Here is a 111,835-nt window from a genome sequence, read left to right on the forward strand (position 1 = left end):
TTGCATGTGGTCCCAAATACATTGTTCTCACTTTCACCAGTGGTGGTGTTGAAGTGTACTCTCTTCTTTACTATGGGCATTGGGAAGTGATCAAAGCCAGCTTTGGCATCTTGCTTTTGTTTGCTTTAATTAAGAAAAAATTGGAGATTCTCTCCACACATCAGCTTTTGAATTTGAAGAGGGCGGGAGAAGGATTAATGTATACAGTCTTATCTTTTTTCAGATGAAAACTTAAGATAACTCGAGATAGGAGCAATGCAATCATGCTGAATTGCAATGAAGTGCATGTTTGTTGTTTGGTAGATATGATGTGATAATTTTCTTGTGATGATGATCAACTACCACCATGAGTCCTAATCTAGTCTTATGGTGTGACCCTTAGCTGTTGAAGTATTCAAGCACAGGACAAGGAAGGTAGGCCATAGCTTGCATTTGCCCAATGCACTGACAGTTTCTTTTTATTGGAACTGTCCTGTTTGTCACACAGCATCTCAGCACTTAGGGCAGACACAAGCTTCACCCAGTGGACTTCCACAGCTTTTTCTTTTCATCTGTTCAAAGACCTAAGCATCTAATTGTGTGTGTAGGGACTGCCTCCCTGTCCAACCCTACTCCTCACATGGAGTCTCTTGAATATAAAAGAAGAGAGTACAGCTAGGAAAGCACTGGACTGGAAATAAAGTTGACTGTAAAAGAGGAAGCATGAGTGTTTCAAGCAGTTGATGGACATCTACTACAATCAGAAGCTTTTGCTGCTTTCATTCATCACTGAGCATGGGGGACAATGAATACACCATTGACCCATTTATTCCACCAACAAACATCTCATAATAATTAGGAATGATTTTGGCATGCTTAGCAACACAAACATCCATGAGTAGTTTAGTTCAGAAAAAGCTTCTTCTTTTTTTCCTTCTTTTGTTTCACTGACACACAGAGAAAAAGAGTGAAAAATCAGCACAGAATAGCACAAATGAAAACATTTGAGTAGGTTATTTGAAACATAGCAAAGTCAGGCTTCCACCTCCCCTTTGAGATGACTAATGTATTCTTAGTGACCAACATACTCCTTTTCTCCATGGACATGGAAGGTGTGTGGCTTCAGTGGATGGCTCTCTTTCTTTCCAATGTACCTTTTGCTATCTTGAAGGAGAAGAGCTGAGAGGGTCTTTCACTTGAGCTTTTCCTCATCCAACAGATCAGCATCAATGTATTACCCACATAGGAGACATAACATGGATGCAATTTGATGTTGTCTAGAGTGGAGAATCCACTTGCAGGTCCAAGCCACTCCCACTTTCCCTATCAATCATTGTACCAGATAACTCATCTGCTTCACTGCACAAGTAACTTGAATGCAGATTAGGAACTCTTAGTCAGCTATCCATCCAGTCAAAACTGTCATCATAAACAGCAGAAAAGTTCCTGCAGCTAAGAGAAGTAACTATTTTCATGTAAATGCATGAAGAAGTAATAGTTTTAGATTATGCTTCCTAACAGAAGAACTTGCAGATAAGATGGAAGAATAAGATGACATTTCTTCCAGTATTATTATTAACATTATTATTCAAAACTAAAAGCTTGAAGGAAAAAATATTTATTTGATTTCAGTGAGTCAATCCTATTCACCAAATAGGGACTGCAAGTCCATGGGTTTTCAGTGCTGCAATCTCTTCCTGGGGAATGGCAGCTGGATGCAAGGTCAGGACCAAAATTAGAAGTTTAGAACACACCACCTCAATGTAGGACCCTAATCATCGGCTTTCAATGTAATAATGCTTCCTCAAGTGACAGCAGTTATGTTCAGATAAAATCTAATTAATAGTAATGCACATAAACAGACAAGTTCTGATCATTAAATCTCATGTTACTGACTAGTTTCCATAAATATCTGGTTACATAATAGAAAAAAAAAAAAGGAAAATTCCAGCTGAACCTGCACATGTTCTTTGGATCGATCAATTTATTTCCTTGAACCAACCAACCACTGGGGTTTCATAAAGATGAGTAGCAACAAATTAGTGGCGACAATGAATATAATTTAACGCTTGCGTTCCGCACGCCATTTATACACGGGTCTAGTTGTCGGTTGAACAATTTCATCTTCACGGAGTTTACGCTTTCTCCCAGATTTCTGCAGCATGAAAGACAAAAATACACCTTAGTTACTCCAAATAATTAAATTTAATGACCTGTTGCATCTTCTTCCTAAATGATAACACAAGAAACAGTAACCTGCAATTCTTTTTGCAAGGCCATATCCGAGTAGAGCTTTTCCAGGTCTTGAACCCTTTTTTGCCTTGCTTCCAGTTCTCTGTAAGATGCAGCTATTTTCCTGGGAATGAGAGAGCCATAAACAACAGAAAAGGCAAAGGTAAAGCATCATATTAAAGCACGACGGCATCAAATGACAAGAACCAGATGCAAAAAAAAAAGAGTTAAAAGATAAAAGAACAAATAAGATCACCCAGAAAGAACAAAAAGAAAAGGATAAAAAGAAAAGAGAGCAGAATGTACAACACAAAAAGAAATGGTTGGGTTAATGCCCTTAACACAAGATGCATAGGTTTCACGTAAGTTTGCTGGCAACAGGTGTAAAGGTCATAATATGTAAGTTTTAGATGTCATCAAAACTTAAGTTATATGTATAACATTAAAAAATTGAACTATAAACAGATATAAAATGACAAAATCTACAAGAACAAAGTTGTAATTTTCTAATTGTTTGGGATCAGCTACTGTAAAGATAATAAAACAAAATATAAAAGATGACCCTAGATATAAATAATATAAATTCATAAAATATAATAAAATATCAGAAGTAACAGAGATTAATATCGCTGATGACATGAGAATAATATCGTGGTCCAGTTACGAGAGCTACCATATTACTCCATTTGCACAGAACAATGGAATTAAATTGCACTTGCAGGTGCAACTTCCAACCACAAATACAGACTACCAAACAGCAGCAACACAATCTGACTTTTAAGCATTTGTGATTGCCTACACCTATACTTGCAGGAATGCATAGCAATCGGAAACCAAATGCCCCCCCAGCAAAAAACTTCTAACAAGAAACACCCACCGGTTTGAGAATTCAAAAGGATTTTAAACATTAAATATCACCCAACATCAGGATAGATGGCTTCAATGACTAAAGACAAGTATAGAACTAACTTAATATCCAGAAAACATCATTGAATATTAAAGAGCACAAAAGGAAAACTCATCAGAAAATCCAATATCCAATTTCACTTACTTTTTTATACGACCTGGAACCTTTACAGAAGCAAGTGAATCCCTCTTTTCAAATTGTCTAGACTGTATTTCTTTGGCTTCTTCCCTGTTACATGACAAGCGGTGAAGCAAAATCTTTGAATAAATATAGGATAGAAACAAAAGATCATACAACTATAAAGAGAAACTATTTGTTATTGGTAAAATAAAATAAGGAAACCATATGAATTATATAGAAAAACCAATACATGCTTTTACTTTAAAAAAACCAAAGCTTGTGAAGATCCATTACAAATTATAATGATGGCAATTAATCATATTAATTCTGAACTCTTTGTGGCTTTATCTCATCCTTAAACTGCCAAGCAGATTAGCTAAACTTCATTGCATAACTCCTCTTATTACCAAGAAGCCAAACAATTAATTTTAGATTTTACAACCTACCCAAAGGACCATAGTATATTGGCATAGTTTTCCTTCATCTTATCTTGTTTGCACTAGCAAAAACAAATAAATGACGCCACATCTAATCTCATATCATGTAGAGAATTGGAGAACCAAGACCCTACAAAAGCCTCAAGCTCCCTTTCCTTGACACAGCATATGAGGGGCACCCCAATAGGACAAAACCATGTGGGACTCATCCAAGATAGGATAACACCTTGTGAGCCCCCAAGCTCAGCTAGGTGAAGCATCTCATTGAATGATGGCTCATCCAAGCTGGAGAAACCTCTGGTTCCCCAAACAAGGGCTCTGCTAGTGCCAAATAGGTAAAAGAGTTGGAGAGTCAAGGTCATAAAAACCCCCAAGACTCCTCCATTTGATGGGCCTTTTGAGGCGGGTCACGGAGCCCCAACTGGTGATGGCCTGGTGGGACTCATCAGCTATACATTAGAATACAACTCCAGTACACGTTTCCTATAATTAAACATCAAAGTCAAACGCGAAATATGTGTCAAACTTTTGTCTAGATGTCATTGGTCTACACAAGCAGGATGCTGGACTATTGTACCAAAGAACCTCTACATGGGTTGACCAAATGTTCTTTTTTCTCTGTGAATCATATCTTCTTTGAATGTGACTTAGCCTTAGAACTTTGGAATATTATCAAACAACAACTCAAAGTTGATTTCCCTAACTTTGATAATTGGCACATTGATTCTTGGCTTTTTGAAACATCCTCCTCCAAGATATTATTGTCATATCCTTATGGCAGCTATGTTTAAACCAAAATGATTCCTGCTATCGCAACCACCCGGCCAAAGCTTCCACCCTTGTGAAAAAGGTGGTCTCATCCATTGATTATCTCATCCGTTATGGATCAAAACGTGAGGGATCTCCTCTACCAATCCCACACCTCAATATCTCAAGTTCCCGTTCCCTCACTACTAACCTACACATCAACTATAACTAATCTATCACTTGTGATGGCTCATTCAATCCTGCTTTGGATTATGTAGGTTTTGGCTTTATAATTGAGGACAATCTTGGAACCCATCTAGCTGAAGGCACATCTACCTGCAATGCCGCTTCACCCCTTCAAGCTGATTGCTATGCCATTCTCAATGGCTTACAAAAGGCCTAAGACCTAGGACTTCAACAAATTTTGTTCCGCACAGACTCACTAGCCTCTGCAAATTTTGTCAACAATGTTAACACGATACCCTGGTACCTCCACTCTTTGTTCCTGGACATCCATAGACTGTCCAGTTTAATTAATGTCATTAAAGTTGTTCATATCCCTAGAGAGGCCAAAAGGGAAGCCCACCTCCTAGCTACAACGGGTTTTCGCTCTTCTAGCAGCAACTCACAGGGTGTGATCTCCCTCTTTACCCGCCATCTTTGTACCGAACTCTTTTGACCAACAAGCATACGCTTTTTTTTTAAAATGTCCTTTTTTCTTGCCAATGATCCTCCACAAGGGCCACAACAAGCAAGGAAAAAATCAAGATACCAGCAAACTAGTAATTTAGTTATATAACAGCGACATACAAGAAAAATCACCATACTGGCAAACTAAAAATTTAATTATATTGGACGAAATCAAGAAATCACAATGATGTCAGACAGATGGATTATTATATGACTAAGATCATTAAATAACTCATTTCAGCAACCAAGTATATTGAAAAACCAGATATATACTAAATCACATAACCCTCAGTGCTCTACATGGACAACTATAATTCATCAGTTCTAATTCATGTGAACTCCTATTATGTTCAACATTGAGAAATGACATGGGCCTAGGGCATAGGGGCATACCTATCCTCGGCATAATACACATGCTTGTTCTCAGGCTGATGATCCAGTGTATGAAGAGCAGAATTTAATCTTTCAATTTTCTACATCGAACAAACAATTGTAATAAGAAATTGAATGCACCATAGTTACATCAATCCGTATAAATACAAAATAGGGAGTGATTTAATGATTTAACCTTCTTTTCACTTTGAACTTTCTGAAGAACATATCCAATATCTTGTGTCTTCATCAGCATGAGCTGCTCCGGTGTGTACTTGTTAGCTTCGCTCCTGAAGGACATTTGTTAGTATTATATATACAAATGAAATCAAGCTAATCAAGAATTAGATTTCGAGGATTACTTGGGTCTATGAATCCCGTCAACCATTCGTGTGTTAACCATCTTGAAGTAGAACTCATCTGGATTTTTAGAAGCTGCCTTATCTCTTAGTCTCTGATAGATGCAACATATGAGACCCCAAATCCACAAATAACACACGGAGAAAGCAAATGTTTCTCACCCTTAGAGTATCTTCCTTCTGGTGGAATGCCCGTGCTCGCAGGACATAATCCTTGTGTTTCTCGAGAAGCCCAAACTTCTTTCTTTCTCGGCTGCCATATGCACAAGCGCATATTATCACAATCGTGAGCAAAGGCAAAAGGATAATAAAACAAAACAGGAGGAACAGAAGAAGAAAGTTCACATACGGCTGAGCACGCTCTTTGTGAGTCCTTCGAGGGATGGCGTTCCTCAGAGACGACATGGTTGTTCGATTCCTCAGCACGAGATGAGAATTAATAGTAGGGCACAAACAGATAAGGACAGGTCGGGAGATAGGATCGGCACAAAATTAACCCTTGTTCAGTCTCCAATCTGAAATTTTGTTTGTGACTGAGATTTTCGTCTGTTCCGCAACTGCCGTGACGAGAATCGCGACTCGCGATTGGGCGACGGCGGCGGCGGACGGCGACGCACGACGACGGTACGTCGTTGCTGGAGCGGGAGCGAGGTCGTCGGCCGCGGAGAGGACGCTGTGAGCAGCGGAGATACCGTGAGGAAGCCGCGATAGGAGTCGGCCGCGCTTCTAAGCGATTGATCGAGTTGGTCCAACACTAAAAACCCTGCCTTTTCCCCAAATTAGATTTTGAAGTCGGTCAACTCTAATTTGACCCAAGTTAAACCCGATTCAATTTTGACCGGCCCATCGAGTCCAATTTCTGTGGCTCAATTTGGGATGGCCCAATTTGGGATGGCCCAATTTGGGAAGCCGATTCTTGACTGCCCAATTAAATACGGACTAATTGATCCAATTTATTACAGAATATATATATATATATATATATATATATATATATATATATATAGTTTTCTCTTATGATGGCAAAATTTTCATTAATAAAATGTTTGATTGTTTAATTCTTGAAATACTTAAATTTTCATTGTTATTTTTAGATAATTATCTGGCAATGAAAACACATAAGCATACAATTAAAATTATGAAATTTTTTATATAAAAATATAGTTTTTAGTTTCATCATGAATGTTATATTTTATTGTGATGATTAAAGTTTTTATATTAAATAATTATTATATATTTTTATTAAATATTTTTTTGGGTATAATTAGTATTAAAAAATAATGAATATCATCTCTGATTTATATACCTAAGTTTTTATATGATTCAAATCTAAAATATTAGTATGGTAGTGATATATCAAATTTACTTATCAAATATTAAGGTTCAAAGCCTCATTCGATGTATCCGATCTGATCTAATCGCTACGATCTGATCGTCCGATTGTCGAATCCCCTGATTGGGCCGGTCAACTAACAAAGTCAAGTTATAGGTCAACGCTCACCAAGAAATTTTGACTAATTCCTTGTTAGTAAACTATATACTGTAATAGTTGGCATACTTAAAACTACCAACTACAATTGTCGGATAAATCGTTTCAGTGCATTGGATTTTGGTTTATATCCAAAGGATTTGATGATATCAACCCACGCCGAAAGAACAGATGATAGATACTATCAACATAAAAGTCAAAGGAACTACTATCAATGATATCATCCGTATTGACTAATTATCCTTATCGCGGCGGAAAGAAGCGAATACGTTACGTGTGATTTATTTTCTCTTATGACTGAGCAAATCGAATTCCCAGTAACCAACGAAACCATCTTTTAGTGCTCGAAGAACACATCAGAACACACACAGGTTTTGCAATCGATGCTTGGAGACGTACGACATGCATACGTACGTACGTGTCTTATTCAGAGAGTTCAGTGCGCACTAGCAGCCGCCGGAAATGAACTGCCGAACCTCAGCAAACAGGGCCTCCGCGGTCGCCGGATCGAAGAGCTCCACGGCGTGGAACCCTCCCTTTTCAAATTGCACCACGACGCTCGCCCCTTCTCTCTCCAGCATCTTCGCAAACTCCCGCTGTCGATCCACCAGCGGATCCCCCTCGAAGCCTTTCACCAGGCACTTCGGCAGGTGCCTCAGTTCCGGCGGGACTGCCACCGCAGGGTTGCAGAACTCGTGGTCTCTATCCACCCACTTGGGCAGGGCCAGGTGCCACAGCATGTCGTTGGCGCGGAGAGGGAGTATGATGTCCTCCTCGGATCTCGTCTCCGACGGAGTCCGCTCCACGCCGCCAAAGTAGGGCTGGTTGAGGATCAAACCGAGCAGCCGTAGGGGCAACAGCTCCAGAGCCGTGGCGAGCAGCCCGGCATGGTAGGCCATGTTAGCTCCGGCGCTGCTGCCCATCAGAAAGCAGCGGGAGAAATCCCCATGGCCTGTCACCCACGGGTCTCCCCCCGTCGGGTCTCGAGCCTGAGATTGGACCCAAAGCACCGTCTCCACGGCGTCCTCGTACGCCGCGGGGAGGCGGTGCTCCGGGGCGAGCCGGTACTCGAGCGAGATGACCAGAGCAGAGACTGCGCGGGTCATCGCCTCGCAGGAGTTGTGGTAGAAGGCGGAGGCGGCGCTGAAGATGACAAAGCCGCCGCCGTGGAAGTAGATGACTACAGGGAGCTTTCTGGTGGGAGGAAGGGGATTGGGGCGGTAGATCCGTAGCCAGGTGTTATTGGTGGGATTGAGAGGGACGTCTTTGGAGATCACAGGCGCGTCGGATTGTTCGCCGGAGGGCGGAGCGAGCGGGCTGACGGGACGGGTCACGGTGCCGTCTGGGTGTTCGACGATTTGGAGAAAAGGGCTGGTGCTATTCGATGATGCGTTCTCGGCGCACACGTACCCCATGGTGGCCTCTCAGTTTCTTGCTATCGCTCTGGCTCTTTCTAAGGGAGACGGAAGATACTTCTAGTGCAAGAGGCTCTTCTCGCTCTGGTCAACACCGTCCCGGCAACGCCATCGTGTAATGGCCGCCTCCCGCTCTACCCCGACTCACGGCTTTGATCACGAATTGCATGTGACACCGACGCCGTGGGCGTGGGTCCTCGTGTCGGTAGTTAATTCACGAGTTTGGCAGCGGATGACGCACGCCACTTAAAACTCTCTCTCTCTCTCTCTCTCTCTCTCTCTCTATATATATATATATATATATATATATATATATATAAAATACTGACATGGTCAGTGAGGGTTTTTAATATAAACATTAATTATAATTACCAGATTATTTGATATCAATTATAATTACCTATTTCCATTAATTGAAAGATGCCTTTGCGTCGGTGACCATATCCTCTCGACTCCGACAGCAAAAGGACCTCAGAAGTCAGAGCTCCTAGGCGACGCAGGGTGCCGTGACCATAATAACCCCTGGACTACATTAACTCGACCTCAACCGTCGATGGAGACAATCCCCTCTCTCTCGATGTCTTCTCTCCTACCGATTGCCCCAGTTCTCTCTTCCTCGTCTACCCACCTCTTGTTGCGCGAATGCCTCTTCTTGGAGTCTTCATTTTGGGAGAAGCATCCGCCCATCGCCAAACACCGTCGAGGGAAACCTTATCGTCTCAAAGCACTAGTTTTTATGTGTAAAACGCCCACAAGAGACACACAAGGATTAGAATCGCTCGAGTTCAGGAGGAACAGCAGATTCGGCACCCAGACCGAAGCAGAACTGCTTGATTTGGTTGAGGAAGAAAAAAGTGAGATTCTTGATTTCGTTACTGAAAATGGCGAATTGGTAGAAGAAGACTTTGGAACAGCAAAAGGGGAACTTTTGAATTTGGCGGTAGAAAATGACATATCGCTCGTTGACGAGAAAGAGGAGGAGAACGATGAGCGCGCAGAACGGGTCGTTCCTATTGACTCTGCTAACGAACAGGATGAAATATGCACCAAGAGAGACGGTGATTTGAATGTTGGTGGTCTGATCAAGAGGATTATCGGCTTACCGATCGAGGAGCGTGTGAAAATTCTTGATCTTTTCGAGTCTGATGGCAAAAGTTTGACGATCTCCGACTGCAATGACATTCTCACAGCTCTAGCGAAATCTGGCGAGCATGAACTTGCTGTCAGTTTCTTCTCTGAACTCCCACGCCTCGGAATAACACCAGACTCTTGGTCATTCTCGATCATGGTTGAGTGTTTGTGCAAGAAGAACGAACCCGGCGAGGCACTGCGATTCTTAGAAGACATGGTCCGAAGGGGGTTTCGTCCTAATGCTGTGACGTTCAACCGTTTGATGAATTGCCTGTGCAAGAGGGGGCGGATGAAGAAAGCTTTTGAGGTTGTCGAAATCATGAGCCAGATGGGGTGCGAGCCATCGATCCGCACGTACAACAGTCTCATCAGTGGATTGTGTTATGTTGGTAGGTTGGAGGAGGCATTTGAACTCCTGAGAAAGATCAAGAATTCCTCCACATCACCTGACATTTACACATACATATTGGTCATTGATGGATTCTGCAAGGTTGGTAGATCTGATGAGGCAAGGGAATTGCTGGAGGAAGCAGAGGAAATGGATCTACTGCCAAATATTGGTACGTATAATAGCCTTCTCAATGGATACTGCAAGGAAGGCAGACCCTTGGAAGGGCTCCATCTTTTGAAGAGAATGCAGAGGGGAGATTGCCCACCAGACTTCAGTAGTTACAGTATCATCTTACAGGGCTTGTTGAGATGGGGTGAGGTTTCTGCAGCTTGGAGAACATACAGGAAGATGAGGGATGCTGGCTTTCAGGTAGAAGAACGTGCAATGAACACACTCCTCAGAGGTGTTTGCAAGCAATCAGTGATCGATGAAAAGGTACTAAATGATGCCATGGAGCTCCTCGATGCAATAACCGATATCGGTCATAATCCTTCAGTCTATACTTATTGCTTGATGGTCAAAGCTCTTGCTATTGGTGGCGAAATCGACAAGGCATTGTTCCATCTTCATGAGATGGTGAGGATTGGTTATTGTCCGAGAATGATGACATACAATGTTGTTCTTCGGGTTCTCTGTGGAGGAGGGAGAGGCGACGATGCGTTGGATGTCTTGGTTCTTATGATTGAGAGAGGTACAATTCCCAGTGGATCTTCTTTCGGCATATTGCTTGGTGAGTTATGTCAACAAGGGCGAGTTTTGGATGCCTTTGGGGTTTATGCAGCTGCCATTAAAAGAGGTGTAGTTCTCCATTGGAAGCCAAACAAGGGTTTCAATGTTCAGACTGTGATTCAACATTCGCAAGGTGTGCAATAAGGAACAGCTTGATGTGGAGTCTAGAAGGTAGCATCAAGAGGTTAAACCAATTGAGATGATAAAGATTTGGTGCTCAGGCAAGTTCATTGAGAACCTCTAGTAATCTACTAAAAGTTGTTTCAGTTGGATATGTTGCCTATGACATCAAAGAAGCTCAGCTGCTTTCACAAGGAGGTGAAGAAGACAACAGAGATGCACAAACTAGAACTAGGCAAGTGTAAGAAAATAAACTGAGGATGTATAATACCTTCCACTATTGTCTAATTGGTGGATTCGCACATTTAATCACAAGTTCTATGAGACAGACGGTTGTCAAACCAGAAATAAATTATTTTTTCCCAATATGAGATGAGAATTTTAATGATACAACCAAGTATTTCCAATCCAAAAGCACAAACAATCAAGCAATTGTCAATTTCTCATATCTAAGAACTCATGTACAATGAAAACTACAACATAGATCTTCACAAAAGAACACTTGCAACATTGTGTTTGGCACATCATTGAGAGCAGATACAAGAGAATTACAAAGAGATTATGTTCGACTCCATTAAAAATTTCAGGCATCCTTGACATCTTTCTTCCAATTTTGGATGTAATTGACTTGATTCAGGAATTAAGAGGTGAAGCAACCCCACATTTGCCTCTATATTCCACTTTTGCTCTTCATCCAAGTGTTCTTGTATACCCAGAAGGTGCCAACATTTTGGTAATCTCCATTCCCCACAAGTAAACAGAAGGCACACCAAACTATCAATCATAAAAGAACACAAAGGGAACTAAATAAATACGATGCACATCAAAAGAAAATGGAGAGCTATATGGCAATTGAAGTGTTACAAAGTTATACGTCATTGTGAATTTGTACTTCGAATACGATGATGTGTTGTTCATGATGATTCAAGATATAATAGAAAGCTAAGATGTCAAAGAATGTTAAAGATAATAGGTTGTTGCTAATACAAGGACAACTACAAGCAAGGTTTCCTTACAGCAAGTGCAAATATTCTTTGTCACAAGTGTGCCCTGTGGTTGTGGTGGATCGTTTTAGTAGATTAGACTGTGAGAAACATTCGTAGAAAATTATGAACCTCCATCAATCAGAGGGGGGAAAAAAATAAAGAAAACAATGAAATTCTTGTTGAAAGAGTATGCACTAGTTGCAGACAAGCAGACAAAGTAGTCATTGTTATGTCTTTGGTGGATAATGATGCTGAATCTGAGTATCTATATCTGCGGAAATTACACCAGAGAAGATCTTTAATCTCCAAAAAGAAATTTTATTATATATATTGCAAGTAATTAGTCAACCAGAGGTATCAATCTCAACCCTAACCTGTTGAGTCATGTGTATGTGTATGTGCATGTGAGTCTGTACTACCAATTTCACACATTTAAACGTCAATCAAATTCATCAGGTTGGATCCAGGTCAAGAAAGCTTGATCTACTGGCACTTTGATCCATTTGTTTTTACAACGTGAATGGAGTAAGACAGAGTATCTTTTCCGTGATACAAATATGTTATTCATGTTCCAATATACTAAGAACTAAGCAAGTATAGCCTTCAAGAAACAACTAAAGAAACAATATTGAATCATCAGTTCAGGGTTCTAAAGGACAGAGTGTCAGCATCTCACTTACTATGCATGAAAGTAATAGTACCAAGGCAAAAATCACAAGCCACTTCATCCATCTCTGCTCTATGAACAGCAACATCCATGGAGGTATAACCTAGCATTTATATTAAGAATTAGAAGTCAATATCAGTGTCCATTACCTTTATGAAAGATAAAGCAAAATCAGATGTTAATTATTTAGCAATTGTTACAGGTAATTGTTACAGGTATCGGTAAGAATATTCACTCAAAGAACAAATAATATATATACATATACATATACATATATATCAGTGAGAGTTTTTTAATGTAAGCATTAATTACAATTACCAGATTCTTTGATATCAAGTAAAAAAAGTTAAATGTCTTTTGCTTTCTATGGGAATATAAAGGAAAGTTGAATTCTGGATCCATCTTAATCATGAAGAAGTCACTCAAACAGTCATAATGCAGAGAATCATGAACTTTCAACCCTAGATTACTTGGTTGCTAAACATATGCTGCTTCACTGAAACCTAAGTTTTGACCGAACAAAAATTGGGAACTCAATGTGCCAAATTCTGTGTTTGCAATGCAATACTAGGTTAGCTCAGGCCTCCACTTCTGGATCTAGTCAAGAAAAGCCAAACTTGAATATGATTGGCATCATTCAAGACACGATGCTCGAAACGAGGTACCTGAGATATACACAGTCTTGAATCAGTGAAAAAAGATCCGATTTTGGAGCTCGCCGATCTGCTTTTGGAGGCTACATTCTTCCTGGGGAGCCATCTCGGCCGTCGGAAGACCACTCTCAAGAGCTGAAACGGCTTCGCGAAGGGCGCGGCAGCATTTCGCACCGCCGCGACTCGGCCTGAGGGAGATTGGTTCTTGGACTCCACTCGAAGGAAGAAGCCGCGCAGGCGCAGGAAGAAGGCGATCCGCTCGCCGCCGTTGCCGCAATGGGGGAGGACGTTGGAGGCGGTGAGCCGGAAATCCAGGCTCTTGGATTTGGCACGGACGGTGATCCTCCATGCCTGATGCTTGGGCGGCTCCACCATCGCCACCACCTTGTCAGAAGGCGAGAACCGAGTCTCGAGTTTGAACCGCTTATAGTGCCGATGGCAAAGGTGGAATATCTGAAAAATATCCCTTCCATAGATGTAATTGTCCTTCAGGTTTGGAGGAATACTGATATAAGTACATATATTGGGGTGTTTATTGCATAAATTACAGGTACATATTTGCAATTAAGTCCTAATTCAATATTAACTTATTAGTCCCTGATAACTTTATATTCTCCGTTCAACTCAAATATATTATTATAGAAGTATATATGTTAGATATACGTAAATTGTAGACAATAGAAGGATATATATACAAAAGGTAATTCTGCTACATATATCTTCTATGAACCCGCCTTCCTCTGTGCTCCTCAAATTTCTTCTCCTCCCTTCCCAGCAAAGGGAAGGGAGACGACGAGAGATGCATTGGAGGCCCCCAGATCTGCCCCAGTCCGCAAACCCTAACCCTAAATTCCTTCCAAATCGGCCGGCGGCAGACACCGCGGCTCCCTCCTCCATGTTCCACCGCCTCAACCCCACTCCCTGCGCGCCGCCGCAGGGGATCCGCCACAGACGGGCCAGATCCGAGTTCGCATTCCGCGTCCCGGAAGACCTCGACCGCTGCTCCGGAGATTTCTTCGCGGTAGGGGGCGCGGACAAGGTGGGCTCGGAAGATGACCTCTTCTGCACGTTTATGGACGTCGAACAGGTGGAGGGGAGCGGATCCGCATCGGAGGTTGGAGTTTGGCGGGATTGGTCGGCGGAAAGTGTTGAAGATAGGAAGATCAGCGACGCTGCTGGAGCGGCGCCTTCCAGGCCCAAGCATCGGCATAGCGCCTCCGTGGATGGGTCGTCGATGTTGTCGTCCGTGCCTCTGATGGGGGAAGAAGTGTTTGCAGAGGCGATCGAGGCGAAGAAGGCCATGACGTCGGAGCAGCTTGCGGAGCTCGCTGCTGTTGATCCCAAGAAAGCCAAAAGGTGTCTGATCTTTGTTCGGTAGACCCGAATTCTTGTTTCTTTTTAATCTTTCCAAGCTATTAAAGTTTCAGTACCAATTCAAGAGATAATGAGGGAAATACTGCATCCGTCAGTTACTATGTCACTGGCATTAGAAGTAAATTTGATAATTCTAATGGACGATTTAGATTTTTGTACTAACAAACACCAAAAGCCACTTTCCGAGCATGGAATATACATCGACAAGGGTTTTACAGACGGTTCTGAAGATCTAAGTCAAATTGTATTGATCTTAAAGTAGGTGACTTTGATCTAAGTTGATCTTAAATTGTATTGAGCTTAACAATTATGATTAGATAAATTTGATATAAGTCTTTGCATATTCTGATGAAGTTCTTTGGGTTCACTTACTCTTTGACAATGACTACATGGTCATGCATATAGAATTATTTAGAGCTTTCTTTGATTGTTTAAATATTGATGCTTGTAGAATTCTGGCCAATCGGCGGTCTGCTACTCGCTCAAAAGAAAGAAAGGCTCGTTATATATCAGAACTTGAGAGACAAGTTCAAAACCTTCAAACTGAAGCTACAACTCTCTTCGCACAGTTTACAGTATTTCAGGTTTGTATATTTCTTCTGAATGTGCAAGCTATCTAATTAGATTACATTGCTAGGATGGAATGATTTTGCTTAATTTAACTTTACAAATAACACTCACTGCTGAAGTGACTAGAAAAGCTAAACGGCAGATACCTGCTTCCTTATGGCTCATGGAATGCATATTTGTCTCAGAACATCATTTATTACAAATCATGTATACTCTTCCATTCGCTAACATTCATGAAATACTTTGGGTTATTTTTATTGCCATCATGAAATTTTGACTATAACTATGTTCCCTAGAGACTTTTACTTCTATTAATGAGAGCAAGCTCATTTTGGTTGGCATGTGATCAACCTGGTAACGTCATTCCGCATTGATGCTATGCATTTGCTTAGGTATCAGGAAGAACAGTTATGTTGACTTTGCCAGCATATATTGTGTGATTGCTGTTAATTCATCTTTCTTTTGGTAGTATGACATCCGCATTACCAATGTTTCATGGTGCATTATGTACGTATTTATGCTGATTATTTTGACTGCTTGTATCACCTATGTTGATTATTTTGAACAAATATTTGCAATGCTAGTTTCAGCTGAGGATTCTGATTTGCTGCTTCTCTTTCCAGAGAGACACAACTGGACTTTCTGCAGAGAATACAGAGCTTAGATTAAGATTGCAAGCTATGGAACAACAAGCTCAGTTGCATGATGGTAAGCATGACCTCACTTTGGTACCATATGCTGGCATTTTGCTTCTTAGATTTTGCTGTTATATCAGATGCAGGCCTATTAGAACAGTGATATATAATCCAACTGGTAGATACACTGGCATTCTGTGAGCTTCAATGTGACCTTGAAGTTTGTTATTTCGGTAACCATGAATGAACAGTAAAACTTAGTTCAATTTTCTCGTGGAAAAATTTAGTGTCTGGATCCAGGGGTGTAGCGTTCTCAGTTATAATTACTCTTTTAAGTTGGTTCTGTTGCTGCCTTTTTGGACTGAACTGTCCATGGGCTTTAAATATGTATCAGTCTGTATCTGGTCCATTAAACCAGAACATTTTTTTTGAAGATAGAAAAGGGAGTTTAGGTTGAACAATGACGTTCGGTGAAGCAGCACAGTTTTAGCTCATCATATCGTAAACGTATTCCAATTCAATCATACTGCTTCAATCTTATTTTTTTCAGTGAATATTCTTAGAGAGAAAATGCCAGTTTCAATCTGACCTTAAGGTATATGATAAGACAGAAATTGTTAATGTTGTCTTTCTGGATATATAGTTTATTTTAGTCCAACATCGACAGTCAGTTATAATGATATAAAGAGTTTATTAGATCATGTGTATATATAAACAGTTGCAGGCCTTTGATTACCTGCAAATGGATTGCCTGCAATTCCTATATACAGGAAATGCACACTTGCAAACATCCGGTTGCCTGGAAACAAGACACTTGTAGCGTGTGTGTGCATAACTAGACTCCGACATGCTGCAAATGGAATTACAAGTTTGAAATGCTGTATGTTACACTTGCAGACCAGGTTATAAGTCAAAATTTGAATTGAATATCCTCTCATGCGTTCCCTCTAATCAAGTGGTCTCCCACTCATCTACTTTGCTCCACATAAGTATCTCTTCCTCTTACCTCTGTGAGCACTGGTCGCCGCCTCTTTTACCTTAGTTGCAACTACAAGTAGCAATTCTACATGTAGGCTTGAAAACTACTGCACCTGCAACTGGTCCTTGCCAATTTGCTCGTCTGCAAGTAGCACTTGAAGGCATTTCAAATAGCAGTCGACAAAATATCCCCTTATTGAATCAGTAAATAGGCATATTTCCAATAGCCATAGTTTTCAGGTAAGTGGATGGTGAACTTGGCAATGGCTCTAGTACAAATCCAAACACAGTCTCTGATAGGGAGGTCTCAACAACCAATTTCCAACAATCAAAACTCGGAAGAGGTCAGTGTTGTGGTTGCATTTTTCTGAACAAAAACTGCATCAGATTCGTATCCAATGTTATTGTTCAGAGCAGGCCTTTATCCACGAGATATGCATGCCAAAATGGCCTAGCGTTCTCAGGTGAACTTGAACAATTGCTTTTATGTATCATGATGTATTCTTCTCCTTTGCAGCACTAAACATGGCACTAAAGCAGGAGGTTGAAAGGCTCATGCTTGCGACTGGTGAAGTATCAAACCCCCCCAATGGAGCTTACAACGGGGGATTGCAGCATATCCCATACGACCCATCATTTGCCTCCTCCCAGCAACAGCCAGTCCATCATCAAGCAATTCAGTTGCAGCCCAAGTTTCAGCAGTCACAGCCTGGCGCCTCTTGCAACCATTTGCCCGCTCATCAGAACTCCCTTCCGGCTATGATGGAGCAAGATCCAATTGGAGGGCTACAGGGATTGGATATCCGTAAAAGTTCCATAGTGAAGTTGGAGGAGGGTTCCTCGGTTTCCGCCGATGGAACCAGAAACGTTTGACACACCAACCCCACAAACAATTCACAGTTGTCATATACTCCAGTATTTCATTTCATTCTTTCTTATATTATTTTCCTTCTTGTCAGGATTGTGTCATTCATTTCTTCCTCTTGTTGCTTTCATTCTTTGGTGTAGCATTATTAAGTCGTAGAGGTCGTCACATGTTGTGTTGATAATGTTTAGTGTCTGATATGGGAAATGAAAGCATCTTAGCATTATTTCTGTACAGACATATTGTTGCTAAATCTGCAGGAGGCAGTACCATGGTCGGTTGAGAGGCTCTTTCCATCCAAGACACCGGGCCATGATCGAGCAATCTCATGGTATGATTGTTTTAACGTTATTCATCATCAATGTCAATTTCAATGCCATAGCATAAATCTCTTCTTCGTCAACTTACTCTGTTTTTTTTTTTGCTCATATTACACCTGACCAAGTCGCATCTATCCGATCGAGTCATCTTACATCCAAAGTAGATAAATATTTAGATTGATTGGTGTGAGTTCAATGGGTATATCATCATTAATTTGATCTTAAGTATTTTTGGACTATTGATATAAGATCGAATTCTCGGTATCGGCATATCGGAGTCATCGATAAAAATAATAAAAATTATTTTAGAATTTTAAGTAATGATTAACCATAATTTATTATATAAACTAACAAGATTATAATTATACGTGAAAAAATTCCACCCTGTCTTCATTCCCTTAATTTCATCTTATCCAAGACATCGATGCTTCATAAATTACTATAATTGCTTGACTTGGAAATCAAACTGTATGATGAGGGTAATGATTGCGATAAGACTCACATGATATCAGTTGTACCAGGTGATGCATCACGCCTTTGTCAATTTGATGAGACACCCGGTCAACGCGGACTGGAACACCTACTGAGGCACATTAACACCCTGCTTAGGCTCGATCCCCCACGCCACGCCACGCCAACGGCAATGTCAGATGCTACCAGAAGTATGATCCTGATCCCTGTGGGCAGGCACATCATACAACGGTAATTCTTACTATAAAAACCCTCGTGCACAAGGAGAAAAGGGGGAAGGAGCATACACAACTTGGCTAGAAAAGGAGCAAACCCCCACGACCACTCACTAATTTAATTGTCGGAGAGGTCGGGCCGAGCTCCCCGACCCGACCTTTGTGCAGGTGTGAAGCCAAAGATCCCCACGGAACGCGCAGGCGAGGAGTGCTCCCCCGATGGAAATGGCTACCCCCGTCTCGATGGGATCCACGTAGTCGGACGCCTCAGCAGTCTCGGGAAACGTACCAGGGAGATCCCCTATCATCCGGATCCGAACCAAACCACGTTGGTCCCGAGACTGCTGAGGTGTCTCGGATTTAGCTCGATCCGAAGCACTCGTCCTCGCCGACTACTTGAAAGAATATTGACATCTAACGAGTAACGAGTGGAGTAAAAACCATACGCTGGCATTAAATTTGTGCGTGGATTCTGGCACTCCGGTACAGAACACGAAGGGGACGTGTGAAGCGCAACACTCCCATCTATCTCCGTCTTCTGAGAATTATTGGTATCATGAGACGTGCACCTAAGTGTACAGTGTGCCAGTTCAGAAAGGCTCCATTTCAAATTATAAAGGAGACGACACGTGCACGTTTCTTCTCCGGTTTCGATTTGTTTATGTTTTGTTTCTTTATATTTAATAATGGTGGTCATGTCACGTAGCCATCTTCTTTATAATTGTTTATTCTTATGTGTTGAGGAAAAAAAAAAAGATTGATTCTGATTTTAATTCATACCCATACCAATAAGATTATACAAAATATCAAGTTTTTAAAATATTATTTTATACGAAGATCGAGATTAAAAAAAATTTTGATTTAATTTTTTCGACGTTCAAATTAGTAACTCGATATATGAGTGTGGACGTGAGTGGTTAGAAAGTTGATCCTCATTTCATTATGTTGAAAATGAACTTTTATATTTTGTCGTAAAGGAGCATGAAGTATTCTATATAAAGTTAATCTCTATCTATGTGGATGCGAAGGGAAGGAGGGATGATCCATAATCACCTGTCTTGAATCCTTATCCATCTTTAAGGGTGGCCTCCGTCTTTTCCTTTGGTCTAAAATATTTTGTAACGATTAACTAATGATATACTCCATATTATTATATTTCACGAGCAAATGATAATTTCATATAGATGATAAATTAATAGTCATCTCTTTATAATAAGCTCATGATTTTTTTTTCTTTTAAGTATCATTTAGATCGATCTTAAAAGGATAAAAATCTTTTGTAGTACATTACATACAGAGCCTAATCATCGAAGTCCTACACTTACCATAATACCATGTTAAAAATAATCAAATAATAATAATAATAGTAAAATAGTAATTCAGAAAATGACACTTAGGCAATGCAAGATAAATCCATGAGTAAGAAGCTTGGAGTGAAAAGTTGTCAGGGGATTCAAATGGATGCTCACCAAAGCTGTGCATTTCAATTCAAACAGGGCCTTGTGGGAGTACAAAAATATAGGTAGACCATGTTCTCTTGCAGAGCTTTATGGGTGAAAACCAGCCCTAAAGATACACTACAGGTTTCCAAAGCAAGCTGGACACCCCATCCCTTCCTTTTGTTCCTCGAGAATGCAGCAAATTATTGTACTGTGTATTAAGATATAATTTCAAGTGCTAACTTTCTTTGATCCCAATCTTCAACTGAGAAGACTCGCTTCATGAGTTCATGTTTTGCTTCTTCCATTCATACATTACGCAACATGAGGTTGGGCACAGAGTAGCTCTCGAGATCTTGCACAGGTCAACGATCTAAAGTGGATAAGTCTTCACCATACACTTGCAGGCTGTAGCGTTCTTTACGAGATTCCTTCTGCAAACTTTGGGTGCAACTTTTTAGGCACTCTTCTTCTTCACTCTGCCATTGTCTTCGTTGCTAATTAATCGTAATATGATGCAGCGTCGTTCATGCCGGCGTTTGAATCCTTCGTCGGTTGTGAAGTCCCAGTCAAACAGGTAACGGAGGAATTATCATCGGTGACCTCTCCTGAGATTGCTTCAGTTGACATTAATCTCTTGTTTCCCAGGAAGCACAGGCGATCCACAGCAACTGCTCGTCAAATCCAGCAAACCTCTCAAAATCTTAGGTATACGCATGTGATCTAAGAAAAAGGCATCGTTGTAATGGTCGGACATCAATGGATCCAACAAGGTGTTAATGCAGCAAGAAGAGAGCTGCAAGTTCTTGCAGACTGTTGCTGGTTTGGGAGGTGAATGATTAGAGAAAGAGGAGCACGAATCCCTGGCCCGGTGCAGCGGCGTAGGCCCCGCAGTAATGGACTCGGAGACAGGAACGGCGTCATTGACGGAGAGCGAGCTGCAAGTTGCACTCGGCCATTGACAGCGGCAGCCTACCCACCGATGTTAGTGACCGCAACCTCGATGCTTGGCTGCTTATGGTAGGCGATCGATCGGCCCACGATATCATTGGTTCCTTTGGTGAGAAGCATACAAGGTGCTCTGGCTGCCTCCGGCTGCGGCGGCTAACCTGTCTCGATCCAGATCGGGTTCATGGAGCAGAGGAAGTGGCACGACTTCGGCCATGGCTTGAGGACATTGTGTTTCGCTTAAGATACTAACGTTCAAGAAAGCCTCGTGGCACCACTTCGGCGGCTAACCTGTCCTTTTCTGCTGTCTCCGTCTTCCTACTGCTGCCTCGCTAGCACTACTATAAGCCCCCGGAGTTACTCTCACATGAGATGCGATCGCCTCGGCGAAGGACATTCTTGCTCGCGCCGCGGACGACGCTCCCGATGAAGCGCACGCTGGTGGGCAGTGGCCGGAAGAGTGGGAAGCATCCTGTCTTCGTCTTCGTGTTCACCGTCTTCTTGTTCTTCACGTTCGTGTACAACGAGGACATCAGGTCCTTCGCTGAGAACTCCTTCAGTGGTAGCAGAGCCAAGTCTCAGGTCTTGGCCCGGCAAGAGCTCGTCGTAGATACACCAAGACACGAAGCAAATGTGGCCGATGGCTTCCACAGAAGAGAAGAATCCGAAGATGATGATGAGGAGCGGGAGGAGAGTAAGAAGGGGAAAACAGTGGTAGAGAGGACAGCAGGTGATACGGCGGCCAGAGAACGGTCGCCGCCAGCCAAGGAAGACCACCGAGAGCGTGAGAGCAACACGGCGAACATGTCGGTGGTCGTCGACGTACCGCAAGTGGTTCAGCTGCCGTCGCAGCACAAGGCGGAGGCGGAGGCGGAGGCGAAGCCGCAGAGGGGCGTGCTTAACGTGCCGGAGACCTGCGACCTCTTCGACGGCCGGTGGGTCTACGACGACGTCTCGTACCCGCTCTACAAGGAGCACGAGTGCCGGTTCCTGACGGAGCAGGTGACCTGCTTGAGGAACGGCCGCCGCGACGACACCTACCAGAAGTGGCGGTGGCAGCCGCGGGACTGTGACTTGCCGAGGTATTCGTTCCCCTGTTCTGATGACATCTCCCGTGAATCGAAGAGATGGTCGGATCTGAAGTCTTCTTCTGGTGGATGCATAGATTCGATGCTCGGCTGCTGTTGGAGAGGCTGAGGGGGAAGCGCCTCATGTTCGTGGGGGACTCCCTCAACAGGAACCAGTGGGAGTCCATGGTGTGCCTCGTCCAATCTGCCATCCCAAGGGGCAAGAAGACTCTCACCAAGCACGGCTCGGTCAGCGTCTTCAGAGCCGAGGTAGCAGCGACCAGAGTTGCTGTGAATCTGATTGCAATCAGACAAAGCCTCTGATCCCCGTTCGTACTAATCGATTGCAGGAGTACAATGCTACTGTGGAGTTCTACTGGGCGCCGTTCTTGGTGGAATCCAACTCCGACGACCCAAACATACACAGCATTCAGAACCGCATCATCATGGCCGACTCGATCGCCAAGCACGGGAAACACTGGCAGGGAGTGGACTACTTGATCTTCAACACCTACATCTGGTGGATGAACACCGCCAAGATGAAGCTCCTGTGAGTACCCCTCGCCCTCACCACCTGATGGATCCGAGCTAATTGGTTCTGCTTACGAGCTTCTAACTCGGGGCCACAGGCGAGGATCGTTCGATCGAGGGTCGACGAAGTACGACGAGGTCAGTCGGCCAGCGGCCTACCGGCGAGTCCTGACGACATGGGCGAAGTGGGTGCGCAGGAACGTGAACCCGAAGAAGACGATGGTGTTCTTCATGAGCTTGTCTCCCAACCACATGAGGTAAGGTCTACAGATCGACCTCTCCGTTAAGACGACAGGAATCACTCGCTGCATCGATGGATTACAGGAGCACGGATTGGGGCAATCCAAAGGGGATAAAGTGCGCGATGGAGACGACGCCGATCACGAACATCTCGCGCCCATTTAAGCTGGGAACCGACTGGCGACTGTTCCGGGAGGAGGAGGAGGTGATCCGGGGGATGAGGTTCCCGGTGTCGTTCATCAAGATCACGGCGATGACGGAGTTCCGGAAGGACGCGCACACGTCCGTCCACACGCTCCGGCAAGGGAAGCTGCTGACGCCGGAGCAGCAGGCGGATCCGGCCTCCTTCGCCGACTGCATCCACTGGTGCCTGCCGGGCCTGCCGGACACGTGGAACGAGTTCGTCTTCGTCCGCATCGCATCCCGGCCATGGCGCAGCTGATGCACGTGCCCTGAGTTGGCATCCCCACCTTCTTCCTTCTTACCGTTACCGCCATTCTTTTCACCCCTCCTCACACCACGACATCGATAGATTCTTTTCTTCTGTTGTTTGGATCTTTGTGTATCTACCCGTGTCGGAATCGTATGGGGGTGAACTCCTGTTGCACAGGCATCGAGAGAGAGAGAGAGAGAGAGAGAGAGAAGAGAGAGGACCACAAGAGTGTTAACATCGAAGGTATGGATGGATTTGTTCTCGAACTATTGCTGCGTTCTAATCTATTGTCGCCTTCTGAAACCTCCTAAGAACGTATTTAAAGGGTGTAATACTATCTATTAGCGTGAGTTTAGATGTTCGATTGAGACACCACAAATTTTATGATATTAGAGACAAATTAGTTTTGGATATGACGATTTGGTTAATTATATAATCTGCTGAATTGTGACGAACAGTATCGACGTACGATACGATGATCGATTGATGTGAGATGGCGTTCGTCGGATTCGGACCCGTTGACCAATCACTAAGCTTCCTGTGGCCAACTGGGAAGAGGATTTGACTGCACAACAAGAGGAGGGGAAGAAGAAAGTGAAAAGCACCTGTTTGGGAATCTACATCATGCTGAATGACTGATAGATATGATTGTTTTGTTGCCTTGTACATATGATTGATTGAAGTTGTACCACATATCATGTACTCATCATCGAGTAATTGGCTACGATGTCCTCTTCGATTCCAAAGGAATATTGCATGTGTAAATCATGTAGAATACTTTTCCAAGTAAATAATATATTTCATCGAATTGGTGTGAAAAAAATATGATAATGCTCGAAAAACCTGATTCGATTGGTTGCATCAACCTAACCAGTTTCATATCATCTGACATGCTATGGTTTCTTTGTGCAGCAAATAAGGTACATGGACCTCACGAAGCAGCAGAGCAGTTTCGTGTATGTTGCTGTCTTCCACCTTAGGTTGCACACCGATCAGCATCTCACCGGATGTAGTAGAACAAACAATGAGACCTGCCACACCCAATTATGATCCTCTCACGTGACTGTGAGGACCAGTCTTGAGAGTGCAGAGCTTCATGTGAAGGTGCTTTTGGTCTGGTCGATAGCAAGCCTCCTTGTTGCAATCTTGCATATGCCTACCTTTCTTTGAACATCAAACAAGCTTGGAATTATAGTTCCATCAAATTCACTCGCCCTCTTGTGTTTCCCAACTTTTAAGATGCTCAAAGCAATGTGGTTTCAATTATTGGAGCTGACTTACTGAGTAGAAACTATTGATTGTGATATTCTTGTGGGCGCAGTGTGCCCACGAGCATAGCAACACAACTAGGGAGAAGAGAAGGCGATTAGGGTTTTCGGATAAAAGACTGTTTTGTCTCTCGAAATTTTAGAAATTTTGAGTATGTTTTTTCTGTCCGAATCACCATGCCCAAATATTAGTATAGTCCAGTGGTGGCTCCACCACGATAAATTCTCTAACTTTATCTACGAGTATCTATTTTCTACTCGAGTACTCTCATCTTACTCAAATACTATGCTAAAGTTTATATGTTAAATTTTGTAATTATATTATTAGAATTATAGTTTTTATTTATAATCAAAAGTTAAGTAGTAAGGATGTTACTCGATCCCAAGACTTTGATATCCGCGGTTACGAGGCATTAAAGCCCTCTTTTCTTTTAGATTTCCCTATGTCACTATTAAGTTGGTCCAAAATAAGTTGTAGTAACAATCAGTTCTTGCATTTGGCACTATGGATTGATTGCATGACTATTTTTTGTGTAGGCTTCTTGATTTGCCAATGGCTTTTGGCTAACATATTTGCATGGATGAAAACCATAGTTACATAGATCATGACAGCAACAATCAGTACCTGCATCATGGAAAAATAATCAATTCTTCTTGTGTAATCGAGACCATTTGTTTGATGTTACTGAGTATGTCTTCCACTGGTGTTTTCAGAAGAACAGCAACTTTTTCCTTGTTCTGCTGCTTAGTTCAGTGTGCATAGTTAGCCTTGTCTCCACATCAATGTTGAGGATTCATAATCATCCATTGAAAGCCCAAAGCAGTTTATTTTGTGAAATTAGAGATGGATTTTGTCATTCATGTTAGAGATAGGGGACTACTTGGTCTGTTTCGGTGCACCTTAGAGATGCGAGGGATTATCCGCTTTCGGTGAGTGCGATCGAACCCGCACGGTTTTACTCTTTCGGAGTCACAGAGCTGAACCCTTGGCTCCCCCACGGTGGGCGCCAATCTGATAAGGGACCACTTGGACGGTCTTGGTGCACCTTGGAGGTGCGAGGGATTATCTGCTCTGGGTGAGTGCGATCGAACCCGCACGGTTTTGCCCTTTTGGAGCTATAGAGCTCAAAAAGACGCCTTTGAGGATAAGGGAGGCATGGCTGCCTTATGAGCCTTTGGCTCCCCCCACTCCTCAACCGATGTGGGACTAAGTTGGCCCTATCAGGTGACCCCCCCGATCGGTCACCCCTCGGTCGGACCCGGAGATCGGCCCCTTCCCACCCTCGAGGACGAGGGAATCCCGGCTTCAACACCGGATCGATAAACAATGTTGATGGATTGATGCACCAAAAAATGTTGATGGATTGATGTGTCGTGGCTGATAGAGTCAGCACAGCCTAGTCCACAAGGCAATATCAGGAGTCTCTGGTCGGTTGAGCTAGGTTTCGAGACCGATCGAACACCACTTTGAGCGTCGGGAGCGGGGGTTTGATCAGCACCTTCTTGCTTGCGATGATAGGTTTCTTGCAAAAAAGACCGTTGTCGGGTGTTTCCCGACTTTGGTCCCTCCGACGATCAAGTCAGTGGCGGGATGGAGTTTTTTCTTTTTTTTCTTCCCCCTTGGCCGGGTCTCGACCGGGTCTCGGCCAGGTGCTTTTATGCTACCGTATGAGGGTCGGTCGTACGTGGGCATAGCGACCAATCCTCGGGAGATGAGGCGGTACCTTTGTGCGGCCGCTGCTCCGGGACGCGCGGAACGGCGCCATGCGGTGCCGTCCCGAGCTTTCCGGGACGGGACGTATCGAGCCACGCCTTGATACGGTCTCTGGCTCGACACGTGGGGGTGCTCCTCTTGCTTACCTGGCTGCAGCGCTACGTGGCATCGCTCGTGACACGACGTGGACCCAAAATATACCTTATCAACATCCATCACTCTCATGCGGAAGAAGAAGAAGATATCCCATCATATTCTAAGTTTATCGTAAAGTTTCATGTTTTGATCTCGTCTTCATCATTTATCCTTTCGGAGAGAAAGATAAAAACTTACACGGCTACATATAGTGAGATTATCGATCATAAATCCAGTCCCTCGGATTCTGCTTCCTTCCATCTAATGATGGTTTCAATTGGATCCTCCACTTGGGGCCGACGGCGGCACGGGTTTTCCGGGAAGCATGGTGAAGAAGAGAGGCGCCGACGCCGACACCGGGAGCTTCCTGTTGGATCTCGAACGGGCGGTGGCAGCCTTCGTCAGGCCGCATGGCTTCTCGGCCCCAAGTCTCTGCAGTGACCGAACGACGAAGCTTGATTCCGGGACCTCCCCGGAGGTGGTGATCCCGTCGACAGGCCTAGCGGCGGTGCAGTATCGTTGGACGAGAACCAGCAGCAGAAGAAGAAAGGTGATAGCTTTGTCTTGAACTACCATGGCGGAAGACACAAAGAAGGCTTAATGGCGTGCGCAATGGCGATTTATCGCGAAGGAGTAGGATTAGGAAGAGAAAGATGGATGTGTTGGCAAATGTAGAGAGGTCAGAGAAGCACTTGGAATCTTCTCTCGTTTGACTCTTCGCATGGTTTTGATCGTAAAATTCAACCAGGATTAATATCAAAGAGATTATTGCTAGTGGTTATCCCATAATTCCACTGTCATTATCATCATCAGTACAACTATACAGTTTAATCTTTAGAGATTACAGTGCACAATAACTGCGAGAGAGTGAAATCCAACCAAAGCAAAGTACAATAACAGTAAACAGAATGTGAAATCTAACCAATACTATCTCATTCGAACCCATTAATCCTTTTGCAAAGGGTAAATGATAAAGATGAGATTCGAACTTACGATGTTAGGATAAGCTGTCAAAGTCTTGATCGACTAAACTATAGCTGAACCCATTAATTGCATAACATTGACATATGATGAAGCAATTGTGCATCTCCATCCTAGTGTGTTGGAGTTCTTGCAAGCAGTGAAAGCTCTGTGGATGTCCATCGTAGCTGCAATTGGGGGCATGAAAAGCTTAAAGCCTCAAGACTAATGGCAGCATCTAGGCATAGGTTTCAGAAGCTACAACTGGCTGGATCGAGTGGAATTCATTAGCAGCAGTTTATGGCAGTCTACTTAGGTGTCAATGTCCAAGGATGGTACCCACTTGCACTCCGAGTTCCTATCAAATGGCATCGGGCATATGCATATGGCTGTCAAATGGGTGCAGCAGAGCATCATCAGCAGAACAGAGCGCTTGTAGACCCAGCAAGACTGGTTCCGAATCCATCCCATTGGACTGAGACATCTGTAGAGAAGTATCGTTCCACAAGCTTGATCTCCAAGAGTCCCATCATCCACCATGCACTTCCGAATTGGACCCAAACCAGCAACTCATTGCCTTGTTTTCCTTTCACTCCGGTAGTGGATGCTCGACCTTTTGCTGCCGAGTGTGGTCCAATCCAAAGTTGGAGATCGAGTTCGCAGCTTTCGGGCATAAAGACAGCAGGAAGGAGGAGAGTGACGCAGGTGTTCCTTCGTTTTGGCATCAAAGAACGCATGCGGCAGGCGAGACAGACAAAGTGAGTGCTCAGAAGTGATTTGAGGTCTGCAGCACTCTGTTTTTGCTGCTGCTTCTTCGCGGACGAAGAGGTGTGGAAATGAGGAGTTGGACCAGGAAGGTGGCTCTCCTGAGCTGTGTCTCTTTGTGCTTCGTCTTCTTCGTCGCCTTCGCTATTCTCTTGGAAACAAGCAGTTGGAAAGCTTGTTCAGGTGAGCAGAATCCACTTCTCAGGTTCCACGCTCATCTAGCTGATACTTCATTCAGTGTTCATCTTTATCCTGTGTTACGTAAAACAGTATTAGATCTATGGATGGTTGTGTATCACTTTTACCTTTTTTATTTCTCAGTTGCAGAGATTAGAAGCGCGACAATGAAATCCTTTGTGCAGGTGCTCTCTCTCTCTCTCTTCTGCGTCACGCAAATCTTCTCCTGTAATTAAAGAATTTTCCTTGTTCTCCTGGGTAAATAATGTTGCTACGATGCGCCGTTGGTGCGACTGCGGCAAGCTCGGGCCTCCGGCGCAATATATAAAAATACGCTCTTTTTCCACTAAAATGCGCGGGATGGACGCGAGCTCACTCGCTACCATCAAGCGCACGTAAGCATGCTGGTCGTACCGACTCGTTCTCGGAGCCACCGTATCTTGCAGGGTCCCCGGCGAGCACGCGAGCCGTCGGTGGCGGAGGGAGGACGCAGGAATCTAATGGGGCGGGGGTCGCGTCCTCCGCGGTGCACGTCCAAGTGCGGCAACTGCACCCCGTGCCTGCCGGTGCAGGTGGCCGTCCCCCCGGGGGCGCCCGCTACCTTCGAGTACTACCCCGTGGCCTGGCGGTGCAAGTGCGGCGCCCATCTCTTCATGCCATGACGGCGTCCATCCGATCCCAGGCCGCATCCACATGCCCGGAGAGAAGGCGACAGCGGAGGAGCCCCGGCGACGACGCTCCCATGTCTTCCTTGCGCGGACACCGGAGAGAGCAGCGTGCACAATTGGGTTCCTCACATACTATACTCTTATCATGAAACAGGACGTGAATGCATGCACGCTCACGCGTCCTATGGATGTCTGCTACCATGACGGTTCGAGCTTCCACGATATATATATATATGTGGTTGAAATCTACAACACGATAAGTGCAGTGTTTAGGAAATATTTATTTTATATTTTGAATTAAAAATAAAAAAGGATATAAGCTGGAATTGGTATGTGTTTTGACACGAACGAGGCTGGATATGATCCCAACGATGCGCGCCCAATCTAATGTACGCGTCACATTGGATCGCACCGGGTCACATTTCGATGCGGTGCACTCCACGTGCATTGCGCGTGCCGAAGGCCCCCACCCTCGCCTTATGAACCGACCGAATGGTGTCCGGCGGGAAGATATCTGAGGTTGCCACGTCGTACGGGCTTCTTTGGGCGGGAATAGTTGTCGCTATGGCGGGAAACGATGGCTACTTTAATTCCCATCGGCTCCCATTTGCTCCGCCCCAGAGAGAGAGAGAGATGGTGGGACTGGCGTACGATTTCCTCGCGAACCCGCTTGGGGCCGTGCGCCTGGCGTTCGAGAAGGCTGTGGCGTCGTCTCCGCCCGACGCCGATCTGGCGGCGGCCTTCAGAGGCAAGGACTGGGGCGCCGTTGACCTCTTCCGCGACTTCCTCTTCGAGCAGGGCGGCCTTTCCCAGGTAAGTCTGTGGAAGAGGGCTGTTGAAACCTAATTCCAGGTTTTTCTGCGACTCTTTAGTCCGATGCCTTTGAACTCCCATGACAAGAGGAAGCAAAACCCTAAATTCTAGGCGTTTCAGTCATTGGCGGCGTCCCCCTTCACCAGATTCGGTTTTTAGGCGCTTTTTCTGAAATCGTTCTTCCTCTTTCTTCTTTCGAAGTCCAGCGCGTTTTATTGTCCAAACCTGGAAAGCCCTTGATTCTTGTTCTTCAGCAACTAACGTAAACCCTAGATTTCTTTCTGTAGGCAGTGAAAATTCTAACTTTTCGAGCTCAGTGATGCAATTACGAGTTTTCTTATACGACGAGCAATTCTTTGACCCTAAATCATCAGGTTCCCATTCTCGATGCATCGACGATACGATGGGTCCAACCCAACACTCTGGTTCGCTTCAGGGGAATGTTGCAAGATATGCTCGGCAATGAATTGTATGTCGGTGCTTACAAGGTACTAGCGTCGCATCGCTTTTCCTTCTTGCATCTGTTTTTTTAATGCTCTTAGCTGTTGTGTTGATCTAAGTCAATTCTTGATTTCTGATAAAGGATGGATCCACTTGGCGGTCAAATAAGTTCACTGACGTGGCTCCTTCTCCTATGCCACCTGCATTTGAAACACAGCTCTGGGAAAGACACCTTTTTTACTGTGTTCCGGTGAGTTTCCGTGATCATTTGTATTAATTTCATGAGAATGGTTTCTATCGACCCGCCATCATGAATGTGTAGTGAGAAATAATACTTGCTCAATAATCTGGTATTGTTCTTTTTTGGGTATTGTGCTTCTATCTTTAGAGTGGAACTGATCATCTGTGTGATACAGAACTCGTCCTAGTGCTTGTAGCGTGTTTTTGAGAAGAAAGGTGGGAAGATAATTAACTTGATGGGAAACATGTGATGGGAAAAGAGGAAATTGAAAGGGAAAATGCTGTGAAATTCCATGCAATACAATGCATCTCGTACTGATCTTGCAAATTTCCCATCAGTTACAAGTTTTTGCATCTGGTTTCCAGGTTCCAGGACAGAATTCATGGACAATGGAGCCTTCCCCCTCTCCAGGTGAAAGAAACATGTCAAGCTCTGCATCCCAACATGGAGTAAAACGTGGAAGGAACACAGAAGATGATATGGACTTAAATGTGATTCTTTGTCTTTGTGCCATATCCCCCTTAATATATTAATTAGTAGCCACCCTATATTGATCTCATGAAGCATTATTCTTTACAGGTATCATATAATGGGGATGAGGGTTCTTCAAACATGAAGAAGCAGGTTAACTTTAAGATTATTTCAGAAATATGGTCAGGAAATTTTGAATAAATGAAATGACATATATTTTCCTTGGCCAATGATAGCTTAATAAGTACATTTGTTGATGCTTAGTGGTTTGACTTGGCATGCACATTTTTGTTGAGAACTGTGTCAAGGAGGTTTTGTGTTGAAACATAAACCACTACTATGATATGTTGACGTTTTTTTAATTGACATATTTTATGTTCGGTTGTCCATAGTACCACTTAAGGATTAAAAACTAGGTCAAATACTAGTTTCAACAATTGGTCTGATTAGTGTGATGCTGGTATATTAGGTGTTGTATTAACCCGTACCACTTAGTATGACCCTAAGATAGCAAAAAAAAAAAAAAGAAAGACATTGATCTATATGGTTCATGGCTGGTCCTTATTCAAACTGGTGAATATTAATAGGTACATATTGGTTTGACCTGCATTTGATTACTTCACTCCACTCCATTTGACTATAAATAACTGCCTCTTGAACTGATTCAAAAAGGCTATTGCATCAGAAAATATACTCATGTCTTTCCATGGAAAATTTAATGTCATTATAATAAATCAAATGGGCATGCTCCAACAATCAGGTCTTCTAACCTAGCTTTGTATCATGCTTGGAAAATGTATGAGGCAGTCATTATAGTGGATTCTCCAAGATTCAGTATATCTAGGTTGAAGGATCAGGGTGCATCGTCAGCATTTATTTTGGCTAAATAGGAGCTATACACCTTGAGTATCTGTTATGCTATCCTACAATCTTAGGCAACCTTGGCTTTCAAGCATATGAGATCCTTTCTTGTAATTACGTTGTCACATTTTGGTTGCTTATTTTGAAATTCTTGCATAACTAGGATTGTGGGTTGTTGATGTGAATGGTTATGCAGTTGAATTTGAATATTACGACATTTATAGAAGTTCATTAACATTTTTAATTTTTGATATGAAAATCATAGTTTCCTTTTCTATTATTAACTGATGGATCTGTTTTTTTTTCTGAGTTTGGCATGAACCACATCAAATCATTGCTACTTCTTTAAAATGGATAACTTTCTTCTCTTCTGCAGAAGGAAGATGAGTCTACATGTCAGTCCTCTGGTTCATCAGAGGACTTGGTGAAACATGGTGGTGACTTATTGCTCAAAAATGGTGATTCAAGTTGTCTTTCATGCTTAGTGAAGGTAAATCTTCTGTAGTTTTCTTGTTTAATTTTTTTAGCTAATGCCTTCAGGATATACCGCATGTTACTTGACAGTCTCAGTGGCAATTGAATATTTACAGATCTATGACATGCCAGAAAGTCATTTAAAGTTGAATGATGTCTTTGAGTTTATTGGTATTTACACATTTGATCCGGAGCTTGCTGGTCATAAGGATAATTCTGATGATCTAATGTACGACCTATTTGAGGACCCAATGGCTCATTTACCTCCCAGTAAGGTTAGTCAACTTATTATGTTTACTTTGTACATTGCTTATCTAACTAGTTGATATGAGTTGTCTTCATTTGGTTTGGCTAGCGATAGAGCATCTGAAGTTATAGATAACTGACTGTAATTTGTGGGAGAAGAAATGCTTTTGTTTCCCATCCTAACTGGAACATCCTTCTGATTTCATTTTCTATCCAACATCTAGTGCAATGGCAAGGCTGTAATGTCCTTTGGTTTAATTAGAATTAATTGATATGAGCTGTATTGGGATTATTAAAATATATGATCCAGATGTTTGCAGCTGTAATTTGTTCTAACCACATGGCTGATTTTGCTGATGTTGTACTGTTGCTTAGATTGTTTAATTAGATGAGCTTTTGATCTGGACTAGAGTCAAAAGTAGAATCTGTCAATATATTATGTACTTATTTGCATAGTTGGCCACTCTTATCAGAAAATCCTTCCAAGTAATCAGGAAGTCTTTTATTTGTCCATTATTATTATGCAATGGTTTGGCCAAACTACAGGAAATCTTTACCAAGTTGTCATGTCCATTTAAGTTCCACTATTTGTCAAATCTGGATCCCCCTGTTGCATTTCAGTAATCAGTGTGATTAGCAAGATTTCATTTAAGTGACCGTTAGCTATTTCTTCTTTAAGGCTGATGTAGATGTTCCTCTTCTTTTTCCCCTCAACAAATTGACCTGTTAAGCTCTACTCCATTCAGGTACCACGTCTTCATTGTTTAATATGTCGGAAGTTGGTTATTCAAGATTTTCTTCCCAATTCACCCGTCATTGAGGTAAAATTCCTACTATTACATTGCTTACATGGATATAATCTTGCAGCAAAAAAAAGTATCCACTGTCTTATATTTTATTAACAATTTTTTTAAACTTTCAAGACTGATAATGTTGACATGGATTTTTTTTTGTGCAGCCTTTACCTAATATGATCAGAAAAATTCGAGAATCTTTACTTTTGCATCTTAGTGCTGTTCTTGGCAATGATGAAGTGGCAGCACAATATCTATTATTGCATCTTCTTTCGAGGGTATATTCTCCATGCGCCCTTTCTTTTTCCTAATGATACTTAAGTTCTATTTACCAAAAATTTTGTAAACTTACACCTTAGTAATTCAATATTGGGTTGGTCTTTTGACATGGGTCTTATTTGATAACCTTCTGAGCAGATCAGAGCTCAGGTTGATGTGATTACAGTGGGCAAGTTGTCACTAAATCTCACTGGTTTTACCAGAGAAAGTGCATCAATATTTGGCTGCCAGCTCACTAATGCAGTTGAGGAACTATTGCCTTTCACATGTGCTATTCCTCTCACAATAGAGTACCTGAACAATGCGACACTTCAACCTAGAAAAGACAACAAGACAGGAAGGTAGGAGATTCCTGGTGAGACCTTCATGATATTGCTTGAGAATGTACAGAAGCCAGCAGAATCTCATTTTTTGTTCTTAATATTAGCACATTGTGAGAGTGACAATAGTGCAATTGTTGTGCTTACTTGTAGTTCCTGATCAGCACAAAACCCTAGTTGTAGCTGATAACTGATGTTTCTCCCTAGTCTAGCTTCTGTAATGCTTTTCAGACTGAGGTCATTTTTGTCTAAATCCTTATTGATAATCATCACATTGTTGTATGTCTCAGACTGGTGGCTGGAGTTCTGCAGCTGGCACAAGGTACTCACCTGACAATAGATGAGACTCGAATGCAGAATGGAACCCTCAACTCGAATGGTGTTGAGAATGCTAGGTTACTTAAGCATTTGTTGGAGTGGCAAAAGGTGAGTTCTGACTTATTAAGATAGCCGACTTCAATAATAAGCCCACGGAATCTTGGTGCTCATCCCTTTACTGTTCTTTGAAGTAGAACTTAGTGTTCAGCTGAACTTCCAAAATTACCAAATTTTGTTGCTTAATTGCCATTTTAACTGAAAATTGATCCATTTTGTTTGCAAGATGAGACTTGTAAGTTGATGACGATGCAGGTTGAATACGACTTCGAATACTACAACTTGGAGATGGCTGCTGATGTCCAATTACTTGTCATCTCAGAGGGTAAATCTAATATCCTTTCCGCAGATTTGGTGTTACCTTTTTGTCCAAAATCTGTTGCTTCAGTAAATGCAACTGGTGAGAAACTTCAAGCTTGGAGATGGTACTTGGCCACCATGAGGTCTCTCCAGCACTCCAGTGAACCTGAAACGAGTCAAGTATGGTTATCCAACCCCGGATTTTATTCTATCAAAGTTATTTATCATTCTGGAAGATGACAATGAAACGACACTCTTGAGTGTTTTTAATTGCATTTCAACAAAAAAAATTGTAGATACTACAAGATGAAATGGTTGCAGCCATGCAGGAAGATCGAAGCTTGGGCTGCTCTGGCCTGACCAGGTTTGTATTAATTGTTGCTCTATCGACCAAACTCTATGATCTCCATTCATCTCAATTCTTCGGTGTCGTTTGCAGATGGCTAACAATGGCTGAACTGATGTCTGCAAGCTTCGGTGAGAAGTGTCTCACCTTGGAGCACTGGCAGATGATAAAGGAACTGGAAAGGCTTAGGAAGGAGAGGCTCCAGTGACATGGGGGTAACCTGGTCAGTGCATTAAACCTCTTGCATACAACGCAATGGTTTTCAACTGTACCATTTTTTCTGTATTCAAGCGTAACATTTTGGGAGTCTTGCAAATCTTAGACGTCTTGATCCTAAAACATTAATGGAGCAGAATTCATTTTGCTGTTCATTAGCTTGAGGAAAGAAGCACTACAAGTGTTTACATGCGTATGATATTACGTAGCTGACTGCCGCGTAAACCTCACAAGCCGAGGTTGGCGGGCCTCAGCTTCTCCTTCCACAATCTTCCGGCGGCTCCAATGCCCTTCTCCACCTCGACCACCGCCACGCCGTCGGTCAACCGGTAAATCTCCATCCTCAGAATGAACTCCTCGTTTTGCCTCTCGACCACCGCGCCCAGTCCCTTCTCGCTCTCCCTCTTCACCACCAAGCCCTCCCCCTTTCCCACCTGCTTGACTCGGTCCATGATCTCGTCTGCCGGCTCGGTCGATGCGAATCGCTCTCGGTTCGACGACGTATCCACGAAGAAGGCCGAGAGATCGAGCCCCGAGGAGAAGGAGATGAGGTCGAAGGCGTTCATCTCCCTGCCACGTCGGCTATGGTGGTGCCTAACCACGCAGCCATCATCGCGGGGCCACGTTGTGGTCGCCCATTGGTCCGCGTCGAGGCCTCTAGCGAACCTGGGGTCTTAGGCGGATGCCATCGATAGAGATGCGGGTGGCGGGATTGGGGTCGAGAAGGCGAGCGATGAGGCGTCGGAGAGCCGGCGAGGTCCACCTGGGACAACGGTGGTGGCCGCGATAGATTTTGTGGTAGAGGGACGAGAGATTGGGGTCGTTAAAGGGGAGGTAATCGGCGTTGAGCACGAAGAGGGTCACCCCGTGTTGTGGGAAATACGGCTGGGTTCGGGTCCGAATGATCAGGGATATTACCGAGCGACCCTTGAGACTGCTGAGGTGGCCGTCTGCGGTGGTCCGATCGTGACGGGGCAACCGTTTCCTCTGGAAGGGAACTTCTCGCCTGGGCACGTAGTGGGAGGCACTTCGTCTTCGTCCCTACACATAGGTCGAGTCGGGAAGCTTAACCTGACCCCTCTGACGATCAAGTTAGTTGATAGTCATAGAGGGTTTTTGTTTTTGTTCTTCCCCCTGCTCCTTCCTGAGCACGAGGGTATTTATAAGGAAGGTTATCGTTGCCTGATGTGCCTGCTTGCAGGGACCAGGATTGTACTCATGGTAACGTCTGATATCGGTGTTGGCATGGCGTGAAGGACCGGGCTCGTGCAGGATGTTAATATGCCTCGGTCGACATTTCGATCGGATTTGGCCAGGCGTTGTCAGGTCAACCGAGGCGCGAGGCGTCATCCAGGCGCAGCTGACGTTAACCCGCGTCCCATCACCATTATTGCCTCATCATCGGGCTTGCGCAGGACGTGGCGTGCCCCGGTTGTCGTCCTGGTCTCCTTCGATCAGGCGCGTCAAGTCGAACCGAGGCGTGGATCATTATCTTGGAGGAGCTGATGTCAACGCACGTCCCATCGCCGTTGTTGCCCTCATCACCCCGCACGACCTTGTGTCCGCCTTCGCCCCGTCGTACCTTCTCGTCTTCTTCCTCGATAGGATTTCCGGCGCCACGTACGCTGGCGTACCGCATTGGGTGTGGAGGGGGTGGTTACCGTCGTTGCCCTCGGAAGAGGTGCGGCCAAGGGCGGCGAGCCCGAAGTCGGAGACCTTGAGGTCACCGGCGTCGTCGAGGAGTAGGTTCTCCGGCTTAAGGTCCCGGTGGAAGACGACTAGGGAATGACAGTAGGTGATGGCGCAGATGAGCTGGCGGAAGATTCGGCGGCAGAGGTCCTCCGGAAGGCGGCCGCGGTCCTCGACACGGGAAAAGAGCTCGCCGCCCTTGGCGAGCTCGAGGACGAGGTACACTTTGGAGCGGGAGGCGAGCAGCTCGTGGAAGCGGACGATGTAGGGGTGCCGGAGCCGGCGGAGGGCTAAGATCTCGCGGATGAATGAGCCGCCGTCTGCGTGGTGGCGAGGGTTGGCAAAGACCTTGATGGCGACGCCGTGGCCCGAGGAGACGTGGCGGGCGTGGTAGACCTTGGCGGAGGCGCCGCGGCCGAAGAGGCGGCCCAGCTCGTACTTGCCGAATATGACCTTGGCAGGCGGCGCACTGCCACTGAAGTCCGTCATGTTTGATAAGGAGGGATGCTGAGATATCAGGAGAATATGCAAGCAGATGATGGCGTCGTTTTCCGACGTGAAAGCAAACTACATTCTATGCATTCTTCTGCGTCACTAACATCTCACTCGCAAAGGAACATGAGAGGAACACGGACGCCTCGCTTAGCTTTGACCTCCTTCCTCACCGTCATCGATTCGCGGACCGAGTACCTACCATCTTTTCCTGGTTGCTTCCTCCACAGCTCTCCGTGGAATTTACGAGAGGCGATCGATGCGGCCATCAAACAGTTGCCGTCGTCTCTACCGGACCGAAGGAGATCACGGCCAAAAGGTCCAGAAAAAGCCAGGCGTACGTCATACCGAACCAGGGGAGGGCAGTTCAGGATGGGTCCTCGGGAAGAAGAAAGCGACCCATCGCCCTGAGAAAGACATTTTTAACTGGACAGCCTGCGGAGGGGGGACAGAGAGATACGGAGAAGACGACGTGAAAACAGAGTGAGCTCCTCCGAAAGTAGCTGTGGAGGTTCCCCGCTCCTTCCTCGCCGCTGCGTCGACGGTGGTGGGAGGTTCTCAGTGTTGATTCAATTTTGCTAGGAGTCGTAGTAGAGGGAAACTCTAAACTGACATCTAACTCCGAATCCTAAATCAAGATTTGGTTCACACTGGTAGTCAAACACCCTCATCTTTATATGTCTTATATATAGCACTGTTCTCCTACGTTAAACCCTGGCGCTCGAGATGCTTCAGATAAGTATGGCGTGGCCACGGCCGGCGAGGGTCATCTTCGGCAAGTACGAGATGGGCAGCCTTCTCGGTGAAGGCGCCTCAGCCATGGTCTTCCGCGCCCGCCACATCACCTCCGGCCACACCGTGGCCATCAAGGTGTTCCGGAAGCCCTGGCGCCGCCCCGGCTCGTCCGCCCCCGTCGATTTCTTCATCCGCGAGATCTTTGCTCTTCGACGCCTCCGCCACCGCCACATCATCTGCCTCCACGAGGTCCTCGCCTCCCGGTCCAAGGTGTACCTCGTCCTCGAGTTCGCGCGGGGCGGGGATCTCTCCTTCCGCTTGAACTCCCGCGGCCACTTTTCGGAGGAGCTCTGCCGCCGGATCTTTCGTCAGCTCCTTTCGGCCGTCGCCTACTGCCACTCTCGCGGCGTCTTTCACCGGGACCTCAAGCCCGATAACCTCCTTCTCGACGACACCGGCAACCTCATGGTCTCCGACTTCGGGTTGGCCGCCCTTGGCCGCTCTTCTTCAGAAGGCGGTAACGGTGACCACCTCCTCAGCAGCCAACGCGGGACGCGAGGATTCAAGGCGCCGGAGATCCTATCAAGGCAGGATTACGACGGGGCGAAGGTGGACATTTGGTCGTGCGGGGTGATCCTCTACCAGCTCAACGCCGGCTACCACCCCTTCAAGGACCACGACAACCCCATGTCGCTCTACCGCGAGATCCACCACCAAGGCCACCGCAGCTTCCCCCTCCGGACGCCACCCGCTCTCCGCCGCCTCATCGCCCGACTCCTCGACCCCAACCCCGCCACCCGCATCTCCATTGATGACATCCTCCGCGACTCCTGGTTCGCCAAGGACTTTGACGCCGACCAGTGGGCGGCCATGACGCGGCCCCGCCGCAACAACCCCGGCGCCGGGCAGCACGACCGCCGGCTTGGCGGTGAGCTCACCGCCTTCGACATGATCGTCTCCTCCCCGGGGCTCGACCTCTCGGGCCTCTTCCTGGATACGGCGTCGCGAGAGCGATTCGCATCGGTCGAGCCGGTGGACAATATCATAGACCGGGTCGAGCAGGTGGGGAAGGCAGACGGCTTGTCAGTGGTGAGGGAGGAGTGGGAGAGGCGGTCGGGCGCGGTGGTCGAGGGGCAAAACGGAGATTTCATGCTGAAGGTGGAGGTTTACCGGTTAACCGGCGACACCTCGGTGGTGGAGGTGTAGATGGAGGCGTGCAGTGGAGCGGTCGGAAGATTCTGGAACGAGAAGCTGAGGCCGGCGTTGGTGGACCGGGTCGGAGACCGCTGACCCGCGGTTTAAACCGGTTTGTTCTTAATTCAACAAAAAGAAAAGTACAAATAAATTATCTCTGTTAGTAATCCTGGTTCAATCGCTTCAAGATTCGTGAGATCTTTGAACATCTTATCCGTTGATGCTTTCTTCTGCAAGAACCCTGCAATGAATCACACAGGTCATCCATGAAGTGGATTGAGATCACAATATAGATCTTTCTGTGATCTAAATTGGATTCTGACTGCAAATGTCAGGTTGGGCTATTCATTGTCCATTTAGTCAAGTTTCAGATCCTTCCATAAACTAATGAACATTTCATGCCGATTCCATCGTCCTCCCACCAATCTTGATTTAAGCTTTTGAACCTAATTGATAAGGGTAAAAATGGTAACATGACACGCCTTGACGTCAGCCATGCCTGGACAACACACTGCCCGAGGAAATGGGCATTAACGCCGACTTAATATGCGCCAGCGTCACCCGCTCCCAGTCAACGGCTCCATCGTCTGACCCCGCGCTCGGCCGAGGCAGAGGAGGATGTCGACCGAGGCTCGCCCATACCCTGCGGCAGTCGGTTCTTCACGCAACCCCAGTGGCAATGTCAAACGCCATCGGAGGTACTGTCCTGCTCTTGCAGGCAGCCAAATCAGGTAACATCAAACTCATTTATAAATACCCCAGAGTTCCAGACGAAGGGAGGGGAACACACACACAACGCCTAAGGGGCGACCCCAAACACTTCTTCATCTGGAACCCTCTCCACATCGCTAACTTGGCCGTCGGAGGGGTCGGGCCGAGCGCCTCGGCTCGACCTTTGTGCAGGTGCCACACCAGAGTCGTCTCTACTCGGCGCCGCAGCGAAGCTTTTCTTCCAACCAGACCACCACGATCGGCCACCGGGAGACCCCGAGAGACACCACGCTAGATCCCCGTCATTCGGACCCCCGAACAAGCCGCGTCGGCCCCGAGGCCACGGCTAAAAAAGTTGTTTACACCAATACTAATCCTCCCCGGGAAGAAGTCATCATCTGATGTACAAATTACTAACTGCTGCGTTATTTCTTGTTCAGTCCCATTTCTTACTTGACTTGGGGTGAGAACTCACATTGCCGAGTCTCAAAATCATCCATCAAAGTTGGTGTGTTCTTGAAGAAGCAGAATACGAAGATATTTCAGGTTATTTTTTGCAGTGCAAGACAAACAAGTATAGTGATTGCATACTGAATGCAGCACAAGAATGTGTGACAGCAATCCTGTCTTCAACCACTACTCATCCCATCCTTTTCAGCTCACTATATTTTTGTTCCTCCAACGACTCCTTTTGGTATCATGGAGAGCCCAATGAGCTACTGGAAGGCAGATGGAAGGCCACATCTTGCAGTGACAGATGCATTAACAACTACTGCTTCCTATCTCTCTCACATTCCTTCCATGAACTGCACCCAATTTGATTTGGAGGTCAATTGCCACTCCAACTAATACCAAGAAACAGATCCATGGCAAGTCAATTGATATATCCGTAGCTGAACTCCTCCCCCTTGTCATCATCACACTGTGAGCTCATGTTGAAATGTTCATCCTTTGGCAACGTAGAACTGCTCCTTTATAAGGTCAGAAACCTTTGGCCAACAGCCCACACACATTGGCTATGCTCTTCAACATGATCTTTCTTTAGTTTTCATTCTGTCCTACATATCAGAATTCCCAGTAAGCCCAGCATTCATCTCTCTCTCTCTCTCTGATAGCTGAGGATGATCTCGAGTAGCTCAGAGCTTCCAAAACCATGCCTCCAGATCAAGCAAGATGGCAAGGTCTACTCCAGGCTGCTGTCCACGGAGAGCTCCATGGCCAATTCTTCCTTTAGAGTCTACTACGGGGTGGCTTCAGGAGCTGTGCCATTCTTGTGGGAGTCTCAGCCTGGAACGCCCAAGCACACCATATCGGTGGCCGACCTGCCTCCTCTCACTCCTCCACCCTCCTACTACTACTGCAACATCACGGGGAGCAAGAACTCCAGGAGATCCGCCAAGTCCGGTCTCCTCCAGACCATACTCCCCAGGCTGGGCTTGGGGAAGCCCCACAGGTCGCCGTCCTCCCCGTCCATGTCGTTCTCGTCATCTTCCTCGTTGTCCCTGGCCAATTCTGTCAGCTCCGGTCATCGCAGAAGACCCTTGAGCCCAAGGTCGTCCTTCTCATGGACGGGCGACGGCGATGAGGAGTCCACTGACGGGTCCCGAGCACCAACACTCTGCTTCGGGGCGAGGCACAGGGCGGCCTCTCCGCGGTGCTCATGAAGAAGTTGATGTCGCCGGTCACCGGTATGTGCGCGCGGCGAACTCTGTGGTGTGAAGTGTTCATCTTGCCTTGGAATAATAATCTTGGCTTGAAAGTTTGTATGAGCAGTGAGCACAGCTCATGCTCTTTCTTTAGATCTTAGATCATCTTTACTCTCTACCACTGTCATCTTCACTTAGGTTTCATGTAATCGTGACAGTATAAATTGGAGTCTTGCTGTTTCAAATGTGATGGTAATAGCTTTGTTCACCATCCAGCTTTGGAAGAACATGTGGGTTGGTTGTATCCTAGTGTTGTTGGCGAGGAGCATACTACTACTTGAATCAATGTCAAATCATATCACTCCATGGTTCTGTCATTGGTAGAATCATTAAAATCATATATATCAACATCAAGAATGATGAAGATAGAAACAGCTTCCTGCTCTGCTCTTCTTCTTCTTCTTCTTCTTATTCTTCTTCTTCTTCTTCTTCTTTTATATATTCTACTCTGTTCAGAGACTTGCTTGGTTAAATTTGATGCAAGTTTATTGGTGTTTGTCCCTCTCCCTGTGGAAGAGATCCATCTTCTCATGCATTTTTTGTTGGTCTGATGAAGAATTCTAATCTGCAAAGAACACATTTCAAGTTACATCCAGCTAAAAACTCATCCTTTTAGCAGCACATTAAGATCTCAAATGTCAAGCTAAAGAACCATGCTTTCCTCAAGAAACAAACCACAAAGAGTGCCGCAATTGAAGCAGAAGCTTCAGCTTGTCACTTCTCCAACCTCCTTGGATTTGTCACACACACACCATCTGCTTGGCAGTCTTTAAATTCAACCAGCTTGAGGAAGATACTCCATTGATGTGTCCAGAGAGTAAAAGGTTCTCAGCAAGAATGGCCATCCAGCCATTTTGTTTCCCACCATCTCTTGGAGACTTGTGAGTCAATGCAACCAGACAAGCCTAAGTAATCTGCAGGAGAGAAGGAATTCTAAGACAGCTTAACTTTTCACTCTGGGAAAGACGGAAGGAATCGAGACTCGTATTCCACCGAACACAAACATGTCGTGCATTGTTCATTCTCATAAACAATGAACAGTCGAACAAGGACAACACCTTCAAGAAATGTCTCCCTCAGGACATGTACTGGACAACAAAGGATCAAAGTTTAGGGTAGCTTCTGTATCATTTCTTCTTTGAAATGGATGTGTTGTGTGTTCTTGAACTAGCCATTAATTTGACCCAGCAAGCAAGAGAAAGGGGAAATGTTTTGTATCCATGTTGCGTGTATCCTCTACCAGCTCACATCGAAATGTCTCAACTCATTCTGATCCTACTGGTAATCCTCATTTTATAGTCACAAATGTTTCGTCTCACCTAACACCATTAGATTTCATGATTTGAAGCATTTGGTTCAACAATCTCAAGAAAACTTCATTCCAAGTGATTGGTTTCTTGAAGCTTTCAAATCCTCGATACAAAGAAGAGATTGCAGCTAACGAGATTCTTCCCAGAGGAATGATATCTCGAGGCCAATGATTTGGTCCACAGTGGCAAGAACACCACCTTACAGGAACTCCCCCCACCCTCTGTTGGCATGGCTGGGACAGGGGAGATGTTCCATCTTGCAGTCAACGAAAGAACGAAGAAGAGGCCAAGTCCTGTCCTCCCCACAGTTTGATTTCTGTGGAGGCGTCTACGAAATCTATGAATGCATCTTCTTTGTCAGTATTATTTGTGCTCACCCTTTTTGTCGGCTGGATTCATATCTTCATGTCGATGCCGCCGTCTAATGTTCATCCTTTGTGCATTCTCCTTTCATCTTCCTACATCGATGGTTAATGATCCGAAGTCTTACACATGGATCTTACTCGATCAAATCCTATCAAAATAGACCGAACGTCACTGTTAAGTCCTAATAAAAATATTTTTTTTTAATTTATCTTAATTAATTAAAATATTATAAATATGGATACGATCATTTGAGTCTCATAAATAATCTCTTTAAATATTTAAAGATAAAATTATACGCATCGACTCTCCTTCGACCTCTTATCATGGAGTCTCGTATATTGAATATGTCCCTTTATATATATAACGTGTGAAGTTTCTAATTTTTATATTTAATATTATTTTTTAAGTTAGGAGCATTTTGATCGAGCATATCCTTCGTATAAATCTTGTAGCAATTTTTTATATTGGATTAATCGTGTTGAAAAATCAAAATCTTTTTGTTTTTTCTCATTATTTAGTAGAAAATTAGAAATATGTTTTTTTTATAGTTATCGAAATTATAAAGGCCGTCGCGGAGGTCGGGGCCGGTCGCCCATCCTTTGCACGTTGTTCGAACCGAGTTGAAGAAAGAAATGGCGGCGGCGGCGGCCGCGGCCGCTTCTTCCCTTCGAGTCCCCATCTACCCCTGGCTCATTCCAAACCATAGCTCCCGCATCCTCCTCACCCGATGCCCTGCAATCTCCCTCCAAAACCCCCTCTCTAACCCTAGATTCTCCACGGTCCTCTGCTCCTCGGCTCCTGATGAAGGCGGCGGCGGCGAAGGGAAGCGGTGGGATTCCTTTCGCAAGAAGAAGGTGGTCATGCGTGTCGGGTATGTCGGCACCGATTATAGAGGTACCTACCCATGATTTGCCTTCGTTCTTTTGTCTTTCCCCCTTTCTTTTTCTTCTTTTCTTGCGTTTTATTCGAGTAAATTATAGGCTTGATTGTTCGGGCATGCCTTTGTAGGTCTTCAGAAGCAGCGAGATGCTCATGCTTTATCGAGTAAGACCATGAAGACCGATTCTTTTCTCCCATGTGTATTCATTGGCGTTGCTTATATAATTCCAATTTGATGTTCTCGTCCAATGCGAGGAAATATGTGAACCGAATTGTAGATCCTTAAGGATTTATGAAGAATGAATAACTTGAATTTGTGGGTGATGATTACGTTAAATATCAGAAGTTAGGTCTAACATCGTCCTATAGTGTTGGTGCATTGATGTAATACAAGTGCATTTCATTTCCCTGAGAAAGGTTACAACTGTTACAAAGTTCCAGTGTTCCCTACTGAGATTTGTTATCTTGCATTATTGGCTAAACTTGTGTCACGTAAGTAAAACCAAAAGATGATCACCCTTGACTTTGTGGTGTATCCATTATTGTAGTATGTTTTGACTTCTTAACCTGAGGGTTCAAATGGTGCATATCATCCAAGTATGCTAGGTGACTTTCTGTTTATCTGTTTCCCTCCTTTTTCTAATTGAAAACTCAATGTAGAATTGTTCAAGAACATTGTCTTTTGCATGTATAGGACGTGAGATGCATTCACAAACCATGAAGTTTTAAATAATTTTCTTTTTTTCTACCTATTTGCATGGTTATTTCACATGGTAAAAATAAAAATGCATTTATAGTTATTTTCCTGGCGAGAATCCATTGCGACTTCCATGGTATCAATAAATTATAGGACCGAAAATTGGCTAACTAAGATTGCTTCTAGACTTCTACTTTAACTGTTAGGTCAGAGTATTGAGCTCATAATGTTTTTAGCTATTCTCTTTTTAATTCGACAAATTAATATTACTGGATTTATAGTCTTCTCGTTGATGTATTTCCATCATTATTATTATGTTCAAGGAACTAGAGATTTTGGTCTGTTTCTATTTATTGATGCAACTTCAATTTCATTGAGTAAGACTTCTCGTATCCCATGTATCTGTACAAGAGTCAGCATGCATAACTAAATAAGGTTTGCTGCTGTTACATCTAGTTGATCCCCATGCCCTTTTCCCTCCTTTCGCTTTCTCCCTCCTTTTTTCTCGCTCTTAAACATCTTCCTACCCTTGTCCTGAGAAATTTTCGATTTAGGAAACCAGAAAAATCAATTCAATATGTGAAAATTTACTCTCTCCAAATTTATTGATTATCGGAAACATTGTCGTAATCTATTATTATTTCTTTTGTGCCCCTATAGATGCTCATTTTCATGAGACTATTTTATTATTACCCTACTGCACCTACATGGACAGTTTTCTCAGTTACTGTATAGGCTTAGTTGGACAATAAGAAAGTAATCCATTAATTTTTTATTACCTACTCCGAAGTTTGTGTCTTATGGCAGTTCCTATTGTTTCTGTAAGCCTAGTTACTTAGTTTACTGAAGTGTTAATAACTTGGAATGAGTTGAATTTGCAAATGTTTCCAATCTTACCATGTAGCAATTGAAGCTGAGCTGGAGTCTGCCATTTATAAGGCAGGGGGAATTCTTGACAGTAATTTTGGACACTTGCACAAAGTTGGGTGGGCCAGGAGTAGCAGAACTGACAAAGGAGTAAGGCTCATCACATGGCATCTTAAAATGATAGCTAAGTTAAAGAAAACTGAAATATTACTTTGTATGGGATATTTCTCTAAGATTTCTTTTGTCTCTTTTTTTAGTTCTTTTTATCAGCTTAACTGCATTTCCAGCCACTGTCAAAGTTTTTTTATTTCTTTACGAGTATGGATGCATGAAACAGATTTCATTGAAAGTCATTCCAGTTATTTTGAGTCTTTCTCTGCCCCTATTAGCTTTTCCATATGCAGTTGCACCTTAGCAGTATGATTTCCAACATGGGTTGATACTTAGGACTGTATAGCTCTATGTGAAACATTGTCTTTGACTCTTTGAGGAAAGACTTGGTATATATGCTGAAAGTCCAAGCTAATTGTTATTAATAAGTTTTTTTTTCAAAGTTCACGAGTTCATACTTGAACATTATGACACTTGTTTTTAGACTTGTGAACATTTGCATGACTTCTTCATTGGTTTATGCTGGACGACCTTGTTACAGTGACTAGAAGGCTCTTTGTATGTTTTGTTATCACAAAAATTTTAAAACACATTTATTTTTTACGGAGTAAAAGTGTTCACAACCCAATTTGAACAGCATATTTGAAGTTTTGGCCATCATGTTTGAGCTATGATTGCACTTATGAACCTATGTAAATGTAGAATGGATGCACCACTTAATCGCAGTCACATATTTGTTGCAAATCACAAGCGTTTCATTATAATCCTAATGCAGCTCTATTTGAGCGACTGAGATGGTTTCAATCATAGTTCATCTGTGAAATGATAATATATAGTATTAGTTTATCCTGTTTATTTTATTTGTTAGGACATGAAGGTATGCCATCAGTTCTCCTTGACTTTCACTAGTGATGGTCACTTCATTAGTTGTTTTACCTTGGTTGGGTGTTTAGGCTGGGTCATGTCAGAATACTCAATTTCTTACCTGGTCTACACTCTGATATATTAGGTTCATTCTTTGGCCACCATGATTTCATTGAAGATGGAAATACCTGAACATGCATGGAAGGAGGATCCTAGTGGCATTGTGCTTGCAAATTATGTTAACTCTAACTTGCCCAGTAATGTCAAGGTTTTCAGTGTTTTACCTTCCCAAAAGTATGTTTGTGCTTGTGAGAAGGTTAGGGTGAAAATTTTTGCTTGGCTTACTTATGAACCTGTTATTCATGGGTGTTGCTCTTTTAGGCGTTTTGATGCAAGAAGGGAATGCACTCTCCGTATGTACTCGTATCTCCTTCCTGCTGAAATTATTGGTATAAAAAATGATTGCAGCTCTGCAGAAGTTGCTGAACATCTATCTGAGTTTGGCAATATTCTCAAAGGTTTTGAGGTATGAATTTGTTGCTGGGCAGGCTTCTTTGTGATATTATATGTTTGCTTTGTGTACTTTTGCTATTACACTTCTCTTCTGTTTTTTAAACTCCTCGTTTATATTCTTGATTCCCAGTTCTAAATGTCTCAAGATTCTCAGTCTTTCAGTTTGCCTTGACAAGTAGTGATCATTCTGTTCTGGCTAATAATTATTGACCATAAATCAGCTATTGATATCCTGAGATGTGTCGTGTAAAATGAGAGGTGTTATTTTGTTCAATATTGCCTGGATATATGTACGTATAACCTAATGAATTTATTGGCAAGAACACCTTTGTTATTCTACTGCATAATAATACGATAACATATTGAAGTTGGGGAGCCTTGAGGCTTTCAGTTTTTACATTTAGAATGTTCAAAATTCTTTCAGTTTTCTGTCAAATTTCTCAAGATCAGTCAATCTGATTAGAGTCTCTTGCAAAGGAACAGTGGTATGCTAGAATCTTGCCTTGGATAGTGGTTGGAACATTAGGACTGTGCAGTACGCACTTTGAGAAATGGTGTTATGCTTGTTTATGACATAACTATCGTAGCTTTCTTCAGTGAGGCATAGCATGTAAGCACACTGGTATTGAGTGATTCTTATGTGTGTTAGTGCATTACAAACTATTGACACTGTAATGTTGACTATTATCTAGATTGGTATGCTTCAGTCTTGAGCTTGAATAGGTACAATACCTGATTTCTTGTGTGGTTTACCATGCAGGGAGAACATCCTTTTCATAACTACACTGTTCGTTCCAAATATAGGAAACCACCTCCTGGTAAAAGAGACTCGAGAAAACGATCAAGATTGACCGAGGACAAGTTGGCCTCGGGAGTTGAGGACGGTGATGATGTTGGAAATTTTCCAGTTGAAGATGTTGCAAAAGATAAACCTGAAGAAAATTTCATTTTGTCATGTAACACTGATTCTGATGAAGAAGTATATGAATCATCCGAACAAGAATCAAATCAAATTAAGAATTTTGGAGTTCCTTCCCCAGTTCGTGCAAGATGGCTTCATGAGCCTGATGAAATGGATAGACTAAATGCATCCCACTTCAGAAAAATCTTTGGCTTCTCTTGCGGAAATCTGGAGACATCATTGGGAATTAACTATGTTGAGTTGTCAATATGTGGTGAATCCTTCATGCTGCATCAGGTAAGGATATGCTCTTTACTGCTGCACATCACCAAGTGATGTTCTACATTAATTTCCTACTAGACTCTGGGTAGCCAATGGATGTTGACCCTTGACCATCACCCCACTCAAAAAATACAAAAGCAAAACGGTATTTTGTTGGATGCATGTCGTCAGCTGTTATTCTTTTTTACTCTTATAAATCAATTGGCAAAATGTTTTCCTGTTATTGCTGAGTAGACTTGATTAGTTGTTGGCAAGGTTATGACTAAATTATTTTTCATTTGCATGGTTCATATATGCTGTCTCACTTGTATTACTGTCATGCTCATCGTAATTTTGGACCTTTTCTCGATGGTCATAACATAGTGGTCAACTTGGGAAGGTTAGTAACTGAATGAATGACAATTCTACTGTTGTTTGTCACACTTATTTATGATAGGTATAGAAGATTTGTTGTTTACCTTCTTTTGCCAGCTTCTACCAGAAAAAGTCTCGTGCATTAACTATAATGTTGCTAAAAGGGAAACCTAGCCTAAGAGTTTTGGTAATTTGGACTTGATATGACTATATATGTTGCTAAATGGGTCTTATATATCAAACTTAAGGAAGTTAGCTACGAATGGAAAATATGCTTCGATTTGCTCATGCATGCTCAATTGAGCAACCATGTGGGATGCCCACATACATCATATAAAAAGGCACAGTTTCCTTTTTCTGTCTCTGTATGGACAAATCTTAGATGTAAAATCACCTTACTAATTTTTTTCATCGACAGATCCGGAAAATGGTTGGAACTGCAGCGGCGGTGAAGCGTGGATTGCTACCTAAAGATATCATAGAAATGTCACTGGCCAAATTTTCTCGAATTGTTCTGCCACTTGCTCCTTCTGAAGTCCTAATCTTAAGGAGTAACCGCTATGCTATCAGAGGCCATCCTGGAAACATAACTCGACCCGAGATGCAAACGATGACTGAATCTCAAGAAATTCAGGGAGCAGTGGATGAATTCTACTCTTCCGTTCTCTTGCCCAAGGTCTCCAAATTCCTAGATCCATCAAAATCGCCATGGCAGGAGTGGGTGGATAACTTGGAAACATACACAAGCATTTCGGATGAAGAACTGGACGAAGTTAGGAAAGCATGGAATGTGTGGAAAGAAGGTTTCTCAAAAGCATGGAATGTTGATTAAATGATGAATTATGTATCATTTCCCCCCTTTTTTAGTAACCAAAATTTTGACCCTTTGTACCTGATCCAGTTTTGCATTAATTTGCTGTAACATCATCATGTATACTCATGTCTACTTGAGCTATTCATTGATTACTTGGTTTCAACGCTGTGGTTACGAGAAAAATACATCAATACATGAATCTTGATGAGTCCATTCGGCTTAAATTGCTTCATTAGTATCAAATGTGCTATTCTGTTCATCATAAATTTGCATCGTTATATGAAATATATTCGGACGATAAATGTTTTTTCGCTTTCGAGCATAATATTATTTCTAGTTATATGAAGGATTGAAGCTCTGATGCAGACAATGTTCTCATTCATTGAAGATCTTTAGAGCCCATTCCAAAATGTTACACGAGAATGATGTCTTCATCAGGCTGCTTCACTGCTTCCATGGAAACTCTCGACGGCATGTAGTACTGCTGCTTTCACCACTTGAGCATCCACGCTTTCACCCTGATTCATACACATCGTATCCAAAACGAAAAGGTAAATGTTTTGTGACGTAAAGCATCTATTTACTTGCCATTCATGCCATGCACAAATGCATATAAATATATATATGTGGATATGTGTTGCAAAGTTGAGGATTAAGTTGAATCAAATCTCAATCCAGAATGTTGCACTTAGGGATTCAACTCCACGTAGTAGCATTCATCTTACTACAATGGTATGAAATCCAGCAAATCATTTGGTATTAGCAACTTGAAAGCTACAGATGTTTGAGAGCTTATCTTACTTCTCTTCCAAACAATTCAAGAAGAAAGGCATTGGTGCAAGATGCCTTGGCTTCCACCACACTGAGCCCCAAGCTCTCGATGGCCTCCAGAACAGCCACAAGCAACCCCGGACAACTCTTCTCGGAGAACACATTGATCAGGAATCCCTTCTTTAGTGTCTCAACAGTCACCTGTAGAAGTATTTGTGGAGGTATGTATGAGGCTGAGGGCAAACTAAACGAGATGACTGCAAACCATGCTTACAGAAGGCAAAGGGTTGTCGTGAACAATGCTATGTGCAGATTCAATCTCTTGATTCAGTCTTTGGATCTTCTGCTTCAACTCTTTGATGTACTTGGAGGCATCTAATATGATCGAGGATTTCCTCAGCTGCCAAACACAGAGAATATTGTCTTCTTCATATCACCGTTGAAGATAACCAGTTTGTCATTGCATGCACACAAATGACCCTAATTCAACTTTGCTAGGAACTCAATTTGACTCCACGGGAACGTTTCTTGATTTCTATGAGGCTGGAGATGTTGGTCACCTTTTTTGAGGGTACGTTGACATTTCTGGATTGCAGTGATAGAAGTAAACAAAGAGAACTCGAGATTGATATATAACAGCTGATAACAGCCGATAAGGAAAAGGTGTATTGGTGGATTAGATAGATTCATGTGTTGCACTATTCTCATTCAAAGACGAGAGAGAGAGAGAGAGAGAGAGAGAGAGAGATGCATAGATAGATATGCCATCATACATGGGAATGAATACGAGGAAAGATACTTGAAGTTTCGGAGGAATAAGGGATCGGACATGGTACAATAAGAATGTTCCAAGGACTTACTCAATCTAGGCATAAAGAGATCGAAGACTGAGAGAAACACGCAGTAACCATTACATAAGATGAGAAGAGAGAGAGAGAGAGAGAGAGAGAGAGAGAGAGAGAATTACTGCATGAGAGTTCGTGAGCGAGCGAAGGACTTGCAGCTTCTCATGCAGAGCGGCTCTGTTGTGCTCCCTCGATACCATCTTTCTCTCTCGCTACACACACACAGAGGCTTGAAGAGAGGAGGACGGAGGGAGTTCCACGCACATGAGACTCACTGCCCTCCGTGTTCTAAATATAAGACAAAAAGAGGTAGTGAACTCCCTAAATCGCCCTTCGTCTACAAAACCAATACAGTAGTAGTTGACGCATCCTTACAGTAATAAGATAGATCATGAATTCTATACGGCCAAGCAGCGTGTCCAAATCAATAATCCAATCCCACAGATCTTACAACCCTACAGATCATCCTCTTCCCGGGAAACCAACAACATCGATACCCCATTTTGAAGGCTCACAGATGCTGCCATACATGGGTGTATGACACCAACATCGAGTCCCTCCCGTCCCCATTACCCCACAGAACTGTTGCTTACGATAAAATGGCTACTGTGTTCCGCTGCGAGTGAGACAACGGCAGCAAATTATTATTGTCATGACGATGAGCAGCCATCCACAGCAGACCCCTGCGAGCTCGCCATTCTATACGGATACAGGAAGGGCGAGGAATCTGCTCGTGATCGGGGCGCCATGGAAAGCAGCGAAGGCATCGAGGAGGAGCTGTCTGTGAGCGGGCAATGCGTGAGACAGGGTGTGGGGCTGCATGGAGCGGCCGGGTTGAGGGAGGAGAGACAGAGAGAGAGAGGGGGGGGGGAGAATGAGCTGTGGTCGAATGCCTCCAAATCCCCCTCACGGGGAAGATTTCACCGCCACAAGCTTTTGTCCATTTCCGCCTCGTCTCCCCCCACCCAGATCTGTCCATCTCCATCTCCCAAGGAGGCAATCGGTCGAGCAAACGAGACTTGTGATGCCGATTTATCTCTGCTAATATACTCATTCGAGTTGCATCGATGAAGCCTAACTCCAATGTCTGCATTCAACACTGTTAAGGTTCTTTTTGATTGCGGAATTATTGGTGTTCGATAACACACAAACCTCCAGTCAGATGCATGTCTCATCACAGGTTCATTCATGGAGAGACATCCATTAGTTCATCGAAGGACATCCATAAACCCTAAAAGGGACAGTAAACATGAACACAGTTCGAATATTCTTGTGGTCTCGGGATTTGCATACTGAATCTTCTACTTGCACTGAACTCTATACATACTTTCAACATGATATCGATTTATATATATATATATATATATATATATATATATATATATATAATCCCATCTTAATTGCAACTGATGCTTAATCTACTAATATTTATGACAGTGTTAACTGCATGTCAAAAAGCCACACTGAGGGCTTCCTGTCATGCTCTCTCGTGAACACATCCGTAGAGGCTCCTTTACATCTCTGACAACTCGTGACATGGGAAGCACTCCGTCCTCCTTGAAAAGAGTTCGAGGTTGGCTTCGAGCTTTAGCTGTGTCCATGTCTACTAACCCTTCCAATTGCATGGCAGTGTCTCCATTCCCCATGCATGACAGAGCACGTACGACCCCCCCCCTTCACATGTGTGCATCCTTGTCATCGCTATCCAACAACGTAACCATAGGCAGCCAGCAGCGTACACACGCATGTGGCCTCTCTACAGGGTTCCCATCCCTACTGTTAGGGTTTTTCTATCACCCAGTCCTCATCTTCTATGGGGAATGGAAGGAAGCACGACAAGGTTTCGTGTACATGTAGCTGAAGCTGGGCTGCACTTTGATGTACCAACAAAGAGCAGAAGCCATGTTCATGTGGGGAGAATAGCTAATCACCATGCAAGGCATTGGTTACTTCTCATCTTCTTCCAAGTGGTAAGTCTTGCAGGTTGTGTTTGTACTGCTTCGATTCGTGCCACTCCGATGCCTGCCTGTTTCCTCCCTCCCATCCCCAAAGGAAAAGAAGAGGGAACAGAGTGTGTCGTAGTGGTTCTTCACAAGCCCACCGAGATCAGATCAGCCAGCTGTGAGTGAGCGAGCGATGACCAACATCGGTCACCTCGTAACCTGATCTGCAATGTCCTGGAGTGCTCAAAACTCTTGGCATAATACAGAGATGGATGTGGGTGATGCGACTGATGTGAGCTCGCGTGTGCAAGAAGCTTGGATGGAGCTGTGATGGTTTCGAAAGTCGATCGCACGTCACGAGATCGAGCGAGGTTCTCGATGTGGTCTACGTTAGTCCTCAAACGAAAAATATGGACGAAATATTTATAATCGATATTTATTTGGCTAAGTTATTTTCATGCTAACTGTGTCATGTCACATGTCGAGTTTTACTTCGACTAGGGTTGATTAGCTTAGGTTGATGCTCCTACAAGCAACATTTTGGTGGTTGAGGAATCCACGCATGAAGATGATGCCGTATCGAATTCTCTGCTCCATTTGATCTTCACGTATCCACATACAAAACATGCTTATATGACATGCACGAAATACTTTGTGGTGGTGTCGGCCCTTTTTCTTTTGGCAGCATCAGTCCTGTAAACACCATCTCTACGGGAAAAGAAGAGCTATCAGCATCTGAGAAGAATGTTTCTTTGAGTTGTGTGAATCTTGCCGGACCCATAATCTGGTGCATTGGTGATAGATAGGTCTCCATCCACTTGCACTACCGCAGAGGAAGAAGAAGAGGAGAAGAGAAGAGAAGAGATAAAAAGGCTTGTGGTGGTGGCAGCATCACCAGGCACTGCCATGCTTGTCTTCTTGTGCTTTGACACAGTCTCTCGTGACTCTCTACCTTCTTCCTTTGATGCTCTTCTGGCTTCCCCATGCCCATCACAAGACAAACTTCTATCCTACTTCCGATGCAAGAAAAGTTACTCTGAAAGTTCACATCCCCAATTGCATCGGAGAGCATCCATGACGAGATTTAGAGTTAGGCGATGATAAGTTTAATTTCAATTTTTTCACATAAATTCAAAATTATCTTTTAATTATTTCGATATCATTCGTGGTCCTGACACTAGTCGAGTAGTCGTCATGCTAGTATCACGATAATTCGATCAATCAAGACTCGACACATGAAACTCGTTAGAGAATATTTTTCAAAAGATTTCTTATTTAAAAAATATTTCATTCATCATCTCATAAATAATCGTTTCTTTGGTATGGTTTAGTAATAAAAAACTCTCTCTCTCTATATATATATTTTTGTAAGACTTTGAACTAACTTGAGTATCTGAATGACCATATTAGTATACCTTCAGAAGGAATCGATCCTTAAAGATCATACATCTCTCGAAGATACATCACCAACAAATTCTAACACTAACAACAATAATATATATATATATATATATATATATATATATATATAGCAACACATAATTAGCAACAAATAAATAAAATAGGATACAACACCAAAAACATTTCATTGAAGGTTTATTTCGTCAATGAAAACAAGAAGTTGACCCAATAATATCACAGACCGGCCCAACCGGACCAACCGAAATGAGTCGGGTTCCTTATGGACCAATCGGGTCAATATATTGCCAGGGATTGATCTGTAAATTTATGAGGACCTGATCGTAAAGTGTTCATCCTTAATTGAATAGGATGATCTATCTACCATTCGATTCTTCATACAACCTGAATTAGTAGAACTATGGTGGCTAATTGTTGAACGACACAATCCTCGATAACATACTTATCGTTGCATATTGCAGGTTTTCGAAAGTTGTCATAGTCATTTAATGATGCATAAGATTATCCCATGAACATATTGCTTGATGTTTGTAAGACATCAGTAGAGTATGGGAAGTTGGATATCCTTTTGTGATCGTATGTTGCAGCATTCATGCTTATATCTTGTTGTCATTTGATGTCATCCAATGGTCTGTCATGAGCAGGAAAATTTTAGTGTAGATTGGTGGTGAGGATAGAAGTACTGCTGAGTAAGCTGCTGTTGGAATTCATCTGTATGTGTTCTATCGGCATAGTGAAAGCTTCTGTGAAGGCACTGAACTGTTCTGGGGTCTCCAAAAATGCCCACTATGTATGTTCTGATCATGCTGATGAATCATCAAATGTAGCTCATTGGGTGAACGAGTCTTTGGTTGAGGTGTCACGACCACCATCGGCACAGCTTGAAGAAGGACACTGAGTGAGTCGAGAGTTCACTACTCCACCCAGCATGCAGTCACCATCTTCCTTGGTAGGACAGCGGTCATGCTGTGTCGAGGAAGAGCATACGGCCAGTGTCATCACAGTCATCAGGATAAGGTTGCCTGCCAAACACTGGTACCAATCAACTAACTAATGGAGTTCTTAATGGCATTGGACTGTCGCTTGAAGTGTGGCCTAAAAAAGAGTTGTATGGAGTATGATTGTGTCGATGATGGGTACAAGAAAGGTTGTATATTGGATGGTGATGCGTGCAGTGAAGTCTGCAGCTCGCAGCTCGCAGCAGAGAGATGACAAGTGGCCATAAACGACGGTGAGGCATGGCCTGATGCTGCTGAGCTTTTGGCTGCCGGCTTTAGGTAGGAGACATGGTGATTGGCCTTTAGCTAGCAATCGGCAATGTGGTTTAGGATGCAATTGCTTCCTCATTCATCGATCATGTTGCGTCCACATACACTGCATCTGCTTGAGCCTTCGGTGACGCAACACATGAATGGAAGACAAAAACGAAAGCATCACTTTGAGTTAACCTAAAGTAATTAAGATAACCTCCTTTTATTATCTTCAAAACCTAAGAATATTATTATTATTATTATTATTATTATTATTTTTTGATACTTTAATTATTTCATTCAACATTATACTTTTATGAATTTTAGGTAAGTGATATAGAGAAAATGATGCATGAGTTCTTAGCATCATTCCTAACCCTAATTCAACATCTATCTGAAAAAGATCCACTAAATATATTTTGCTCTATCTGAAGAAAGGAAAAGAAAGAAAAAAAAACTCAATATAAACCATTATTCTTTAAATGTGATCGACACCAACTCACATTATGCATGAAAAGAAAGAAGTACCAACTGGATGAAATGGATGTGATACCAGTGGCATGGACTCTGCCTGCACTCATCAGATGAAGACAATGAATGGATCATGCTTGGCTTAGCTCAGCTCGTACCTTCCTTGGCCATTGGTGCAGGCATCAACAATGGGGGACATGATTAATTATGCTGACAAGATTTGAATTTTTGTTGCATGAAATCATATTATAAGAGTGAAGGTGGATTGGATCGTGAGACCTCCAATATAGAGAACATGTAGCTTTTCATGTGGGTGGAGCTGAGGAAGACACATCATGCAGAAGAATTAAGCTTGCTTTTAGGCATGAGTGTGGCTTACACAAACTTTAATGTCATTGTGGATTATCATATGATGAAGATGAGAAATTAAAACCAGCCTTATCATCTTCTCAAGACAAATAGGGTTTGAGGGACAAAGTAAAAGAGGGATGTGGATGCCACAAGGCTGCCCAATTTGATTTGAGATTTGGTGCATCAAGCAGTTCCATAAAGTTGAGATTGTGGAGTTTAGGTTAGATTTGTTTGGTTGGCTGATATCAACATCAATACATTTGAACTTTGGACAGTGATTGGGATTTTAAAGGGTTTTTTGTTTTATTTTTTCTAATAATTTTTTTATTACATTGAGTGATGTATAATTCGAATAAGAGGCATATCACTTGTACGATAATGTATTAATCAAAGACCTCTTAGAACTTACAAATGAAATTAGTCGAATTCGGTTTAATTACTAATCGATATTTACCTATCCGAGCAAAAAATTAACATTGGATTATATGAAATTTATATTTATAATTTATAATTTTTTTTTTTTTTTATACTGGACAATACGGATTAGCTTTGAGATTGGTTTTACGTAATGATTGTGGCTATAATTAGATTTGAGATTGGTTATACGTAATAAGCATGCAGTGTATACGAGTGGCAAAATCGTATAGTAAACCCAAATATTAGCTTCCTATTCTTCCGCTTTCTATATATGAACGCCTCATCGTCGCCTGCCACGTTCAGTGAAAGAGAGGGACACACCGGAGCTCGTCTTCTTGCCCAAGACAACCTCCAGTGAGAGTGAGAGAGAGAGAGGGTTTGAGGTCAGGTCAGGCCATGCAGCGGCTTCTTGTCCGAAGGCTCTCCTCGGTGGCCACTCAGGGGAGGAGAGGATGCAGCTCCTCCCGTTCGACCGCCGCCGAGATCAATGATGGCGCCGACGCCGTGGTCCCTGAAATTCCTCCGTTCGACTACGCTCCTCCCCGATACGACGGCCCCCGGGCGGCCGAGATCTTGAGGAAGCGGTCCGAGTACCTCAGCCCCTCCATGTTCTACTTCTACAAGAAGCCTGTGGGTGTTCGTCAACCATTGTATACGCTCGTTCTTGGCAGATCAAAATCCACCAATATAGTTTGACTTTTTCTATGCATGCATGGATTTCCTCTTGGATTTTGTTGCTGCCATTCTTTGCTACGTGCAGCCATTCTTCCTCGATGATTCTTGACACGTGTTGTGTTCTTCCGCAGCTGAACATCGTGGACGGGAAGATGCAGTACCTGTTCGACCAGGACGGGCGGCGTTACCTCGACGCTTTCGCCGGCATCGCCACCGTGTGCTGCGGCCATTGCCACCCCGACGTCGTCGACGCCGTCGTCCGCCAGACCAGCCGTCTGCAGCACTCCACCGTCGTGTATCTGAACCACGCCATCGCTGATTTCGCAGAAGCTTTAGCTTCCAAGCTCCCCGGAGATCTCAAGGTCTGCAACGCTACTCGAACTCCACAACGAAGCAGTCTTGAATGCTTAACCCGAGTGTAGTCTTCAGGTCGTCTTCTTCACCAACTCCGGCACCGAAGCGAACGAGCTCGCGCTGCTGATAACTCGCCTGTACACCGGTTGCCATGACATCGTATCAGTAAGGAATGCGTACCATGGGAATGCAGCTGGAACAATGGGGACTACGGCTCAATATAACTGGAAGTTCAATGTCATGCAGGTCCATTTCCACCAACATACATCAACAAAAGATCATCTTTAATGTACAAGAAATCACAGAATCTGATGCAAATTGATGCTTACTCTAACATCCTGCTTCTTCGATGTTCCACCGCCAGAGTGGAGTGCATCATGCGATGAATCCAGACCCATACAGAGGAGCCTTTGGGTCGGATGGAGAGAAGTATGCCAGAGATGTGCAAGAAATCATCGAATTCGGGACGTCTGGTCAGGTCGCAGGTTTCATTTCTGAATCCATACAGGTATAAGACATCATTCTGATGGTGATATCTGCATGTGGTATGCTCATGATGCTGACTCCAAATTGAGGCAGGGTGTGGGTGGGGTAGTGGAACTAGCACCAGGTTACTTGCCTGCTGTGTACGAGAGCATAAGGAAAGCTGGTGGCCTCTGCATAGCAGACGAAGTGCAGTCAGGATTTGCACGCACTGGGAGTCACTTCTGGGGATTTGAGGCCCATGGGATTGCACCTGACATTGTGACAATGGCAAAGGTTAATACTCTTGGCAATATAATTTTGTTGATTTGGTGTATGCAAGTACTACGAACAGTCCTAAGGACACTTAGGATAGAATGTTTGGTTCCAAAGACGATATTGCTGAAATCTAATTGTAGTTGTTCTCTTTTGCAAACACCAGACAATATTTCATAGGAGTACAACAAAGGAGAAATACTAAATAACAAAAGATTAGATGCAATAAAGATTCTTGGTTATAGGAGCGTACAAATTTTCACATTGGTAGTTCAGCTCAAAAAGAAGAGAATGAGAACATTCAGTGATCAGATTTCTTTGAGGTCAAAAGATGATACTAAGAATGCTAGTTGGAGTTTTGTTCTACATGCATATAAAAAGGCAACATCTCCTGAGCACTGGTTTTCTAAAAGATTCTTGGTCTCGGTCTCGTATGAGCCACTGAAAACTAAGGTAACACCAGACGGCACATTGGTTGGTCACATCTTCTGGCTAACCAATTGCTGCACTTAGTCCTCAAATTTGTTGTCTAAAATGTACCATTGCTACGAAAGAGACAATTGGAAACCAATGCATGCAGAGAATGAAGGCATGCAGATGACTCTTCTTGAATGCAATATGTGGTTTCTCTCTTATTCTTCTGTTCCCAATATTTAGCAATTGTGCACTCCTCACAATTCCAATGGTTTCTAGGGTATTGGGAACGGAATTCCTCTTGGTGCAGTTGTCACAACACCAGAAATAGCCCAAGTCTTGACTCGTCGGAACTACTTCAACACCTTCGGTGGCAACCCCGTGTGCACCGCTGGAGGGCTTGCTGTTCTTAGAGTTCTTGAGAAAGAAAATCTTCAACACAACGCATTGCTCGTTGGTTCCTACCTCAAAGACCGACTCAAAGCCCTACAACAAAAGCACGAAAGTAACCCTTATGCTACTCCCTACCTCTGTTTTGGATTCAGTATTCATCTGAAGCTGAAGCGACTATATCTTGAAGCTATTGATTGGTTTCTGTAGTCATAGGCGATGTCAGAGGAAGGGGGATGATGCTCGGAGTTGAACTGGTCACCGATCGCAAGCAGAAAACCCCAGCACGAACTGAGATCTCACATGCCATGGATCAGATGAAAGGTGACACATTCCTCCACTCATCACATGCTGTGGTATCTTATAACAGTCATGACTCATGATCATGATCCAAAATGACTTCAAGTCTATAATGTTATGTCTGAGTCTATCTTAAGCAATCTGGATTTCTGCAGATATGGGAGTGTTGGTGGGCAAAGGAGGGTTTTATGGCAATGTGTTCAGAATAACTCCGCCTCTCTGCTTCACCAAAGAAGATGCCGGTGAGCTTGAGATTGCCTATGTAGCTCCCTACTCTTTTTTGCTGCTAGTGATTGATCTGTTGCTTTGGGCCTTCCTTTTGCAGACTTCTTCACTGAAGTGATGGATATTGCATTATCAAAGCTCTGAGATCTACAGATTCTAGGCTTATGGTTTTAACTATCCTCAGATATTAGCAATAATGTCTCTGTTGCAGGGCATGCTAGGTTGATTTGTGTTGTTGAGGGAAGGGATTTTAATGGCTCTGGTGGTATGTAAATAATCCTCACTCTCTCCCTCTCTCCCTCCAGCTATGGTGGAATGTTTTCCTGTTTCTGATCTAGAGGCACATGAAAGTCCAATATATATCTGGTGGATTCAAGCCTTATTATGTACCTATTAATTTATGGATCAGATTTCATATGGTAACTTAACCTATTGTGAATGAACTTAAGCTACATGATGAATATAGCTGGCATGAGAAATTATCTGAAAGAAAAATAAACAGTAAAAAGAAGGCATCCGCTGTCTGACTGAATATAGCTGGTCTGACCTTTTTATTGTTTCAAGCAGCTAATGATTCCATTTACTTCATTAGCATTGATGTTTCTACATTGTGTTTACTAGATTGTACAAGAAAAATTATATCACCTAACAATCTACACTAACAACAACAACAAAATCGTAAGTTTCAACTATTTATGATCGGCTACATGGATCTTTTAGCGTCAAATATGTAAAAAGTCATATGTTTAGTTAAGTCTAGAGTACTTAAATCTTTATTTATAATTTTTATTAAGATCTTTTAAGATTTTTTTTTCTATCTCTCCTCGTGCCATTAACATTAATTATTTAACCTTTTCATCACATAACAATCTAAGACATCCGAAGGTCTCACCTCTTAGATTGTTATATCACATAACAAAATAAGACATCTGATTGAAGTGGTTCCTGAAGTATGAACGACATTCATAAAGCAAGCAGCTTGGCTGGTTACATGTCAATTGATCGTATGTATCACATATATCAGACACTCATCACATGTGGTTATCCCATATTATTTTGACAGGTCTATCAATTAGGTTAAATATCTAGTTTATCCTAGAAAACGATGCATCAGTCAATCAGTGGGACACCAAATTCTGTGAACATGGATTGTATTGGACTTCCAGTTCTCAATGAGTAACAAATGATGCAGATCAAGCATGGAAAGGAAGTCTGAAAATGTAATTTTGGAAGTCAAAAAGTAATTTTAGAATTGAAATTTTACCTACTTAAAAAAAAAAACTGCATTTTGTGGATATTTTATGATACTACAAATGTAAAATTGATACCTCAGAACATGAAACCAACAGAGAGAAATCAAGGTGAGGAGAAGGGGCATCGAACCTCCCATGAATAACACAGCAGTTCTTCTTTCTACTAACTAGGTTATCTAAGCAGAAACGCACCACCCAGCAAATTCACCAACAACAGATCATCCGAGTCACAACTCAAAATTGTACAATGACAATTAACTGTATATTATCTCATTTTCCCCATGAGAAATCGGCACAAATCAATAACGCTAGCACATCACCCCAAATTTAGGGATCTCGGTGACCCATCTTGGCAAAATCAAAATACACATCAAAAACCTGGGGGGGAAAACAAGGTTAAGATCTCGTATAATCATGGATCCCAGGTCGAGACTTCCCATGTGGAAAAACATCCTCCGAACCGAGGAACCAAGTCAAGGAAAAAAATCGAGCAATGCACCAAAAAGATGAGGACAAAATCGTACCTTTGTGCGCTCGAGGAACACAAAACCTCAGGTTCCCAACACGGATGTCGTGCGACGGACAGGAGCCGATTCCTTTCTGACGCGCGTGAAGGTCTTAAATGGGCCGGAATATTAAAAGCCCAAGTTTATATAATTACAAGCGCAAGAAAAAAAGCCCAATTTGAGATATATTTATTTGATTTTATTGTAATTATTAATTTTTTATTATTATCATCATTATTAATGCTAAGAACGCGTAGCATGCTGTCAGAAATCTTTCACGCTCTAAACTTGCACAGGTTGCAAAGAACTGAGGCTAAAAGGCTTAATCGAAGGGAGATCGGATACGTATAGGAAAAGTTCATGGATGATGTCTCTCTCTCTCTCTCTCTCTCTCTCTCTCTCTCAGAGAGCAAGGTTGGAATATACTCACCGTAGAGCCAGTGTAGATTGGTGGTGGAGGAGCAACTGCAACACTGAGCTCAGGATATCACATCCAGTGCTTGGGGTAAACTAAGATGTGGTTGTGCACGGTGGAGAAGACGAGCACATGAAGAACTGGCACGGTCTTCTCTGGTGGAAGCGGAGTGCAAGCAGTACACGTGCCCTGCTTCTCCACCCTGCAGAACCCACCTTACGGAGCAACTCTGCAGCTGAAGACGCCACTGCATGCCCCTAAAGTGACAAGGCTGGAGCTGGAAGAACACCTCTCCATGTCGCTTGCCATGGCCATGGCCTTATAGGGTGGTGGTGGGAGGTGTGGCGGGGAAGCGAAGCACCAACCTCACTGGAATCTGTAGGGACCAACCCGACAAAGCACTGCTAAATCTACTGGTGACAACTAGAACCTACTCTTGGGCGCCTCTAAATGCACACGTGGTGTCACTGAGTTCTGTCACCATGGAGAGCTGCCATGGTGAAATGCCATTTAGCATGAGTTTGGTTGAGCTGAGATGATCGAATTCACGCTGTGTTGGTTGTTGCTTGACATGTAGCAACAGCGACCAAGGCACTCATGGCGAGAGGAGGCGGGATACCACCATGATAAATGTCCTTCTGGTGCATCAATGGTCCCCAACCATGAATTGGCTGTGAATTTGCAGCAGTGATGATGGGTGACCCTGCTGTTGGATGGATGGATGAATGCTGCATAATCTCTATCTGGACCACTGCCAGATATCTCGAAGAAGAAGAGCTCTTAAAACTATGGCCATCTCACTACTGTTTCCACACCCAACTTTCTTGCTCATTAACATATCAGACACAGCTCCAGTTGGTGATCCCCAGCCTGGTTTGAATTAGCTGTTCATTTCAGAATGTCCATTGTCAAGCACAATTTGATCCCCTCATCATTAGCACGTCTTTAGTGAGCATCAAACCAAACACCAGAAAGGATGCATGGCATTTTGTTGACTAAGGAGCTGATGACAAAGCCAAACACTTTGTCTTGATTTCAAACGCTGGTGAAGGTGGAAGTTCATTCTAGTCTGATTCTGCATGTGGCAAGGAGGTCCAAATCACAAACATCATGTACATTATGATAATAATCAAAGTAAACAGCAAAGCTTAGGCTCAAATAGTCAGATTTATTAGGTGCAAGTAATCATCACAGTAGAGAAGGGAGGGTAGGCAGGTTGACACCAAGAACATGGTGCTACCTTTCCTTTCTTGGCCTCCTTTTTGTCTCAATGGGTTCACACAAACTCCATTCTCTCTCTCTCTCTCTCTCATGAGGGTCTTCCAAGATCTGACATCAAGTGACAGTGAGTCAGTCGTTTTCACGAGCACTGTTGTGTGAATAACATCTTTGTGGGAGATGCATTGAATCTTCATGTTTATTGTTCATAAAGATCGAATTCTATGGGTGCTGAGACATGCAAAGAATATTTGTTGTAATTTAAAGTTAAGAAAGCTATCTTTTGGTGGTCGTAAATCACTGCATGACAATTGCCCTGAGAATGCCATCTAAATTTACATAGCAAGCTTTTGTAATTTATAAATTATAATTTATTTTTTTAAAAAAATCATGATATTAGAGCAAATTATGAGTTCAAATCATATATCTATTTTTTTATCTTTAAAATTGTTTATGCAATACTTATATCATCCAACCCTTTGTCAATCCATATCGAAGGCTAAACGATCTTAATTAATTGTCTAAAGCAAGCATCTAAGACCATAGTTATGTTAGATCACATAATTATAGTTGATGATCAAGATTAGTCTTCGATCATAATCACATCATCATATTGTCATGGACGGCCATGATTGTGTCAAAAATCGTGCTGATTGATCCATTTTCCAATCAATTGTATAGCTCTAATAATCTTGATCAAACCTTCAACGCCAAGGAAAGATCAAGAATGGCGTCCGAAACCATGTGAACGACCAGGATTGAACGTGGAAATATCATGAATGGTCACGATCTAATCTTAGAATTTGTGGTGAATCATGAAAACCGAATATTCCAATAAATTATGCCGGTTTTGGGCTTCTTAATGTCACGGCGGTGCGGCCCACCGAAGCAACCCAATGAACGAATCATCATCGCTCGTCTTTCTCGGCGAATCGGACGCGATGAGACTCTCCGATCGCGGAACCTAATTCCGTCGAAAGTTCCTTCGATCGGCAGAGAATGAGCTCCAGGGCCCGTAATCTCACCTTCAAGCTCGTTCTCCTCGGTGACGGTAGCGCTATTTTCTCTTCGAATCCATTTTTGTCTTGATTCATTTTGAGTTCTGTCGTATCGTTCTTTTGTAAGAATCTATTGAGGCGATTGAGGCTTACGTGTGCTATTGATCGGTAGGTGTCTACACCTGCTTTGTGTTAGAAGAATTAGGAGGTAGCTTGAAACCGTTGTTGGTTGAAATGGTCGCTGGGATTTCAAGTGGATATGTGTTTGATCCAAGAACAATCTGGGCTAGTATTCCGTGAATTGATCTGTAAGATTCATGAAGTACTTGGTGTCTTATGTATGAGTTGGACATGGTAATGGTGCATCACTTGCATAATGTCAGGATGACTTTACACTCGGACAGAAACATATGATCTCATGCACACATTTAGGAGAGTTCGTTTCCAGAATTTTGTTGTGCTTTGATGTGTCAGCTGGTGTTGTAGAGTCGCAAGATGTGGGTTTTCTTAAGTGTACTTGACTTCAAGTTAAGTGTTGATTGATCTGGGACATTCCTGTGATAAATGGATCCACCATGGATGGATCTGATTGGGCCATTCCTGAATGCAAACTATTGAAGATATCTTATTAGGCAGTTTCGTTGCTTGTGAATCAAACATGATCAGTTTAAGACCAGATCATACTGTTTTTAGGATAATTAGTTAAAAGATATGATCTTAAAACCTTTAGATATGAAGATGTAAGGTGGAGGAAAGATAATGAGATACAAAGACAGGATGCTATTTATTGCTCTCTCTGATAAAGGTTGTGGTGAGTAGAGGCCAATGAGGACAGAATAATCTGGTGCTACTTATTGCTCTCGCTAATAAAGGTTGTAGACAGCACAGGTGCTATAACAAAGAATATACCAGCGCACCTATTTCTTGTGCTATAAATATATGCTGTGTTTAGCATGAACAGGTCATACATTCTTATGCAGTACCTATATTCAAAATTTTATTTTCTATTTTATGTATATCATAGTTGGGGTTTTTTCCCCCCCCTTTTTTGCAGGCCGAGTTGGGAAAACCTCCCTTATATTGAGATATGTAAATAATGTATTTTCTGAGAAGCAAGAAACTACGGTGCAAGCTTCCTATTTAACAAAACGCCTTGTCATTGGAGGTGTGCCTATTACCTTGTCCATATGGGTGTGTTTTCTTATCTTAGCTAGTGCTGGAGATGACTGCAGTCTCATGGCTCATTAATTAAGCATTCTGTGAAGTTTTCCCACTTATGATTTCGACACTTCAAACGTTGAACTTTGTTTCCTGTCAATTCAATCAAAGTGACAACTGACATTGATAGATAAAATATCAGGAGTAACATGGCTTGATCGGTCACTCAGCTTCACTTACTTTAAGATATGATGTTCGAAGTAAAAGCTTTCTTGTCTATGTTGTCTTTGTCAGAATTAACTTGTTTATTTTGGATACGACCTTAGTTCAAACACATTGTTTCTTATTTTCTTCCTCTTTCGGTTGGTATGTTGGGTAATTCTTTAGACTTATTACCTTCCTGAACTAACAAAATCTTACAAAAAACAAAACAAAACCAAATGGCTACTATATCATCAGGCCATGATTTTGCTCCAAAATAGACTCTTTAAAGTCCTGTTTTGGGTTTATAGTGAAAATGTGTTTGTTTGACAGCTAAATGCTAGGCCATTTAATATTCATGTTGTGCTGGACTATTATTATTATTCCATATGAGATGAGATTATTTGATATTTTGCCTGTTGGGATATCTGGAATCTAGATGAGGTTGATTGTTCCTCTTCTTGGTTCTCCGTATTTTATGGATTTCCAAGCCTTAACCTAGAGCAAATATGCTGGGTGACCCATATGTCACTATGATTGTCATTCAGACAGTGTTTGATCACCTTCTTTCTGCAGGATACTGCTGGACAGGAACATTTCCATGCCTTGGGCCCTATATACTATTGTGATGCAGATGGCATGTATCTTATAAACACAAGTTCTGTCTCATTTATGAACTCAGATTTAGAGAACCAAGAACTTTTAAATTTAGTTTTTGGTGATTATGTACAAGAGAAACCTCACTATATGTCTCTTTATTGGTGACTGCAGCAGTGCTTTTAGACTATGACGTCACAGATACTGATACTTTTCTTCGAGTTAGAAAGTGGGTTAAGGAACTTCAGCAGATGGCATCAAACAATATAGTCATGGTCATTGCAGCAAATAAAAGCGATTTAATCAGATCAAAGAAGTATGATATTCAAGAAGCTGAAAGGTTTGCATGAAAGTACATAGCTCTATTTCACATTGGCATCTCTATCAAATTGTTTTATAATATTTATTAGATAGATATAAAAATAGTTGACAGCATAACTGACGGTAGCAAAAATAGTTGACAGCATACCTGACGTTAGCAACGAATTTAAGTTTACTCTTCTAAATTTCTAATTGATCAATGATAAGTATTTGTCAAATCGTTTTTTCATGTTATAAGTCATTATGTGGTGAAGATACTGGACACTTTTACATGTCTTTTCATCATGAACTGTTGAACAAAAGCATCAATCAAAATTTGTTCCACCTCTTATTTCATTGCTTTCACTTAGACTACTGCTTGTTTTCTTTAACATGATTCCTTTTGGAGTTGCAACCATATATGGATGTCATGAGATTTCAGATGTCTGTGTCACTAGACTCCAAAGTACTGCATTGATAAGGGAAAGAAATTTGCAGATTCGTGTCTATTATTTTTGTGGAGTTAAACTGCCTGGTCAATCCACTCAATCTTGTTGTCACATACTGTACATCTAATTGAACAGCAATTTTTCATGCATGCTTATGGCTTACCTCATCTCATCTGCCTGCCTTGTGATCAGAGGCAGAGATGGCCCCATAATAATTTCCTTATCAATTTTCTGGTCATTTAAAGTTTTCCATTGATTTTGTTTCATTTCTTGTGCCCCGTACTGTCACGGACAAACTTCTAAACAAGGTGTTTGATGTAATGCTTATGTATGTCCGTGTCGTTTGGCATGTTCATGCCTTGTACAAAATGTAAAGGGGCGGCCGAAGGCTTAATAGTCCCATTTTAGTTGGGTTGGTGGCCTCTTTAGGCTTGTAAATAAAGGTTGTGTCATGTAGACACGTGCGAGAGCTTTTCGGTCTGTAATGGACCATTTTACCCTTTGTTGTGCCACTGTTCAGAGCTTGTAAAGTCTGTTTGTAATTTGCTTTGTCTATGAAGTGTTTTTCGGACATGTTTGCTTGTGGATCCCGTTTGAGGCGTTCTCTTTAACCCGTTCTCTCTTTTGTTGGTCCTAAGGGACAATGGGAGGCTTCGGGGAGGCTGACCTTTGCGGACGGACGCGCAAGGGTGCCGCACGACTTAGGCAAAACCAGCTAAGTCCGTGTCATATGGTATCAGAGCGGGACAAGCACTAATAGAAACACTTGACATGCAAACGTGGGGGACCTAGCGGGGCTGCGTTGAGGGCAGTCAGCAACGCGCGACCGTTTGAGGGAAAACGGGCATGGAGATGTAGGGAAAAGAGTCGCTCAGAGGAGCGGGCATCTAACATTGGCATTCAGAGGAATGGCCAACCCTTCGCGCAAGAGGCACCACGAGAACAGGCAAGCTTGGAAGAATGTGGAGCGCACAAAGGTTGGGATGACTGAGTTTGAGCTTCGGCTCAACGTTGACAACTTTACTTGATGGTGCTCATGGCAAGCGAGGCGCTTGGCAAAAGGACGAGACCATGCAAAGTGGAATGAGTTGCTCAGCGACCGAAAGAGTTGTGCAAAGCTCACAGAGGTGAGGGGAATTGCTAACTCGAAGAATTCGGTACTCATGCATGGGCTTGTATGCGGACGATGGATTGTTCGTGGCCATCCCAAGGCGGTCGAGACTCGGCGCCATGGAGCATTGAAACTTTCTCTTCGGCATGCGAAGGATACGTCCGGAGGAGGCTGAAGTGTGCAACGAGTTCAGCATGTTGCTAAGCCTTGAGGGGTGCAGCGGTGGCTGTATTGACGTGAAGGCGCAATCTAGCAAGTGCGTTTGCAAGAGGCAGAACAATGCACAGTTTGTTCAGCAGATCGGAGTAGTCCAAGGGGATGGTGGTCTCCGAAACGAAGAGAGATATTGCTCCAACGGGACAGTTATCCAGGAGGGATAAGTCTCGGCTCTCCAGAGGGAGAATCATGTGAGACGGACTTCACATGTTGAGGAGGAGTACCTCACAAACAACAACTCCACGAAGCTCAATGGACCGAGCAAGCAGCGAGGAGTTGTCACATGATCTCGCTCGAGAGAATGCATGGGTGGATGCATTGCGAGATCAAGTGGGGGAGCGACCTGAAGCAACTTAAATGAAGGCACACTTAGAGTCGATATGGAGATTGGACTCAAGGGAGGGCTGACCCGTGGAATGGTGGGCGCGAGGGCCACCATCGACTCAATGCAAAAACGAGGAGCGGAGCAACTTGGGTGTAACTTGGCGAAGTACCCAAGCCGCATGAAGGGAGCCAGCAGAGAAGTTGGAACATGGAGCAGAGGCACAGTGCTTTCCTTAGACAGAGGTCAAGGACATGAACTCTTGTAGAGGCAAGAGCAGGATCATGTTGTTCCATGGGTCCTCCATTCTGACGGAGTGGACTCATCTTGCATGGTGCCAAAGACGAAGGGAGCTTTTGGGCACATGCACCTTATCTCGGAGGAGCATTTGATGGAGGAACTAAGGCGACTCAATTTGCGGAGGCGAAGTTGGGTTCAGAAGGCCTTAGCACGGGGCAAGAGGACGCAGAGGCGGGTACTCTTGAAGAATATGCCACAGTGTTGCCATTTAAGTTGCCATGAAGGAAGCAGTGCGCAGCGGAGATTGTGCTGGTAGGGGCAGAGGCCCAGGATCCAGGCAATGGTGCACAAATTACAGCGAAGTCGGTGGACTTCGGGAGCTACTAGGCGACGGACTGTCCTAGAGCGGTGCTTCATCTAGGTGTGACCCAAGAGTGGGTGGATGAAGGTCGATTGCCAAAGGAGCGAACAAAATCGAAGGTGGAGGAGACCCTGCGATGTATTGGCAGAGGCCACACATGGAGGGTTCACAATTCGAGTTTATTCCACAAGGATCAGAATGCAATGGAGATGTCACCAGGAGGCGACATGGTGCAGCGGATCGTGGTGGAACAGTTCGTGGCAATGCGACACACACGACAAAGTCCCGTGAGGGATGAGATCATATGGAGGTATGATCGGGAGCTACTGGGAGCTCCGCTTTGGTGAACAACACGACGGCAAGAAGGGCTATGGATTCAAGGAGTGAAGGCCATGGTACCGCAGAGGCAGGTCTTCCGTGCGTGCATCGAATTTTGCATCGGACGAAAACCTTGGTCATCAGCATATGGGGGCTGTGTTCCACTAAGGGAAAAGTTCGAAGGCAAGTACCAGTGAGTTCCATGGGAGGGACTTGATCATGCAGAGGTATGATCGAAGCAGCTGGAGAGTTGGACTGCTCCAGAGCTCATATTCGCTTAAGGGAGCCCGACAAGTCAGAGGACAAGGTCGAGTAAGCGAACGTTGCTACCAAGGAAGCTAAGGAGAACAGAATCGGTGCAAACTCTACAACATGATGGCAGAGGCCAGGCATGGGAGTTGCAGTCTGTCTTTCCATCGACCAAACAGACTGCTTAGAGAACACAGAGGTGTTGAAGCAGGGGGTCGAAAGGGGCGAGGAAGCGACGACGAGTCCAGAGGGACTTAGCTACCCAAAATCAAGCAATCAGTTAGAATGGAGTTGGATTCGGAGGAGTGTCACGGAGGCATATCTACTGATTGTGAAGAAAAGGGATGGAGATGCGAGGCGACGGATAGTAGTGCCATGGGCATGGCAGCGCCATGGTACCGCAGAGGCGGGACTTCCGTGAAGGTCATTGATCCCTTACTCTCATGGAGGGAGAGTGTTTGGTCGTGAAAGGGGTCGAGGAGGTGGAGCATGCAGAGGCAATCTCCAAGTACCGAGACAAGGCTGAAGGGCAGAGGCCAAGAAACTTCGTAAGACCGGTGTCAACAAGTTTCTCATCAAGATAGCCGTTAGTGAAGGACTTCGGGTCATGTAAGAGTGCACGACCAAGGAACGAAGCAAGCAGTACGCGGTGCTGTACCTTTGCTACTCAGTGGAGTAGGCGGTAGGGTTGATGGAGAAGACGGTACAATCCTAGAGGCGACCTCATTTATCAGAGAATTACTCCAAGTTGGGGTGAAAACTTCCTGCATTCCAGAAGTTCAACGGCATTGAGAAGGTGAATCACAGTAGCTAACTCAATGCAAGGAGTGCAAACACTTCAAGTGCTTCAGAAGTGTGAGCAAAGAGCAGGCGAAGGCCAGTAACCAGCTCGATGCATGAAGTACAACCTCGAGGAGGCGGGCGAAGTCAAGTAACCTTTGCCTTCTCAACTCTTAGGAGAATGGGTGAAACCGAGTACCCCAATTCTCTTATCTATCCAGCAGAGGAGCTCTGCACAAGTTCAAAGACCCTTCGAAGATAATGGAAGACAATAGTTGTCAAATCCTCACCAACGGTGATCAGTGCTACTGAGAGTAGATTGTCCGCTTCATTTCCCAACGAAATGCCAATCGAAAGCGGAAGTGATGCGAACCTACTTGGATGTGACAACTAACTGAAAGAAGAGTCAATGAGCAGATGTTATGGAGGAAGGACCCAAAACTTCAAAAGTTTGCGAGGCGATGCTCGTTAAAGCTCCAACAAGCATCCACCCAGTTCAAGCAGCATGTGGAATTTTTGAGAGATTGGCGCAGTAAGGATGGTCTTTTCCTGCATTTTGGTGGATCCGTAGGAATCAACGAGGATCAACACAACTCAGCCAACCCCACACCAGAGTCAGAGTCATTGGCGAGTTGAAGCAGCATGGCGGATCAAAGGTTCGACTACTCAGAAACAGCAGCGGAGAGCGGCTGGGAGCCAGGAGGCGCATTGCAGCTGGAGCAGAAGATTGAAGACTCAGCAAAGGCGAAGAGTTGCAGTGTTCACAAAGGCTTCGACGAGGACGTCGAAGGGATAAGTGGGGGAGAATATCACGGACAAACTTCTAAACAAGGTGTTTGATATAATGCTTATGTATGTCCGTGTCGTTTGGCATGTTCATGCCTTGTACAGAATGTAAAGGGGCGGCCGAAGGCTTAATAGTCCCATTTTAGTTGGGTTGGTGGCCTCTTTAGGCTTGTAAATAAAGGTTGTGTCATGTAGACACGTGCGAGAGCTTTTCGGTCTGTAATGGACCATTTTACCCTTTGTTGTGCCACTGTTCAGAGCTTGTAAAGTCTGTTTGTAATTTGCTTTGTCTATGAAGTGTTTTTCGGACATGTTTGCTTGTGGATCCCGTTTGAGGCGTTCTCTTTAACCCGTTCTCTCTTTTGTTGGTCCTAAGGGACAATGGGAGGCTTCGGGGAGGCTGACCTTTGCGGACGGACGCGCAAGGGTGCCGCACGACTTAGGCAAAACCAGCTAAGTCCGTGTCAGTACTGCAGCTATGCAATGACAATTGGAGCAAAACTTTTTCTGACATCTGCGAAATTTGGGTCGGGAATAAATGATGTCTTTCTTGATATTACAGCACGTGAGTTAACCATCCGCACAAGAGAGACTAACAGCATTATATTCTTTGGTTTCCTCAATTCAGCTTTTTCATTATATCTGATGCTTTTATTCAATAATACAAACATTACCAGTCATATCTTATATGATCGTTAGGCACTCATCTCCTCGAAGATTCTGATCAGGCATGCTATAAAAGTTAAAATAACCTTACTAAACTTGCAAGGGTGATCTATGTATGTTGACCTTCTTCAGATCCTTCGTTGGTGAGAGTCTCATGTGATTGGCACTTATGAGACCGAAGAATATTACATATTTAATGAAATAAATAGATGGATGTCAATGCTATAATTGAAAAGAGATCAGCTTAGTGGATGTGGCTCTTAGTAAAACATATGGAACGTTACATCTCCATTAATTTAGTAATTTGCAGAAATACGCTCTTGACTACAGAGTAAGCATAGTTACATTCGAATGTTTCCAGCCTGTTCATTGACTGAGGCATCATGTTCTAAGTAATCCTTATTTGTTGATCTAGTTTACTTCATACATAGATGTCAATCAGTCAATATTCTCGCAACTATGTCATGAGAAATGTGATTACGATTTTGACTGTCATTCATCTTTGAAAGTAGGCTGATGCTTTTACCTGTGATCCTTGACGTGATATAACATTTGGAAATCTATATACCTCTATAAATTACATCTATCTTCAATAGTATGATAATGTGCTGTTCTTTTTTTATCACATCCAGGATTGTTGCAGAAGAAAAAAAACAGTGCCCAGGGCTCATCACCTGCTCAACCAAGAAAAGGGATTATTGTTGTAGATGATGAACCAGAGAGAGAACCCCCACCAAAGTGTTGCTCATAGCATTGATGTTCCAGATTTTTACAAGTAACCACAGGTACACCTACCACACTTGATTTGTTTGGCCAGAGGAAGAAAAGAAAAATGATTTTACTTGCAGGAGCAGTAGTAGTGTGAATATTGGCGTCTGCTATGTCGAGGGTGATCCAACAGTAGGAAATCTAGGCCTCGTGTATCTTCACTAACCTGGACAGATTACCAGAAATTATTCGCATCAACAGTATTATCTGCTGTGTGTCCCTCGAGAAATGTTGTGTTATTTGGTGTCTACATCTCCAAGGTGAAGTCAGCTTCAACTGTTCTAAACTTCCGTCCTCTCCATCGGCCCATTTAGTTCAACAAGAATAGATGTCTTTAGCTGATATATGTTTTATAAGACGTACATTACCATTACTTTAATGCTAAATCCAATTATTCCTTTGTTTTGATCTTTAAGCAGTTAAATATGCACGGAAAGATTGCACACCATTATGTGCCTCTGAATGCTTTTGCTTTCTTGCAGATTCACAGCCATGTTTCTCATGTATCTTTATATGCTTTTGATGACTCAGTTGTTGATGGTATTTTGTTGTTATCGTATTAAGATGCAGCAGAAACAAAAATAAAGCAACAAAACAGAAGTATTATTAGTATTATCATTATTTTTTTGGATGCGGAAAGCGGTTTGGCTCGCTGCTTTCCACCACGTTATATTATGTAGCAACGAGCTAAGGTGGTTGCGGTCCCTCTCTCCCTATTCCTCTTCCAAGAATCCTTCGAGTGATTTGATTGATCTCCAAGAAAGCCTCCTCCCCATCAATGGCTTCCCTCTCCGGTCTCACGCTCATCACTGATATCTTCCACTGCCTCGGGGAGCTACTCTCACATGTCGGGGTCTCGTTTCTGAGCACGGCGAGCGGGTTTTCCCTCCGATCTCGCATGCTCCACGCGCCCCCATCGGAGACCTTCTGTCGCGGCTGACGAGGAGGCGAAGAAAATGCTAGCGAAGGAGAAGGGAAGACCTTCTTTGAGGGTCGGGGATCATCTGGCATTGCATCTCGCTGAATCCAGCGCGATCTGTTTCATCAATGGTCGATTGTTGTTTCATTGAGGGTTTTCTTGATCGTATACAGGTCGATCGTACTTTCTCCGAGGGTTTTCTTGGTCTTACAGACTCTGATCGATCTTTCTTTATGGCTTTTCTTGATCTTATAGAGGTTGGTCATCCTTCCTTTCTGGGGTTTCTTGGATCTTTACACTGGTTGATTGTTCTCTCTTTGAGGCTTTCCGTGATCTTATCCAGGTCGATTGTTCTTGCTTCGAGGGTTTTGTGTATCATTCGCAGGTGCTTTCCTTGTGGGTTTTCTTAATCTTGTACAGGTCGATCGTTTTTTCTTCGCAGGTTGGTTGATTTTCTTTCTGTTGAGGGTTTCTTGATCTTATACGGGTTGGTTGTCTCGATCTTATACAGGTTAATTTTTTGTTTGTGTTCTTCCTATACAGGTTTCTTGATCTTACAAGGATGATTTCAGAGTGTGTTGCGCCATCTCCTTTTGCACATTCTTTGCGTTCGGATGGAACGTGCAGGGACGGCTCGGCTTCGGTAACATGTATGTTTATACATCACACCACTAGTTTTTGCTCCTCTGATGTGGTCCAACAATAACAACTCATAGGAGACTTTGATTTGATCTATAAGCGCTTGATAAATACATTAGCTTTAACTGGCGTTTAAACATTTTTGATGAACCAACCTCGTATTAGATAAGTCCAAATGGGGAAGGGCCTGTTCATCACCTAGTTTAATCTCAGATAAACAGTTGGAGGAGACTTAAATTAGTTCATATATGATTGATGAATGTTCTATCATTAACTTAATTTAATGTTCAAGCTAATTAGATTATTGGATTATTATCATATATATTGTGGGGATAACCGGCAAGTTTAGACCATGCAAACTCATGCTGATCAACGGAAGTTTAGACCAGAGTTCTGTAAGATACATCATTCACACTATTTGGGAACGGTAGCTGGTAAGAGCTCCTTTGCAACTTAATTTTGGTATTATATATATAGAAAATCTGTGGCTTTGGATAACGTGCTTTCCAATTGTTGACAGGATCTGCCTCCCAATAGTTAGTGGAATTCAATGAAATCATGTGAACTATTCCTTGTACCTTAACAAGTACCTGCAAAGATTCTGGCATTGGTTCCTGCAAGAAACGATGTGCATGGATAGTTTTCTTTACATTTCCAACTCCATCATCAGATGGGCTTCCTCCTTTTCCGACCGTCTATTTCGGCTGCGTCGGAGGAGAAGACAATGGAACAAATTACGTGTCATGTCATGGAGAAGACGTCTTCACATCATTACCATATTAATGGGGATGGATACAGCGGGCATTAAACCTCGTCGCTGCATGCATATTAATGAGATGCAAACGTGGAAAGCACACAGAATTGTGGTGGATGCTGATGATGCACCATCCAGATTTTGATGAGAGTTCTTTTACAGCATCTGATCAGGTAAAATAATTTACGTAGAAAGCGATCATTGAAACTCTATGCTATTACGCGAAAAATATTTTTTTTTCTTTTTAGAGGAGTTCCACGGAATCAAGATAATTTTGTGTAGTGCTGCTGCATTCACTCCTACTATCATCTGCAGGATTGCGTTGTTCCCGTCGAGGAGGAGCCAAGTAATAGGAACAGGTACACATTTTTCTTCTTTAGATGAACTGCAGCAGTAGTATGTTCTCTTACCATGGTAAAAGCGAGTGATATCGAATTCAGAGTCAGCAAGACAAGATGCCGCTCTGATAAATCTGTTCATATCAGATTCCAATGAGTCGAGGCAATTCCCCGCCTACCAGAGGTCCCCTTAGTCAAGAGACGCAGAAACGGCACGTCCTATTGGCTGCATTCTCGGTCGACGTGGAGAACGCGATCTAACCAATAATCTTTCCTTCGTCCGACATGACTCTGGTCTTCGTCTCCAGCCGTGGGGAAGGATTCCTAAACAGTGACTGGTGGTAGAATCCTAAGGAATGCAGAGTTTCGGTGGGGCCCGTTGGACGTGGATGCATGCTTTCTTAGACCTGTCTCAAGAGGCTGCTACCGGAGCTGGCTAACAGCAACCGAGAAGGAGGAGAGATACTGGAGGGGCCAGAGGCGAAGAACAACGCGGTGGTGCGAGAGTTGTATGAGGCCATAAACCGACGGGACGTCGCAAGAGTGCACCGGCTGCTGGCGCCGGACCTCGAGTGGTGGTTCCATGGCCCGCCCGAGCGCCAGCACCTGAGGCGCCTGCTCACCGGCGAGGAAGAGGAGGGTGACATCGTCACCTTCCAGCCCGGTCCCCAGGAGGTCGCCGCCTTCGGCTCCATCGTGCTCGCCGAGGGCTGCGGCCCCGGCGCGGTGGTGTGGATCCACGCCTGGACCGTCGGCCCCGGTGGGGTCATCACCCAGGTCCGGGAGTACTTCAATACCTCCCTCACCGTCACCCGACTCGGCGGCGACTCGGCCCCGGCACCCACCGACGGTTCCGCTGGGTCGACTCAGTGCTGCCTGCCCGTGTGGCAAAGCAGACTGCACCGGCGTGCCCCGAAGTCACTTCCTGGGCTTGTGCTCGCCATATGAATGCATATGACCAGTTAAGCTCGACACGAACAAATAGTTCGAGTCTGTTTGGTTTGCACCACTGTCGTTATTGAGTCCAGGGTTTGGTCTGTAGGAGTCTCTTTGGGTGTGTCACAGTAGTAGGTTGTGTGGTCTTTTTGCATGTCATAGGGTGTGGTCTGTGTCTCTTCGTTGCGCGATGGACATTTGCTTGGTTGCTTATCGAATAAAAGATGTGTTAGTGGTGATTCATAAGAAGCAGCTGAATAGTTCGGGAATATTGCATATATAGACGAAAGATATATATAACTATCTTTGCAAAAAGAAAAGTTTGGGAATATTGCATATCTCTTTATAATTTATAATAAAAAAATAAAATTAAGATCCTTCACGAATACTCATAAATACTTATCTAGAAAATTCAAGTTAATTATTATTATTATTAATAAATATTAAAACCCTAACAAAAATTTTAAAGGACATTGAGATTTATGTGAAGGTTGGTGAAGAGCTTGATAATTTATACTCATATTCCTCGTGATGTTGATGTCGCAACTTTGTTTGCATCGTATCCATAAGTTGTATCGATGATCATATTCTTAGACAGGGGGCATATATAGATGCTCCACATGTTGTGCGGAGGGAACCGCTGGTAGATGCCACGAGCAATATAAGCTCACTTTTATAAGGAATCGTTTAGTCATTTGAACCTATTGATCACTTGTCCCACATCACTTGTACTTATGTGATAAGAAGATACTAATTAAAAAAATAAAAAGATGGAGAGAGAGAGAGAGAGAGAATTGAGATCTTATGTATCTTGCTGAAACATTTATGTTCATTTATCCAATCAAACATTTATGTTTATTTATCCTAATGACATCGATTTTATAATAAAAAATATTTTTTTAATATTTTAGTTCTGCATAAACATCAATGTCGACATGGTTGTCGAGCGATGGAATGACCATTTAGAATATTCATCGGTGGTTCTTTTGTCACTCGATAATTGCATTGATGTCGACGAAGATGTAGAGTGGTGTTACTCAACAATTACATCAACGCTAATGCAAATGTTAAACGACTATTTCATCACTTAGTAACTATATCAACGGCGACGTAGTTATCGAGTAATGAAAGGATCGTTGATGCAGATGTCGAATAGTCTTTTCATTGTTCGATAATTGCATCGTTGTCGACATAGATGCAAACTAACCTTTACCTCTCACCATCACTCTCCTTATCCACAACAATCATCACGATCTCCAACAACGTCATTGTTCGTCATCACCAACTGAAACATTAAGATTATCTTTTTATCATTTGTTTTTGGTAAAATCATTTATAATCATAAAAATACTAATGTATCCTTTTAAAATATAAAAATCAAAATAATAAAGCTAAGATAATCTATAATTAGCACTTGTTAGGTTGTAAAAGCCATAACTTGGATGCTGTATTCCACGTGAAAACGTTACGACTCTTCTAGATTTCCAAATTCCAGTAAGGAACCGATTGGAATATGCCTTCTGATGAACGAATGCTAGGCTTGTACGGACGCACAACCACAGGTCATACCTGACGTTTAAACCGATTGGAATATTACCGTTCGTGTCCGCACGCGCATACACACTTTACAAGGAAAAGAAATACCTGACTGACGTTGCTCATCTTTTTCCTCCATTTCCTACGAGTATTGGCCATCCGAGATACAAATTTATGATCCCAGGATTTAACTTTGAGCTTTAGTAATATACATGATCCTTAATTTAAAAGTATCATTAAGCATACTACTTTCATAGACTTAAAAAGAAAGGTGTCAGCATGCATCTCAAGCATTCATATTTCCTAATCCTGCCATTACCAATGCTGAAAGTGAGATATAAAGGTTTATTCTAATCAATTAATCCTCCAATAAGTATATTGCAGATGATGACATACCCATCTCAAATCCTCCAGTATCATACATCCTGATATTGTGACCAGCATATGTTCTCAGAAACCCTTCTTCAATCACTAGGTACAAGAAACTAGGAATCAAATTTATTGTCCATCATGTAGCAAGAACCCAAGAACAAGACATCAATGACAATATATGTGACCAATTACTAAAACAAACCATAAAACAAAATGAAGAATGGTATAACAATTATGAGTTCCAAGAACAAGTAGTCTACCAAGATTCTAAAACAGCAGGAGGAAAAACAACAAAGATGGTAATCACCATACGGGCGCAGATACACAACCATCTCATCTATCATACTGTTTGAGACCTGCAGGTTCAGCTGTTCATCATGTATCCGAATGGGCTGCAAGGATACCACAAAGTACCCAAGCTGCAGGTCATCATCTAGAAGACCTTGGATTTAAATTCCTTTTATAGGCAGAGAAACCGTATAGGTTTTCTGCCCTAGTCAGTGTCAAATGCAAGATATATGATACCCAACACTGCCTCAAATGATAACATATTATACCATCGCATTCGAATCAGCATGAGACAACAGGTTGCTGACATCCTTGGGTGCCTCTCTCACAACATCCGCTTTTCATAGAGCTTCTCCCTCACAATTCACTTCCCTGAAGCGTAACTATGCAGAATTACCTGCACAGGCGTTCAGATGGTGCTGATTTCTTTGCAGTCAGTGGCTGGCAGCACACAAGGCTTTCCACACAGGGACCAACATCCTTACGGGAGGTTGCAATTTCTGCAAATTTAGTAAAGGTCTTCAGAATCGGACATACACTTAAAAGTACTGATCATATGAAGAGTGGCAACACCGATCAGTCGATTACCTGGAAAACTAACATAAGCTCATCCTCGTCACGCAGAATTAAAGCCAAGCTCCAGTGACAAGTTACAGGAGTCACACATTCATTCAACACTGGTTTGAGTATCTTGCTGATGGGGACAAAACGGCGGATGACCCTTCCGCTAAGGAAAAAAGAGTGGATTTAGAAGACCCAAAAAAAAGAAGAATAAGACTAAAATGATAATAAGAAGCCTTTAGAGCCATCTAGAATGAAATCTGTGTCACCATCAAGAAACAGAGAATGCATGTGTTACTTCAAAATCCTATATTGGAGACAAGATGAAAGATAGCTCACGGTGTTAATATCATGTGAGGAACACATAGTTTGACTTTAAGTTAATAGGAATATGCTTTTAAAAAGCAAAAAGAATAACAAAAACAAAGATAAACATAATGACTCAGACATTCAGGTAGAAAATCCATATAAACATCCAGCGGCAGTGAATTCACAAAGTTCATAACCCTCTCTCCTAATTCTTAACCAGCGCCACCTGGACACAACCAGACCCCACACTGTCATTAAACCACAATCAGATGCTCACTTGACCTGGTAAAGGGAGAAAGCTAGTACTATCAATGTGGCATGCAGCAAGAAAAAAAATCTGCTAGATTTTATAGTTAATTAATGATTAGTGATAACGATCACAAGTTTTCCTTTTTTAAAAATTTTATTGATGAAAGCATTGGTTAAACCTAAGAAACACGGACACGGACTTGACGACACGTCATTTTTAATAAAATTAGGACCCGGATACGGTGATGACACATGCATTTTTTAATATATACGCATATATAATATTCGATTAACATGAATTTTGTAGTATTTAAACGTAAATTTTATGAACTCAACAACGTGAACAAATGAATATCTTTATATAGGTTGAAAAAATTAAAATCATCAAATAATATTTAACAGTCTCCAGATACAATTGATATATGTTTCCTAGTGACGATCTCTAGATTTCTTGCGAAACATATGGCCTTCATGTGAGGACCACACGAGCGCAACGCCACACGCGAGTGTCCAACACATGTCGGACACGGACACGTCCACCAAAGGCACGTGCCTATGCTTCTTAGGCTCAAACCATACTATAAGTACAATATATCATGAGACTAAGAAGACAGGAAAATGGATGGTATTTAGATGGAAAACATATAAACGGGCATAGAGCTCTAAATGGTTTGGTAAGATATTTGAAGTTGTGGTCATTTTGGTTGGACTCTACTATAGATTTCTGACGACATTCTCCATGGGGCCCTCTTATCTATTCGTTCTTCGAGCTTCCAACAGCACCAATGAGAAACATGGTGGAACAACATAGTTCTATGTTTCTTTAAATGAATTAGCGAGGACTAAGAGGTTGGAAGTGTTTCCATACAATGCCAACCTAGATAGCACCCACGGGGAACATGCTCTTTATATAAGATAATTTCTGGGAAAATTCACTCTAAAGTCTGGAAAAACACTCATGAGCTCACCTTGCAGCTAGCCATATAAGAAACTGTAAGGAATATAGAAAGCAGTGAAAATCCTTAGCGAGGAACCAAAGAGTACAAAATTCTAATCTAAGAAATAACTTGATGGTACCCAAGAAGATGAAAATAAACGAGGAAAACATAAACTAGGTACCAATGCCATGTCAAGGCATCCAGATGAACTGAAATTTACCTCCAGTAATGAGTTTCAAGTTGAACACCAAATGCTGGCATAATCACCACTGATTCTACAAAATTTAAGAGAAACCATATGTCAGGAATGAGGTCTCCAGCAAAAAAGCCGCAAATCATCTGAACAGTTCTACCTAATACCTACTGTAAACAAATCACACGTAGCCTTACATTGGCTTAAAGCTCATTGACCATCAACCAAGCAATATTGCCTTGTCTTGTATTGTAATAGAGTATATAAATGGGTGCACAAAAGTAGCATTATAGTTATTACATCCAATATGACATAGTTTTGATTTGTTTAACGACAACTATATTATAAAGATATGACTTCTGTTCATGCGAATTAACCAACTCAAGCATGAAAGAGGTATATAATGCATCAAAAGAAAAAAAAAAACTAAAGCACAAAGAAACAGATAAAATATTCTGATACTTTACCTTTCTTGATAGGCTTGTGATGCAGAACTTTGGCCAAGGAAAAACACACAAGAATGCTCCAAATGGAGCTGATACACAATTCCTGTTAGACAAAAATGCTGAAAAATATCAGCAATAACAGCAAGAGCAACATTGTTCCATGGCCTGCCCAAAGAATCATTCTTTAAAATAAGAGGAAAAACATACAGTCTTCCCTGAAATTTGTCTATTGGCAAATAAAAACTACAGATAGACAATATAATATGAGAAATATCAGCCATGAGAAGTCCGGAAGGATGATTAGTGGATACCTTCAACACAACTAAATAGAAGGTAGCTGTAAGAAACACAGCAGCCCCAAAGTATGATAAGAAAATTCGTAATCTACTCTTCTTGACTGTAATATCATGTACATCAATTGCTTCAGATGCACCTTTCCCATTAAGGTGGTTATAGCTGTATTTGCTATTAGAAGCTAGACCCCTGGACATTGTATCTCAATCATCATGGAAATGTTTGACGCCTGAAGTAGGTTATCCCCATCTCATATGCCCACAATATATATATGTACCTTCATAAATAAATAAAAGTGAACTGATTCTCAGTAATTCCTTCTAATCATAGCATCAAAAACTAATTGTCATTTATGAATGCAACAGCATGTCTTGCATACAATCCTAAGATAATGCACTTATAAATATTAGGCTAGTATATGTAGATTATTTCTTTCTTAAGACTAAGAAAAGTTATATTTAACAAAGAATCATTCTTTACTAAGTGATATCTGGAAATAATAAAAAAATATAAGAAATATCATACAAAATTTGCACAGATGTTTTAATCTAGTACAGTGAACAAGTCATAACTATGGAAGGTTCTTAAAGAGAAATAAGGAACCCAAATGGTATGAAATATGAAAACACTGAACTATAATAATGAGTTATAGTTAACATAAATATAACATAGAATTAATTAATAGAAAATCTTGATCATACCAATAGAATTGCCTTAAGCAAGGATCTATGATGACATTGCATCCATTCTTAATCAGATTTAAACTACGTCTTTGATTTAGTGTAGTATATATCTCATCCTTTTTTCATAAAAATAACAAAAAAAATTAAAGAAAGTCAAGAAAAATATAGAAAGTTATTATGAAAGTTCGGACTACAGCAACTCCACATACTCAACTGCATCTCAATGCCCGCATTATAGGTTTTGCAGCAAATTACCACCCTTCTAGCTATTTACTGCCGGATCAAAGGAGGTAAAAACCTGAATCGCCGTAGATTGTTCTATTGGCGAGGAGATCGGATTGAGGCGTTCTGAAGGAAGACCACCCGAAGCTTCCACTGAAGATTGGATCATATGCCTTGTTGAGAAAGGCGATTTACCACGCAAAAACGAATTCATTCCTCTATCAAGATCCAAAAGGAAGCGGAGAGATGGATACCTTGTTTCGGAGAAGCCCTACGCTTCGATTAGGGTTCGAATCGCTCGAACGCGGTGAGTCGTCGACGAGCGCCTCCCCAAACGCCAGGATTGATCTTATCTCGGCCGTTTAAGATGGGAATCCACCCGTGGTAGATCCACTAGCCCGTTAGGTGAACGGATCGGATCGATTTCAATCCAATTCCGTGATTCCTTTTTCGCAGCTCCGATCCGCCTAGCACTTATCGGGTGTTAGTGATGACGTCATAAGCACAGATGGCAACTAATGGGAGGCCCTTCTTGTGTTTGGTCGTTTGGTCAAGTCGCAGGATCAGCATCCTACCTATAACTAGTATATAACGCCGTGGCGATGCGGATTCATCTGTATATATGATCCCTTTACTAATCCGGTTTCCGGATCGGACTGTTGCCACCCTAGTCCGCTCACTTCGATATCGGATCTTGGATAAGGCGGTTCTGGATCCGGTCGGTTACACGTAACAGACACGAGCCTCCTCGGTCGAAGAAGAAGTGAGCGGAGCTGCGCGCTTTCTTCCTCTTCTTCTTCCTCGCGATGGCGTCTAGACCTCCGGAGAAATCGATCTACTTGGAGAATGAGAAAGAAGGTAGTGTTTTCTGTCTTCTCGATTCTATCGATTGCTGGGTTTTCTCGATCTTTTTTTTTTTTCGCTTTCTTGTAGGTGTTCGTGTTGGCTTCCATGCCGAATCGAACACGACGGGAGACGTCTGTTTCGATGAGGGCAGATTGTCTTATTAGCAAGAGATACTATCAAGATTTGCTTCTAAAAAAGGTTTTTTTAATAGCTGATGCTTTTCTTGGCTAATTTCTACATGCTGATGGATCAAAATGGAAAATGGAATGTTAATACATTAGATTAGGGTTCAACAAAAAGCAAATTTCTTTGTTGTTTTTCTTGCATTTTTCTCACTTTATATGGTATTAAATGTCTGTATTGTGTTATTTTCTGTAGAGGAGTGGGCAATAGGATATTTGCTTCATGTTTGATGCCCTTGTTGAATCTGTACTTCTCACCGAAAAAAGAACTTTCGCCTATTAACCTAACTCTAAAAGATTTATCCTATAATGTGTCATCACCTTTTTGAGTTGATTTGGTATTACCATGTACACACAGGTCAAATTTTGTAGCATGATTTACTTTCAATTCTCTGTTTGTGAGAGAATCTATTTATGCTTATTTTCCCAATGAAAGGATTTCCGACGTGGTGGCCCTAAAACATGTACAGAGCTAAATTTCAAGACAAGCATTGATAGTTTATATTGAAGCTACAGATTCTAGTATTGCATCATGAGAAATGCAAGAAATTATCTGTCTTGTTAATGCAATGGCTAGTTTAACTAAGCTGGCAGCACCGTTGCAAGTGTTACTTTCTGCTTCAGTTCTTCAATCTTCAAATAAATGATCTCGTGCTGCTTTACTTTTCCTTCTAAAAATTGTGTACTTAGTACAATTGGCTCAATAACCTTTTTGAGCATTCGAACTCATTCTATGTGCACATATATATGCAATAAATTAGTTTTCATTTTCTTAGTACTGTAGAAAATTCAATAGATATAAACAGTATCCGAGTTCTTTGGCTCTATTGCAACTTGGATATCATGAGTCATGATTGATGTCTAAAACTAGCCTTATCAATGAACCCAAATCTCCTAGATCCCAGATGTCTGGAGTCTCATACACTCTTCTGCCTTCTTTTAGGTCAAGTTGCCTACATGCTAACAAGACCCAAAGCTGCCTCAGCTAGGAGATTAGTACAAACCAGTTTTTATCGGCTGATGGTAAAGTTTATAACCACTTTTCTAAGTGCCACATGCATAACATTTCCAAATTCATTGACTCTATTAAGACTGCATTGTTGTGTTAGATTTTCAATTTTCCAATGAAAACTCCATAGTATCGTTATCTAGTCCTAAAAGGTTCAGTATCATGCAATTCAAACAAGATAGTGGGAAAAGGTGGGGTAATATGTTGAAAGTTTATATCTCCTAGAGAAAACGGATATAACCTTTTGAATTAGGAAGTTCAAAGGAAAACAAAAGAAAAAATTCTTGCTAAATGGTTGTTATGAACTGGAGGTATTACAACTCGTATCAACCGATGCAGATCAAGTAGTATCACTCATCACATAGAAGATTTCTCCTCGTGTAGCATTGAATGGTTACTCAGTTCAAGACTTTTGCAAAGTCTCTTCTTTTTGTTAGTGAGCTAAGCTTGTCTTTTCTTTTTTATTAAAAGCCATTTATACGAGGTGATAATCACAATTGTGATCTAGAAAGAATTAGAACTGTGTCCGGCTCAGTTCTGAACTAACTTGTTCAAGGTTTTATCCTGAGTGCCATGCTAAGCTTGTTAAACATGCCAAGAATGTATGTCCAGTCAAAATTAGAAATAAACTCAAGTCAAAGCCTCATCCCGATTTGGTGGTGAGCAGCTGGAGTAAGATCGATCGCTTAGCCCAATGCTTTACCCAGCACGTATATTACTACATTTTCACTCTCCTCGAGTCCTAAAGTTATTAATGCCAATGAGATTTCATTCATGATAAAAGGACACATTGATGTTAGAACTTCTGCTTTTTTCCTGATCTTGATGCCTGTAGAAGTGATTATATCATAATTCTTTTTGCTAATTTTTAGATCCTAATGATGTTTGTTTACTGCAAGAACTGAAGCCGTAGAAGACCGAAGATGCACCAGCGCAGGGAGATCTCTTGGACCCTAGTCATGAGGCAAAGTAAAAAATTTCCCTGGTGGAGATTGCTGATAGCTGCCTGTATGCCTCAATTTCTATGCAGGTTCTTCATGGTTTCAAGATCACATCAGAAAACCCGATGGCTGCATTCTATGAAAGAACACCCTCTCGCACTTTGACACCACTGGTAAACGTGTTCGATTCAGACGCAGAGGGCACCGACTCCGGTGACTCAAAGGGATCCACTTTCTCCCGGGAGATATGTTCAGCTAAGAATTTCCACACTGATTGATGCTTCCTTTTCATGCCCATGCGTTAAACTAATTTCTCTATCTTGGATTCTCTCTGTGTTTGCTTAAACACACATCATTTATAGGAATGCTTCCAAAGAAACAAAGTCTTGAAAGCAAAGAGAGAAGCATATTGCTTTCCTTCCACTAGGGAAATAAACAACGAGAGAGAGTGGAAGAACAGGTCCACACGTCGTTGCAGAGTGGGTATAGGATCGCAGTCATGCTCGATACACGAGACCGGTGGCCAGCCAACCCTGGGTGGTGGAGTAGTAGCTTGTACGTGAAAGAAGTCTTTAATCTTCCATCATTTGTGGGTACGTACATGACTGCCACTAATTTGTTTGTGTTGCCGAATTCCAACATAAAACATATATTTTTCATCAAATCTTTGGCTCCTCATAATATATATAATATATATATATATATATATATATATAACCAGTGATTTCTGATTTATTTTAAATCGGATTTTTCATTCGAGCATGATTCGTCTTTATTTCTCGAGAAAATTGAAGTGCGATTTGAAAGTGTTTTCATGTTTCGATGACTCTTAACAACGAAACAGGAAATTTTTGTTTTTTGTTTTCGGATGACCAACGAATAAAGAAGCAGAAGGGGACCCGATTGGATCCGCAACATTCTAGTAGGCATTAACTGCGGAGTGTGTAGGCTGGTACGATCGACTCAACCACAAACAGCGGATTAAGTTCACAATCTACGGTCCTGGTGTCATAATGGAGGTGGGTCCGCTGGTAAATGAACGTTCCAAATTTAACCTTCTCGCTGCTCGAAGAAAACTCGGCTTCTTTGGCTCCAAATGGCGAATGCATAGCGGAAAGACTCCAGCGAAGAAGAAGAAGAAGGGAGTCTTCGGTCGTCGGCGCTCCTTGTTCTGGACTTCCGACACCATGCCGACCATCAGATACCGGATAAGGAACGAGTATGGATTGGGGGGCTCGGAGCTCTATGGAGCTGCGGACAAGAATGACCCGGAAGCACTTCTTGAAGGCGTCGCCGCGGCTGGACTAGTCGGCCTCTTGAGGCAGCTCGGCGATCTCGCAGAGTACGTTTCTTCCTGTTATTTTCCATGCGTTCTCGTTCTGAGGCCAGGCATTGTTGATTGGACCATGTCATTTGCCCCTTGTTCCTTTCTCTGGGTTGGTTCCGTAGGTAAATGAGAAGTGAAAGACCGCGTTTATGGATTTATCTTGTGCTTGTTTTCTGATTTTTTTTTTCCATTTTCGTTTTCTTGAATTGCTTTATCGAAATGGTTGCGAATGATGTTTCCTTGGATAGTGCCTTCCATGTTTTGCTTGCGGACAATACGGTTGACTCCATATCTATGCGTACTAACCCTTTGTTTTGTATCTCTTTCTTGTTTCCTTTGTATATTGCGGTAGAGGTAAAGGGGCAATCAGAGACATGATGGAATGTGTGTACTTGGATCGCTTAGGATCAATGTGTAATGGACATGAGAAGTGGATTTCCAATCTATGCCTTCGAGTTAGATCGTTTTGGTATTTTGTCATAAATAAGTCAATGAGTTGAGTTGCTGGAATAGAAGAACAAGGAGCAATTCGATATATTTGTTATTTTTGAAATATGAATGATGGTGAATGAACTACTTGAGTAAATATGCGAGGTGTAATTTGTACTAAGGTTTTAAGACTATTCGTTATAAGGTGTAATACACAAGGAAAATTGGTGTCTTAACAGTGGTCGATGACTAAAGAACATGATTAATTACCCACAAAATCCTAGTTATTCAAATTGCTTAGCTTCTTCTTTTATCCTAGGATATTTACATTGCAGGATAGCATGGATACTACAAGGAACTCAAGTCTACAGTGGTGACTTTTTGCAGGAATTTCTTAATTTTGAAAAGCTGATTATATTGAATACTTAAACCATTACCAGAATTCTGCATTCTGTTCAGTGAAGACATAATTACCTTGGTTTCATCAATGCCATAGGAAGCACAAAGATTCAACAATTTTACTATACATTATATAATTTGGATCATTTTCAGATGAAATTTGTCACGACATCTTCTTAAAAAACTTTTTTGCCAATATGTCATGCTAAAGAACCTCTCTTAATCTGGATAGGTTTATGTCACTCGGTGCAATTGCTTAGCTCTGGGCACAGAATGTAAATTTGCAGATTCACATATTCACAACATTGTGACATGTACAGTTTTTCCCTACAGATTTGCTGCAGAGGTATTCCACAATTTGTATGAAGAAGTGATAAACACTGCTTCTAGAGGGCATAAATTGTTACTTCAAGTCCAACAGCTAGAGACGGATCTAAAATCAATTGGCTTTTCATCTGAGAGTGCCTCTTCGTGTTTGTCTTACAAACAAGGTTAGTTTTGACTTTATGTTTTTTGAAGTTCTAATGTGGACAAAGTAAAATGCAGTCTTTCATTTCTATATGAAGATTTGAACAATGTACCTAAAATCCATCCTAAACAATTTACTTTCCAATTTCTTGAGTCATTGTTTTCCAATGTTTTGCCCACCTCTGACACCATATAAAAACACCAAAGGTTTAAAATATTAGCACAGGTTTCTAAATTTAGCCACAAATCTCACTTTTTGCTTGATATAAGCTCCATTGTTCAGAAGGTATTGCACTTTATCTGCTGCATATCATACATGTGCGAAACATGCATCCAAGACATTTTTAAATCATTTTGTTATATTTAAGCTTGGGAGCTTTGGACAATGCAACTTGTCGATTATCATCTACAATGATTTTTCATAAACATAGCATGTCATTATTTAGTTGCCATGTATATTTATTCTGAAACTTTATGTAATCATGCCAAAGTGCTGATTACATTCGCAAAGTGCTGATGTCGCCCTATTGTCACGGACTTAGCTGGTTTTGCCTAAGTCGTGCGGCACCATTACATGTCCGTCCGCAAAGGTCAGTCTCCACGAAGCCTCCCATGGTCCCTTAGAACCCACAAAAGAGAGAACGAGATAGAGAAAACGCCTCACTCGGGATCCACAAGCAAACATCTCCGAAAACACTTCATAGACAATACAAATTACAAACAAACTTTACAAGCTCTGAATAGTTGCACAACAAAGAGTCAAAATGATCCATTACAGATCGAGAATCTCTCACAAGTGTCCACATGACACAACCTTTATTTACAATCCTAAAGCGGTCACCAAACCCAACTAAAATGAGATTATTAAGCCTTCGGCTGTCCCTCTACATGCTAGGCAAAGAATGAACATACCAAAAGACACAGACATATATAAGCATTACATCGAACATCCTGTTTAGAAGTTTGTCTGTGACACTATGTAACACATTATCCTAGGAGTTCATGCCATGACTGTCGAGTGAAAGGAATATGATTTACGTTTGTAGCAACTGTCGACTTGAGTAAATCTGCATTGAGGTTAAACATCAACTGAAATTTATTTAAGTTGCAAGTAACTTTTATACATATAAAACAATAATTTTGAAGCTCCTGTAGTGAACTCATTGATTCATAAAACAAAACTAGCCTTTAATTTCAGAAGACACCAGATGATTAGTACAATATCTTATCATTTTGCAGGTATTGATTGGCACTGTAATCTCCAAATAGACCATAATATAATTACTCCCGGAGATATGCCTCACTTCATCATGGAAACATACAGAGAATGTCGTGGTCCACCACAGTTCTTTAAGCTAGACAAGTATGGTATTATTCTAGTTATTTGTTTATCCAATGTGAAAGTGCATTATTTATAAACTACTACTTCCTTGCTTCCACAGATATGATCTTGCTGGTGCTGGAGCATGTTTGAAGAGATATACTGATCCATCTTTTTTTAGAATTGAGTTGGCCTCCAGACCGGTGGAAGACAATGCTCAATCAGAAAAAAGAGCTTGCAAAATAAAGGTGAGCAATCAAGAAAACTTTCATAATGGCTTGCGAAGAATGATACTCCGTTGCACTCTCTTTAAGGTAGGGTATAATTTTTCATGTAGAAGAGTAGTTCATAGAAAATGAACATACAAACAATGAGCCAATGTCGTGATGTTAACTTTGACTTTGTCCAGATTATAACTTTAATGGTGGTTGTTCTTAAACTCAACCCCTATCCATGTATTTGTATTCAGTATTGTGTCATATAGAATGAAATTTTGGTATTTATTAAGAATAAAATCATTTCACAATAATTTCCTCAGAGAATTACCCAATTTGAATTGATCAAAGAAACAAAATAATACCATAGGTCGACCTTACATATCCCACAAAATTAATAAACAGCAGAGATAGTGTTTGTGTTAACCAGTAAAAGACCAAATTAACTGTTTCCATCGTCATCAAGAGAAGTTAAATTCTGCAAACATCTATGTTATGTTACTTTCATGGTCCTTAGAGGCATTATGTTTATTGTCATGGTATCGCATTTTGGAATTTTTTTAATTATATACTTGTTCTGATCCAAGTTTTACATAGTTTAATCAAGAATTATATTATCTTCATATTCACTACTCACTTATTACAGCCAGCCTCTCTGCCTTATTCTGGCAACAAAATCAGCATTAAGTGACAAAGAATTGATATATGTCCAGAAACTGTTGATTACAAGTTTAGTTACAGCTTAATAATTTATACTTTCATCTGTAAATCCATCCCAACGGTGATTTTAGTAAACTCTTGTTATTGTGTCTAATTTTCTGCGTAAGCACAATAAGCTTCAACTTGACATTATATCCAATCTTCTGATGCAGAATTGTTCTTGTAGACTTTTCTCTGCTTTGGTAAGATCTTTTATCAGTGAAACTTATTGTCTTCATTCAAAAACTAAGGAAAAAAATACCACTTTTTCTCTATTCAGAAGAAGGTATCATACTCCTTTAATGGTGAATCACCTGAACCTTTTGTGATGCCTTGCATTGATTCCAGGTATTTGTCTTTATTTCCTGAACCCTTCATAGATGATAGAACTATTCATCATCCAAGGTTCTTTCTTTTGGTATAACTTGATTGTTGTATATAGATTGCAGCCTGCTATTTGTGACCAATCTTTTGTTAAAGTACATTTGGAACATGTCAAGTTGAAACCAAGACAGCTGAATGAATCAGTTATCCATAGATTAAAAAATTACATGGAGGATCATATCGATTTTCATCGAGTAGTGCAGCAGTTGCTTTCTCAATCATCTGTAAACCAATCTGTCATGATGAAATCTACTGACTCGGGTGAATCTGTTACTGAGGTGCATAAAATGGTAGCTGATGCATCTTACAACATAGAGAAAAACTGGAACCCATCTACTTCCAAGCAGGAAATGACAACTGCAAGTGACTTGGAGAAGCAGGAAACAGAAAGGAAGGGCTTATCAGGCAAAGAGTCTGAACCAGCTAGTGAACTAGGAATAGAGCATCCTATCTATTCCGTGATGGAGGAAAAGAGAAAATTTTCCAAGAGTGGAAAGAGAACTGAATGCCATTCATATGACTCTCAGGAAGTGAACTCAAATATTTTACCTGCTCAGGAATTCATTCAAAATGGATTTTCACCTGATGCTGAATGCAGATCAGAAAACAGTTCTGATGGCTATCTTTCTGATGAGATTTCTAGTGAGTTGGATAATTACATGGATGCGCTTACTACCGTAGAATCAAATAAAGAAACAGATATTGAGAATCTGGGTAAACTGGATTCAGTTTTTAATAGCATTGAATCTCGAGAAACAGATTCTGATACTAATGAGGAACAGGAAGAGTTGAAAGCTCAATATCTTGAACAATATTCTATCGAAAACTCTACTTCGTCGCCAGGTTTCGGCACAATATTCAGGAAAGGATCTGCAAATCCTTCCTTCTCAGATACTTTAGGTCACTTAGCTGCACAGTTGCTAGAAGAGAATAAGAATGACTCTGGTTTTCCTGTGGATTCAGATGTTGGCCTAGGTGAAACTAATGAAATCCATTTTGATCAGCCGTATGATAAGCAGGTAAAATGTGAATTTTCAGACCATTTACTTGTAAGCGGAGCATGTGATGTCATGACATTAGATATTCCTACCTCCGCTGTACATGGAGAAGCATATCCTAGTTTGTGTACCACAGACTCAACTCTCACGATCTCATTGGTTACTGTGGGCATGAATGAGACAACTCCTCTTGAGAAAGTACCTGACCAAGTTGTCATCCATTTGGATGGGGAGTTACAGTGCAAAAAAAAGAACTCTGAACTTTCTTCTCAAGAAAGAAGTAACATGATACACAGAGAGCTTGCTAAAAACCCTGGCGTTGTGTCTGATTCTCTACACCATATGATGGACCAAAATCTCTCGAGGAAAGATGATATTACTAAAGAAATTGATTCTGACAATTCTATCAAGGAGCAAAGTTCACATGACATAGCGAGCACAAAAAATGGGACTGTGCTTCATTCACAGAAACAACATGAAACCACTCTCGAAAGAGGTATCACAGGTATTGTAGTTTCACCTGCTTCATTTAGTATGAATGGTGTGAAACTTCTGGAGTTAGCAAAACAAGATCAAGGAGCTTGTTTCCTTGTGAAGCCTGTTATATTGGATCCAGAATCAGGAAATGTCATTACAAGTGATGATGGTTTATCATCTTCAAAATCAGTACTAATTCTCGAACATGTTGATGCGTTGACTACAGGAAAAACACCTATTTCTATCATGTCACACTTTGAGGAGGATACTCTGTATGGCACAGATAAATCTCAGCAGAGCTGCACTGGAGAAGAAGCGTTTCCTGATAACATGCATTTCCTGTCTGGTAAGTTAAAGAATGATATGATGCAGGGATCAATGCATACTGTTGATCTCAGGGTTGTGCCTCATAAATCAACAATGTCAGACACACAGAAGAATGTGGAGAACATTAAATCATGTAATGGTAACACATCATGTCAGAATGATGTTGCTCATATCTACAATGAGAATGGTGATCAATCAATTTGTTCTCCAGATGTTTGTAGCTTCAATTTAGAGTTGCAGCAACAAGTGGTTGCTGATGGCACATATCTAGGTGAGAGAATCCATAAAATCATTGAACAAACTTGTTCAGAGGATGCAACACAGTTGGATTATTCAAGTTCTACATACATCTGTACCTCTTCAGTTAAACAAGCTTTGTCTTCTCCATCTTTAATTCCAGCAGAAACATTTGGGACTAAAATTAGTTCCGGTTTAGAACCTCTGCAAAAGTCTTCTCCTGAGAATTTAAAGGAGATCATTCCAGAAATTGTCCTTGTAAAGACTGCAGAAACATTTGAATTTTTTGGAAAAGAATCGAGCAGGGATCCTGACAACGTCTCTCTCATCCAAGATGAACAGCAGCTTAAGTCTTCTGCTCCTCATTCTGTTGAAGATTCATCTGCCAAACAAAGTACTGGTATTTACGCAACTGAACTTGCTGACAAGAAGATCCCTGTGGATTCTTCAGAAAGTGAATGCCCTATTGATTCAAAAGCATCTATATTGTGTCCCGCCAAGAGTTCAAATGATTACATGGTACTTGCTGAGCCTTCAGGACTATCTCAAAATGTGTCCGAATCACAAGGTGATGGTGAGCTAAACTTGATTTTGTTACAACAAGACTGTAAGCATCTTGAACCTTTTGAAGAAATCTCATCAACTGAAAATGAACTGCTGTATGTTGCACACAATCCACGAGAATCAGTTCCCCATATCAATGACAGTGATGTTAGTTTTAGTGAACCTAACATTCCTTCATCAAAGGAGATCATATCAGGTCGACTTTATCATGAAGGATTTTTTCTATTTCAATGCAATTGTATAGCTGATACAATACCACAACAAGCTTCTGAACAACAGCCAGAATTAGCTTCTGGTTCACCACTTCTAGAGAATTGTGCTACATCAGAAAATACTGAAGCCATATCACAAATTGCTCATCTACCACCAATACCATGGGGATTGACAAAGCCTCCACTGATTTCTCTCGTGTCCAGTAGGAATGTGGCACAACCACCAAGTGGATCAAATCTTGCCATATCATCAATATCTGCTGTTCAGAATGAACCTTCACAAAAGCTTCTAGCTACAGGGATTGAAATAGCAGAGTCAGATTATCTTGTGCGGTCTCAGAAATCATGTAAAGTACCAGCAAGTGTCAAGGAGAGCTATGAACATGATACCTTAGACTCAGATGGAAAAATCACGAGGCCAGCTTTAGAGTCACTACTTGAAGAGGACAAGCAAGTATATGACCACAATGCTATTGGAGAAGGTATCTGGAAGTCAACAGAAGTGCCATCAACTGGGGAAAATAAAAGCTCTCAAGATGTTCCTGTGTTACCAAGTGATGAAACACAACCTTCAAAATTGTCAGAGGTAACACCATGTTTGAATGAGAAAACTCAAGATTTAGATTCAAGTAGATCTCAGAATGGGGCTGCAAATTCAGATAGAAAGTCCCCCATCCCATTTATAGTAGCTTCAGCTGTTGAGGTGCACAAATTCATCCATGAAGTTACTGGTTCTGCTGTACCCCCAAGGCTTCCACCACTGCCCATGACAAAATTTAAGAACCCTAGACATGGATTTCTTTCTACAGAAGAAAAAAGTTCATCCACTGTACATGATTCAACCACAGAGACTTCAGAGAACGAGAAACCAACAACAAAAATTCACCCAGCTATCCATAGGCCTAATGACCCCCTGATTGAGGCAATTGTATCTCATGATAGAAGCAAGGTGCATAATTTATCTTCTACGAAGTGCTTTAAGAAACATTTGGTTTCTTTTCTAGGAGAACAACTTCATTGACAAGTTTACGGTTGAGGAAAGAGCTCTGACATAGAAATTTGTTATGATGTCTACTTTAAACTGATGATTGCAGTTGAGGAAGGCACATGAGCTAATTCGTTCTTCAGCCATGCCAAAATCTGATGAAACAGGGTCATTTCTTGAGCAGATAAGAAACAAGGTTGGTGTGTCATAATTCAAACAAGGCAAAATGTCTTCAATCATCACCTACTGATGAACTCTACTTTTTCAGTCCTTCAGCCTGAAACCAACAGTAGCACCGGCAGTTAGGTTCAAGGGTGGCCCTCCAACAAACCTAAAGGTTATCGCCATTTTGGAGAAAGCAAATGCAATCCGTCAGGTTTGTGTATTAGTCTGCTGTTACGTATGATCCCTCTTTCTTGAAATCTCATTCTCTCCTAAATTACTTCTTGATACAGGCATGTGCTGGAAGTGATGAAGACAACGACGACGACAATGATGAAGATAGCTGGAGTGATTCATAAGAATCACTGATGAAAATATCAAATGGATTAACTTTGCTGTTTATCGAATATCGCCTATTGAGATACAGTGAAAGAATGAATGGATTTTGCTCAAAGATGGGAATCAAGTTCACATCTGCAATGTACATGATGTGGGATTTTCTTCTACTTGTATGATCTTCTTTTTTGTTAAAAGAAAATGTATCTTATGATGAGGTCATTGTTGGTTGTAAAAGTTTGTAAGAGAGATGTAATTTGTGTCCCTTCAAAGTTAAAAGAGTTGTTTTTCTCTGTCTTCCCCTAAAATTAAGTGTAGCATAAATAATTAGTCATTTTTGTATTTCTTCCTCTAAAATTAAGTTTCGCATTTATATATCCCTGCAAATATTAAAAATTCATAAATATGTAACTACAGTTAATGTTCATCAATTTTATCATTAATATAATGATGTGGAGGCTTTATTTTACATTAGCATTCCTTCATAAATATGTTATTATAGATGCTTGTTAAAAGAAAATTGTTGCATCCAGTTTATGGGTTCCTACAAAACATGTGACTCTCCAACTCTTCAATTGCTCTTAGATTATTGTAACCTTATCAATGATAAAAAAAAATAATTAATTTTTAATATTTTAAAGGTATTGATAATTATGACTTATAATAGTTATTATAAGTTTATTGAATTAATACTAATGGGATGATACTAAAATATAAGAAGGATTTAGACATGTATATATACTTCTATATACATCAATGGAGAGATTTCTGCTAAATTAGAATTTGTAGAGGGAAATATATTTAGATTCATGCTATAATGACCCCCGAGTAGAGCAGCGGTTAGCGAACCGAGTACTCTTCTTACCTCATCAACCTGCAGGCGATCTGGATCAGACGGTTGTAAATTTCTGGGCCCATATAAGGCGCCCAATAGCGTTAGATGCAGACCTAAGTGGCCTGTATCGCGTGATCTGCGGTGCGTGTAAGCAACACCTCACCTCCCTCTGCGCTTCCAAGTGCGTTCGCGACTCCACTTCCCCTATAAAATATGATGGATGTAACCTTAGCTCTTTCTTTTGGCTTTCTTCTTCGTCGTCGTCGTCTTCGGATTCTTCCATTTTATGGACAAACGCCTCCTATCGACGAAGTATATAGGGAGATACGGCCGTGTCGCCGCCGAGACGATCCGAAGAGCCAAGGTCGCGAAGCCCGCCCTCAAATCGCTGGCTCCGGGCAACGTGGAGTCTGCCGCCGCCGCCGCCTCCTCCAGAGGCACCGGCCGGGGGATGGACGAAGGGGAGCGGCTGGAGAGCCGCGTCCCCCTGAGGGACGTGGTGGCCGACTGCACCCGCCGGTGGTTCCAGGACGCGCTCAAGGAGGCGAGGGCCGGGGATGCCGCTATGCAGGTCCTTGTTGGTCAGATGTACCATAACGGTTATGGAATCCCGAAGAACGAGCAAAAGGTGAGGGTTATCGATGTCGTTTTGTGTTCTTGAAGCATGATTTGTAGCACGCCGGAGTTTCTTGAGATGTAGGTTTGTTAATTTAGGGTAACTCGTTGGTCTCGGCTACAAAGTCGCATATTTAGGGTTCTCTTTTTTATTTATAGGAACTTGGTGGTCAGGGGTTCGATCGCGGACCGTACTAATAGCATAAGAGAGAAGATATGCTTTTGATTTCTGAGATAAAAAGGGAATATGCTTTTAATTATTGTGTCTTTTGGGTTGTCTGAACCCACAGGCAACTGATAACGCACAAAAGATGAACGAAGATTGTGTGAGGCAGCTTTGAAATAGAGGAAATTGTAGAGGCATCTGCATCTCGATATGTTGGTTGATAAATTTCTGCCTGATCATAGTCTTTTGGCTGTTTGATCCAACAAACTAAATTTTAGTTGCTAGGATATCCGAAAGAGAAGCTTGAGTCTCCTGGAAACCACTAGCAAATACTGTTAATTTTGGTTTTTTATTCATATCACATTGCTGGTGATGCAATCATATGACAGCCTACGCATGTGGCCTCATAGAACACATTTAGAACTTTGAGACTGTTTAACGTAGTGATAGCCTCAAAAAATGGAGTTCAGCTTTCTTGCATACCCTTCTTTAATAAGTTGACTGATTGTATCTCTTTAGATGAAATACTATAGGTAATAATACACCTGAAGATGTTCACCATGATATTCTGGATCTACTTTGACAGGATTAGTCCAGACTTCAGAGGTTGATTTTTCAAAAATCACATTTTTTCGTTTGGATTTTAGCAAATATGAACGTAAAGGAAAGAAATCGTAGTCTAATTACACTATGATCAAAGTTTCTCCGCATGATGTGCTGAATTTATAGAGCAATACTATGTTGTTACAAGTGCCGTGGACATGACTTTAAGGTCCAAACTTGTGGAGGTAGATCTATATTGAGGGAGTCAGAATCATGTTTGTGGTTTGGAAAGCCTATATACAAGTTTAGATGTTGGGTATCTATCATTGAGACCTTTTTTTGGAACTATTCCAGGAGACTTTTATTTTTTTCATCACTTGATGCTTGGACGTTAGTGCATTTCTGGACTGTCCAGGAGACTCGTGACTTTGAATGGACAAACAATCATGCCATCAGTATCCAAGTTTTGAAACTTCTGTGCTGCAGCTGCTCTTTAGGTGAAAATGAATTACCCATGAAAAATTTTAGGGTGATGTCAACCTCTCTAATACCTGATGTGGGCCAAATATGCGCAGGGACTCGGTCAGGTTCAAAACAGCAGATCTTTGTGAGTGACCAAATAACCCTGAAAAAAAAGGCCTTTGTGAGAGACTGAATAACTCTGCTTTTTTTTTCCAGGGTTGATTATGTCCACTCAAATAGATTTTTTTAAAGTTGTAAGTCAACATGACTTGTGTGCTAAGTCCAATTAACCCTTTGAGGCAATTGTCTAACTTGTCAACTAGATAGATTTAGAAATATGTATGTGCAATTATGAGAAACAATTCTTTTAAAGATTGTAAAATCCTTACAAGTTCCGTCAAATTTTAAAAGTTTTATAACTAGATATGACTTTTTTATAAAAAAAATTGTTGAAACGAATGTTCAAGAAACACATTTGTGAAATTCCTTAAGTGGATCTGTTTTTTCAGGCACATGCATGGATCACAAAAGCATCCAACTATCGTTCATCAGTTTGGAAGGTTAGTGACAAGCGTCCAGGTAATGTTCCACATGTTTTTCCTCCCTTTTCTTTTTTTGGTACAGACATGCTAGAAAGTTTGGGGTCTGTGCATGTGTGTGTGTGTTTTTGTGACATATTTTTGCTGTAGTAGCTTTCATAAACTATAATCTTCCTTGTCTTTGTTTGAATGTATTGTTATTTTTGATAGGTTACAATGCCAGTGACTCAGATTCTGAGGAGGAGAAGATTAACATTAAACCATGATCAAAGAAACTTGAATTTGAAGAAAGAATTTTAAAGTAAGTTATGTATGTCTATTTTCATATCATTATTGAAGCTGAGCTTCTAGTTGGATTGATGTTCTATTGGGTTCAAGGGGTAAAGCGATCAGTGACCAGGACTAAAATGTTATTTCATGTTTATTGTAGAAATAAAGTATACTAGATGTGTGAGGAGGAAAAATGACAAAATTGATGCTTGAATGAGTTTTGATTGATAATTCATAAACATGTCTAGCCACTTTTAGAGGTGGAGTTCCAAGTTTCTGTGTGCTTCATTCTTTTCTAATAAATTATTAATTTTTTACACATAACCAGCATTACGAGCTTAAGTCTTTCTTTTGGATGCCTTGAGGTCGATGAGGCAGTCCACATATTGGATCTAATAGCAAAGAGACCAAAACATCAAGACTGTGAAAAACAGGTTCAGATAGAATTGGTAGGCAAGCTCTCATGACAAGTTGTTTGTACCCGTCACGTGTATGATTTTGGGTTGAGATGATAGAGTGGCAGGAAGAATCTTAGTTTCTCCAGAAATATTTGTGCTTGTGCTTGTTATGATTGGAAGTCTCAAATAATTTGAATGTTCCAGAGCATGTTTTAATATATCTTTTTTCACCTTTTTTTTTTCTGTAAGTTGATTGTTTGGTGAAGTTGTGTTTAGTTTCAAATTATAATTACTGGGGTTTTTGTGTCCTTCCTACAAATTTCTTTGGGCATGTATGTCTGAGTTGGATACCTGAGTATGTGATTACGAGTTAGACACTCGTCGATCTCTTTGGTTATGTACTTTAAATAGCAAGAAAGAGGACTTCTTTTTGCTTCTTGATGCTTCTTATAGGCAAATGATATCGATTTTTTGCATTTTAAGAACATAGGTCATATCATTCAGAATCTGTTATAGTAATATTTCTCATGCTTGTTGTTGTTGTTGTATGCTCGTTGCCCCTCTCCTTTTGTCTCCATGCTACATTGCTCACCCACACATGTGGCTATTCCATTCTCATGTTTCTCTACATTCAACAGACTTGTTGCCCCTCTCCTTTTGTCTCCTGGCTACATTGCTCGCCCACACATGGCTATTCCATTCTCATGTTTCTCTACATTCAACATACTTGATGCCTCAATGGTCCCACGGTGAGGAAGTGATGGGTTCATAATATCCATGAATAGATAACCTAGCAAATTTTTTGCAACTTTTGGGCTGTACAGGGTTCATATCATTTGTATCGTGTCGAGACATATGTGCTGACAATTTGCTGAAATATATCTTGCTGCTGACACTAATATATAACGATAGTTACATACTGGATCTCACTTTGCAGCCTTTAGGAGGTGGGATATAACGACTGTACGACAACATATTAATTGACTAGATTTATTGAAGTTTGTTATATATTAAGTGTAGTTGCTAACTCTCATATTTCGTTTGTTCTGCTTGCTTCTTGTCAATAGCTAATCCACATCCATTGGCTGTGTCTTCTCAGTTGGCATGCTTATGGCTAAGTCAGGTGTGTGCCGATCACAATAATCATCGGGATTTGTTGGAACCTTGTGCAAACCCATAATCAGTGCTTCAACATCTGCTCATTGTCTTTCTTGCCTGTATCACTTTTTGGTTTCCAGGAACTGTATGATCATATTGTATGTACTTTGTTCTTCAAGTTTCAGAATTCCTCCATGGCTTTTATTTAGGCCATGACATTTTTAAAGGAGTTTTATGTGGACATACTGACCTGTTTAAATGTGTGATTCTTTTTTTTTTTTGTATCATTCGAGCCTTTTTAGTATTTTGAGAGGTCTCCCCTTAATCATACCCGACAACAGGCGTGGCTCAAGTCATCACCCACAGGCTAAGGAGGCCACACCTCAAGCACAATTTGCATCTGGACATGTGTGTAGCTCTCATTATAATTGCATTGAGACGAGCATCCAGGAAGCTTGAATGCTACATTGAAAGCTCCAAGAGAAGTCCAAGCTGCAACTATTGCATGCTTCCAGTGGACTTTGGTGGTGTGGGGAGAAATCTTATGTCAAGCTCGGTATTCGGATGGAGACTCAAAGTCAATATGCAGATTACGAAGGTTTCATGCACTTTCAACTATGATTTCAACTTCAGGATATTGTGGCCAGAGTTGTTCATGTCATGGAATTGTTGCAGCTGAATCCAGTGGTAAAACACACAGATTGGTAGGGGTTGGTAAAACACAATAGTTAGAGATCTAACTCGAGAAATTGCTTCGTTGACACGAGATAGAGGATGAATGTGTGAATTGACCGTCGAGAGAATCGACGGGAGTCTTTGCTCGAGTACCCAAATTCAAAGCACGAACAGTTCATGCATCAGAAGAAGAATATTATTTGTGTTCCTCGTGAACATTGCATGAATAGATTATAGCACCAAATTAAATTGCGTAGAATGACATCGAACCGATCGAACGTTATCTTCAGCACAGCACTCGACTGCCAACCATTTCACGTAATCCGAGAGATCAAACTAAGGTCACGTTGGTATCTGTTCTAGATGAACACGGAACCATCTCACGTAGTCCAAGCGTCAACGAGACGCCCTCTCCATCCTTCCTCATCATCTGCTCGCTCTGTCTTCTTTCTCCACGTCATCTCCATGTATTCCAGACACTACTACATGGCACAAAAGAGCTGGTCGGTTCCCGTCGACGTCGTTTGCCGAAAAGGCCACGTTGACACAGCCAGAAGGCTCTCGTCTTTGCACTCTTCTCGTCACCAGCAGCTCGCTCCAACAACGACAGTAAGATGTTCACCATGGAAAGCCATGGCTTCACGTTCTTTGATCCGACATGAGCTCCCTCTCACTTATTTTCTCATCAACATATGCTTCATAAAGAAAATATATTAGGTCACACTATTCCTGATTGCGTGTAAGTGCAGATGCATGACTGCATCACGTTCCCCCATTCGTCTTTTTCCTGCTGCAAGTGATGGGATAAGCATCGTCACATCATCATCCAACCCCTCCACTCGTTGTATTCCCTCGCCAAACCTTATCCTCCACCGCTCGCGTCTCCGTAGCAGGCAATCCATGAGTGAGAGAGAGAGAGAGAGAGAGAGAATAAAACTACTCCTCTATAGTTGATATTACTATCCTATAGTTTTGCTTGCAAGATTTATCTGTCTCTGTCTTCAAGACAACTTAAATAAGCAACTATATAAATATATATATTCGGTGAGGTTTATGCATTTTGAGACCGATCATAAGATTTATTATTATTATTATTATTATTATTATTATTATTTGGGGAGAAGGGAGATGAGCTCGTATTGCAGCTCAGCTTTGTGGCATCGACACAGTCGCCGTGGCACGCAAGGAACTCCAGATGAAATGACGAGACTGCCCTTGAAAAGGTTTCTAGAACCTTTGTGCTTTAATATTCGGACAGGAAGAGATGACGTAGCGCATCGGTAAGCTGTTGCGTCACATTTAAAACGTGGGTGGTTGGCGGTGGGAGCCATTAGTTTAATCGGATCACATCCCCGCTTGCTTGCACTCTAATTAACCTAATTTAACCTCGGGTTTTTGCTCTAAATCTTATCGTTAGTCTGACATTATACATATAATATTAGTTAGTGTCTAATAATGAAATATAATGCGTAGTGGCTACGTAGAAGTATCGGTAGACGGCCGAGGGTACGTAGGACTTTTCAGCGATCATTGTGTTCCACGAAAATTAAAGCAGAGAACAAAAGACGTGGGGCCATGCCAAAGCCAAATCATCGTCTATCTTCGAGGAAGCGTCTCTGCCTCCCACTCCTCCCCCGGCCGCCTCCGTGCCGGTCAAACGCACGAGCTTTGACCAGCTGCTGCTTCTTCTTCCCCTACTTCTTCCCGGAAGCTACCTCTGCTGTCATTTGGCCCCCGAACGTGTGCGTGCCTGCGTGCCACCTCTCTCTCTCTCTCTCTCTTTCTTAATCCATGCATGCGTAATAAACCTTCAACTACTCCCTCCCTCTCCTCCAATCGCCTTTAATTTTCCCGTCTACCTCTCCTCTTCTCCCTTCGTCACGTCTCCTCCCTTCCTCTCCTCCCACCCCTCCATGGCGTCACCCGCAGGCAGCTTCGAGACCTCAGCCAATTCGACGCCCCCGGCGGCCTTCACCTTCTCGTCCCCCTATGCCTCCTTCTCCGATCTCCTCGCTGGCGGAGGGGGCGACGACGGCGGCGGCGGCGGGGGCCGGTCGTTGGGCAGGGACTTCGCGGGGACCGGTGGGGGCGGCGTGCCCAAGTTTAAGTCTGCACCTCCTCCTTCGCTGCCTATCTCCCGGCCTCCCATATCGCCTTCCTCCTGCTTCGCCATCCCGGCCGGCCTCAGCCCTGCCGAGCTCTTAGACTCGCCGGTCCTCCTCTCCTCTGCTAACGTAAGTGAGCCAGTAATTCGCGTATTGAGCTTGACATGTTGACTAAGTTCTTATCTTCATGATCTAAAAGAGTTCCGAAGATTGTCGGTCTCTTATCATCGATCTGATCGTTGTATGCAGTAGATCTAATGATGGATCTCATGCCGCCCTTTGTAAGAAACGAAGGCCTTGTTTGTTCCGATCTCTTTCGGCTACTCGTAGCTCTATTTTCCTTCGATTAGATCTTGTCCTGCTTCCGTGTTCATGCTTGCTTGACTTGATTTGCTCCAGTTTGATGCATGAGTTGTCCTACTGAGCGACTCGCTTGTTGTCGAACAGATCTTGGCATCTCCGACCACAGGGACTTTTCCGGCACAAGCTTTGAACTTGAGAATCGCCTCTGCTGCTTGTCGACCGGAGAACAGAGACGGAACCAGAGCCTCCTCTGATTTCTCGTTCCAAACCATCGCAAACCCCCGCAGCTTTCTGCCTGCTTTGGTACGTCTCCCAGCTCTTTCTAGGAATCACCTCGACTCCACCTTGTTCTTATAGCTAACACTGTTCCGGTTGCGTTTGATACGGAAGGGAGCCCTGAAAGGCCACGAGCCCTGGAAGCACCACGATGCCGGCAATCACGACTCCGGGTTGTCTTCCATGAGATCCAACATCAAGGTTGAAGCTGTTGCCCCAGTCCGAACAGATTCGTTCGAGATCCCAACTCTGCAGGCAAACTCTCAGGCCGGCCATGGCAGTGCGGTCCAAACGGATTACGGGCATTCCAATCAAGCTTCTCTGGCCCTCAAAGACCAGAGGAAGTTGGACGACGGATACAACTGGAGGAAGTATGGGCAGAAGCAGGTCAAAGGAAGCGAAAACCCGCGAAGCTATTACAAGTGTACGTACCCGAATTGCCCGACGAAGAAGAAGGTGGAGAGGTCTTTGGATGGACAGATCACTGAGATCGTGTACAAGGGAACGCACAACCACCCGAAGCCTCAGGCCAATAGGAGGAGCTCGTCGGCTGCTGCTCAAGCGATCCAGGGTCCCGTGCCTTCCGAAGCATCCGAGAACTCTTTCGGCGGGCGGTCAGGCACGCCATTGGATTCGGTTCCGACGCCCGATGATTCGTCGGTGTCTTTTGGCGACGACGACGTCGATATGAGCTCGCAGAGGAGTAATCAGGGAGGTGACGACTACGAGGAGGACGAGCCGGACGCCAAGCGATGGTAGGCTTCTGTTTCCGATGTGATCATGTGATGGACTGGGATGGTGTTTGTTGGATGATGATGGAAGCGAGCGCACGGCTCGTCGTTCTTGCAGGAAGGCGGAAGGTGAAAGCGAAGGGCTGTCGGCCGCTGGAAACAGGACCGTGCGGGAGCCCCGGGTGGTGGTTCAGACCCAGAGTGACATCGACATCCTTGACGACGGCTACCGGTGGAGAAAATATGGGCAGAAGGTGGTGAAGGGGAACCCAAATCCAAGGTGAGCGCTTACTTCATCCCATCATAGAGCTGTTTCTTGGAAGCATTTCATCGAACACCAAAGACTCAACATCTGTTGGGATCGACAGGAGCTACTACAAATGCACCACCATGGGATGTCCGGTGAGGAAACACGTGGAGAGGGCGTCGCACGATCTGAGGTCGGTGATCACGACATACGAAGGCAAGCACAACCATGATGTTCCGGCAGCGAGGGGAAGCGGCGGCGGCGCGCACTTGCTCGCCAGGCCGCAGCCGGAGAACAACGGCATGGCTGCGGCGATACGCCCGTCGGTCATGGCCAACCATGCCAACCCTAACAATGTGTTCCGAGGAAGACCGGGTGCATCAGAGAGTCAAGCTCCATTTAAGCTAGAGATGTTGCAGAGCAGCGGGAGCTATGGGTTCTCAGGCTATCAGAACTCCATGAATGCCTACATGAATCAGCAGCAGCAGCAACAAGCGCAGATGTTCCCCAACAAAACCAAAGAAGAGCAAAAGGAGGACTCGTTTCTCGACTCACTGCTGTGTTGATACCCAAGGATGCGATGATACGGAGCACAGAGAGAGGGGTTTTAGTCACTACAGCTTGTAAATTCCATTAGGTTTTGGTTGCAAGTTCATAGTGATACTGGATTCCATTTGTTTATTTGTTTGGGGCCTTATCGGACATCAAAGTGGCCTCCTCTAGTCTTTGTTGTCATACTATCATGTAAATCAAAATATTAGTAGAATTGCATACTTTGTTGAAGCTAATATCTTTGCAAGTCAAATTCAAAATTTTACGGAATTAGAACCTCACCAGAATCGTAATATAAATAATTTGGCAAAGACTTGACCTTGTGATTTCGAGGGCATACATATCGTGGTCACTGCCACAGCTGTCTCCCACGCACGTACCTTTCCACAAGCATCATCCACTGTTCTCCCAGAAGATGACGAGTCTCGAGCAGCTGTTGGGCTGCAATCTCTCCCTTATCTGCAAACCAGAGAAAAGAAAAAGGACGTCAAAGATTTTTAGGCGGAGATGTGTCCACCACTTGTCTCACCTTCAATTCCCTGTCAAGCCTGCCAAGTTGGTGACTCAGAAGAAGCTTCCGCCAATCACTACCATCGTGTGAGAGCTCTTTAAAATAGTCTGCTACTGCCAGGTCAAATAGAACCACCATCTTTTGCTTTTGTCTTCCACCAGTTTTTCCACCTACCATTAACCTAATCACTCCTTTTATCTCCAGTGCCGATCCCTCTGAATTATATTAACAAAAAGTCATCAGAAACAACATCATTAGATCCTAATCATAATCTCAAAACATCATTAGGGATAACATCATGTAAGAGCAATGGCAAAAACCGGATCACCCAAGAATCACTTGGAACAAATTAAACCTGGCACACAAGTTTGAGACAACTGTACAAGGTCACATAAGAACAAAATTACAAAAAGAAGAAAATAATAGCTTCGTTCATGGTTTACATCATCATCATATGATAACTTAGACACGAGGGATTAAAGAATACTAGATGTAATTTTGTTTGGAGACTTTGAAGCCAGAGATGAGAGCAGATAAAGCAAGGGCTACGAAGGCTAAGAAGGCCATGCTGATGGCAGCTGCTGATGCATCCGTGAACATGTTGATCACAGCTTCTCGCATGTGATTTGTAATTGGAATGGCTGCGGAAGATGCGGACATCAGCAGGTACGCCATCACCTGGGACACCACAAGTTGTTTATTTGCTCAACCTCACAAACAATAGGGAATAAATTTTATATATATATATATATATATATATATATATATATATATATATATATATATATATATATATATATATATATATATATATATATATATATGAAGATATAATATTGTTCCTCCTGGTAACAGCCTGCAGGATTTCACCAATCCAAAATTACAAGCCAACATGACTACCATGGAGGATTCAAGTTTAGCTTGGCTTAGGTTATAAACAGAGCATGACCAATACAGGGGTAGTTGAACGAACTTACTTTGGATAATGCACACTGTGAAATTGGAAGCACAAAAAATTACAATGATGGCAATCCTTAAAAGGGAAACCGACAGAAATTTGTAGTGCCCAAGGAAAAAAAATCAGGCCAGAAAATTGAGACAACATAGAAATCAAAATGAAGGTTATCATCCATGTCAGCAATGGTTAACTCTAATTGTTGACTTTCTAGTTTATTGTTAAAAATTAACCAATGCTATATAAACATGTGACTTCCATTTTCACTTCTTGGATGAAAAGATAAACAATCCTACCCATATTGGTTACCATGGTCATGTTGGGCATGATAGTGTAAGGAATATGGTGCGGAAATGGAGAATTACAGGTTAGGTAATGGCCTGATAGTTCTCCAAATCTGACCTGTTGGAATTTCAACTTTTAAATGCTGGCTTAACTGATCCATAAGGTTTTGACGACATTCAGTTTGAGAAGGATTCTGGAGCAACTCATGCTAGAAGTTTGTTTCTTCACTGTATTCATACAAAGCTATGTGAGCTAGCTGTTTAATACATTGGGTTCCAAATCTTCATATGCATTTGACGTAACATCATACTCATCCATGGTGATAAAAACAGCTTTTAAGACCAAAGACTGATGATTAAACATAACATGTACCTGAAGGCTAAACAAAAAACTGATATAAGGGATTAATCAGATATCCCCAAAATGCCAAAAAAAATTTGCACTTGATCAAAATAAATATCTTTCTTCATTTCCGAAAAATCTCCCAAGTCTTCCCATCCATCTCTTAAATACTTTTTTTTCTAGAACTTTTTCACCATGATTCTACAATTACGACATTCATTAAAGAAGATTAGAGCTCTGCACATAATGAATAAATATATGCCGATTCCCCTTTTGAACAACTAAAACAGTTCCACTTTATTAAGTTACCTGATCCTACCTTGCTGCTATCCACCTATGTCAAAAGTTTTTCACCTAATAAAACAATTAAGTTGTGATAACACAAATGACCATGTTAGGACTGCACAAGCAACTGAAAGAAATCGGCCACTCTCCCTGAATCCAATTAAGTTGTGGTAAACGGCTGTTTGCTATTTATATTACACTATGCTTCTCTCTTGTTCTAGAAACACAGATAAAGAACAGTATAACATGCTTGAAACTGTCAAATCATTACAATGAAATGGATGCACTATGTTAAACCAAATCAGCTTGAATGATTCTAATCAAGAAATTCCCACTTATGTTATCAGTAACAACGGCCAAGGACCACTAAATAACTGAACATTTGAGCAATGGGGAGCATATTTGTGTGCAATCATATTTAGGGGTGGTAGTGGATCATGTTGGTCCAGGTTCAGATGAGGTTGAGATGTGCATGGAGAATCTAATTGCCACTTTAACATACTCCTAATTGCCTGTAGGACTTCCACAATTACAATAAAAAAAAATCCTCTTAGAAAGGAAAAAGAAAAACTATCTGGCGTAACTTTAATGAATTACAGCCACTTTTAAATTCAAGTTAACTCAACTATAGTAAACCTAGAGCTGAATTTGATCCCGATCTAACATGCTAATGATCTAAAGTGACCTGAGAAGCACCACAGCACCAACTTTCTAAAAAGGGTGTCACTCTTCCACAGTAGGTAGGTTTTGGTGAGCACTATAAGTATTAATATCACAAGCAAAGAAGTCACTACCAGAAAGAAAAGAAAGAGTATGGTCTTGATCTGATATTATACAGCTGGCACAAAACCAAGAAGTAGGTAAACTCTACTGCCTCATGTACTATAAAGATGTGATGGACCATGGTCAAGGTTCCTCCTCTATGGACATGGGAACATATTATATCTAACATTTTTTATGATAGAATTCGACAGATTTACAAGACCTCTAATGATGACATTCCACAAATTTTCCGCGTTGCTGACACTTTGGAGTTACCAGTTCAGTTGCTTCACAAACTATTCAATTAACTTCAGCTCAAGCACACGCTTTCTAATGGAATTTTGTCGAACAGTAAGTAGCATACCGTACACGCTTTCTAGGTCACACTGGAGAAAGTTCTCTTTGATGATCGAGAGGACTAAAAGAAGACCCTCATCTTGCCGACAACAAATCGCAATTTCGCCAACAGTCTTAAAGCTTGCAAATCCCTAATTCTTTAACTACAACGAGGTGGTGAAGGAACAGTGACCAACCTGATCTCCGGCGAAATCCACGATCCAAGAATATTGTGCCGCCACAAAATCCTTACCGGTTCTTGACCGGTTCACCTGTCTCAGGATCTGAGCCATCGAGTAGATGAATGCGAGCACGGCGATCGCCAGCAAGTACCTAATCAGAAAAGGAAAAAGCCGCTCACCAATTCGTCTCGGTTCATAGTCGGGACGAAAGATCCCGTTACTCCAAACGAAGTCGCACATGATCTTACCGGTATTCCTGGTAGCGATCGAAATCCTGCCAGTCCCCGTGCTTGTTGGAAGCCAAGACGGCGAGGGCGATCAGGGAAAAGAGGCAAGCGAGGGCGCGAAGCAGCAGGGCGCCCTTCTCGAGGAAGTTGTCTGTCCGCGATTTCCGCAGGACCGACCTGGAGCTCGGCGCCGTGCTGAGGCCGCCGCCGTCGGTGCGCGCGGCGGGTGGGGGGAACTCGGCGCCGGGGGAGATCTTCTCGAGTTCGACCGAGGGCGGCGCGGGGGCCAGCTCGCCGGGCCCAGGCTCGCTGCTGTCGGTGGCGGCGGCAGTCATCGTGGGAATTTGGGGTGTGGGAAGACGCGTCGCAGGAGCACGGAACGGAGACCTGAAAAGAAGAAGAAGCCGCCAAGTGGCGAGCGACAGATGGCGGGAGGCCGAGAAGAGGACTAAAAGGAGCTCGTTTGGGTGGCAGAGAGGGGGAGGGGGAATGCGGTGGAACTCTTTAGCTTTTGGAAGTTGTTAGCATGGACTGTGGGAGAACGGACACGGCATAGTTTTCCGGAAAAGAAATAAAAAAAGGGAAAAAAATCATGCATGATTTGATCGCTTACACGTTATTTAAGTTGTTGAATAATTTAATTTTTGATATAAATTGCTAATTAGGAGGGGATGTATTATTGATGTACTAATTTTTGATATAAGTCTCATCTGAAAGATATAGTAAATAAATAATTCTATAAATACTCTAAGAGCAAATTTATTATGAGAACGTATTATTGACGTACTAATTAGTTCGATATGATTATGATTGCGTAAAGATATTGGAAGTATGCCGGAGGTACCTTTGAGATAGAAATATTGAATGTTCAAGGTGCCACCTATATGAAGACTAAGGTCGATAGAATTTTCATAACTTAATTCTTTCGAAATTCAAGTCAGTAATATGAGATAGATAAATATGATTATAAGTGATAAAAGTGCTCCTTCCGTTGTAACTGTACTAAAAGTAAACTTTTATACCTAGTCATAAAAAAATAAAATATTTTATAGGAAAATAGCCCCCAATCATATATAATCAACCTTTATCCTTTATGTAAGTGATAGAAAAAAAAAAGATAACCCATAATAATCTATTTTAGACTTATGTCTATATAGACAGACGAAGATGACAGATCTTGTCTATCATATATCAACTTGGTTATTATGCAGAAGTCATGCATAAGATAATATTATTCTATCAAAATAAAAATAATAATTTAAAAAATATAAAATCTACGTACCATCACTCAATTGGGTATTAGAGTGTTATACAAATATACACACTCTCTATGTATAAACATGTAAATTCAAACATAACCCAACACTCAGTATTAGTATACCTATTAAATTGAATGATCATTTGTAAATACCTATTAAATTGAATAATCATTTGTAGACTCAGACAGTGTTAATATACCCATTAAATCATAACTTAGTCTAAATTTAATTTTATTTACTTTTAATACGAGACTAAATCTAAAACTACATTTATACTTGTTAAGAATGAGAGGTCTTCATGCTAAATGGAGTCCTAAACATCTAAGCTAGATTGCACAGTGTAGCTCAATCATATTAGAAACACATACAAAAATTAATCTTTTATATTAAATCAGTGAAGTGGATATTGCGATGTGTGCATGCCTATAAGCCCTATGATAATAGTAGATATCCCATGAAGCCCATGACAAACCCTAAATAATGTTTTGTCAATACAAGAGAAATGAAAAAAGTGGGTCGAAGAATCTATAAATCCGAGTATAAACTAAGATTGGATGGAAGGAAAATTAGAAACTAGTAATGTGATTAGACTTGCTGAAGGCCTTCAGAAGTGGAGACACTGACCCAAGACTGACCACTTGATTTCTGCACTGAGTCATTCATTATCACAAGGGGGCGACAAGTGGCCGATAGAAAGAAAGCTCGGTGACAGCAGGGAGTAGGCATGCACTTAGCTGGAGGCCACCATCGCCATCATCATAATGAACCAATACGGCGGCATCCCACACTGCCACGTACTGATGTGCCCATCTCACCACCCAGCCAGCCTCATCTCGTGCCGTGCTCCAATCTCCTCCCTTCACTCGCTCCATAGTCCATGAATACCAATTATAGAATGTATTCCCGAAGCATGCAAGCGGGTGGGTCGTCCTTTTCATGCGTCCGATATGTCCGTAATCTTCCATTTTTAGACCATTATCTCATAGGAATTCTATTGTTTTGTTCTGTTGTATACTACTCGTATCATTCATCGAATTTATTTTGACGCCCAATATCCCGTCCTACCGAGTTACTAAACGTCTCCTCTTGTGGTCCCACGAGTGGGTCCCCACGGCTGCCTCGAATCATAGGGTAGGCAGGCGCAACGGGTAAAACCACCAGCTGGCGCGGAACGCGTGACTCAACTAACTCCCAACCCCGAAAGAAAGTGGTCCCCTGTCGTCGCCACCAAGTCCCACCAAGTCACGACTTACGGCCACCCCTCACCGACGTGCGATCTTTGTGATACGAATCGTGCCTTAAGAGGCGTCCCGGGGCCCGCACCTGCTATGGGCGACTGACAGCTCA

General features: G+C 42.3%; 18 protein-coding genes, 1 long non-coding RNA gene and 1 pseudogene across 56 annotated transcripts; 12 read left to right on the forward strand and 8 right to left on the reverse strand.

The window, feature by feature from the left end:
* Nucleotides 1-878: 878 nt before the first annotated feature.
* On the reverse strand, nt 879-6,598 carry LOC135677188 (probable U3 small nucleolar RNA-associated protein 11). 5 transcript variants are annotated; one of them, XR_010514578.1, is made up of 9 exons: nt 6,193-6,598; nt 6,006-6,096; nt 5,847-5,938; nt 5,681-5,774; nt 5,506-5,585; nt 3,263-3,346; nt 2,236-2,335; nt 1,937-2,134; nt 879-1,338 (listed from the first exon to the last, which is right to left on the reverse strand). XR_010514578.1 is itself a non-coding variant. In XM_065189215.1 (8 exons), the coding sequence occupies exons 1-8, from the start codon at nt 6,246-6,248 to the stop codon at nt 2,042-2,044; spliced, it is 690 nt and encodes a 229-aa protein (XP_065045287.1). In that variant the 5' UTR covers nt 6,249-6,598; the 3' UTR covers nt 945-2,041. The 5 variants fall into 5 exon arrangements, 1 of the variants encoding a protein (XP_065045287.1); XR_010514577.1 differs by having other exon boundaries at nt 879-1,350; XR_010514575.1 differs by having other exon boundaries at nt 879-1,425.
* A 992-nt stretch (nt 6,599-7,590) lies between these two features.
* Nucleotides 7,591-8,911, reverse strand: LOC103989673 (probable carboxylesterase 8). Its single transcript, XM_009408598.3, has one exon. The coding sequence runs from the start codon at nt 8,745-8,747 to the stop codon at nt 7,779-7,781; it is 969 nt and encodes a 322-aa protein (XP_009406873.2). The 5' UTR covers nt 8,748-8,911; the 3' UTR covers nt 7,591-7,778.
* A 314-nt stretch (nt 8,912-9,225) lies between these two features.
* Nucleotides 9,226-11,481, forward strand: LOC135677189 (pentatricopeptide repeat-containing protein At1g62680, mitochondrial-like). The gene has a single exon (XM_065189216.1). The coding sequence runs from the start codon at nt 9,301-9,303 to the stop codon at nt 11,140-11,142; it is 1,842 nt and encodes a 613-aa protein (XP_065045288.1). The 5' UTR covers nt 9,226-9,300; the 3' UTR covers nt 11,143-11,481.
* Nucleotides 11,482-11,541: 60 nt separating this feature from the next.
* LOC135581477 (uncharacterized) lies at nt 11,542-13,841 on the reverse strand. 2 transcript variants are annotated; one of them, XM_065189218.1, is made up of 3 exons: nt 13,437-13,841; nt 12,785-12,874; nt 11,542-11,856 (listed from the first exon to the last, which is right to left on the reverse strand). In XM_065189218.1, exons 1-3 carry the CDS (start codon nt 13,797-13,799, stop codon nt 11,809-11,811), a joined length of 501 nt encoding a protein of 166 aa, XP_065045290.1. In that variant the 5' UTR covers nt 13,800-13,841; the 3' UTR covers nt 11,542-11,808. The 2 variants fall into 2 exon arrangements, with proteins under 2 accessions (XP_065045290.1, XP_065045289.1); XM_065189217.1 differs by having other exon boundaries at nt 11,542-11,892; nt 13,437-13,837.
* Nucleotides 13,842-14,145: 304 nt separating this feature from the next.
* Nucleotides 14,146-18,082, forward strand: LOC135677190 (transcription factor RF2b-like). Of its 2 annotated transcripts, none has more exons than XM_065189219.1 (4): nt 14,146-14,798; nt 15,250-15,382; nt 15,992-16,076; nt 17,499-18,082. In XM_065189219.1, exons 1-4 carry the CDS (start codon nt 14,149-14,151, stop codon nt 17,852-17,854), a joined length of 1,224 nt encoding a protein of 407 aa, XP_065045291.1. In that variant the 5' UTR covers nt 14,146-14,148; the 3' UTR covers nt 17,855-18,082. The 2 variants fall into 2 exon arrangements, with proteins under 2 accessions (XP_065045291.1, XP_065045292.1); XM_065189220.1 differs by having other exon boundaries at nt 14,154-14,780.
* A 2,892-nt stretch (nt 18,083-20,974) lies between these two features.
* LOC135677192 (protein trichome birefringence-like 28) lies at nt 20,975-23,813 on the forward strand. Its single transcript, XM_065189221.1, has 5 exons — nt 20,975-22,321; nt 22,405-22,576; nt 22,657-22,856; nt 22,936-23,094; nt 23,162-23,813. Exons 1-5 carry the CDS (start codon nt 21,612-21,614, stop codon nt 23,517-23,519), a joined length of 1,599 nt encoding a protein of 532 aa, XP_065045293.1. The 5' UTR covers nt 20,975-21,611; the 3' UTR covers nt 23,520-23,813.
* A 5,913-nt stretch (nt 23,814-29,726) lies between these two features.
* On the forward strand, nt 29,727-35,527 carry LOC135677193 (mini-chromosome maintenance complex-binding protein-like). Its single transcript, XM_065189222.1, has 14 exons — nt 29,727-30,010; nt 30,385-30,498; nt 30,594-30,701; nt 31,058-31,183; nt 31,272-31,316; nt 32,401-32,514; nt 32,615-32,773; nt 33,491-33,565; nt 33,703-33,816; nt 33,956-34,158; nt 34,428-34,563; nt 34,768-34,992; nt 35,109-35,176; nt 35,252-35,527. The coding sequence occupies exons 1-14, from the start codon at nt 29,762-29,764 to the stop codon at nt 35,364-35,366; spliced, it is 1,851 nt and encodes a 616-aa protein (XP_065045294.1). The 5' UTR covers nt 29,727-29,761; the 3' UTR covers nt 35,367-35,527.
* Nucleotides 35,528-35,570: 43 nt separating this feature from the next.
* Nucleotides 35,571-37,599, reverse strand: LOC135677194 (CBL-interacting protein kinase 29-like; annotated as a pseudogene).
* A 697-nt stretch (nt 37,600-38,296) lies between these two features.
* Nucleotides 38,297-39,496, forward strand: LOC135677568 (CBL-interacting serine/threonine-protein kinase 14-like). The gene has a single exon (XM_065189933.1). It carries the CDS (start codon nt 38,297-38,299, stop codon nt 39,494-39,496), a length of 1,200 nt encoding a protein of 399 aa, XP_065046005.1.
* A 1,532-nt stretch (nt 39,497-41,028) lies between these two features.
* LOC103989679 (uncharacterized) lies at nt 41,029-42,189 on the forward strand. The gene is made up of 2 exons (XM_009408605.3): nt 41,029-41,175; nt 41,311-42,189. The coding sequence occupies exons 1-2, from the start codon at nt 41,128-41,130 to the stop codon at nt 41,857-41,859; spliced, it is 597 nt and encodes a 198-aa protein (XP_009406880.2). The 5' UTR covers nt 41,029-41,127; the 3' UTR covers nt 41,860-42,189.
* Nucleotides 42,190-44,181: 1,992 nt separating this feature from the next.
* Nucleotides 44,182-50,022, forward strand: LOC135677195 (putative tRNA pseudouridine synthase). Of its 2 annotated transcripts, XM_065189224.1 has the most exons (7): nt 44,182-44,471; nt 44,586-44,621; nt 46,058-46,170; nt 47,141-47,289; nt 47,377-47,521; nt 48,269-48,706; nt 49,464-50,022. In XM_065189224.1, exons 1-7 carry the CDS (start codon nt 44,210-44,212, stop codon nt 49,875-49,877), a joined length of 1,557 nt encoding a protein of 518 aa, XP_065045296.1. In that variant the 5' UTR covers nt 44,182-44,209; the 3' UTR covers nt 49,878-50,022. The 2 variants fall into 2 exon arrangements, with proteins under 2 accessions (XP_065045296.1, XP_065045297.1); XM_065189225.1 differs by lacking the exon at nt 44,586-44,621.
* Nucleotides 50,023-50,184: 162 nt separating this feature from the next.
* LOC135677196 (transcription factor SCREAM2-like) lies at nt 50,185-51,724 on the reverse strand. The gene is made up of 4 exons (XM_065189226.1): nt 51,598-51,724; nt 50,905-51,030; nt 50,661-50,831; nt 50,185-50,377 (listed from the first exon to the last, which is right to left on the reverse strand). Exons 1-4 carry the CDS (start codon nt 51,673-51,675, stop codon nt 50,294-50,296), a joined length of 459 nt encoding a protein of 152 aa, XP_065045298.1. The 5' UTR covers nt 51,676-51,724; the 3' UTR covers nt 50,185-50,293.
* A 5,873-nt stretch (nt 51,725-57,597) lies between these two features.
* LOC103989682 (alanine--glyoxylate aminotransferase 2 homolog 3, mitochondrial) lies at nt 57,598-60,798 on the forward strand. The gene is made up of 9 exons (XM_009408608.3): nt 57,598-57,956; nt 58,133-58,363; nt 58,431-58,601; nt 58,720-58,863; nt 58,935-59,114; nt 59,787-60,012; nt 60,108-60,221; nt 60,353-60,439; nt 60,523-60,798. The coding sequence occupies exons 1-9, from the start codon at nt 57,723-57,725 to the stop codon at nt 60,564-60,566; spliced, it is 1,431 nt and encodes a 476-aa protein (XP_009406883.2). The 5' UTR covers nt 57,598-57,722; the 3' UTR covers nt 60,567-60,798.
* Nucleotides 57,962-62,341, reverse strand: LOC135677197 (uncharacterized). Its single transcript, XR_010514579.1, has 3 exons — nt 62,200-62,341; nt 58,685-59,091; nt 57,962-58,490 (listed from the first exon to the last, which is right to left on the reverse strand). It is a non-coding gene; the product is annotated as an uncharacterized LOC135677197 (long non-coding RNA).
* Nucleotides 62,342-64,697: 2,356 nt separating this feature from the next.
* Nucleotides 64,698-77,169, forward strand: LOC135581485 (uncharacterized). Of its 15 annotated transcripts, none has more exons than XR_010514585.1 (9): nt 64,840-64,865; nt 65,867-65,977; nt 66,748-66,829; nt 66,943-67,108; nt 73,199-73,351; nt 73,415-74,695; nt 74,797-75,819; nt 75,962-76,005; nt 76,132-77,169. XR_010514585.1 is itself a non-coding variant. In XM_065189228.1 (7 exons), the coding sequence occupies exons 1-6, from the start codon at nt 64,814-64,816 to the stop codon at nt 73,315-73,317; spliced, it is 645 nt and encodes a 214-aa protein (XP_065045300.1). In that variant the 5' UTR covers nt 64,698-64,813; the 3' UTR covers nt 73,318-73,351; nt 73,415-73,742. The 15 variants fall into 15 exon arrangements, 5 of the variants coding, with proteins under 5 accessions (XP_065045300.1, XP_065045301.1, XP_065045299.1 ...); XR_010514587.1 differs by having other exon boundaries at nt 66,946-67,108; XR_010514588.1 differs by having other exon boundaries at nt 66,748-66,808.
* Nucleotides 77,170-78,932: 1,763 nt separating this feature from the next.
* On the reverse strand, nt 78,933-83,405 carry LOC135581489 (uncharacterized). Of its 6 annotated transcripts, none has more exons than XM_065189234.1 (7): nt 83,266-83,356; nt 83,004-83,164; nt 82,124-82,383; nt 81,834-81,915; nt 81,394-81,448; nt 79,705-79,843; nt 78,933-79,616 (listed from the first exon to the last, which is right to left on the reverse strand). In XM_065189234.1, exons 3-7 carry the CDS (start codon nt 82,301-82,303, stop codon nt 79,551-79,553), a joined length of 522 nt encoding a protein of 173 aa, XP_065045306.1. In that variant the 5' UTR covers nt 82,304-82,383; nt 83,004-83,164; nt 83,266-83,356; the 3' UTR covers nt 78,933-79,550. The 6 variants fall into 6 exon arrangements, with proteins under 6 accessions (XP_065045306.1, XP_065045305.1, XP_065045308.1 ...); XM_065189233.1 differs by having other exon boundaries at nt 83,088-83,164; nt 83,266-83,347; XM_065189236.1 differs by having other exon boundaries at nt 83,004-83,184; nt 83,266-83,338.
* Nucleotides 83,406-83,671: 266 nt separating this feature from the next.
* On the forward strand, nt 83,672-95,815 carry LOC135677198 (SCAR-like protein 1). Of its 9 annotated transcripts, none has more exons than XM_065189240.1 (13): nt 83,672-83,869; nt 83,945-84,055; nt 84,983-85,062; nt 85,948-86,582; nt 86,834-87,331; nt 88,478-88,635; nt 89,852-89,975; nt 90,055-90,181; nt 91,128-91,195; nt 91,290-94,995; nt 95,141-95,227; nt 95,300-95,407; nt 95,487-95,815. In XM_065189240.1, exons 5-13 carry the CDS (start codon nt 87,003-87,005, stop codon nt 95,550-95,552), a joined length of 4,773 nt encoding a protein of 1,590 aa, XP_065045312.1. In that variant the 5' UTR covers nt 83,672-83,869; nt 83,945-84,055; nt 84,983-85,062; nt 85,948-86,582; nt 86,834-87,002; the 3' UTR covers nt 95,553-95,815. The 9 variants fall into 9 exon arrangements, with proteins under 9 accessions (XP_065045312.1, XP_065045314.1, XP_065045317.1 ...); XM_065189242.1 differs by having other exon boundaries at nt 86,875-87,331; XM_065189245.1 differs by having other exon boundaries at nt 86,881-87,331.
* A 775-nt stretch (nt 95,816-96,590) lies between these two features.
* Nucleotides 96,591-100,698, forward strand: LOC103989686 (uncharacterized). Of its 2 annotated transcripts, none has more exons than XM_009408617.3 (4): nt 96,591-96,992; nt 98,660-98,729; nt 98,900-98,990; nt 100,457-100,698. In XM_009408617.3, exons 1-3 carry the CDS (start codon nt 96,651-96,653, stop codon nt 98,953-98,955), a joined length of 468 nt encoding a protein of 155 aa, XP_009406892.2. In that variant the 5' UTR covers nt 96,591-96,650; the 3' UTR covers nt 98,956-98,990; nt 100,457-100,698. The 2 variants fall into 2 exon arrangements, with proteins under 2 accessions (XP_009406892.2, XP_018683035.2); XM_018827490.2 differs by having other exon boundaries at nt 98,660-98,710.
* Nucleotides 100,699-102,847: 2,149 nt separating this feature from the next.
* Nucleotides 102,848-105,580, forward strand: LOC103989687 (WRKY transcription factor WRKY24). The gene is made up of 5 exons (XM_009408618.3): nt 102,848-103,364; nt 103,683-103,841; nt 103,929-104,569; nt 104,664-104,825; nt 104,914-105,580. Exons 1-5 carry the CDS (start codon nt 103,044-103,046, stop codon nt 105,356-105,358), a joined length of 1,728 nt encoding a protein of 575 aa, XP_009406893.2. The 5' UTR covers nt 102,848-103,043; the 3' UTR covers nt 105,359-105,580.
* Nucleotides 104,096-109,747, reverse strand: LOC135677199 (CASP-like protein 4B2). Of its 3 annotated transcripts, XR_010514591.1 has the most exons (4): nt 109,251-109,747; nt 109,018-109,153; nt 105,874-106,070; nt 104,096-105,803 (listed from the first exon to the last, which is right to left on the reverse strand). XR_010514591.1 is itself a non-coding variant. In XM_065189250.1 (3 exons), exons 1-3 carry the CDS (start codon nt 109,562-109,564, stop codon nt 106,050-106,052), a joined length of 471 nt encoding a protein of 156 aa, XP_065045322.1. In that variant the 5' UTR covers nt 109,565-109,747; the 3' UTR covers nt 104,096-106,049. The 3 variants fall into 3 exon arrangements, 2 of the variants coding, with proteins under 2 accessions (XP_065045322.1, XP_065045323.1); XM_065189250.1 differs by having other exon boundaries at nt 104,096-106,070; XM_065189251.1 differs by lacking the exons at nt 104,096-105,803; nt 105,874-106,070 and adding an exon at nt 106,166-106,533 and having other exon boundaries at nt 109,251-109,734.
* Nucleotides 109,748-111,835: the final 2,088 nt, after the last annotated feature.

Source organism: Musa acuminata, chromosome BXJ1-6 (genome assembly GCF_036884655.1).
Source record: "Musa acuminata AAA Group cultivar baxijiao chromosome BXJ1-6, Cavendish_Baxijiao_AAA, whole genome shotgun sequence".
Taxonomy (NCBI): Eukaryota; Viridiplantae; Streptophyta; class Magnoliopsida; order Zingiberales; family Musaceae; genus Musa; species Musa acuminata.

Excerpts from the sequence above, each read along its gene's own strand:
- LOC135677188 (XM_065189215.1), bottom strand. The coding sequence starts at position 6,248 with ATGTCGTCTCTGAGGAACGCCATCCCTCGAAGGACTCACAAAGAGCGT. Across the intron at positions 5,939-6,005 it reads AGAAGGAAGATACTCTAAGG|AGACTAAGAGATAAGGCAGC; the intron begins GTGAGAAACATT and ends TGCATCTATCAG. Across the intron at positions 5,775-5,846 it reads GACGGGATTCATAGACCCAA|GAGCGAAGCTAACAAGTACA; the intron begins GTAATCCTCGAA and ends AATGTCCTTCAG.
- LOC103989673 (XM_009408598.3), bottom strand. The coding sequence starts at position 8,747 with ATGGGGTACGTGTGCGCCGAGAACGCATCATCGAATAGCACCAGCCCT.
- LOC135677189 (XM_065189216.1), top strand. The coding sequence starts at position 9,301 with ATGGAGACAATCCCCTCTCTCTCGATGTCTTCTCTCCTACCGATTGCC.
- LOC135581477 (XM_065189217.1), bottom strand. The coding sequence starts at position 13,799 with ATGGTGGAGCCGCCCAAGCATCAGGCATGGAGGATCACCGTCCGTGCC. Across the intron at positions 12,875-13,436 it reads CAAGACTGTGTATATCTCAG|GTTATACCTCCATGGATGTT; the intron begins GTACCTCGTTTC and ends TATAAATGCTAG. Across the intron at positions 11,893-12,784 it reads TACTATTACTTTCATGCATA|TTTGGTGTGCCTTCTGTTTA; the intron begins GTAAGTGAGATG and ends TATGATTGATAG.
- LOC135677190 (XM_065189219.1), top strand. The coding sequence starts at position 14,149 with ATGAACCCGCCTTCCTCTGTGCTCCTCAAATTTCTTCTCCTCCCTTCC. Across the intron at positions 14,799-15,249 it reads AGGTGTCTGATCTTTGTTCG|AATTCTGGCCAATCGGCGGT; the intron begins GTAGACCCGAAT and ends TGATGCTTGTAG. Across the intron at positions 15,383-15,991 it reads CACAGTTTACAGTATTTCAG|AGAGACACAACTGGACTTTC; the intron begins GTTTGTATATTT and ends TTCTCTTTCCAG.
- LOC135677192 (XM_065189221.1), top strand. The coding sequence starts at position 21,612 with ATGCGATCGCCTCGGCGAAGGACATTCTTGCTCGCGCCGCGGACGACG. Across the intron at positions 22,577-22,656 it reads TCAGCGTCTTCAGAGCCGAG|GAGTACAATGCTACTGTGGA; the intron begins GTAGCAGCGACC and ends AATCGATTGCAG. Across the intron at positions 23,095-23,161 it reads TTGTCTCCCAACCACATGAG|GAGCACGGATTGGGGCAATC; the intron begins GTAAGGTCTACA and ends GATGGATTACAG.
- LOC135677193 (XM_065189222.1), top strand. The coding sequence starts at position 29,762 with ATGGCGGGAAACGATGGCTACTTTAATTCCCATCGGCTCCCATTTGCT. Across the intron at positions 31,184-31,271 it reads AAGATGATATGGACTTAAAT|GTATCATATAATGGGGATGA; the intron begins GTGATTCTTTGT and ends TATTCTTTACAG. Across the intron at positions 33,817-33,955 it reads TATTGCATCTTCTTTCGAGG|ATCAGAGCTCAGGTTGATGT; the intron begins GTATATTCTCCA and ends CCTTCTGAGCAG.
- LOC135677568 (XM_065189933.1), top strand. The coding sequence starts at position 38,297 with ATGGCGTGGCCACGGCCGGCGAGGGTCATCTTCGGCAAGTACGAGATG.
- LOC103989679 (XM_009408605.3), top strand. The coding sequence starts at position 41,128 with ATGTTGAAATGTTCATCCTTTGGCAACGTAGAACTGCTCCTTTATAAG. Across the intron at positions 41,176-41,310 it reads TAGAACTGCTCCTTTATAAG|CTGAGGATGATCTCGAGTAG; the intron begins GTCAGAAACCTT and ends TCTCTCTGATAG.
- LOC135677195 (XM_065189224.1), top strand. The coding sequence starts at position 44,210 with ATGGCGGCGGCGGCGGCCGCGGCCGCTTCTTCCCTTCGAGTCCCCATC. Across the intron at positions 47,522-48,268 it reads ATATTCTCAAAGGTTTTGAG|GGAGAACATCCTTTTCATAA; the intron begins GTATGAATTTGT and ends TTTACCATGCAG. Across the intron at positions 48,707-49,463 it reads AATCCTTCATGCTGCATCAG|ATCCGGAAAATGGTTGGAAC; the intron begins GTAAGGATATGC and ends TTTCATCGACAG.
- LOC135677196 (XM_065189226.1), bottom strand. The coding sequence starts at position 51,675 with ATGGTATCGAGGGAGCACAACAGAGCCGCTCTGCATGAGAAGCTGCAA. Across the intron at positions 51,031-51,597 it reads CGCTCACGAACTCTCATGCA|CTGAGGAAATCCTCGATCAT; the intron begins GTAATTCTCTCT and ends TGTGTTTGGCAG. Across the intron at positions 50,378-50,660 it reads TTGAATTGTTTGGAAGAGAA|GGTGAAAGCGTGGATGCTCA; the intron begins GTAAGATAAGCT and ends TGTATGAATCAG.
- LOC103989682 (XM_009408608.3), top strand. The coding sequence starts at position 57,723 with ATGCAGCGGCTTCTTGTCCGAAGGCTCTCCTCGGTGGCCACTCAGGGG. Across the intron at positions 58,364-58,430 it reads AGCTCCCCGGAGATCTCAAG|GTCGTCTTCTTCACCAACTC; the intron begins GTCTGCAACGCT and ends TGTAGTCTTCAG. Across the intron at positions 60,013-60,107 it reads CCTACAACAAAAGCACGAAA|TCATAGGCGATGTCAGAGGA; the intron begins GTAACCCTTATG and ends TGGTTTCTGTAG.
- LOC135581485 (XM_065189227.1), top strand. The coding sequence starts at position 64,814 with ATGAGCTCCAGGGCCCGTAATCTCACCTTCAAGCTCGTTCTCCTCGGT. Across the intron at positions 64,866-65,866 it reads GCTCGTTCTCCTCGGTGACG|GCCGAGTTGGGAAAACCTCC; the intron begins GTAGCGCTATTT and ends CCTTTTTTGCAG. Across the intron at positions 67,109-72,376 it reads GATATTCAAGAAGCTGAAAG|CTATGCAATGACAATTGGAG; the intron begins GTTTGCATGAAA and ends TCAGTACTGCAG.
- LOC135581489 (XM_065189237.1), bottom strand. The coding sequence starts at position 82,303 with ATGTCCAGGGGTCTAGCTTCTAATAGCAAATACAGCTATAACCACCTT. Across the intron at positions 81,449-81,833 it reads TCACAAGCCTATCAAGAAAG|AATCAGTGGTGATTATGCCA; the intron begins GTAAAGTATCAG and ends TAAATTTTGTAG. Across the intron at positions 79,617-79,704 it reads AGCTTATGTTAGTTTTCCAG|AAATTGCAACCTCCCGTAAG; the intron begins GTAATCGACTGA and ends CTAAATTTGCAG.
- LOC135677198 (XM_065189240.1), top strand. The coding sequence starts at position 87,003 with ATGGAGGTGGGTCCGCTGGTAAATGAACGTTCCAAATTTAACCTTCTC. Across the intron at positions 90,182-91,127 it reads AAAGAGCTTGCAAAATAAAG|AAGAAGGTATCATACTCCTT; the intron begins GTGAGCAATCAA and ends TTCTCTATTCAG. Across the intron at positions 94,996-95,140 it reads TATCTCATGATAGAAGCAAG|TTGAGGAAGGCACATGAGCT; the intron begins GTGCATAATTTA and ends TGATGATTGCAG.
- LOC103989686 (XM_018827490.2), top strand. The coding sequence starts at position 96,651 with ATGGACAAACGCCTCCTATCGACGAAGTATATAGGGAGATACGGCCGT. Across the intron at positions 96,993-98,659 it reads TCCCGAAGAACGAGCAAAAG|GCACATGCATGGATCACAAA; the intron begins GTGAGGGTTATC and ends CTGTTTTTTCAG. Across the intron at positions 98,711-98,899 it reads ATCGTTCATCAGTTTGGAAG|GTTACAATGCCAGTGACTCA; the intron begins GTTAGTGACAAG and ends TATTTTTGATAG.
- LOC103989687 (XM_009408618.3), top strand. The coding sequence starts at position 103,044 with ATGGCGTCACCCGCAGGCAGCTTCGAGACCTCAGCCAATTCGACGCCC. Across the intron at positions 104,570-104,663 it reads GAGCCGGACGCCAAGCGATG|GAAGGCGGAAGGTGAAAGCG; the intron begins GTAGGCTTCTGT and ends TCGTTCTTGCAG. Across the intron at positions 104,826-104,913 it reads AAGGGGAACCCAAATCCAAG|GAGCTACTACAAATGCACCA; the intron begins GTGAGCGCTTAC and ends TGGGATCGACAG.
- LOC135677199 (XM_065189251.1), bottom strand. The coding sequence starts at position 109,564 with ATGACTGCCGCCGCCACCGACAGCAGCGAGCCTGGGCCCGGCGAGCTG. Across the intron at positions 109,154-109,250 it reads GATCGCTACCAGGAATACCG|GTACTTGCTGGCGATCGCCG; the intron begins GTAAGATCATGT and ends TTTTCTGATTAG. Across the intron at positions 106,534-109,017 it reads TGGATTTCGCCGGAGATCAG|GTGATGGCGTACCTGCTGAT; the intron begins GTTGGTCACTGT and ends GTGGTGTCCCAG.